The 114009-nt window shown below is 40.3% G+C and overlaps 21 protein-coding genes across 21 annotated transcripts; 4 read left to right on the top strand and 17 right to left on the bottom strand.

The window, feature by feature from the left end:
* The first annotated feature begins 9435 nt into the window (after window positions 1-9435).
* Window positions 9436-11217, top strand: LOC116260021 (NAC domain-containing protein 6). Its single transcript, XM_031638081.2, has 3 exons — window positions 9436-9711; window positions 9821-10092; window positions 10397-11217. Exons 1-3 carry the CDS (start codon window positions 9543-9545, stop codon window positions 10898-10900), a joined length of 945 nt encoding a protein of 314 aa, XP_031493941.1. The 5' UTR covers window positions 9436-9542; the 3' UTR covers window positions 10901-11217.
* A 6825-nt stretch (window positions 11218-18042) lies between these two features.
* On the bottom strand, window positions 18043-18958 carry LOC116259879 (uncharacterized). The gene is made up of 4 exons (XM_031637855.2): window positions 18814-18958; window positions 18626-18743; window positions 18435-18526; window positions 18043-18275 (listed from the first exon to the last, which is right to left on the bottom strand). The coding sequence occupies exons 1-4, from the start codon at window positions 18827-18829 to the stop codon at window positions 18211-18213; spliced, it is 291 nt and encodes a 96-aa protein (XP_031493715.1). The 5' UTR covers window positions 18830-18958; the 3' UTR covers window positions 18043-18210.
* A 3817-nt stretch (window positions 18959-22775) lies between these two features.
* Window positions 22776-24329, top strand: LOC116259878 (basic endochitinase). Its single transcript, XM_031637854.2, has 3 exons — window positions 22776-23365; window positions 23533-23686; window positions 23790-24329. The coding sequence occupies exons 1-3, from the start codon at window positions 22813-22815 to the stop codon at window positions 24154-24156; spliced, it is 1074 nt and encodes a 357-aa protein (XP_031493714.1). The 5' UTR covers window positions 22776-22812; the 3' UTR covers window positions 24157-24329.
* Window positions 24330-32699: 8370 nt separating this feature from the next.
* On the bottom strand, window positions 32700-34815 carry LOC116260901 (phospholipase A1-Igamma1, chloroplastic-like). Its single transcript, XM_031639427.2, has one exon. The coding sequence runs from the start codon at window positions 34262-34264 to the stop codon at window positions 32807-32809; it is 1458 nt and encodes a 485-aa protein (XP_031495287.1). The 5' UTR covers window positions 34265-34815; the 3' UTR covers window positions 32700-32806.
* A 2973-nt stretch (window positions 34816-37788) lies between these two features.
* Window positions 37789-39700, bottom strand: LOC116259895 (phospholipase A1-Igamma1, chloroplastic-like). The gene has a single exon (XM_031637878.2). The coding sequence runs from the start codon at window positions 39620-39622 to the stop codon at window positions 37994-37996; it is 1629 nt and encodes a 542-aa protein (XP_031493738.1). The 5' UTR covers window positions 39623-39700; the 3' UTR covers window positions 37789-37993.
* Window positions 39701-40463: 763 nt separating this feature from the next.
* On the bottom strand, window positions 40464-42316 carry LOC116261026 (phospholipase A1-Igamma1, chloroplastic-like). The gene has a single exon (XM_031639596.2). It carries the CDS (start codon window positions 42306-42308, stop codon window positions 40695-40697), a length of 1614 nt encoding a protein of 537 aa, XP_031495456.1. The 5' UTR covers window positions 42309-42316; the 3' UTR covers window positions 40464-40694.
* Window positions 42317-52436: 10120 nt separating this feature from the next.
* On the top strand, window positions 52437-53436 carry LOC116261354 (uncharacterized). Its single transcript, XM_031640073.2, has one exon. The coding sequence runs from the start codon at window positions 52447-52449 to the stop codon at window positions 53296-53298; it is 852 nt and encodes a 283-aa protein (XP_031495933.1). The 5' UTR covers window positions 52437-52446; the 3' UTR covers window positions 53299-53436.
* A 1843-nt stretch (window positions 53437-55279) lies between these two features.
* On the top strand, window positions 55280-56128 carry LOC116260697 (uncharacterized). The gene has a single exon (XM_031639133.1). The coding sequence runs from the start codon at window positions 55280-55282 to the stop codon at window positions 56126-56128; it is 849 nt and encodes a 282-aa protein (XP_031494993.1).
* Window positions 56129-59449: 3321 nt separating this feature from the next.
* Window positions 59450-60274, bottom strand: LOC116260698 (uncharacterized). Its single transcript, XM_031639134.1, has one exon. The coding sequence runs from the start codon at window positions 60272-60274 to the stop codon at window positions 59450-59452; it is 825 nt and encodes a 274-aa protein (XP_031494994.1).
* A 2314-nt stretch (window positions 60275-62588) lies between these two features.
* On the bottom strand, window positions 62589-63563 carry LOC116260699 (uncharacterized). Its single transcript, XM_031639135.2, has one exon. The coding sequence runs from the start codon at window positions 63536-63538 to the stop codon at window positions 62693-62695; it is 846 nt and encodes a 281-aa protein (XP_031494995.1). The 5' UTR covers window positions 63539-63563; the 3' UTR covers window positions 62589-62692.
* Window positions 63564-65081: 1518 nt separating this feature from the next.
* On the bottom strand, window positions 65082-66243 carry LOC116260700 (uncharacterized). Its single transcript, XM_031639136.2, has one exon. The coding sequence runs from the start codon at window positions 65971-65973 to the stop codon at window positions 65122-65124; it is 852 nt and encodes a 283-aa protein (XP_031494996.1). The 5' UTR covers window positions 65974-66243; the 3' UTR covers window positions 65082-65121.
* A 1761-nt stretch (window positions 66244-68004) lies between these two features.
* On the bottom strand, window positions 68005-68850 carry LOC116260701 (uncharacterized). Its single transcript, XM_031639137.1, has one exon. It carries the CDS (start codon window positions 68848-68850, stop codon window positions 68005-68007), a length of 846 nt encoding a protein of 281 aa, XP_031494997.1.
* A 1165-nt stretch (window positions 68851-70015) lies between these two features.
* LOC116260702 (uncharacterized) lies at window positions 70016-70858 on the bottom strand. The gene has a single exon (XM_031639138.1). The coding sequence runs from the start codon at window positions 70856-70858 to the stop codon at window positions 70016-70018; it is 843 nt and encodes a 280-aa protein (XP_031494998.1).
* Window positions 70859-74021: 3163 nt separating this feature from the next.
* LOC116260703 (uncharacterized) lies at window positions 74022-74899 on the bottom strand. The gene has a single exon (XM_031639139.2). The coding sequence runs from the start codon at window positions 74897-74899 to the stop codon at window positions 74048-74050; it is 852 nt and encodes a 283-aa protein (XP_031494999.1). The 3' UTR covers window positions 74022-74047.
* A 5558-nt stretch (window positions 74900-80457) lies between these two features.
* On the bottom strand, window positions 80458-81300 carry LOC116260705 (uncharacterized). The gene has a single exon (XM_031639141.1). The coding sequence runs from the start codon at window positions 81298-81300 to the stop codon at window positions 80458-80460; it is 843 nt and encodes a 280-aa protein (XP_031495001.1).
* A 2927-nt stretch (window positions 81301-84227) lies between these two features.
* Window positions 84228-85559, bottom strand: LOC116261252 (uncharacterized). The gene has a single exon (XM_031639926.1). It carries the CDS (start codon window positions 84932-84934, stop codon window positions 84338-84340), a length of 597 nt encoding a protein of 198 aa, XP_031495786.1. The 5' UTR covers window positions 84935-85559; the 3' UTR covers window positions 84228-84337.
* Window positions 85560-90855: 5296 nt separating this feature from the next.
* Window positions 90856-91698, bottom strand: LOC126410378 (uncharacterized). Its single transcript, XM_050079614.1, has one exon. It carries the CDS (start codon window positions 91696-91698, stop codon window positions 90856-90858), a length of 843 nt encoding a protein of 280 aa, XP_049935571.1.
* Window positions 91699-93574: 1876 nt separating this feature from the next.
* LOC126410379 (uncharacterized) lies at window positions 93575-94446 on the bottom strand. The gene is made up of 2 exons (XM_050079615.1): window positions 93766-94446; window positions 93575-93658 (listed from the first exon to the last, which is right to left on the bottom strand). Exons 1-2 carry the CDS (start codon window positions 94444-94446, stop codon window positions 93575-93577), a joined length of 765 nt encoding a protein of 254 aa, XP_049935572.1.
* A 2013-nt stretch (window positions 94447-96459) lies between these two features.
* On the bottom strand, window positions 96460-97332 carry LOC126410380 (uncharacterized). The gene has a single exon (XM_050079616.1). The coding sequence runs from the start codon at window positions 97330-97332 to the stop codon at window positions 96460-96462; it is 873 nt and encodes a 290-aa protein (XP_049935573.1).
* A 7509-nt stretch (window positions 97333-104841) lies between these two features.
* Window positions 104842-106024, bottom strand: LOC116261197 (uncharacterized). The gene has a single exon (XM_031639836.2). It carries the CDS (start codon window positions 105821-105823, stop codon window positions 104984-104986), a length of 840 nt encoding a protein of 279 aa, XP_031495696.1. The 5' UTR covers window positions 105824-106024; the 3' UTR covers window positions 104842-104983.
* A 2573-nt stretch (window positions 106025-108597) lies between these two features.
* On the bottom strand, window positions 108598-109740 carry LOC116261068 (uncharacterized). The gene has a single exon (XM_031639674.2). The coding sequence runs from the start codon at window positions 109571-109573 to the stop codon at window positions 108725-108727; it is 849 nt and encodes a 282-aa protein (XP_031495534.1). The 5' UTR covers window positions 109574-109740; the 3' UTR covers window positions 108598-108724.
* Between the last annotated feature and the right edge of the window lie 4269 nt (window positions 109741-114009).

The following is a 114009-nucleotide window of genomic DNA, read 5'->3' on the forward strand; positions in this document are numbered from 1 at the left end:
TATTAACAAGGGGGGAAACTGGTAGGTTAGTCCCTTTTTAGTTGGTGGTTCTTGGCATAGTTATAAAAGGCAATACCCAAGTCAAAACATAATACAGACATCACCATGAGGGCCTGAAAGCAGGCCTGGTACCTTGAGAAAATAGGAAAAAGATATTGACTTGGCTCTCAATCAATAAGTATGATGAAATAGTCTTCCTATTCACTGTGATATATATTTCGTTGTTGGATGTCCGATTCAGTTGCTAAAACTGCAAAACAAGTAAGAATTTGATTAATAGCCGAAACTTATCTATTTTCTTTGACCCATTGAGCACCCTAGTTTGAAGCGGCTTACGAATGTCCATGTAGTATGAAGTTCATCAATATCTTGGATTTCTAGTCTTTGCAATATTGGGGCAAAGTTAAGAAACGGAATATAGATCTAGACTCTCCGTGTACGTTGGTTCAGGTCAACAAATTAACATAATAATAAAACATGATAAGTATATACATCGACCGCTTGGATTACTAGTGAGACCAGTCGAGTAAAACCCATCATTAGGAAAAAGAAAAAGAGGGAATACTTAGATTAAAGCAACAATTTTGATTAGTTTGGTAACTTAAACACTATCTTTAAAGTGAGGAAAATGCTCAAACTGCGAAAGAAAATGATCAAATCACAGTTCAACATTGTACCAATTTTGAGTACAGAACAAATGATCGTGCATGGGAATATGTGGCATAAATCTGGTGAAGCACATATATCTTTCCATAATTGAATGATTTTCGCAAGGATGGCAGTCTGTTCGCGAAGCAAATCACTGAATAAGCTAACATATCTTTCAGTTGAACGGAGTTGAGAGTTGATAAACGCTTCTTAAACCATGAACCGCCTTACCTTTTGGGGAAGACCAACGAAAAATGTTGTGGTTTGATTCATTACAGTAAGAACCCTACCATATTTCTTACTTCCAAACTGCCAGTCTACATTGTTAAACATCTACACTCCATGACATGATATCAGAAGATTATGATGCTCCTTACCTCCGATTCAACATTGCGGGGGAGGTAGAGAGGCTTGGTCATGATCATGAAATCTGCAGGCAGATATTTCTTGCCTCTGGGGCTGCTTGACCATTTCATGAAAAAGGTGAAAGCACCTTGTCAGCTAACGACATACGCAGATGAAGTTGGCCACAAGCAGCTTGTCTAGTTTCTGTGTGTTAAAGTGAGATTAGACCCGCCATGAGAAGTGCCAACAAGCGTATATGTCCAGAACTGCGACCTGTGACCAATTTTTTCCTAGCTATCAGTCTTACCAGTCGGTCAGCGCGTTCTAGAGCCAAGATTTGGATCATGACTTCTTCTTGTGCCACCTAGCTCTCTCCTTTTTACTTGACGAGAAACAGGTTGTCGTCTTCAAATTGTTTTCGGACTTACATTTTAGTTGTAATAATAGAACAGAAATTATTTTTTTCGTGATTTTTCTAATAAAGGCTGCAGTTTTCATGAAAGCTATCAAACCAGCTTGAAGTGAATTTACATCAACTTGAAAAGTAGAAAACAATAGCTGCATTCTTTTTTCTGTTATTTTTACCGTCCATTGCTAGATTATGCTATTGCCTTTTAGCTAACTGTTTTTATTTTTAGATTAGTGAAAGTTCTCATGAAGCACCTTATTTGATAATTTTCGTACCTACTAAAAATTTGATGACCAATTTATAATCTCGTTGGTGTCAAATTCCACTCAGCATTATTTTTTCCACCAATAATGTTTAATTTCATGAAGCTCCTCGGCCTTAAACTTGATTGTAGTACTTTTAGTAGTTGCAGTCATTATACATTATGCATTAAAACAATCGAAATATGGTCAAAAGGAAAAGGCATCTTGCTATACCTATGAATTCTGTTGGACCCAGAAATGATACATTGAAAAAAATAGCTCCAGCATCTTTTTTTCAGGATTACCCTTTGTCACCAAACTATATTCTTATCATTGTAGTGAGGCATTTTTTATATTGCAAATTAGTGGAAGTTTTAGTTCCCTCGAAGCCTTATTTAAGAGTTTCCATAAAAGTGTGTCCTTTAAAAAGAAAAACGCAAAAAATAGTCCTTAAAATGAAAGTTTTTCTTGCAATTTTTCTTGTGCAGCTATAAAAGGATGCTACATCCCTCACATGGTCCAGAGAACAGAGTGAGTCGGAAACCACCATCCTTCAGCCACATGACTGGACTAGGGTGACGATTGCTGCCGGCAGGGGCGGAGGGAAGGCGGGGACTGCTTGGATCCAAGGTCGGACTACCGGCCCACCCTGAAAGAAAATTCTGGTTCTGCCCCTAACCGGCGGCGGCTGAGCTCGGATGCCTGGCTGCTTTGAATGGCACATCTTCCCGAGTCTTTTGAGAGTGATAGCTATGACTGTGAAGGCAAAGGGAGCAATTCAGAATGTTTGACGCTTCCACTAATTTGAAGCGACGAGCAGAGTTCTACAAATTGATAATGACGTCGAACCGACAGCTGCGCGGCCGTCGAAGAAAATTTGTCCGATTTGCTTCTCGACGTGTAGCCATCTGAATTTTTTTCTCTATAGACTTTCACAGCACTTGTACATATATATCAGTTCTCGATGAACCTGTAAATAGTTGTTTCAGAAGTTCTTAGTCTTTGGCAATTTTTTTTTTACTCTTACAGAGTTTCACTTACATTGCATGTAACCGTCGAAACTTTGAAAGTGGATAATATGGCCAAATTTGTGAATCAGTTCTACTGCTGGTTTTGGAGTCATTCGTAAAGCCCAATTAATAGCAGAAGAATGCGGTTTCTGCTAGAAGGGTACTTCATTGACAAAAAATGCAAGCACTAGGTAGACTTTTTATTAGGGACGCCATGTTTCGGTGTCTATTGGCAATCTCCAACAAGTTTCTCCTCTTTCGATGCAGCAATTATTGGCAAGTTGGGATCGAGCAGTATGACAGCCAGCCTCGAGGTCTTTCTAAAGATCCATCGCCAGGTCCGCCTTCACTTACCTCATTCAAAATTTTCATTAGTACTTGGAAAAAAGAAGAAGAAACAACTAATTATTAGCCGTGCAAAAAAAAAGTTTTTAATTGAAGAATACCATGCACGATATACAAAGAGAATATTTAAACACGTCGCCCCATCTTCAAACATCAACCTGCCATTTTAATACAACAAATAAATAAGTAAATAATTGTAAAAAATCTATGCAAAAATATGTAAAATTTTTATTGTTGGCATGGAAAACTGTCCTCGCCAGCCTATACGTAGTAGCTCAGCTATTATGGCCACACGTACGTTCTTGATGCAGCCGGTGAGAATGACATCTATCTAGCTCCAAAAGTCACAAAACATGAGGGAATTGTGCGTTCACTTGTTTGGTGATCGTTTATAAATATTTTTTCAGCTGTAACCTCGAATATCATAGAGCCATTCAGTTTTCCTGGTAAAATTTTCCTATTATTAGGATTAATTGTTTGATAATGTTACAGCGGCACCTTTAGTGTTTGTGAGGAGAGCCAGCGCCGAGCTATCTTTATGGAATCAACGTAACAGGTGACGGGGGCACCGCATGGAGTATTAAGCTCGATATCGACTGCAACTTTATAGCGATCGAAGCAGATCATGCTCTTGCTGGCTGCTGGACAGTGATGGAAGGATTGAGTTTGTATAATTTACATACACATAGTCGTCGTGCATGAGATCTAACGATCGGCCAACCTCACCCTCTCTTAGTTAAGAATCAGGACAACCAATCACTTAAATAACCATTTTATAAGTCTTTGAAGATCTCTTATAATTTTCAATATGTGATTGAACGCTTGGAGCACTACAATCTAAACCCTCAAGACATACACGTCCGTGCATATGGAATCCTAGGTCCGAGTGTTGAACCTACCCACTGAAGGACTAGGTTTGACGGATCCCAATATACCGCTTAACAGTTTTTGGTTTCAATCCTAAAAATTAGGAACTAAGACAATCAATCACCTAATTAACCTGTTATAAGTCATCCAACTAAAGTTTTGGGATGTTATAATTAAAAGTTGAGTGAAAACTGGTAGTCTTATCATTTTATTTTTTTAGCCTCTAAGACAAGGATGACGACTGTTTTCAAATGACCACTCTCTTTTTTTTTTTTTCAAAAGTCATGAACTAAAAATCGGAACCGCGACAAGTTTGTCGCTCCATGGTAATGAAACGTCCACACACAGCACATGCTAATATGGTCACATGGCAAGTCCTCTCTTTATTAGATACATTGATTATTTCTTTCATACCATATTAAAGGAGTAGTATTAATTATTTCTTTCATACCATATTAAAGGAGTAGTATTATCAATTTAATATATAGTGTTTTTCTCACTGCTTTTATTGACATGTTGCCCATTCTTTTATACAAATGCGAAAAGGGCACATCCTTCATTACCTCTGGAGTTTTTCAAATGGTGGAACTTCATAATTTTATTAATGAAACTGATAAACTCCTAGGATACAAAATGAAAGCATATGAAATATGTTAAAAAGGGGCCATGTGTGGTCACTTGGTCAATAATGTCTCTAGACTACTAGTACCAAGAAAGAAGACTGGCTGGACTTCACCATATTAATAGAAAAAGGATGGAAACATCCCTGAAGTTTCTCGCCATACTGGGCTTTTTGTCTTCCTCAAACGACTCAAGGAGGGAGGCAATTAAGATGCACGAGGGTTTCGTGTGAGTTTCATTTTGTTCTCGTGCCCGTTGAAAATAAGCATCACAACTAAATGCTTGATCAATCAGGACAAAAGATTGTGCTAAACTGGGTTCAAGCATAATGTCAAAAAATGATAATCTTTTGCAGCTTTGCTCGACTCCTAAGTCAGTCAACTTCCAGAAGTCGTTCTTTGGATCCGTTAGCGCAGTTTCCTCGTCTACTTCGGCACATTCTTTGTTCATTTTCATATTAACACACTCCCAAGTGAGTATTGATACAAATGCAAACGGTAAAAAAAAAGAAAAAACAACACTTTGGGGAGTAGTTCGGGTGAAAAAAAGTCCCACCAACGTTATCGAAGCGGGACTTTTCGCTCCGAATTCGACTCCTAAAAGGGATGTGTGTCGCACTTTAGATGCCCAATCAAACACGGGAGAGGTTATCGCGTAATGGCATTTTAGGTATTTGTGAAAAAGAAATAAAACATTTTGCAAAAAAAAAAAAAGAAAATTCTTTGCTTTCATTTTTCCTCCATTTCTTACGATAGACCCGTCCTTATAACCTGCTTCATTCGTGTAGTTTTTGCCAAATTTCCAGTCCACTTCAATTCAAGTCAGGGTCGAGGGTTCATACCAGTCGAACAAAAATTTCTTTTAAATATGTTGATTTCACATCAGACCTTGGACTCGAGTGCCTCTCAGTCAAGAGCCGAATTAGAGATTTTTGGTCAACTATAGTTTCAGGGTCGAAATATAATTTTTTAAATATTTTATATAAATTAAACAAAATTTTTAAAATTTATAAGTAAAATTTTTTGTTTTTATTTGTTACATATAAAGGAGGCCGATGGCCCTTGCCAGCGAAAAAGATTTCTAGCTCCAAGTGGAAGTGGAGTACTTAAAAGACTAAAGTCAATATATCGTCTCTTTCCTACGCGCCTTTTGGTGTAGTTAGTATATAAAGCCCCTACCTAATTTCAACTTGCCGATAAAAAGTGGGATTTACATTTTCAAAGTATGGAGCTTGAGAAATATATCGTGAAAGTTCGGATTCACAGCATAGGCGTTTCTCTAACTTCTAAAAAGAAACCGATGGCTTTGTAGATGTTCAATTCTACTTTTGTAAGCTCATCCTTTTTCTTATCGTGATTCATTTTTTCTTAAGTGTGCTTTAGGGCTTTAATGACGCAAGTACAAGGCAGCGGTGGCGGCGGCAGCGGCGAATTTGGTTTATAAATAAAAAAACGTTTTGTTCGTGGTGATATAAAGCAAAAACAGGACGAGAAATATCGACTCGGCTCATGGTGAACTTGGCTCAACTTGACTCACGAAATTGGTTACCATTGATCGTCAACTAAGTTAAAGCGAGTAGATCACAGTTCATTTGCATGTTCAAGTCCCTTGGTGCCGCTAATTAGGCGAATAGCTGGTGAAAAGCTAGTTGTTTCATGACCAAGTCAACAAGCCAACTCGATAACCCATTAACATCAACCTGGTCATCTGTTGGTTTGAGTCCAAGTCACGAATTTGCCAACTATGGTATTTGGGTGAGTGGCGAATTTTTTTCGCCCAAATATGGTTTTCTCGAATTATGAATGAAAATAAAACAACTAGCATAAGTTTGTAACAAGCAATGGGGTATAGGCCAGCATTTAAAATAGGGCCTTGATCGGCCTCATAACTTATTAATCTAAAAGAAATTTGAAATTAATTAAAACTACATGCCAACTCCTCCGAAGCAAAAAGGGTAGAGAAAAACATAAGGAAGAAACGTTCTTCAAAGATAATTAAGATTATCATAACATTTTAAATATTAAGATAGCAAAATAAATTTTGTTGTTCATTACGAAAGTAGGAATTTTAACTGACACCTTGTCAAACACATGTACGATAGTCACCTTGTCAAACAACGGCCAATTGACCATTTCAACAAGCCCCTGAGACAATAAATCCAGGGTCCAATCGTCCATAAAATCAAACCTCCAAAAGGACAAAAGGCCATACAAGGCGGACTTGGAGTCACGAGTAACGACACCGCAGACGGAACCCATGCGACAATATGGAAATTCAGAGAAAAGTGGAGACCAATTTCACTCTAGTCTACGGACTTGATTCCTTATAAGTATGTAAGTTGGCACCTTGACTCATTCCAATCAAACAGGTGTAATGTGAACGCACCATATAATTTTTAGGTCATCACAATATATTATGATTCTGAATTTTTGAAAATGAAACTTTTGACGGGATGCCATGTATTTCCACCAAGATTTCCACAAGGAAAGCAGAAAATAATTCCTTAAAGGGGTCGTTTGACTCATTGAAAATTTAAAACATGAAAGAAAGCTTCCAAAAACTTGTTTCAGGAATCGAGGAAATGGAAACAAATTCTAAAAACTTATTTCATGAATCGAGAAAATGGAAACAAATTCTAGATTTTCAAAGACAAATTTTTTAAAATTTGAATTTTATTTCCATTGCTACCCACCAATTTTTCTACCTTTTTTCGAATTGAAGACGATTTAAATCGACTTTAAAACCAAAGCTCGTATTGACCTTGGATCGGAGCCGGTACAATACACGTCAGCCGATACAACCCGATACGAAGGCGTATTTATGGCACTGGTTAGTGGTAGAACAAGCAACAATATAATATGCCCGGATCCACAGTGATCTGATATAAAACTTATCTTAGAATACGAATCGGACCTTAAATCCATGGTTTGAGGACGAGCGTGATCCAAGTTATTCTTGGAGATAATTTTCCACGTTAGTGAAAGTTGGAGAAAATTGTCCTTGCATTGCATGGGGGAAGGTTCGAGAGATTGATCTTGTGCCAAACAATAATATGCCTGACAACCGGCGATGGCCCACAAGGACCTAATGTCCGATACACGCTGTCCGGGATGGGTCTCAAAATTTTGGGGCAACGACCCCAAATACAAGGACAAACGAGAAAAACTAAATAAAAGCCGTCTGCAGAGAAACAAGCAAACAAAAAACACCGTCTAATATATATATATATATATATATATATTCAAATATACGAGGTTCCTGATAGCTAAAAACCAAAAATCTGTGGCTTGCTGAAAGCTGCACAAAAAACTATAATCTTTTAACGACATATTTTAATTTGAACTCCCCTGTTTAGTTAGATTATCATTTTATGTTTCATAAATATGCATAATGAATATATTATTTGTTATGTGAGTGTCTACGCAGTGGTGGACATACAGCTGCGGTTGCGGTTGGTTCCTCACACCAGCCCCATAAAAGTTCATTATTTTTGTATTGAAACATTCTGTTTTTTGCTCGTTTGTATACAGTGGATGCCCCCGAAGATATCTGCGTTATTGAATTAGAGCCCCTCAACCTAAATTTCCTTGATCAAGTTATTTAAAATTGCTCTGCACTCACTGTCGACACTTTAATTTGCTTCTATTTTCTCATGGTGTTTGGAATTACAATGACTTCATTTGAAGAACTGTGAATTTAGAAGGTATTCATGAGCTAATCTTCTTCAGTTATGCGGTTGATTCATCTGGTGATGAATTTACTTTGCATAAGCAACCATTTTAGTTTCATGTCAGCTTAACCAAAAACAATACAAAGAGGTACCATCGCTTCACTTCCCGCACTGTTTGTAAAACACAAATTGAAGAGATAAAAGATTATATATGTTTTCTTATTCTACAATATCGACGGGATATGATCAGGGCTTTTTAAATTCGTTAATATCAGTGTAAACGTATTTCGAGTTAAAAAGCAAAAATCGGCTGTCTTGTTTATACACGACTTACATAAACTAGTAAACAACTAGTACACGTTTGAAAGGTTCGCTAACAAACTGTAAAATATGGGAAAATGAAAAACCAGATTTGAGCAAGCAAACGTCAATCTTAAGCTTTTAAACCAGACAGGAGACGCATGGGAAAATCTATGACAGTTTTCAATCATATTGCCATTGTATAGATGTAACTACCATCCAATCGATCCTGCTCATTTAGCTGGTTTCTTTGTCATGTCACAAATTTAATCATGCTTAGTATATGATGAAACTCAAACTTCTATGGTTCTGGAAATATTCTGTTGTTCGTGATTCTTGAAGATGAAAATCTTGACTTTGAAACGTCGAACTACACGTTGAACTTAAAATAATCAGTAAGTGATCCAGTTGTTACTTTCCTTTCTTGAGGTTAGATTACGCAGACAAATCGTAATATATACATAACAATTCTGCTGGTACACTGTTGCATTTAATGCTGATCCAGGTCCCAGTCTTGCTGGTTCCTGCGAATCTGGTGTAGACAGGGGACAACTAGTAGTGTTCAAAGCTCTTGAATCTGGTAAAAGAACAGAGCCAACGGGCCCGAGTCTTGTTCTTTGCTTGACGCACGACCAATTTAAGAAGCAGGAGAACCATTTAAGAATCCAAACAATGTCGTAGTCAGAGTCAGTAATGCCAAAGGACATGACGAACTTCACCAGAAACTTCAATTGACTTGTTCAAAGACTTGCAGAGAGCGAGAGACAGAATAGGGACTGATGGATTTCCTAGTAAGTCTTCTTGACCCACAAGATATGCGCGTGAGGACTCTTTGGATGCAAATTTACATTCACCATTGAAACGTGATTGGCTTGGCTGGAGAAGAAGGGTCCCAGAAAATAGCGCGTGGGACCTTCAGTCTTGTTCTCATTTTCTACCTCTCAAGTGACTTTCCATGAGCAGTCGATTAGGTGATGTTACAGTGCAAGCTCTCCCCTTCCAATTCCATTTAAATATCAGATGGTATCAGCAACCTCAGCACTCGGCAACCGATTATACCCACATCTCCCCACCTCCTCCTCAACATGGACAGAACCCTGAGACAAGATATTGATCTCCCTGGCTTTAGGTTCCACCCCACTGAAGAAGAACTGCTGGGATACTACCTCAAGAAAATGGCACTAGGGAAAGCTCTCCATTTTAATATAATTGGCACACTGGATTTGTATTCTTATGATCCTTGGGAGCTGCCAAGTACTTGACAAAGCAACCCCTGCTTCCTGCCTTCACTGTGTCATATAGTTTGTATGTTACAGTTAAAGTTTCTCCATGCTTCTGATTATGATGTTAACTTGGTTGACAGGGAAGGCGGAGATGAGAGCAGAAAGAGAATGGTACTTCTTTGTTCCTAGAGATAGGAAGAACCAGAGTGGAAGGAAACCGAATAGAATTGCAAAGGGAGGCTTCTGGAAGGCAACTGGAACCGACCGGCTGATCAGAAGCGCCGCTGATCCAAGATGCATCATTGGGATAAAGAAGACCTTGGTGTACTACACAGGTAGAGCACCCAGGGGTGGCAAAACTGACTGGATCATGAATGAGTATAGGATGCCAGACAACTGTCAACAATGCAAGGTAATTCATCTCTTCTGCTTAACTACATGAACGCTCTGTAATCAGCACGCCAATCTGCAGAGTAGGTTTCTGGTCGCTCATCATACTAAACATTCAATCGAGTCTAACAATTCTAGTGTGTCTGCTGCTATATGAGATATCACCAAAGTCCAAGAACTGCAAAGCTTCTGCTATCAGCAGAATTATTGGAGTTACACTTACTATCTGAAGTTGGTTCGGGTTCACATGATGCATGCAACATTTGCATAACATAGAGTTGTCACTGTTAAGCGTGTTACTGACCTTCTGCTTTGCTTATGAACAGAGGGACATAGTCTTGTGCAAGATATATCGGAAGGCGACATCAATTAAGGTGTTAGAGCAACGAGCACTGGAAGGCAATTCCATGGAAGCGATTCAGGGGAGTCACTCGACAACTGAGACTGGCTCTTCCTCTGAGCAGGAGTTTTCGCCAAACGTCGACCCCAAGCCCGAGATCATAGAGGACGACCAGAGAGGAAACCACGAAGTTTCTTCTCAATTCGGCGGCCTGCAGTTTCAAGAAATCGCCAGCGAATTGGTAACAGGTACCGTTCAAATTCCAGTGGCCATGTCCAGGGAAAACTTGACTAAACTTCAGATGCCCAAGGCCAACACGGACTGGTGGACTCAAGATTCTTCCATGGCGTACAGCCCTTGGATGGACAACTGGAATCCTGACACCATACTCATCGACCACCATATGATCTCACATTTTTCCCCTACCCTTCTCCATGATCCACAGCTTGTAAGAGACCTAGAGCAAAAGAACGCTCATTTGGGGAACTAATCCCTGCTGCGTGACTCTTTAGAAAAATTCCCTTCCTTTTGTTCAAATTCTGTGTAGCGAAAAACTAGGGAGAACAAGCTTTTCGTTTTCTCGACTGCTGTAGCTGACGGTAAAGAGATTGTAATATTTTGTGGTTCTCGACGGTGGGGAAGTTTCAGTAGCTGTTGTTCTTCTCACTTTAACAGAGTCTCATTCTCTCACGACTTCTTCCTGCCTTGTTTTAGCCTTTCCCGTAAAGTTGAAACGGGAAGCAGTTTCCGTAGTCCTGTAATATATTTCTCTGAAAGAAATAGAAACTTCCTTCTGTGTGGGGTCAACCATTGGAAGAATCTGCAGTCCAGATAGTGACGAGGAGAAAAATTTCAGCGTTTCACATCTTATCTGTACCACCATCATTAAAGTAGACGCAATTTCACCTGCTTTCCGCCCTTTCTTAAGAACAATGTAACGGAGGCCTCGAGTGCTGCATCTAATTTGGCGACTTGGTTTGTCGCTTGGGATCAGACACCGACTTAAACCCAATGAAGTAATTTTTGTTGCAACCTTGGATGTATCGGTCGTCACCTCTTACATGTACCCCTCAGATCGGTTGCTGCGCAATTTCATAACTTTTACAATCAAAAGCATACCAATGATTTGCTGTATCCGAGATCGTTATAAAGGATGTCAGACTAACAAGAGTTGCAGAACACAGCTGGATTGTTTTTAGGGACAGTTTCGCAGTCAGAACAATTTCTAACAGTTAAACTGAATCTACCACAGAATTAGCTCAAAAAAGGGTCTATAAGATTCATGTAACACTGGTTAATAGTTATAAATTGTTTCCTTTGCCAAACGGACTAAGAGTTACTTGGCTTGGACATTTCAATTCCTACCATAAAGCCGTAGCATAGTTGGTTGGACTGGCTGATATGGAAATTGCACATATTCACATGGGTATTACTTCCCTGACCCTACATGATAGAGTGTGCTATCAAGTTGAAGGTACACGGTTCCACCGTGGAACGCAATGTAACCGTAGAGCACTCAACCCTGGATTCAAAAAGAAAGGAAGGACTGGACTACCTGATGAAAAATGCTTACGCTAAAAGTAGAAAAAAACAGTTTGTGAACATCAACTAGCCGATGAAACATCATGTGGAAGACAAAAAAGGTACCCTGAAAGGGCCATTCGTATTATCTACAATTTCGATGAACAGCATGAATAAAATTTATTTTCAAAGATTTGAAAGAAAAACATTATTATAAAAGGCCATATGGCTAAGATTGAATTATCATTCGGCAAAAATGGTGTAGCCGTGACACCGGCATTGACAACTTCAGCAAAATGATACAGCTCCGGCAACTCTGGCTTTGCCAATGGGAGATGGAACCGATACATTGTGATATTTTCTATTGGAATACAAAAAAGTAAAGCCTCCTAGATGAGAACTCGTTCCGAGAGCAATTTAGTTCCCGAGACTGCCTTTTCTTGGGTCAGCGACGATCGATTTTCCAATCCCTTGACCGGCTCTGTTGCTATAAGCCAGGGGGGAGGATTTTGTTTTTTGGGAACTCAATTGCAAGGTTACTCAGTCAAACGACCACGGTCTGTTCATAAAAAAAACTGTGATTTAGTTGTATCAACCAAACCCAAAAACCGTTTTTAGGAACCTTTTAAAAAACTTGGTTTTCACTAAGTTTTTACAAAACAGGGTTTTGAAGGGTGTCATCCAGAAGTTTTTGGACAAAAATTTTGAATTTGCCTCAAAATTGCTATTGATTCATAGAACACTTGAATAAGTGTCCTGTGAATCTGCTCTAGTTTTCAAGTGAATTCATGGAAAACTTACATGCTGTTCCTAATTTCAAATGGCCTTGAAGGGATTTTCAGACTATATATATATATATGGCTGGACATCAAGACCGGCAGGTTTGTCCTGAGATTTTTCTGAAGCAGAATTAGGGGCATGATAACATGTTGTTGTGCAAAGATGGTGTCTTTCCTAAGACGGCTCCGATTCTCGATATGTTATCGAGCTGACTATTTTCTGTTGTATAAAGTAACATCACTGACGATGTAAATGTTTTACAAGGCAGTGTTGCCCTTGGGGACTCGACTGGAAAAATGTACTACTGCAGTGAAGTTATTTGGATTTGCTTCAATAATGTGGCGGCGGAAGTGATGATGCCACTGTGTTGTTCTGGAAGGGCGATCTTCCCCCTATGGATGGCATTCCATATGTTGTGGCTCTTATCGATCAGCGATGGTGGTTTCACTTCTGATTTAATCTCAATCTCCCTTCTCCTTCTGCATATTGGATGTAGAGAGGTTAAAGACAGGGCTTCAGTCCTTGAAGATTGGGATCCAGATATCCCCATATTATTCTGTAATTCTCGTTATCCATTCTTTTATACATGGTTGTGCAGGTTGTGTTCTTTTCTTGTACATATGGTGTTGTTTTCTCATACATATCTGTGCATTGTTCTTTACTGAAAATATAGAACCGGCTCTTGGAACATTTGATTTATGGAATGACACTATAACTTTCCAACCCTTCATATGCATTGGCAGTGGAACCTTATTAAGCATTCAAATAAGGTGAATTACGAATTGGTTTCAGGTATTCCCATACTAAATCTTTCGCTAGAAGAAAATCACAACTTATTTCTGAAATACAACCGCGTTTTATCCGGTCTTGACTCAGTCAGTCGCCGGGAATTTTCTGCACCGACCACAAAAAAAACGACAGGTTGAGGGCCACCCATGTACAATAAATTAATTTGTGGGGTCGGAGAATTTATGCTAGAATTGAAAGCTGAATCAGATGGGTCAGGCTGTCATTTTCAGTGAATTGAGCGATTCAGCTAAATTGATTAGGATCCACAAAAAGTAGAACCATAAGAATAATTTACAAATGGGCACTCATGTTTTGTGCCTATAACAGATCAACCTTCAAGTTTTGAAAGCCAACAAGGAGGCCCTCAACTTTTAATCCATGCTCACAAATCACCATCGGTCTGAAGGTTGAGGACGGAAAAAGTTACTTAACAAACAGGTATACTAAAAAAACTCCCTTATCTATTGCCTAAAACACCAACGTATACTTTACCTAAATACGACTAAAAAGAAGCTTTTTTCCCCCCCATTCTCATGCTGTTTCATGTTTTATATATTGTTATTGTGAATAGGGAATTACTTTTTGTGAGGGTTTATTAGGCCTGCAGATGTTTTGCTTGAACGCCTCCCATGTTTGTTCAAATATCCGCAAGATCATTCAATACAACAACGGATGTTCTTCGCTTCATTCCAAAGCCTCAGCAATATAAAGGGCCCCTCCATCATTTGTGTTTCCCCTGTTGAAAGAAACTTAAAGAATCAATGCCATCCCAAGCTTTCATCAGATAAGGTTGAGCGAGAACGTCACACAGGCAAGACTCGGGCACTGCCCTGCATGTGAATCGAACGTTTATCATCGGTTAGAATGCAGACTCAAATACTTCAGACAGGATCGATGCTTTCCTCGAAATGACAATCGTTAAGTAAGAGAAGAAGGGCGTGATGGTGCGGAAGAAGGATTAGAGGACGATAGGTGAACAGTGAGGAGCAGAAATGGCGGGGAAGGGGAAGAATGGAGATCAGCTGCAGGCGGGCAAGGGGAAGAATGGAGAAAAAGAGAGGAGTTGCCCTCCTCGCTGTCACCGTAGCAGGGTAATCTTGTCATTGGAAAAAAAAGCACCCTCCGTCTACCTCCGTGAGAGACGGTGGTGACTTGTGAGTATTGATTAAAAGTCGAGGGTCCCGTTGTTGTTGGGCTTCAAAACTTGTAGGCTCAAAACATCCGCGCCCATATGTAATTTTTTCTAACCATATTGATTTATTCAAAAACGAACATAAAAATAACTAAATTGTGGTAGAGGCATTTTCTTGTCATATAACTTCGTTTAATTCTGTTTTTTATTTAAGATTTCGTTATATTCAGGTATACCTATAATATATTTTCTTGAAAAGTTTTCAGTGTGGCAAAAATTGGCACTGCAGGGCATCATATAGAGCTTTTTCTAATACTTTGTACTAGAAAGAGGCTTCAAGTTATGTTACATTTTGTACTAAATCAGATATTATAGTTTCGGTTCTTTGTTCGCATCAAAAGGGGTGAAGATATTCCCTTTTTTTTTTCTTTTTTTTCATGTTATACAGGCCAAATGAGAATGAAAGTAATAGCCTATCTTCTTGTGCTAATCTGTCTCACGAATGGGATCTAACTCCAGCTTATTCCACTTGTATTTATTTAGATCGGAAAACCATTCGTTTCCGGAAAATTGTTGTTTTCTGTTACTTTCAGAAGGCAAATTTGAATTGCAAAGACCCTGTGATGCAATTCACTTTCCCTTCTCACACGATACCATGGCAGAACTCGGTCCACAGAAAGTGGGTTCACATCCTGTCAGACCAAACAAGCAGAGGTCGAGCTTGTTCAAATGTGAGTCATGAGCACAGCCCAAACTGTCTTCTGAAGTAAACAAGCTTAAACCACAACCGATTCCTCCTGTGTTTCTCCAAAAACTCGGAGGAAATGGAAGCTGAAAATTCCATGATCAACTCAACTTTGATGTATACTGTACACTTTATGATCTCACACGTAAACAACCTACAAGCAGACAAAAAGACGGTTGTTTAAAGCAACAGATTCTATAGCCCCATTGTCTACTTCAAAGACTGGAATACAAACCCAATAATCAACCACCACGAACATCGCATGAGAATTATGATCTCAGAAGCCTTAGCATGCAAATCACTAACTCATACCAATTCGATCCTCCTATGCACGGGATTGCTACAAGGACACCAAGAAACTCTGAATTTCCATTTACCTTTTACATTAACTCCTCAATTTATCTTTTCAATTCTTCATTGTTCCACCAATTCAGTATGAAGTCCTGTTAATTTGTATCCTCTCAAAAACAGGAATTCTTAAAAGCATGTCGATCAACAAACGTCCATGCAACTGAATACATCTTATCATGGAAAAGGTTTATGTTGATCATCACTTGCACGAAATCTCCAATTCCTCTCACTGCTTACTCTCATTGCACATTGACCATGCATGTTAATACTAAGAATAACTAGGACCTTTTGAAAATCCAAAGGCTAGTAGGTACCAAATACCAATAATCTTTAACCTGATCTTGATTCAAAAGGCAAAATTGAAGACTTCCATGATGTAGCAAATCCACAACAAACATGGAGTTTCATATAATTTTAGTATGTGACTTGCAAAGAAAACCCTGAAGACCCATACATTAATGCTTCAACATGAAGCAGCACACTTCCAATAGACACATATGTTCCATGAGTTTAAAGCATGCCTGAAGGTATATGGCTGTACACCTAAGTACCAGTAGTCCCCAATAGAAAAAAGATAGAACACCATCAAAGAGGAGAAAAATGCTTGTGTTTCTACATGCACAGCCAAACATCTGGTAAAAATATGCTATCATGACAAGGAGAATCTGACTCGATCACCAGATCAGAAATCAACAGTTTTGACCCTAATATGCATATTGCTAATAGAAAGTTAAAGATACTTCTTCACAGATATGATCTAAATTTTTAACCATCATGAACCCCAAAATGGGTTTTCCATCTGATGTGGGCCAACCCTTATGAATGTCACCAAGAATGGATCCAAATCAGTAGTTGAACCCTAATCCAGATAACTCATAATTTTATCGGCTATTGCCTTCCATTGGTAGCTTTTCCTAGTTGAGAATGCTTCATTTCTGCTGCTTGATTGCTTGCTCCCTCTGGCAATGGTCATCCACCACTTTTAAACTTCATTGCCCCTCATTTAATTATGCATATCACTTTCCTAGCCCTACCTCATATTGCTGCCAAGGGAGAAGGTCCCAATGCCCTAGACAATTGGGCCCAAAGACTTCCAACCACATCTCAGCAGCAAAATCAGCCTTCCTTTCAGCCTTGGTACAATGAACCATGTCTACCAATAGCATATATGTACTACAGCCTCCTCCACACTAAGAATCTCAAAGATGCTGGTACTTATACAGACAAATAACTGGCACAGCCGCTAGATGCTCAAAAGGAGAGATGAACTTTAGGACAAACAGGACAGAAAATGAGGTTTTCTTTAATATTGACAAATTGTTTCATTAACAACCAAGTTAGGAAATGAGGTTCTCTTTAATGCTAAGAAATTATTTCATTCTTTGCAATTATTTAACCTTTGTGGGACAGCATAATGAAGAACTTTTATGTGCAGCAACTAGCAACCAGATTCACTGTTCTCTTTCATGGGCTTTGTTTACTGTCAATGATCAGAGTGATGGCCAGCCTCTTACCAGGACTTCAAATTTCCAAGATCATAGATCCCAGATGGTATAATGGAGAGAAAAGAGTTTAGATAATCAAACATGGGTTTCACATATATCCTCATAAGCCACTGAAGGAAAGATCAGTGACATCCCAAAATCCCCTTATCAGTATGACGGTATCTACACTAGGCAAGAGGTAATAGCAGAAGTTCATAGATAAAACTTAAAAGCCTAACCAATGGAATAAAAATCTGGATAAGACAATGGCAACAGATATAGGTGTGGGAAACCAAAATTGTTTGGAGGAACAGGAAGTGATGTTTCAAAAGAAGAAGGAAATGGATCAGGTAACCTATTGGCTATGTTGATACTCAAGGAAAGGCGCAAGTAGAACTTGTCCCAGTGCAAATTAATTAACTAGCTGATCGCAGTACTTAGTTCAAAACTTCAAAAACATAAAAAGACAGGAAGTTCACGAATTTGTGAAATATATGCCAAGTACTGATTCATAGGAAACAAGAATTCATGAAATAAAATCAAATGAAGACATAAAAAACCACGTAGTGAAGAATATGTCAACAGATTAAAACACAACATGCCTAGCAAGAAAAAGAATGAAAAGGTCCGGCTCGATAGTAACCAGAAGAACACATGACTTGATAAAACAGTATATACATGTGGAAATAGTTAGGGGAAACCGTAAAAAATAGTGCGTGTCATCTTCCAGTCCAACAGTCCACTCCACAAAATTCCACTGAGGCATCAGAAAATCTAACTAAAGCACGAGGCAAAAAAGAAACACATACGAGAAAAGGTCCGGATAGAGATTGGTCCTAATAATGGTTTCAATCTTTACGTGAAAAGTAAAAGTATATCGCAAGTGACTTGATTTACAAGGAGAAGTACCCAATTCCCTTAGGCTAATAAACCAAAAAACTAGACATTTTGGGAAAACGGGCAAATTCCATACACTATATCCAAATCAAAGTCGTTTTTTACACATTGCTTTGCTTGTATTGCTTTGTATCAAGCACTTGCTTCCCACACATAGCGCAGATACCTGCAGGAGATTCAACCAAAGATCAGGTCCAGGAGAGGAACCCCAATTGATCCCACCCACCATCTTAAACCAGCATATCAGAAAAAGAAAACCAATTCTCCATGTGGGCAAAGAAAGAGAAACATTGAGCAACATGGTCCGAGAGGAATTGCAAGATACCTTTGGTGTAGGCACAAGTATGGCAATACTTGGCATTCTGGTGCACTTGCTGCTTGCATATGATGCATTTCGTCGTACCGTAAGGCGTCCATCTGAGAGAAACGTGAAATTTTTACAAACCGCACAGCAACAAGAATACGAATTTTGTATACCAACAAGGAAAGAAAAAGCATCTACAGAGAGAGAGAGACCTATTCTTCTTGGAGAGGAGCTTGTTCTCGTTGATCTTGCGGCCACCGCTCTCGTTGGTGTTGCTGGCTCCTTCCTTCCATTTGTCGGGGACGATCACCTTCGCGAGCTTCTTCTCACCTGTGCCCAAATCCCCACATATCAGAAATCAGATAGAGAAAGAGAGGTGCCGATGCTGATGATTGCATACACTTCTCGCACACCATCGCGCCTGCCCCTTAGCGATCTCCGGAGTCGCGAAGCCGAGAAATCCCGAAGCTGAAGATGGATAAAGAGAGAGCAACGGAGTGGGTTGGTCTTCACCCAGCCTCGGTCGATCAGCCTGACCTAGGGCTTGTCGGCTTACCTTAAGTGGCCCAAAATATTCAAATGAGTTTGGTATATCTATTCTTTTATTTTGTATCATTAGAAAATTAGAAATTATTACAAAAAATATATTTTGTTGCTGAAAATTTTGATCCTCAAATGCATTTTTTTATGACAGTCATGAAATAAAAAATGTCATTTTGATCACAAGCATAGTCGGCCTAACTTCAATATATATATATATATATAATATACAACAGATATATTTGAAGCTGCTTAAAATTTAAAGAAAAGTAGAAGTAAATAAAAAGAATTAAACCATTTAAAATGCTTGCAAGTATACGTGATTTTTTTCAGTATTATTCTCTTCGATCTTGGAGGGAGCAGTAATGATTTTAATACAGCCAACTCCGACCATAATAAGATGGCAGGGCCAAGAGCATATTCTTCTAAGCTGTTTACTTTTCAGCATCATCAGATGCTGTGCGAAGATATGGCATTTGGTGGAGCTCCAGCAATTCCCAGAAAGCCAATTTAGATATTAGAGAGCAGCCATCGTTATCAAAAGTGGTTATTCTCTATACACAAAAGATTATGTATAGTGTGATATGCCATGATTTATTTAAGTAAAAAAGAAGTTTTTTAGATGGATAAAAAGGAGGTTATAAAAAAGCTAAAAGTTAAAATGTATATTTCTTTATAAAAAATTTTGAAAAAACCTCAACATCCTTCTTTTTTTCTATTTCTAAATTGATGCATCCAAAGGTGTACACGCAACCGGACCTCCATTTTTTATTCACATCCCATTTCCATGTTGAGACAGTCTCCTTCAGCCAAGTGCCAGAAAGATCTTTCTCCTCCTGTAAGTGCTTGTATATATTTTGCCTGTGTTCACAATCCATGAACCCTTGCACAACTTTCGAAGGCCATCTGGTTCGCTTCAACTGTGTATGCGATCACCCAGACTATGAGGCCCATCAATAGAAGGGAATCTGTTTGCATTCATATCGCGATGCTGGGAGGAAGCAACTTATGCTTGGATGACTGAGGGCGAAAGCATAGTTATAAAGAAACTAAATTTTCGTTATAAAGTAGGTACTTTGGCAAATCAGATCTGCCTCTCTTCTGGACTCAATCAAAACTCAATTTATTAAGAGGAATTATATAATTAGGAAAAAAAAAGTAACAAAAAAAAAAAATCTAACAACCACTTTTGGGCAACCCATTTACCAGAATATCTAGCCACCAATGTTGGACGACCTTGGCCCTTTGTCGGGGTGGAGTGAGGATTATTTGCTCGACATGCATGTGATTTCCTGTTATTTTCCTTTCTTTTTCCCTTCAAAAATAGTGCCAAATGAAGGTCGAAACTAGGGTGATCATTTTTTTTGTTGTAATTGACGGTGAGAAGAACTTCATGATCAAAGTGGTAGGCTTGATGCATAGGCAAAACCAGAAATTTTTTATGAGGTGAGTTGAATTAAAGTTTCTAAATTTTGACTAAGCCTCAAATATCATTTTTCAAAATTTTTACATAGAATTTTTTTTTTTTAATTTTACGTGTAAATTTTAATTTTTTTAGGTGGAGCCCGAACCCATAGCATGCCCTACTTTGGCTTCACCCCTGGCTTGATGCATGCTTCACACCAACCTTTTTGAACTTGATATTTTCACGTTCTTGTGATGAAGGCCAAGCCAACGGGGGACTGGCAGGGGCCATCCTAAATAAAAGACAAGGTTTTGTAACCAAAAAAAAAGTTACCGAGTGAAATGACCTTAATTTCTGTTCCATCAAATTTTTCAAAAAGTGCAGCATATACTTGTCTGGCCACCAAGAGTCTAAAGTTCAAACCTCATGGTCATTGTGTTTGGCTGCAAACAATGACAAGTGAAACACTTGAGTTAAAGGAAGGATGTATCGTTGGTAAAGAAGACATAAAATTGAGTGCATGAGGTTATAACCTTAATAATTTTATACCCAAAGTAGTTTTCTTTAAGTGAATGTTAAAAAAAAGCATGACCACGTCATTCAATTCTCTCTTCCTTCTTGGCTATAATTAGAAGTTTAAGACTTTAAAAAGATTCTGATATGTTGACAAAGTATGTTGACAAAGTATGCAGTAATTTCGATTAAGTTAACACATTCACACACTCAATCCTTTTATTGTGATTTCATGCATGACCACATCTCTCTTCCCACCCCTTACGTCACCCCTTACGTCAAGTTATAAACAGATAGGGGCGGAGCAAGGATTTTTTTTAAGGTCGGGCCAAGACGATTTGTGGGTCGAGTCAGGGTCGGGCCAAACTAAAAAATTTTGATTTTTTCAATGTAAAAAAAAATGGGCTCACCGAACCCCCCCCCCTCCCTCCCTCCGCCCCTGTAAACAGAATTAAAAGGGTTCATTATACATTGCAAGTAGTTTGTATTAAAATTGAAGCAAATGGGTGGTCTGTAGTGTGGTGGTAGGTATTAAGAAGTCTTGAAAACTAATTCACCACCTTAATAGCTCCATTAAATGCAACGTAGGGAACGCAAGAAACATACAGCAGCAACGTCGTCGATTCAGCGACAATCCTGTTTGCGTTGGGCCGCGGAATCCACCGCCTCCTGCTTTTGACCAGGCCAGCGAGTACCCTGTCCATCACGTAACAAAATCTGGCCGTGCATGTCTGGGATCGCACGCTACGTGCCCTCATATCACCCGCCTCACAGGACAAAATGAAAAAAATAACTTTCTGGTTTTTTTCTCATTTTCCCCTTGTAATTATTAGAAGAAGACTCCATCTTTATATTTTTCTCAGGGCATTTATATAATTTTGGGCACTTGAACATGTTCATGTATTTGGATCGAAACAAATATCAAAAACCTAGTCAACAAGCTAATGCATGGATTTGAGTTGAAGTGCACAAGATTGAAGCATTCCCTTTCGTCTTTTCAATGTTCAAGTCTACTTTCTTTCGTTGTTTTGAGATATTGCATCTACTATTTGATTGATGTTTTGAGATACTGCATCTACTATTTGATTGATTATTAGCACTCTTCTTTTTTTTGCAGTTCAAAAAATTTAGTTACGAAAATTCGAAACAAAAACCCGCTACTTAACTCTTGCCCCCACCAAAATTACTTAACTACTTAATCAATTTCCTTTAGTACATAATCCAAGCGGACTTCCAGACTGGCCATTAAGAACTCAAACCACGTCGGCCTCTCATTAATAATTTTAGAGCTTCTTATCAAAGAGAGTACGTAACATGAGCTCCTCACTTCGCGGAAGAGCGAAAAGATGGCTATATGAGTTGACTCTTAAAAAGAGGTTGGTGCTAACGAAAAGGCCAGAGCTAGCCCTTAACTCTGACCAATCCGTCTATATGACCCGGAAATTGCTCTAGGGCTACACGCCTAAATAGTGAGTCAATGATCATGACGTTGAGGCCTCCATGTGTTGATCCAATCGTGGGGCCGGGCTCGTTATCCAGATCCAAACCTGTGATGAAATAATGAAATGCAGATTTTAGTAGCGAAGACCTACCAATTATCTTAGAGGGGAAACAATATTTTATCAAAAATTTATGAAGGCCGTTGTATTTCACCGAGTTTCGTTAAAAATTTATCGATATTATTATTAATTTTTTTTTTCTTTTGTTAGATTTTTAATACAAAGTCAAGGTCGCTGCTGCTGCCATCTTCACAAACTCAAGATCAGTCGAGAAAAGTCAAACGGCTTTTCTGCGTGCTCCCATGGTTGTATTATCCGTGTTCCCATTGAAAAATGGCTCAAGGTCGCGTAGGCCAAAGTTTGCTTGCCTATATATAGACTTGCTTCCTTCATGCATCAGCCTCATCCAAACTCAGAAGTCCTTCTCTTCCTCTCTGTGATCATGAAGCTCTTCTCTCCGCCATTTCTGCTCCTTGCCCTCCTTCTGGCCGCCGCCCTGCGTGCACAGGCACAGCAGTGTGGTACACAGGCAGGAGGTGCCCTGTGTGCAGGCGGCCTGTGCTGCAGCCAGTGGGGATACTGTGGCAGCACCAGCGCCTACTGTGGAACCGGGTGCCAGAGCCAGTGCCCTGGTGGGTCCACGGTGCCGCGATGTGGGACTCAAGGAGGGGGTGCGGTCTGCGCTGGTGGCCTGTGTTGTAGCCAGTATGGATATTGTGGCAGCACCAGCGACTACTGTGGCGCCAATTGCCAGAGTCAATGCAGCGGCAGCGGCAGCAGCGGCAGCGACTTGAGTAGCCTTATTTCGGAGACGACCTTCAACCAGATGCTGCTGCATCGAAACGACGCGGCCTGCCCGGCCAATGGCTTCTACACTTACAGTGCCTTCATCACTGCTGCCAAATCCTTCAGCGGCTTCGGCACCACCGGCGATGACGCCACACGTAAAAGGGAAATTGCTGCCTTCCTTGGTCAGACTTCACACGAAACAACAGGTAACGATGATGAAACGTTCTGCTATCTTCCCCTTTTACTTCGTTTCTACAAAAGGTTCAATCGCAGAGGTTCCGTTAGCATATGGCACCTGGTCTTCGTTTCTGGACGAAATTTTTGTGAAATCTACATCAATGACGTAATGGAAATTGGTTCTAATGATGTGTAGGAGGATGGGCAACCGCACCAGATGGTCCTTACTCTTGGGGATACTGCTATATCAATGAGCAAGGCAACCCACCTAGCTACTGCGTTGCCAGTACTCAATGGCCTTGCGCCTCTGGGAAGAAATACTACGGCAGAGGACCCATTCAAATCTCATAGTAAGATCCATTCTCAATTACATCCATCTTGCTTGCAGAAAATAAATAAACTTTTCCAATAGGCCTTCAACTGAGAGATCATACATTTGCTCAATTTGTGCAGCAACTATAACTATGGGCCTGCCGGACAGGCAATAGGGTCTGATTTGCTCAACAACCCAGATGCAGTTGCTACAGACCCTGTAATCGCATTCAAGACTGCCATGTGGTTCTGGATGACCCCGCAAGCACCAAAGCCTTCGTCGCACGACGTCATCACCGGGCAATGGACCCCTTCGTCGGCGGACGTAGCTGCCGGCCGGCTTGCCGGCTACGGCGTCATCACCAACATCATCAATGGAGGCTTGGAGTGCGGCCACGGAACTGATGCCAGGGTCGCCGATCGGATCGGGTTTTACAAGAGATACTGCGACATATTCGGGGTGACTTATGGCAACAACCTCGACTGCTACAGCCAGACGCCCTTCTAAGTGCCATCACAGTTAATGGACGTGGGAAGAAATAAAATCCAACATCTGATGTTTGCTTTTTATTAGCAGTATATTCTAAATAAAAGACTCATGGAAGACCTCGAATCCAACATCCGTTGGTCGATTTCCACAGCAGCAGTATGTTCTAAATAAAATAATGTTATTTTCCTCTCTCTCTCTCTCTCTCACACACACACACACACAGAGTATTTAAGATTTAGAAATCCTGAAACTGCGACCTGTCGGCCCAAAAGGAGAGATTAACAAAATTTGATGAGCGCTGACTATCATGCCGTGGACGATGACACCATGAAGATGACCTCACAACACACAGAGGCACGACTAAGAGTTCCTCTCATCTTGATTATATGGGATTTACGGAATATTAGAACATTTGCATATTTTTATTAGTGTGATTGTCTGCTTGATAAGAAAAGACACTAAGCTCTGTAGTGGGGCATAAGTGCGTTGAAATTGACCAAAACTAAAATGCCCAGGTCAGAATGATGACGATGAAGATGACCTACTTCTTGCACTCATTCCTTTACTTGAGTCCACTTGTTGTGTTAAAATGCTCCAGCTGATTAATCAATTAATACTTTAGATTTAATTTACGAGCTCAATGATCATTTGTTTGAGACCATGAAATATTGTTGAAATCGATCCCCACATGCAGCCCAATTTCATACCGATACCCATGAGTTCTGGTAAATGTACAACACGGATGGCTACAACTGTTTAAATTAGCATAAGACCCGAACTTTGTACAAGAAATATTGTCCAAAGATGTATTGATCACGAGAAAATAATTGTGTTAATAAGATTCATATGGTGCAATTTGAGCGCATCAGATGTGTTATTAACTTAGCTGCATGCTTTTATCATATGTTCACATATTTAGGTTCCAATTCAGATTCACATCTACATACCATATCCCAGTTTGAATTTGAATTTACCATCCGAATCTATGAGTGAACTTAGTTTCTCATGGCGCTGTCCTCATAAGGCTTAGTGTTCCAAGCTTACTTGTAAAATAAAAAACATTTGACCAATTGCATATGTTTTTGTGACAATTTAGTCATTAAATATTCGTAATCATTCTAGACTTAACATATACATTATATATTTTTTCGTTAAAAAAATGATTGAAGAGACTTTAATCATAGAAATGGACCATGATGACACCAAATAGTACATAAAAGAAGTTGACAAACTTACTGCAAATGATGAATGCACAGTACCATCGCTCGCTCCACTATTTCGAGATTGGTCTCCTTTGTTCGTTAATGTTGTCTTGAACGCATCTTTATCCAGTAAGAGTGAAAACAACTTTTCTGCGTGCAAAAGAATAATAGAAAATCGAAGGCAACATTAACCTTCGCCGCATTTTCTCGATTACATTGAAAAAGACACAGTGCAATGGTCCATCTCAAAATTGGCCTAGCAGTAAACTTTTTTCTCTGATTATATGTACTTTTCAAGAACTTATTCTCATTCATCAAACAGTGAAAAAGATTCTTAAAATATTTCATCCTCTCACAAAGCTATTTAACAGGTTATTCCAAAAATTTTAGTCTCTAAGAATTGGTGATCCATCAATTTTCCTAAAACAGTTTTTACAGGGAAAACCCACTTCAAAAAATTTTTCCAAAACAATCGGACGCCCTTATAAGGAGACGCTTGGTAGCAAGCAGGAAATATGTCTCAGCGTGAATAGTTTACAGGAAATTTTCTACTGTTTTTCATTTCAGGCCGCTGTACTAGGCTGGTGGAATTTCACACGCCCATACGCCTCAAAACGATTCTCTGCAGGCACATTAAAACGAGAGGGAGTTACATGCACTGCTGTGCACAATGCAAATGTGCACAAGTCTGTGCATATAACCAGCTTCCCATTAAAACACGCCTAACAGACTATCCTTCTAATCTCATATGTTCACCAACCCCACAAAATCACATCTTACTTTCGTCCAATTTGATGCGCTTTTCATATATGCATCCATAATTTCACGGAGACTTGAAATTTCCCACAAGAAATCAAGTCTGCGGTTTTTCTACATGATTTTACCTTGCGGGGAACTCCAAAGAAGATTTCTGTAATATGCTGACAGTCTGATGTTCTTCTAACTTTTGCCCAACCATGGATAATCTCGTAACTGAGACCTTAGAAGTTCTGGGGTTGCATGAATCCAAATACAATTTGTCCAGAAAATCGACGCAGGTTGCAATCTACCAGATTCACAGGATAGGCCCTGTTATACTGTCACCGTAAGAAGGGACTTCTAAAGCATTGCAGCATCCACTTCCCACCAAAAAAACGAAGAATGAATGGCTGCCAAATGGCTAAACAGACCACAGTTCATACACTTGGATGCAAGCTCAAGGTCACACCTATCTTCTGTCTTGGTTCATCTGCTTTATTCCTTGATTCAAGATTCTCAGGAGCTGCTCTCTACAATTCTTGCTCCTTGCTCTGTTCGTAGGTGCTCTTGGTGCAGTAGCAGAGGAATGAGCAAGTCAAGCAGAAGGTGCTCTGTCCCATGGAGCGCCGTGGTGTTGCAGCCGGTGGTGTTATTGTGTCACAAGTAGTGCAGTAGCCAGTGCGGTAGCTCAACACAGCGGTGGCAGGGGGTGGCGTGTGCCGTGCAGGGCTGTGCCGCAGCCGGTGGAGTTGCTGTGGCACCACAAGTGATTGTTGTGGAGCCGGGTGCCAAAGCCTGGCCACAAATGGTAGCAGAGCTGCCAACGGAAAAGCCGCTGGTAGTGGCGGTGCTGGTAAGTGCCTGTAGCGGCAGAGCGAACCTATGGCTGCCCATTTAGCAGCCACTGTACACCCACTGCACAGTACCTTCTAGTGATGAACTAGATTATCCCGTTTCCAACTCATCCTGCATGAATGTGAGAATGGTATCGAGAAGAAAAGGTTTGATGCATAGTCACCCAATTCAATTGCTAATATCACGGAACTAGAGAAACAGAGTTTCTATGAACACCATCTTTCAAAAGCCACAGATCAATCTCAATATAAACTTAGCACTTTCCGTATTATTTCACATGTATTTTAGATCAACCCCATGACCCTCGTGAAACTGTCTGAGCTCAGGTGGATGGGAAACTCGACCACATGGATCTTACTTACGCCAGAGGCTACTGCTTTCTTCAAGAAGTAGGCAACCCACAAGCAATTGATCTTTAGTGTGGTTCAGTGTGCGGATTTGTGAAGCGAAAGGGCTCTGCTAGTGCTCCTCTTGTTGAAAGGGCAAGAAAATTTTTATCCTTGGGTCTGTGTGGAGAAGGATGAGTACCTAAAAATATGAACCAATTCCCGTGAAATTTGGGGTGGACCTGAACCTATAGCACGATATATCGTAATCATAAATACCGTTATGGCGATTCTAACGGCGACCTTATTCTCGATATGTTTTGGCAAAGCTAAAACTGTCGAGAAAATCAGGGTAAAATTCGTAATTTTTTTTTAGAAAATTAAAAATTGCAAAAGTTAGGAAAAATTAAGATAAAAAAAAACTGACAAGAACACAAAAAAGATAACTTGATAAATGATAAAATTAATGTTTTAATAGTGATATAAATGAAGATAAATAATTTAACTTGGGTTTTAAATTTTAAAACAAAAAAAACATAAAAATAATGAGAAAAAACGCAAAAAAAAAAAATCACCTTCGAGTTTCTTAAAAAAAGAAAAGTAGAGAAAAAGACATGGTTTTTCGATTTTAATGTTTTTCTCAAATCTTTTTCCAAAAAAAACGGGTTTTTAGTGACTATGCGCCAAATTTATGTGTGATAAGACTGAAGCTAGAACTAAACAGTGATTGAACTAAAGATTATATAAAATCAATTCAGTTGCTAATACGGGTCACGTCTAAAACAAGAATGATTCATTTATGGTCAACAATAGTCAGGTTTAGTCATCGCCAACATCAAGCGTGGAGCTTGGATTTTTTTTCAAGGGCGGGTCAAATAGGAGCTGGGTTTATTGGGTTGGATTTGGGTAGGGCCAAATTAAACTCACGTTCAAAAAATACATACAAACAAAAAAAAAATCAATTTTTATAGTGTAATTTTTTTTTTCATTTGATTGAAGTGAGGCAATGGCCTAAGCAGCCCCCTCCCTCCCTCCGCCCCTGGCCAAAGTCGAAGTAATCTTAATCACATTAATCACATAGGTAGTTCAGTAAGGTTCCCATATTGATGCCGTTATACCAACATGGTAAAATGGATATTCAGACGCACTTGAAAAATTTTTAGACCCAAAATAACAACGCGCTTACTTTTATTTGATTTAACTTGTTCTCAAGTTAGTTTTCATTATGTTTTTAAGAGCTATTGGTCATGATCAACGTGTGCTGTTTTTATTTATACTACTAATTTGGTTTAATGTTGCTTTTATTTTTTTTAGATACAAACATATACCTTGCCGTACCTGAACCTATAATGATGTGACTTGCTGTAATTTTTACCTTTGCTGTAAGTTTTAGCTTTCTTCAAGAATCGTAATCTGAGCATAACTTGGCAGACTCAGATGAGCCCATTCCGGCAAGAAACATTATCCAGGTTCAGGTTCTTTTCTTTGGTGAATAATTGTTTTCATAAACGGTTCGGATAAAAATGTACATCTATAATGGAAGCATCGAGTAACATTGACTGCGTTTTAGTCCAATTTTGCTAGCTGATGAATGTGACCCAGCAGCAAACAGCAAGCTCTATTTCGGATAGCTCCAGACCCTGGAATCTATAAAGCCAACTAAACCCACTCGCTCTCATTTGGCTTCTGTTTGGAAAGTGACTGAACAATCTTTACTTCTAAAAAAGCCTCGATGACGCTTCGTTGTGGAGAAAAAGTGACTTGTTACTCTAAAATAGAACTTGTTACATCATTTTCAAAACAACCGCTTTTTATCTCCACTTTGCTTCCAAACGCATACCCAAATGTCTCTTTTTTTTCTTTTTTCTTTCATACTGATCCACAAAGACATAAAACTCGTAATAAGGGAAAGGCTGTCCAAGAAAAAGATGGTTCTTAGGAAGCTGTTTGGTTTATGGTCCCATGTACATGCCTTAAAAAAATTTGTCATATATATAAAACATCATAATAAGTATTAATCTGCTCTAATTTCTTTTTTAAAAAAAAAAAACTTATGAGACAGTAACAATGTTTTACTATTGCCACACGACCCTTAAGAGGCGGTTTGCCACAAAAGACTCTTTGTAAGTTTCTCATAAATTTGCCCAAATATTAAAGTGAATTTATAGAACAATAATTTTAATGTTTGCTGAACTCACCCAATCTTTTGAGCCAAATCTTTTGAGTCAGATTTATGAGACACTCACAAAATCGCTTTGTATTTTCGTGTTTTTCAATGCTTGTGACGGTTGGTGGGCTTGATAGTGAAGCATATTGACTTGAATGGCCCCAAGCAATATGTAGGAACAAAAGACTATAATGCCCTTGAAACGAAGGGAAAAAAGAGTAAAAAGGAACCCCAAATAATGACAATACCCAAAAGTCTAAAAAATACTCTCTTTTTTCTTTTTAGAGAGTAGAGAGAAGAAACGTGGCCTTAAGGAACTCCAGTGTTGAAACGAGAGGAGAAAAAGAAAAAGGAACCCAATATAATGACAATACTGAAAAAGTAGAAAAAATACTTACTTTTTTTATAAAAAAAAACGATGAAATATACCCTTAAAAAAACACCATGTATTAACTTTAATTGTTAATGCCAATGCCATGCATATTACCAAAGGGGTCGTTTGGCAATTAAACAGTAACAAATTAACGGTTCCGTATCTACCTCAAAGATGAGACTTATTTATTCAAAAACCTATAAACAGTATGTGGTATCCACCGATACACGTTGGCACAATAGGTTAAGTGAAGAATATGTAGGAATCCCCAAAAATCTATTGATCTCAAATCCATTGATCTCAGTCAGCCAAGGATCTCAATTAACAACAAATCTACAAAGTGTTTGATCACTTCAGGTTTGAAATTCATGGAACTGATGTGCCAAAATTTCCATGGCAAAATGCATGGTTCATTAAACTAAAAAACTTATGTTTGTAGTAAGATCACACTTAAAATCCTTATTTTATGTTCTTGCATTGAAGCAAAGCTTTGATTTAAAAGTTGAGTCGGGAAAGGTCTGATCTTAAATCCAAGGTTCTCAAATCAGGAGGATTTTTAGATAAAAAGCAATCAAATTTCTTCTTAGGGTGTGTTTGATAGCCGAGGTTGATATGAAATTTTTTCATGTAGCACGCATGGTATAAAAAAATACTGTATTTGATTACCATGCGAAAAAAAAAAGGATTTGAGATCCTCAGTTTAGGACAAAAACCTCAGATTTGATCTAGGTCCAAAGTTCAACCCGAAGTAGGTCAGCATCTAATTTTCTCATGGCGATCAACCAAACGTAGAATAAATGAGAAAGTTGAGAATCAACGTCCAAACAAGAGCCACGGACTTTTCAATTTGGCGGTACGTAATATTACATGCCCCTACTTTGTGTCCATGCCAAAATGATACTAGTTATAAAATTTCAAATTTTTAAAGAGCACGAATATATAAATGAAAAAAAATGACTCTAAAGTACTATATTCAAAATAAGCATTTTTTGTGAACCTTTGTGGGCAATTGCCCACACAATACCTACACATGCCTCCCTAACTAGACCCGATCGATTGGTCGACCAGGAAGTCGCCTCACGAAATCTCAGCATCATTCAACATGACGTGAAAGTTTGAAACCCCAATCCTCTAAAAAAAGCTTCTTGATCTTTTGTTACGTTCTAGTCATAGTTTAGGCATGTTTGGAAAACTTAGTTCCAGCTTATATATATATATATATATATATTATATGACAACATGCGGTTTATTTGACACAGTTTCATAAAGTTTGTTCATATACAAAACTTGTCTTGCTAGGGTTTTGCATTGAGCTTCAAACTTCGGGGAAGGGAAGCGATCACAGTGAAAGAACGTTTGAAAGGTGATGCCCTGGGAATCCTAATCTTATGAGTACAATACCATCAACAAATTTCTGACTGCAGTGAATCCTAATCTTATGAGGAATCCTATTCGAAATGAATTGGAGTTATGAGTCTCTTGTTAGTTTTTTTTTTTTTTAAATTCGGTTTCTTTTATCATTTTAATATATATATTTTTTTTCAGAAACAAATAAACGATTCAAGGCCGATCCAGCGAATCATCGTTCTTGCCTTGTTGGTGTTGACATCCTTAATTTACAAACCAAAACCATCTATCCACCGCATTGTTCTTTCCCCATGAAACAAATCTCAATTGACCAAACTGAAGATGGACTTTTTCTTTTTTTCCGTCTTCAAATGTCAAACATCTGCAAGTCCTGAATGATGTCGGCGATTGACCGCTCAATCTTTCAATGGGAAATTCCGTGCCACGCACGCCGGTCTTAAGCTTATTCCGGTGTTTACCAGGTTTCTGCAGAAAAGCATCCTCTTCTTCTTCTTCTAATGATCATAGAAAAGAGAAATTTGCAGGGTCAGAAATACTTTTGTGAGGTAAAACTTGGTGAGCTCAGGTTTGAAATCGATGTTTGTGAAGAATGGAGGGAATACGCTCCTATCGTCTCCCTGGACAAGGGATGGCCCTAACTTAGGGCCTCCATAGATCTTTGCCACTTTATTTTTTTTCTAAATTGACATTTAAATTTTAAAAAATTTCACTAAAATTATGAAAAATGATATTTCGGTCGCAGAAAACCATACTTTCCTTCTCACATAGACCACAAATATTACTAATAAGCAGCATCGATCCCCTTTCTTAATCGCGCATGTGCTAAGAGTCTCTTGTCAAATGTGCTGAATACTTATCATATCAGATGTGCGTCGAGTTCTGGACAGCAGAAGAAGCAAGGAAAATGGAAATCCTAAAACTTTTGTATACCCAAATCATGACTTGCATCTCTATGGAGAAAGCAAAGGAAATTAAAGACTGACTTTCTCATAAGAATAAGCACTATTCGGTGCGCAGGGTATGTAAATTGATTCCCTTATGTTGAGTCATTATTCAAGCAAAGCTTTGGATATGATATCAAGCACAATTTTCTTAGTGATTGACGTCGAAACCTTTTAGACTTTGAAGCAAGTTAGAATTCAATGAAAATGCGTTTGTGCAATATGCTCAATTTGACAAAAAATTCAACTTTCACCAGAATGGTTTCTTAATGTGCAGCCAAATTTCCAAGTCTTGATTTACTGAATACAGTAATATATTAATATGTTAATAGTCCTCTTCTGCTTCCTCTTTCTTCGTATTTCTCTCTCTTCGCGAATTGTGGATGATGAGGCCAACCTTGTACGGTAAAATGACAAGGAAAGCCATTCAATTCAACAATCAAGCAAGAAACCAGCGCCAGCTGAGAAGGAAAGTGCCGTTCACATTTCCTACGTGTTTGTCTTGTATCCGGGGAAGAACAACCATTCACTCGAGGAGGAAACCAACATCTTTACGTGGAGAACTTTTCGAAAACAACAAATAGAAGGATATAACAAGACAAACAGTTGTATTTACTGAGAGCTAACTAAACAATTGCATAGTTGGTACATTCACATAACAACAATTTCCAACCACCAGTCCTTAACGCCGCGGTCCACTACCTTCTCTCTCTCGCTACTGTCTCGTTTGAGCTTGAAGGATGCAATCTGATCTGCCTCAGGTGGTCATGAGTATCAGGTGGGAGGTCATCGATCCTGGACCTCTCCGGCTGCACCCACCTCCCATCTCCGTTCCTCACCATCCCCTTGTTCTCGTCCTGCCGCCAGAACGGCGGCACCAGGTGATGCTCCTTGAGGAAGTCGCACGCCTTGTTCACCAGCGCCGGGTCTCGCCCACTCGACAGCACGAACCTCCTTCCCGTGCCATGGTACCCGTCCAGCAGGTGCAGGTGGGCTTCTAGGTTATGGAAGCATGACGGGTCCCCGGTCTCCTTCAAGAAAGGTGACATGGTATGGTCGAGTTTGAGCTCGGTACCCACATGGGTATACCCCCAAGGCAGCGCATCGGCCAGGCCTTGAAGCATCGCCGGCAGCCTTTCGTTCAGGAATAGACCGGGCACCTTAGGCACCGTGTCATGAACATTGACCACTCGCAGGACCTTGATACCAAGCTCCTCGCACCTTTCCTTGAACTTGCGGTTCCCTACCCTTGGTCCCGAGAAGGAGAAGACCGTAATGGGTATGGTCCGGCCGTCCGGGAGGACGTTCAGCCCCATCTCGGCAATGTCGTAAGCCGATAAGAGCGCAAGCGCGCTGCCCAGGCTGTGTCCGGTGATGCTGATGCTCATGTCCTCACCAGACCCACTGTACTGCTCCACCACCCGCTTGATCTCCGTCAGAATCTGCTCCCTGGCTGAGAACAGGCAGAACCGGCAAGCAGGGTCCTTGTCGGTGTAAAGGTCCAAGAACCCGGACTCCACTTTGATCGCCGGGTTTTGGTTCGAGTGGCCTGGTAAGCGGACGGGCTTGAGGAAGTCCATGAGGTCGGCCACCCACTCGAGGCGGGTGACGGTGCCCCGCCAGGCCACCGCGACATCGCGTCGCCCCAGGTGGGAGGAGTCTTTGGACGCGGCAACGTAGCCAATCCAGTTGGCGCGGGAGCTCCAGATCTCGGGCCACACCGATTTCTTGAAGAAGTTGGGGAGGTTGACGTTGGAGACCGCATAGAGGTAGCGGGTGACGTCGTACCCGGATTCCGGCAGCCCGACGCCGTCGAAAAAGTAGCGCCGGTTGTACTTGCAGCTGCCGCAGTACTTAGAGAACTGATCGAAGTCGAACCCATCGTAGCAGGCTTGCGCCATCTCGCCATACCGGATGAGCTCCTTCCGGAGAAGAGGGTCCAAAGGGTCCAGCAGCCCCTCCCAGTCGTGGCTGCCGTGCATCTCCCGCCACCTCTCCAGAAGCCGCAGCTCCGCTTTCTCTTTTCCCTTTAAATCTCCCATTCTTCCTCCATCTTGCTCTTCCTCCTCTTGGTCTTCTTCTCTCGATTCCTGCCTTTCCAATTTGGGTAGCCGTTCGGCTGTATTGACCGCCTGAACTTGTCTAACGAAGCCCATCGATTTTGAGTCAGGCTTCAGGAGTAGTTCCGGGACGAGCTTCTGGGGAGACGAACCTCTCTAGGTTGGAACCCATGGTGGAGATGGTCGTGGAGGGTGGCCGATGGATGCAGCAATTGGTTAGAGAGAAGAAGAAGGGAGGAGGAAGCCATGGATGGTGGTTATGGTTGATCAGATCAGAGCAGAGCAGCTCCTGATAAAGCCTCATCAATTTATAGGCAGACGGGCCGTCGAGAAAGAACTTTTGTTCGATCGGCAACGTAGACCGTGGAGCTGCATTTCATTAGTATGACCAGGTTTTCCTTGAAGCCCCTTTTCACATTATATCACATCATCATTTTAAATGTAAATAAAAGGACTAGTTTAATATCTATCTAGGTAAAATTAATCATGTATTGATATTAATAGATATAGCTCTTAGGAAACCTTACATAACACAATCTACCCAGCTCACTATTAGCTTTACTAAGCGTATTTTATCTTTTGTTAACATTAACTTTAGCTTAAACTATTAATAACCTAGTGTTGACGGCAAGTGTTTGTTTTCTTTATTATCGATGCAAAATATTTTAAGTTTTTTCTTTTCAACACGTGAAACATTTAAGTATTCTTTTTTGTAGTTGCCTGCCAGTTCGTCAATTGTGCTTTTGTAATTTCTCTGGATTTGTGAAATAGTTAAACTAAAGTTTGATTTTAATAAAGAGCATCTTTCATGGTATACTAATAAAGTAGGTAAGAGATCCACCTAATCTCCGTTTGGTGATTTGAGATAAAAAGAAAGAAAATTACTCGACCCTTAGAATATGTACTGATTACGAATCATCTGATCAAGTTACTTAATAATTCGCAGGATACATGCGCAGTAGATTGTCGTTGACACTTAAATAATATAGTTGTCATTTGAAAAAAGAAAATTCACATGCATGTGGCATCGCATAATTCAAAAAATTAGGTTGATTGAACCTTTAAAAGATTCAATGAAAACAAAATAATTAATTTGTAAATACCAATCTTTTTTACGGCATTAATTTTACATGTATAAACATATAAAAAGAGATTAGTTTTGCTTATTTAATTGAAAAATAGTCACTTCTCACAGCTCCTTCACCTCCACTTTTGCTAGCTACCAGTTTCTCAGTTGCCACCCTTCTTGAATCTACATCCTAAACTTTGATTAAAGACAAAGTGTCAAATCAAAGCAAAGTTCCTAGGCTGTAATAATGGCCTTAAAAACTAGTATGATGTGATGTGGCAGACCAACTAAGTTGCATTGGGCCAGTTGATAAGAGTTAGACTCGAACCGTAACCCGAAACTTGAGCCCAACTTGGCTCGGTTAAAATAAAAATTATTTTTAAAAATATAAAATAATTTTTTAATATAACTTATATATTATTATTAAAATAAAAATAATATTAAAAATATATCAGGTCGAATCAAGCCCCATTGGGTCGACCCATGTTGGCCCGATAGGTATTCGGCAACCAAGTACTAGGTAGAGTGCCTGACTTGATGTCCAACCCTAATTGTAAAGACATACATCTTTATTCTCCAAGCCAATCATCTTAGATTGCCGTTTTCAAAAGTTCTCTACCAACCAACAATAAATAATGGGATCCATCCTCAGGCTTGTGACCATCCATTTAGCTTGCTTTTCCAATAGAACTATTATATTTATTAAGATAAGGCAGCTCCAAGCTGCTACTAATTGTTTTCGCCCCCTGTTTTCTAATCAAATGGGGATATTAATATTAATTAAGTTTTGTTATAGGTGCCAACAAAATTATTTGCAGATCTTTTTTTTTTATGGTTATAACTATTATAGCTCACTTTTCTAACTAATTGCCATGCTGAGACGTTCAAAATTAATTTAACAATTGATTAATTCCTGGTAAGCGAGGGGTTTTCCTATCACCAAGCAAACGACCGATGTTCCTACCCAACTCTTCATTCTTTTAAAGTACAAGGGGTGCTTTTAGTATCTTAAGACTGCGCTTCAGCTTGTGCATCGGTGGTTCCTTTTTACAGCACAAATAATCAAAATAAAAACTAGTCTCCTATTCGCTCCCACTTCGACCATTGTACAGAGCCTAAATGTAGTTGATTAATTGACTGTACTTCACCACATGCGGCTTCTCTCCTAATAAGGCAAGGCAGCAGTAAAATTCAATAAAAAAAACTCATTATTGGCTGATATACACTTTTTTATTTTTTCAGTCTAAGAAACTGCACCCACCCAGGTTGAGAGACTTTTACCGCTCCCCTGGTGGCATAAAAACTCTAAAGGTTATCCTAATGCGGCCAACTAGAGACGGGCAGGTCCGAGCTGGTGTGCCAAGACTCATTGTGGCCACTGACCCGGAATCCAATTGGCGGTTGAATGGAAATACTTAAGATCGACATGTCCTGTGGCTAAAGACCACAAGAAGGGTCACCCAATCTTATATTTGAACCTTAGTTAGTCTTAGCCTAGCACAGCTAAGTGGCAGACCTGGCCATTGAATTCAAGAGTGAGCTGAGTCCAACTACGTAGAGTGGGTGCCCAAAACTTTCAAAGCACTTTGTTTCGGGCGGCCCGACAAAAGCCCTTTAGCAGGCTCTGCCAGAAGCCATACGTACCATTTTCTCTTTATTGAATCACCAAAAGTTGGGTCACTATAAACGTGCGTGATCTTAGTTATTAAGCAGTCTATTATTACCATGCCTGCTTTTAAAAAAGCAACAGTCGATCCCATCGTCCAACATTTTGCAATAGGTTGAGATTTTATCTAGACCCAACCATACACGAATAAAAAATTTTCATGAAATCTATATGATTATTTTAATGACATGACATGTCCTATAAATATCACATTTTACATATTTATGTTCTCGTACAACTGGCTATACATACATCAACATCTGGTGCATAATTTTCTAGTATTCTTCACATTTCTGGTGAAATCTAGCTAAATGAATCACTTTTATAGATTGAGTTCATGGGAAGCAACACTTATTTGTTTCCGAGTCAAGATCTAGGCTTATTAGTCAAGATACCAGAAAGAGAGAGAGAGAGAGAGGGATCGCCGGCCAGCCATCTCTCCTTCCAACAGTCGCTCGGCGGCTGTGGAAGTTTGGTATTTAGGTTGATCAGACCGTGAAGCTTTACGGGTCAGACTACAGCGGCTCACGATATAGGGTTGCAGGCCGACACCCAGCAAAGTAATCTCTTCCGTGTAAGCCTGGTAGCGGACTCCATGTGCAGGAAAAAGTCCTTGTTCATCCCCGTGGAACATTTACGTAGACCAACATCCCTATCTAAGCAAAAGATTTTAACAAGTTCAATAAAGGTATGCCGCAAAAGAAGCTGCCCAAATTGACGCCTTCCAAACAAGATCTTGAGCTCAACTTTTTTCAATATCAGAAGCTCTAAGAACTTGGGTGATTGATATATCACCAAGCTGACACTGGTATATATTATATACCGATGAACACTGTTCTTGAGCTGATCTATAAGCGCCGCTTCCCCTCTTCCAAAAGACAAAAATACGCCAAAACATATCTTTTAAGAACCACCAAATCATATAAACAGACACCACTTTAGAATTTAACAAATACAATACATGCATCGTCGTTCGTCTGACAATACTACCTGTCACCTCTCTCTCTTATGTATTTATTTTTATACGAGTATGAAGCATCACGGGCCGCCACGGACGGCCGTATAGAGTTCTGGGTTTTGGATCTTCAAGCTAATGCAATCTGATCTGCGTCAGATGCTGACGAGTGTCAGGTGGGTGGTCATCGATCCTGGGCCTTTCCGGCTGCACCCACCTCCCGTCTCCGTTCCTCATCATCCCCTTGTTCTCGTCCTGCCGCCAGAACGGCGGCACCAGGTGATGCTCCTTGAGGAAGTCGCACGCCTTGTTCACCAGCGCCGGGTCTCGCCCACTCGACAGCACGAACCTCCTTCCCGTGCCGTGGTACCCGTCCAGCAGGTGCAGGTGGGCTTCCAGGTTGTGAAAGCAAGACGGGTCGCTGGTCTCCTTCAAGAACGGCGACATGGTATGGTCCAACCTGAGCTCTGTACCCACATGGGTATAACCCCAAGGCAGGGCATCGGCCAGGCCTTGGAGCATCCCCGGCAGCCTTTCGTTCAGGAGCAGGCCGGGCACCTTGGGCACCGTGTCGTGAACGTTGACCACCCGGAGGACTTTGATTCCCAGCTCCTCGCACCTTTTCTTGAGCTGCCGGTTCCCTACCCGCGGTCCGGAGAAGGAGAAGACCCCAATGGGTATGGTCCGGCCGTCCGGGAGGACGTTCAAGCGCATCTCGGCGATGTCATACGCCGATAAGATGGCAAGCGCGCTGCCGAGGCTGTGACCCGTGATGCTGATGCTCATCTCCTCGCCGGAACCACTGTATTGGTCCACCAGCCGCTTGATCTCCGTCAGGATCTGCTCCCTAGCTGAGAACAGGCAGAACCGGCAAGCAGGGTCTTTGTCGGTATAAAGGTCCAAGAAACCAGACTCGACTTTGATCTCTGGGTTTTGCTTCTTGTGGCCGGGTAACCGGACGGGCTGGAGGAAGTCCATGAGATCGGCCACCCACTCTAGCTGGGTGACGGTGCCGCGCCAGGCCACCATGATATCTCGACGCCCCAGGCTGGTGGAATCCTTTGACACGGCCACGTACCCGATCCAGTTTGCCCGGGAACTCCAGATCTTGGGCCACAGCGACTTCTTGAAGAAGTTGGGGAGGTTGACGTTGGAGACCGCATAGAGGTAGCGGGTGACGTCGTAACCGGACTCCGGCAGCCCGACACCTTCGAGGAAGTGGCGCCGGTTGTACTTGCAGCTGCCGCAGTACTTGGAGAACTGGTCGAAATCGAAGCCGTCGTAGCAGGCCTGCGCCATCTCGCCGTAACGGATGAGCTCGGTGCGAAGAAGTGGGTCCAGAGGGTCGAGCAGCCCCTCCCAGTTGGAGCTGCCGTGAATCTCGCGCCATCTCTCCGGTAGGCGTAGCTCCGCCGGTTTCTCCGTAGCCCTCGAACCCACCTTCCGCTCTCCACTCTGTTCACCCTCGTCTTCGTTTTCTTCAACGCCTTCCTTTTCCTCTTCTCCGATTAAAGCTTCCGATTTATTGGTCAGTACCTTTACTGGTGCGAAAAGGCCGACTGATCTTGAATCCCTTTTTACGGGCAGTTGTTGGAATATTGGCTTTTGAGAGAAGAGAGACATCCCGGCAGTGCTGGTCGGGTGTCGGAAATCGGCGCCATGGTGGAGATAGAGGGCAGACGACGACGATGGTGGCAGGAAGAGGTTAGAGAGAGAAAGAGGGGCGGAGGAAGCCATTGGCGGTGGTTGGTGAGTGAAGGCCATGGATTCAGCCGGCTGTCCTTTAACACGCGCTTTTCTTTTCAAGATTCATTATTTGGAACCCACAACTTTTTCCTTACCTTGTTTATGTTGGGAAATTAATGCCTAACTTTTGTATCAAGTGGTATAAATGTGTCCTTGGTGTTTAAACCTGCCATTCGCGATTATTTTCCTTCCTCAAAATGACAAAACTATCCTTTCGAGAGAGGAAAAATTAAAGGACTACGATTAATATAAGCAGGACTAAAATATTTTTGGAGATTGATACGAGTAAAGTTTATGCAAACCATGTTTCAAATTGAAAAATGATGACTGTTCTTAAAGGTGCAAATGACTGAAGTGGGAAAGAATATGTCAACTGCCTAGCTATAAGCAAGGATAAATTAGAAAAGCCCAGCTGGTGTGACTTCTGATCAAGGATGATGACAAGTAGCTACCATTCTTGGTATTAAAGAAAAAGTTTAGGTGATGATGGAAGGAAAGTGGGCAAAATTTAAGGGTGCCAGAAATTTTGTCTTAGGCTGCTAGGAGATCTGTTCAACCCCATATAAAATTTGAGGGCAATCCGTTGCCGTCACGTCCAACCAAATGGATCTAAAAGTGCATGAGATACAAAATCGCATGAGAGTTACCTTATCATATAAATTGTTTAGTTATTATAAAAAAAAACCAGGTTTTGATGTTGTCTCCTAAACAAATAAACCAAGTTTCTAAAATCCATTAAAGAAACTTGATTATCATAAAACCACAAAAGATGAAACGAATTATCGATTTCTGCAGACTGCAGCTTTTAAAAAGAGGACATAATATATAAATTAAAAGTGGCAAGTGGTCGCCTGTGATAAGCAAGGGAAACACAGAGTGTGTCAAAGTAAATCAACTGGAAGAAACTAAGTGAAGTTTTTATCTGCCGAACGGTTCATGTATCTTAAAAACTTCTGCATTACCAAACTGCATAAAAGAATGTTTTGAATTAAAAGAATGTTTTGAATGTGTACATTCATCTCCCAACACTATCCTTCAAGTTATTTGCATTTTGTCTCTTTCCATTCTCGCCGTCTCTGTCTCTTGACCTTCAAGAATGCAATCCGATCTGCCTCAGGTGGTTATGAATATCGGCTGGGTGGTCATCGATCCTGGGCCTTTCCGGCTGCACCCACCTCCCGTCTCCGTTCCTCATCATCCCCTTGTTCTCGTCCTGCTGCCAGTATGGCGGCACCAGGTGATGCTCCTTAAGGAAGTCGCACGCCTTGTTCACCAGCGCCGGGTCTCGCCTGCTTGACAGCACGAACCTCCTTCCGGTACCATGGTACCCGTCCAAAAGGTGCAGGTGCGCTTCTAGATTATGGAAGCACGACGGATCCCCGGTCTCCTTCAAGAAAGGTGACATGGTATGGTCCAACTTAAGCTCGGTACCGACATGGGTATAACCCCAAGGCAGCGCGTCGGCCAGGCCTTGCAAAGTCCCCGGCAGCCTTTCGTTCAAGAACAGACCGGGCACCTTAGGCACGGTGTCGTGAACGTTGACCACCCGTAGGACTTTGATCCCAAGCTCTTCGCACCTTTGCTTGAACTTGCGGTTCCCGACCCTTGGTCCCGAGAAGGAGAAGACCGTAATGGGTATGGTCCGGCCGTCCGGGAGGACATTCAGCCCCATCTCGGCAATGTCGTAAGCCGATAAGAGCGCTAGCGCGCTGCCCAGGCTGTGGCCGGTGATGGTGATGCTCATGTCCTCGCCAGACCCGCTGTACCGCTCCACCACCCGCTTGATCTCGGCCAAAATCTGCTCCCTGGCTGAGAACAGGCAAAACCGGCACCCAGGGTCCTTGTCGGTATACAAGTCCAAGAACCCGGACTCCACTTTGATGTCCTCGTTTTGGTTCTTGTGACCTGGTAATCGGACCGGCTGGAGGAAGTCCATCAGGTCGGCTACCCACTCGAGGCGGGTGACGGTACCGCGCCAGGCGACCGCGATGTCCCGCCGCCCCAGGTTGGAGGAGTCCTTGGATGCGGCCACATAGCCAATCCAGTTGGCGCGGGAGCTCCAGATCTTTGGAGACACCGACTTCTTGAAGAAGTTGGGTAGGTTAACGTTGGAGACCGCATGCAGGTAGCGGGTGACGTCGTACCCGGATTCCGGCAGCCCCACGCCCTCGAAAAAATCCCGCCGGCTGTACTTACAGCTGCCGCAGTACCTAGAGAAACGGTCGAAATCGAAGCCGTCGTAGCAGGCCTGCGCCATCTCGCCATACCGGATGAGCTCGGACCGAAGAAGCGGGTCCAACGGGTCCAGCAGTCCCTCCCAGTCGTAGCTGCCATGTATCTCGCGCCACCTCTCCTGGAGGTCCAGCTGCGCTTTCTCTTTGCCCCGGCCTATACCCACGCTTAATCCTCCTCCATTTCCTTGTCCCACTACCTCACGGTTCCCTTCTCTAGTTTCCTGTGGTACCAGTTTTGGTAAAGCTTCCGTCGCGGCGAGCGCTTTCGCCGGTTTCCTTGCCTCTGCCGATCTTGATTCAGTTTTCAGGAGGAGCAACGCTGCAGTGAATATCTTGTGCCGCGGCAGAGGCATGCTCTGACGGCAAATCGAGTGTTTGAGATGGTGACTTTCGTTGTGGTGATGGAGGATGGATGATGGTGGCAATAACTGGTTAGAGTGAGAAAGATGGAAGGCGGTGGTGGAAGCCATTGATGGTGGTTGATCGATCTACTGACTGATCTTAATCGACTGTGAATTAATTTATAGACAGGATGATCGGTCGTCCGAAGGAAAAGTGGATCCAGGAATTGACCACAGGAAGATTCGTGAGGCCTCTTGTGGGCACCGCTTTTGGGAAGGTACATCGGCTGTATCCTCTTACTTCGCTAGAACTGCGTTTACATTATTTTATCAAATCACAAACTATATGGCTAGTGATGAATAGAACTCTAATTATTTTAATTTCTTAAAAGATAGTATAATTAAATAGATAATCTTACCTTGCTTTGTTGTGTCACGGTTTTATAGGTAAAAGGTACGTCCACCAAGGAAATTTCCATGACTTTTTTTACGTAGGAAACTATAAAAAGTTTAAAAGCCTAAAATTTACGTACCATTATAAAAAAATTCTAAAATATCTCAACATCCTTTTTTTTTTAATTGATCCTCACTAGATATGATCATCCAAACTGGTCATAAGCACACCTTGTGCGGTACAAGGGTGTGTAATGAATCATGTTGTTACGTTGTTTCAGCTTTTTCTTGGTGTTGTTCTTGTAAACTTTAGTGGTGTGGCTCACTGTCATAAAAAAAATTAAAACACTAATAGTACAAAATGTCCTCTCTCTCTTTCTTTCTCTCTCTCTCTCTCTCTCTCTCTCTCTATATATATATATATATATATATATATATATATATATATATATATATATATATATATATATATATAATGGTAATTAATTAGGTTGTTGTGGTTGGTTGGGAGAAGAAACATGGAAAGTAGTGCGAGGTTTCCCTACTGAGGCCAATGTGGAGCTCGAGTTTTGCATGGCTGAATGATAACAGAGAAAAAGGTGAGAAGACAGCTTTTACTTTAATGCATCCCACTTGCAGCTTCCTATGTATAAAGCAGTCTCAAACCAAAACTTTTAGAAAAATAACAGAACATAAATTAGGCGGCTCCCTGTCCACATACTGCAAGTTACATAACCTGATATTGACCTCCTTCAACTTACGCCTCTTATATCGTAAAGCACACCAATTGCAGAGTGAGAACGACTGCTTTACGCCTTTGCTATGGAGGCCTCGTTCACAAACAAATCTCTTGACTCTGTGTCGCTTTCTGTTATCTCTGCTCAGATACGCAATTGACAACGCATTGTGGAGAAGACGATTCCTTTCAATCACGAGCTTTAATTTGGACGTTCCAATTACAATATTAGTTCTTTTCAATAAGCATGCACTTCTTGTATTAGGACCTGATCAGTTTAATTTGGATCTTTCAATACAAAACATTTTCTCTTGATCAAAATGAAACAAGAATGGGACCTTGGGATGATGGTACTTGATAATGAGACTTAGTTTATTACTATTAGTAGCTAATAGTTAGTAAGAGAGGAGGTTTTCTATCTCCTGCAAAGCAAGTTTGAGTTTTTTTTTTGTCATTCGAAATTTGCTTTGAACAAGAACCGAACTGCGTATGAAGCAAAACAATTACAGAAAAAGAGTCATACGAGGCAAAATGATTATGTATAGAAAAGAGAAATTTCCTAGACTTTATAGTATAGCTATTTTCTTACATCATCATGCTAACAACAAAAGAAATAACTAAACAGAAAGTACCTTCTTTTGCTCGGGAGTTGGTTTAATTTCACGGTGATACTATTCATAGCAGTGCAATGTTATGTACCTCAAGCCTCACCTACGACCCATAGAACCCATTGAGATCGGGTCCCATTTGAGTCCAATCTTTTGAATTATTAAAAATGGTTCCCATTAATACGGCCAGCCCAGTGATATAATCCAAACTTTAGGCCCTATGGACCTAAAAATTCATTCTATAAGCAGACGAAATAAACCAATTGTTAAAACTGAGTCGGCCGGGTTCGGATGTTATTCTGAAATCCAATGAAAATGTCCACAACAAAATCTGATCTATATCCATTCACATGCTACTGGGGATTTTAATCACCAAAGCACCACCGAGCCTAATCAAATGTTTGAAACCAACAAAATGGGGTAATCGGTTGGGGTGCATGTTAATGACCAGAGAACAACCCTAATGAAATGCTCGAAAAGAACAGGAGGCGATGGGTAGGGTCAAACTAAAAAAAATTGATTTTTTCAATATAATTTTTTTTTCCTGCGCTCATTCGGGCCATGGCCCGGGCGGTCCTCCCCCTCCCTCCACCCCTGAGGAGGAGGTATCCAATGCACCAACGGTTGTTATATAGAATGATGTGAAAATGTTTTTATACTTGTCATTTAAGAGACCATTTGGTTAGAAAACATGGTATTCCTAGAACAAATGTTCCATAAATACCATGTTTCTTGCTTCAGGAAAGACGATGTAAATATGGATGTGGTTTATCAATTTAGTAATATAATGGAAGCCATAATCACACTATGTTTTTGGAACATGTTCCTAGAATAAAGTTTGCCTGAACAGGTGTACTTTATAGCTTCAACTCAACTCGTTTATAAACAATCCATTGTAGAACTCACGCACAGTGACGTGAAGAAATGAGGCAGAAGAGGAAGATACAAATTGGAGAAAGAGAGAGATCAGAAATGCATCTAACAACATTAGCCACTTAATAAGAAGTCGTGGAAGGCAAGAAAGTTAGCAGCAGGAGTCATACATCATAAGGGAGACATGAACTGGTAAACATTGGCAACCACGGATGGATAGAGCTGCTTTAGAATGGAAGTCGCATCACCCTAGAACCCTAGTTACTAACTTCCTTAGGTACCCATGGTCTCCTCGGTGTATAGAACCATTCCTTGCACACTGCCACTAAAACGAGAGGGAGTTCTGTACGCCACTTTGTGTATCTAACGAGTGTACGCTGGATGTGGGCCTTACTATTATACATTTACTTTCGTTGCTAGTTTTGAAACGGGGTCGCATAATGAATTGACCCCCTAGTGAGTTTCTAGTAACTGAATGGTTCTAACCAACACCTTATGTGAATTCCAAGCCCTTTGCTATAAATGATTGGTGTGAAAAGAGAGAAAGGTGAAGAAAAAGCAACAGAATTTTAACATGGTTCAGCCTATGAATTGACTTGCATCCAAGATGAAGGTTTCTCCCTTAATTTCTCACACAAGCTGAGAGGGAGGACTTTCTTTATTTATAGAATAGCTGTTATAATCTAGATCCACAATTTTAGGATCTTGATTACATTCCACAATCTTAGGAGGAAGGTTACGATCATCATTCGATATTTTAGTTGCATTTATTGTTTTCTCAACAAGCCCCTACGAGCCAATCCTTGTGTTAACAAGGTTGAGCTTGTTTTTGAGATCATGAAATCTTGGTCAGACTAGTGCCTTAGTCAAAATATCTGCAAGCTGATTTTCAGATTTGACAAACTCAATTTTAATCTCTCGTGCTGTCACTTTTTCTCTGACAAAAGAAAAATCAATTTCGATATGTTTGGCACGGGCATGAAACACAAGATTAACAGCAAGATATGTTGCTCCTAGATTATCACACTTTAATGTTGGCGCTTCTTGTGTAGGAACTTGAAGATCTTTAGGAAGATGTTGCAGTTATATTAATTCAGTTGCAGCTCTAGCCATGGCTTTATATTTTGCTTCTGTGCTTGAGCGAGCAACAGTGTGCTGCTTGTTAGATCCCCATGATATAATGTTTCCTCCAAGGATGGTGAGGAATCCACTTGTTGCTCTTCTATCATCAGGACACCCAGCCCAATCTGCGTTAGAATAGGCTTCAAGTTTCCAACCAGTCGCTCTTTTTATGTGTAGACCAACATGTTGTGTTCCTTGAAGATAGCGAAGTATTCGCTTTACATAAGTTCAATCTATATCGGTAGGTTCATGAAGGAATTGACAAGCCTTGTTAACAGCAAATGCGATATCTGGGCGAGTGAGAGTTATATATTGTAATGCACCTACAATGCTTCTGTACAAATTCCCATCTTTGAGTGTATCCCCTTCAAACTTGGATAAATAGACATTAGGTGTTGCCGGTGTGATAACCGCCTTGGATTCATTTATTTGTGCTCTTTTGAGGAGATCTGTGATATATTTGTATTGAGATAAAAGGAGCCCATTAGCCTTAGCCTGGAGATTGACTTCTAGTCCAAGAAAGTAATGAATTGCCCCAAGATCTTTGATGGAGAACTTATTACCAATGTCATAGATGAATTTTTGTAATTCCTGTGAGGAGCTTCCTGTCACAATAATATCATCTACATAGATGAGAATATAGGCAATGTAGGACTTAAACGAGTATATGAACAAAAACGAATCAGATTTGGATCCTTTAAATCCATTGGATATAAGATACGTACTCAAGCTTTCAAACCAAGCCTGAAGAGTTTGTTTGAGTCCATATAGAAATTTCTTCAATCTACACATATGTTGTGGATTACTCTTGTCTTCAAATCCTAGAGGCTGACTCATATAAACTTTTTCCTTTAGAGTTTCATAAAGGAAAACGTTGTTAACATCCAGTTGATGAATTTTTCACTTTCAACTGGTGACAATAGAGAGACCGAAGCGAATGGTAGTAGGCTTTACCACTGGGCTGAACGTATCAACATAATCAATGCCTTTACGTTGACTGTATCCCTTGGCTACAAGACTTGCTTTAAACCGAGCTACAGACCCATCGGCATGTCGCTTGACTTTGTAGATCCATTGACAACCCACTACATTATAATGAGGCATACAAGGAACCAAATCCCAAGTTTTATTTATGTGAAGTACTTCAATATCACTATTCATAGCTGCTTGCCATCGATCATCCTGTAGGGCTTCTTGTAGGTGAAGGGGTTAAGTTTCTGCCTCAATAGGTTTAGTTTCACTAAGATAGTGACTATTCTAAATCGACAGGTTCCATCTTGAGTTCGCATAATTATGGGGTGGTTTCTGACATGACTAGTTGTTTCAGGGGTTAAAATAGTTAGATTGGGTCCGTCCTGGGTGATAGGTGCAAAGAAAGCTGTGGTGGTTTGTTGGAAAATGTGACGGTTTGGAGAGACATTTGAGAGACTACTTAAGTTAGGTGTACTAGGGTCGGGTAAGTGGATAAGTTGAGAACTTGTGGTGGTTTGAGAGGTGTATTTAGCTAACCAGTTGATGATCTCTTGAGCAATAGTGGGTGGTCGTGTTCCAGAGTATAAAAAAGTGTTTTCATCAAATATAACATGTCTGGAAATAGTCACACGCTTGTTCATGAGATTGTAACATATGCAGCCTTTAAAGCATTTTGGGAATCTAAGAAAGATATATGCATGAAACTTTGGAGCAAGTTTTGATTTATTTTGAGCACTTACTAATTGGTAAACAGTACATCCAAAAATTTTAAGATTCTACAATTGAGGCTTGGTTCCAAGAAATGTCTCAAAAGAAGTAAATTCTTGAGTACTAATTGATAACCTGTTGATAATATAGACCGTCATTCTCAAAGCATCAGTCCAAAAAAAACTAAGTTGGCATACAAGCATTAATAAGCATAGTAAGTCTCATTTCAATAATGTGACAATGTTTTCGTTCCGCTACACCATTTTGCTATGGTGTATAGGGACATGAGAGACATCTTTGGATCCCATGAGAAGCAAGATACATAGAAAATTCTATACTCATAAACTCACATCCACAATCACTGTGAAAGACTTTAATCTTATGCTCAAGTTGTTTTTCTATGATCTTGTGGAAGTTTTGGAAACAAGAGAATGTTTGAAACTTCTTTGTAAGCATAAAAATCCAGGTGAACCTTGAAAAATCATCTGCTATTATCAAGTAATACTTGTACCCTTCTCTAGACATACATGGTGAAGGTCCTCATACATCCACATGTAATAATCCCAAAGAAGAAGATGTTTTTAACGTAGTGGAATCAAAAGGTAATCGATGCATCTTAGTTAAAGCACAAACCGAACAAAAATGTTCTTTAAGCATGGAGTTAGAAGCAATATACTTAGATGAATTCATGTTATTCAATAAAGAGTCATTTACATGTCTCAAACGTTCATGCCAAAGTTTAAAAGTATCTCTAGAAACTTGAACAATATTATTGAAAGAAGAAGTATAAGAATTGCATGTCTCCAATTTATTTTTAAAAGGCAGTTTTCTTGCAGCAATGCTAGTGTTGGTTCATGCATAGAGTCCATCCTTAAGCCATCCTGGTGCATTATTTCTCATGTCTGCATATTTTTGACAGAAAAATCATGAAGCGCAAATTCTATTTTGCAGTCATTATCTTTAGTGAACTTAGCAACAGAAAGTAGATTCTTACGAATCAAAGGGACATGGAGGATATTCTTCAATCTAAAATTTTTATGCATAGATGAAAGTGACATGTTACCGATGCTTCTAATGGATAGTTTTTCCCCACTGCCAACAATAACTGAATTACAACCATGACAATGAGATTTACCTTCCATATATTGATCACAATTTGTCATATGATGAGACGCGCCCATATCTAGATACCATTCTTGATTGTTATCCATCACATTAGGAGAAGAAGTTGATGATGAAGCACCGTTATTGGTTGTTCCCGTATTGAGAGCCATGGCCATAAAGGCTTTTGGAATATCATAGCATTGATGAGCATTGTGGCCATTGCGACCATAGAATTGGCAAGTGACAACTGCAGACATTTTATAATTAGAAGTACTACCACAGACTCTATTATTCCCACAGCCTCTATTTGTCCCACGTCCTCCATTGTATGAACCAAAATTGTCACGAACACTACTATTGTATGAGTTATAATTGATATAACCTCTACCATTTTGATCCCCTCTCCCTTTTGCATAGGAATTTCCATGGTTGTGGCAACCATGGCTACCATTTTTGTTTCTTGAGACACATCAAGAGGGGGTGAAAGAATTTGCCGATGATTTTCTTGAGAAACGAGTATATCAAAGATTTCAGAAAACTAGGTAGAGTCTTGAATGTTATTACAGTAGTGATGAAGGCCTCATATTCTATAGACAATCCATTAAGAGTATATAAAACCAAATCAGTATCAGATACCTTATGGTTAACAGCAACTAATGAGTCATATAAAAATTTGACATGATCTAAGTAATCAGCCATCATCATATCTCATTTCTTGACATTCTGTAAATTCATTTTTAACTGAATGATCCCTAAGTTAGATTGACAAGCATATTGTTGTTCTAGGGTGCACCAAGCCATACATGCAGTGGAATATGAAATTAATTGTGGCAAAATGTGTTCGGATACCATAACCTTAATCTAGCTTAAAGCTAACTGATCTGCCTGTTCCCATGTTTCAAAAACAGGATTTACTATGGTTTGCTCTGCATCAAGATACTCAGGAGGAGAAGTAATGGTGTCGTTGACATACCTTAGTAGTCATTGGCTTTTCACAACACTGGTAATTTGAGAACACCATAGTAAATAGTTTGTGCGATCTAACTTGAGAGATACCAAGCCAGAAAAAGTATTCCATTGAATAGTTGATGGTACAGTAGGACTGAGACTAAATGTTGTTGAGGATGACGTGTTTGATGTCGCCATTATCAAGAAATTTTGAAAGTGTACAGTGATGTTTTGGAGAAGAGAAGACTAAACCGGTGAACAAAGAAATATTTTTGTTAGCACTAAGAGAAACAGAGGCAGAAAATTTACTGAATGGGCAGAAAAATTCACTGAGCTTCACCCGTAGTTCTAAAAATTTTGAAATTTAGTCAGCAAGCAGCTAACATCCTCAAGAGTGGATGCCCAAGAGGACAGCTAGAGTTAAGCTCCTTGGGAAAATCACGTGCACCTTTTCTCCCTGTCGCGGTTCACAGGCGACTACAACAATAAAAAAATTCATATAAAATCGCGTAGACCTCCGATTCCCCTGAAATTTGGTCTGAAGCTCTGTTGAATAATTAGGAATAGATGCCTCAATTTTTAGATCTGTTTGAGTACCATACGGGAATCGTGCATCACTGAAAGAGTCCAGACTGTCGCAGCCTAAAAAAGTCCAGACTGTCGCAGGCGTTGAATAGAGTCTTTCACAAGGAAGGCCCTCAGGTCAGCAGAAAGATTATGCTCAGTTCACAATATGCTAATACAATATGCTAAAGGCAAGCAAGACTTCTTTTGCCAGATATAGTCACGCATACAACAGATAACAAGGAAATATACAGAATAAAAACTAGTTTTAAACCTTGAATAGTCTCACAAACTGATCACAAGGGATCCTCCAAGCAGAAAAGAAACAAAACACCAGAAGATATAAGAGATTGATACTGACAGATTTTGGTGAATATGTGAAGACGTCGATTATCAGCAACTGCTACCTGATGGACTGGAAATTCCTCTGTTCTACTTTTGTTCCTCACGCTTGCCTTTGTGGCTCTGATACCATGTGAAAAGAGAAGAAAGATGAAGAGAAAACAACAGAATTTTAATGTGGTTCAGCCTATGAGTTGGCTTACATCCACGATGAAGGTTTTTCCCTTTTAATTTCTCACACACGGTGATAGGGAGGGCTTTCTTTATTTATTGAATAGCTGTTACAATCTAGATCCACAATTTTAGGATCTTGATTACATTCCACAATCTTAGGAGGAAGATTACGATCATCATTCGATATTTTAGGAAGGGGCAGATCTTCCTGATCTGCATTTATTGTTTTCTCAACAATTGGAACTAGGGAAATGCTGAAAGAGATGGAGAGAGGAGGAAGATCCAAAAGGGAGGGTGTTTAGAGATGGATGAAGAATGCGTTAGATAAAGAGAGAGAAAGACAAAGGCTGAGAATTTAAACATTATTCAACTATCTATTTAGTTATTTGAGTTCTCATTTTTAAGCAGCAATGGTTTCCCCCCTTAGAAGCATGTTTTGACTTGGCAACAAGAAACAGGGAAACGCGAGGGCTCTACCACTTGTTCGAAGAAAGGTTACAGCAAACTGTGTCAACCTTCAGCAGATCACAAGCTGATGCACAAGTGCTCATCTAACATGTTTCAATGAAAAATTCCAGATGCTTAATTTCCAGTTTCAACTTCTATTTTGGACGCCAACAACTAGTTTGCCAATATCATCATCTTAATTTAATATCAGTTTGTGTCTCCTCTCTTCGCAGACAGGAAAGAAAGGAAAAACATGGCAATTTTTTTAAGATGTACTAATTTCTACTATATTTGACTAGCTTTTCCATCAATGTACTATCCATAGAGGTAAAAGAGATTGGCACAAGGAAAGTAGAAAATGTTTGAGTAAGCCTTTTTTTTTTTTTGAAAATTTTGAACTTGAAATCGGCCTACCTCTGGTCGAAGTTATGCGAGTATTATTTTCTACTAAGAACCAAAACAACGTGTATTCGCTGAGAGGTTGTTCTCTAGTAGGTTTGCTCCGGCTTGTTTGGAGAAGAAGAGATCATCCAACCAGGGCATTTATTTGAGTTCTGTCAATTCGCCGAGAGGGCAGAATTAAAGAAGGGGTGACCCTTCTGACGTGCCGCACTCAAGCACGTTGTTGACGAGACAAGATCACCAGGACTTGTAATGCATTCCAGTGGTGCTTCACATTAAGAGAAACACCGACAAAGCACCATGTTCTACTCTCCTCAAAACATTGAAGCCTCAGAGATGAGATGGAAATTTATCGCTTCACCTCACGTGTAAGCAATAAAAGAAAGGAAGCGTGGATCCCCAGACTCCGATTCTAATTTGCTGCACTCGTAAGAACACCAAGGCACAGCTTTATTTAATTCGAGGAGGCATCACTGACGTTGTAGTGCTTCAATCTCTAGGAACATGTGATGCAGAGAAGACAGACAAGGCACTCGTGACCCATCGATGAATGATCCGACTAAGGATCGAATAAAGGTATTTTCAATGAAAAAGATTCGAGAGGAGACAATGACGCAGACGACCCACATGATCCACTTCAGTTTTCTCCTCTAAACCAGTTGATCGACATAAAAATACCGCTTAATGGAGACCATGGTGGACATGGCTGAGCACACGAATTGACGCAACACATGCTCCTCTAGCAACATGTTCCATCGAAAGATTCCCTTTGCTCCCCAAGTCAAGCTATATAAGAAGGGGGAGGAAGGACTTCACCATCATCATCATCTTGATGATTGTTTTCCCTTTACGCGCTGAGGAAAAGAAAGAGAAGATGGCAAGTACTTCTGCAAAATCTTTCCACATTCGTTCCACTAGCTTTCCCTCAAAGTCCCATCCAAACTTTGCCAGAGTCCAGGAGTGCCTTCATCTGGTTAAGGTATGGGAAGCCTGCCCATCAAGGAAAGCACAGTTTGTAACCAGACTTGGGCACCTCAAGGACCTTTACGCCTCTGTCAATGCCTTCCTGCAGCTCCCCCTCACTCAACAGGCTCTCTGTGGCAAAGAGAGTTTGGTGAGGGAGTTGATGGATGATTTCCTCGGCTTAATGGATGCCTGCGGCATGCTGAAGGACTCATTGCTGCACATGAGGGAGCAACACCAATCCCTTCGATCCATGCTGCGAAGAGGCGACTCTGGTTTGGAAGCTGGCATCTGTGCATACCAGTGCAGCAGGAAGAGGATGAAGAAGGACATGGACAAGTGCCTCAGACTGCTCAGAAGTGTAGAGAAGCATGCTTCCTCATCCAGTGACAACCTTGATGTGGTTGATCAAGTCTTCAAGGATGTGAGAGCTGCAACGATTTCTATCTTCATCCACTTAAGTTCAATATTTTCTGCGAAAAAGGCAACACAGTCCATCTTTTCAAGGTTATTGAGTTCCAAGAACCGTGACGCAGAAGCTGATGAAGATGGAGTTAGTGAAATAGAAAAGGCAGATATAACTATATTTAAACTCCATGACAAGCCATCCAAGACCGTAAGTCAGGAAGATGCCCGAGATGCACAAAGGCAGATGGAAGCATTGGATGTCAGCTTGATGGAAACAGAGGTGGAATTAGAGGATGTCTTGAGATGTATGATCCAAGCCAAAGTCTCCCTCCTCAACATCGTCGCTGGGTGTTGAGTTCCACACTTTGTCCATCTAACCATCTGATCTTTAGCATCCGCATTTTACAGGATTGCTAAGAATCCAGATTGTCAATTTTGTACAATTATAAATACATGAACATATATCAATATAAAGTGAAATATGTTTCTCTTACATGATTCTCTTTCGATGATAGTCCTTTTTGCTATAAGAAATAGCCCTAAGATCTGCATGTTGAATTGAACAATTTCCGGGAGAATGGTGCTCTCACAACTTTTAACTTGTTTTTCAATTATGGAAGACAAATATAAATCAGTCTTGACGACTTGAGGTGGTTTTCCTACAAGGAATTAGAGCAATGACTATTTTTTTCCGGAAAAAAAAAATCGACTACCAGGATTCCTTTCAAATTTTGCTAAAACATTTCGTAGAATTACTGTGCTATTCTACTGTGCTTTTTTAAGGTTCAAATTATGTTAGGTGTCTATCAAGATTTCACCTTGAAAGACACCACCACCACCTAAATTCTGCACAATGGATGGAAACCGAAAAGAAATTGCAGAAAAATAAAAAAGGAAAGCAGGCCTGTTCTTCCAGTGGCGAACTTCAAATGGAAGCCTCTCCGTGAGATTTCTTTATTTGGATTACCAACTATCTGCTTTTAAATTTAAACCCTGAGGGCCTTCGGAACAGCAAAGTTTTGCTGCCATTGTCGCTGAAGAATCATTTGGAGATTGACAACTGATAACCAATGGTAATGCTCTGTTCCCACTACCATACATATTTATATTGATGTTCATTGAAATGCAACTCTTGAAAAATCTATAGTCCAAAAAACTGAGAACAGAAAAGAAAAAAAGAAAAAAAACCTAAGGATCAATCAATTAAAGATTTTCGATGCACAAACCAGGTTCTGTAAGCCATAAAACTTCAGTTTCTTAAGTTTTAATGCGTATAAAATCCTGAGCTACATATCAAAAGTATAGCATATGGATCAATTTGCAAGTATTTAGGCCTGTAACTTGCATCTACATGGTTAAATTTGTGAAAAAAAAAAGTAGTCAGTTTTAACAGCGCAATCTCTCAGTCTCCTAGTAATGTCTAAATATACTTTCTCTCCGTCTCTCTGTTATTTGTATATCATGCAATTGAGACTTCTCACGTGAAAGCGACGCACTAGCCTCTGTTTTTCTGCATAGTTTATGATCTTATCACCAATTTAGTTGTTTATTTATTCGATTGAAGCTTCATTTTGATTGACCATGCTTCGATGCCTCAAGATGTATGTAAGGTAGGCCGAAGACAACCCGCTCGTGATTACCAATTATGATGTGGAGGGTTCTAATAAATTGCTCCACAGGAATCAGGAAAGGCAAGGAGCCAGATTTACCACGTGGTCTACCTCATTTCTTTGTTCAAAGAAATACCCATTTCAAAACTAATGGCGACCAGTGCAAACATGATGTTGAGCAAGCAATCGGCAAATTGCATGCTCATCTAGTGACATTGTCCAATGAAAGATCCCTTTTGCCCAATCTTCTAAGAGGACCAAGCCTGATACTTTTCCTACAGAATTTAATTGTATGTGGTTACAGTACCAACAACAGACCAATTTGTATAATTTAGTTGTGGAATCCTTCAGGCTTGTATTCTAATGCTTAATGTGTAGCAGTGTGTTGCTTAGGTGACAGACAAGTCCCTCGTGAGCTATGAATTTAAATTGTCATGAGAAAGGTTCAGATAAATTGTTCCCATTACAGAGCGATCAGGGAGACAAGAACCTATATGACCCACATGATACACCTAATTTCCTAGCTTAAATCTTCGGTTGCTGGATGAGGATGGCGACTCATGGTATACAGGGGCGAGCATCCCGCTGGTACTCACATGCTCACAAGGGGAAATGTCCTATTGAAAGATTCATCTTTCTTCCCACTTCGAGATATATAAGGACCAAAGAAATGGGTTAACGATTCATCAATCAGATCATCATCTTGCAAAGAGAAAGAAAGAGAAGATGGAAAGTACTTCTGCAAAATCTTTCCACACTCGTTCCACCAGTTTCCCATCGAACTCCCGCCCAAATTTGGCCAGAGTACAAGAGTGCCTTGACTTGGTTACGGCCTGGGAAGCCTCCCCTTCTAGGAAGACACAGTTCCCAACTAGACTTGGCCACGTCAAGGACCTCTATACTTCCATCAATGCCTTCCTCCAACTCCCTCGCGCTCCACAGGCTCTTTATGGCAAAGAGAGCTTGGTCGCAGGGTTGATGGATGACTTCCTCTGCTTAATGGATGTCTGTGGGTTGGCGGCGGACTCGTTGCTGCTCATGAGAGAGCACCACCAGTCCCTTCGGTCCATGTTTCGAAGAGGCGATTCTGGGCTGGAAGCTGGAATTTGTGCGTACCAGTGCAGCAGGAAGAGAATGAGGAAGGACATGAAGAAGTGTCTGAGATTATTGAGAAGTATGGAGAAGCAAGTATCTCCATCAAATGCCAAACTTGACATGATCGATCAAGTCTTCAGGGATGCGAGGACTGTCACAATCTCTACCTTCAGTCTTCTTGCTTCGACCATCTCCGGCCAAAGGGCAGCACGGTCCATCTTCTCAGGATTGTTGAGTTCCAAGAGCCATGACGTGGAAGATGATGAAGATGGTGCTAGTTTAATAGAGAAGGTAGATGTGGCTATATTTGGGCTTTATGGCCATTCCTCGAAGAAAGTAGAGGACAATGTGCGAGACGCACAGAAGCAGATGGAAGCATTGGATCTTACCTTGGGGGAAACAGAGGCTGAACTGGAAGATGTCTTCAGGTGTCTGATCCAAGTCAAAGTCTCTCTCCTAAACATCGTGACTGGGTGTTGAGTTACAATTGCTTACTTGCTCGAACTCAATCCATGGCATCTGCATTTAGAAGATTGCCAAGGATTCCAATTGTCATTTTTTGTACATACACAGATATATTATACGATAAACAACATTTAAGAAATTCTGTGTGTTTCTATTTTACTTGATCTGCCACACAACAGCAAAAGCAATAGCCGCAAAAATGTGACTGGATCCGTCTGAATCCGCATCTCCGTTAAAAATGGCGCATTTGCAACTAATCTTATCTGTTGGTATGCCATGATGGACAATTTTTTTTTTTATGGGAAGTTGCAGCTAAGCGATCCCCACAAAATTATGTGAATAGCATTACTGAACTCTTTAACTCCCTCAACTTGAGTCTTGTGAGTTTGAAGAACATAAGCCTTTTCTGCAATTCTCGTTGCACATCCTTTTTCTAATATTGTTAGAGATTTGTCAATTCTTGTTGACTTCTTTTTTCTTTTATTACGAAAGAAATCTCACGAAAAAAAGGAAAAATGGATTGAAAACAATGTACTCCATAAATCTCGAGTCCTAAGTTTGTCCTCCTTTTGTAAATAAGATGATTACTTACGAACATAAATTAGGCTTCTGTAATAAATCAGTGGATTCAAAACCAGATCCTATGTTTGTGGGTGCTTCTGTTTTTCCTCGCTTGACTGAAGGTGAGACTTAACCCATCTCCTTATCACCAAAGTCTGATAATGTCAGGTTGAATATGATTGGGTTTCAATCAGGCCTGTAAAATGAGGATGACAGAGGAACCAATTGTTAGTTAGAGAGAGAGAGAGAGAGAGAGAGAGAGAGACCAGATGCCTTTCTAGCCAACGAAGCATTTGGAGCATGCAAGTCCTTGCTAACCTTCTTCAGCAACCATTCATGGATACACTCCTAGAGGACTAAGACTCACCATTAGCATTATTTGCTACATCTCCATGTGATTCTTCTATGTTGACAGCGAAGTTTTTCTGTTCAAACCTGTCCTTCGGATTAATTTAAGCACAAATAGATGGTCATCAATATAAAGAAATATATGATGGCGCGGTTACCTTCTTAAGTTCAGATCATAGGGTTCTTCATGTTCTGTCTTAATTTCTTCCCTTTTCCGTCTTACTACATGATGTTTGGTAGCCATGTAATGTACTCCTGCAGTTTTTACACTAATATTTGATCAACTTAGCGGACAACAGATAATAGTGAAACTAAAATAATACATAAAATATGCCCACTCAATCAGATACTTATATTTGCAATTTGGATTAATCAAATTTTACAAATTATAATATCTTAAACCATTTTCTGCAGGTCATTTTGGCGAGTCATGAAGATGTGTAGGCATGTTTTCGTAATTAAGACAACCTTTTAACTACTGTAGTTTCATGGCTAATCATGTAATGGGCAAATCAAGCAAAGGTAAACATGTTTCTCTTCCATAAATGATAAATCAATTGGAACAATATTGCAGTTTAAAGCTGGTCAGAAAGGCCTCAATTTCCATAACAAATAAATTTATTTTTCTTGCAAGCACATTTATGTGATTTGTCCTTTTCAGACAGGCAAATTGGGGTTAGGCAGACTCAATAGTTCCGTCAAAGAGTTGAGTCCCAATTTCTGAACTCTTAGTCCTTTAACTTGAAGATTTTAAAACTCAAATAAATTAGAAAATTTTTCCCTTGACATGGTGATATCTTTCATATATACTTGTGGATGTATAAAATTGACAATTACGTCTTCAATCATCCTGTGAAATGCGGATACCAGGATTAAGTTAGAACGAGTAAACAATTGTAACTCTACACCTTGTGACAATGTTGAGAAGGCAAAACTTGGCTTGGATCAAACAACTGAAAACATCCTCCAAGTCCACTCTGCATTGCTCAAGCTAAGATCCAATGTTTCTGCTTCTGTGCATCTCCGACATAGTCATTTACTGCCTTGTGTGAAGGCCATATAGTCCAAATATAGTCATGTCCACCCCCTCAAATTTTCACCATCTTAATAATCTTCTATTTCATGGCTCTTGGAACTTAGTAATCTTAGTCTAGAGAAGAGGATAAATTGACTTTGGCCCATCAAAGCTCAAACTAAGAAGGTTGAAAGTAGAGACCATAGCAGCCGCTTGCGTCCTTACTGGCTTGATAAACAGTGTCAAGGTTGTCACTAGATATGGATGCATGTTTTTCCATACTTCTCAATGATCTCAGGAACTTGGTCATGTGCTTTCTCATCCTCTTCCTGACGCATTGCAGTTGAAAAATGCCAGCTTCCAAACCAGAACTGCTTGTAAGCATATATTAAAGTGATTGTTATTGCTCCCTCATGTTAGGCAGTGAGTACTTTATCGTCCCACAGAAATCCAACGAGCAGAGGAGGTGGTCCATTAACTCTCTCACCAAGCTCTCTTTGCCACAAAGGGCTCGGGGAAAATCATTGGTGAAGGTAAACAGGTCCTTCAGGTGGCTGGTTAGCAGCCAATTGTGCCTTCCTAAAGGGCTGAGGGGGAGGCTTACCATGACTTAGACCAAATGAAGGCACTCTTGGACACTGGCGAAGATTGGGGGGGACACTGATGGAAAGCTGGTCGAACGAACGTGGAAGGGCTTTGGCGGAAGTTGCCATCTTCTCTTTCTTTTCTTTTGGTTCTTAAGGCAAAAGCATCACCAAGAAGGTGGCGGTGGATGCCATGGTACGCCCTCCTTAAATTGACCGAGGAGCAAGTTGAATCTTTCAATGGACCACGCTCTTAGGTGAGGATGCATGTGCCATATGAACAGGGTGCTCGTGGACATGTCCATCATTAGGCTCTTGATTTACTATTAAAATTGATTTGGATTCATTTAAGAGTGGAAATTGGTGCGCACTGTGGGTTATTTAGGTCCTTGTCTCCCCTCTGTTTCTGCTATGTTGGTATATCTCTTTGATCTTTCGTTGGCCTCTGGTTAAAAATTGACATCCACGAATGTCATGTATTCTATCTGCTATGCATTCTCTCTTTACATATAAATTTATAAAAGCAATACAACTCATATAAGACCTTAAAAAAATAAACAATGGGTGAAATATGGTGCTGTTGCTCCATCAATTTAAAACTCCATGGAGTTTTTTATTTTCGCTTTATCCAGAAAATGAAGTAGAACAGAAGGAGAAATTTTTTCTCTAACGTGATAATTTCATTTATATTTTTTAATGTACAAAATTTACAATTGGCTTCCCTAACAATCCTCTAAAATGCAGATTGCAAGGACCAATAGAGAGCATATGAACATTTTGTATCTCAACACCCAGTGACGATGTTGAGGAGGGAGACCTTGGCTTGGATCAAGCATCTGAAAAAATGCATCTGAAAAAATCCTCTAACTCCACCTCTGTTTCCCTCAACTTTAGATCCACTGCTTCCATCTGCTTCTGCGCATCTCGGGCATCAACTTCTTTGACAGCCTTTGATGAATGGCCATAAAGGCTCAATATGGCGACATCTGCCTTCTCTATGTCACTTGCACCATCATGAATCCCTTTCTCATTCTGGCTTTTCGATCCTAGCGTCCTGAATTTTGAGAAGATGGATTGTGATGCCTTTCGCCCGGAGATGATTGAAGAAAGAAAGGTAAGGATAGAGACTGCAGCTGCTCTCACATCCTTCAAGACTTGATCTACCACATCAAGGTTGTCATTGGATGAACATACATGCTTCTCTACACTTCTCAATAAACTCAGACACTTTGCCATGTCCTTCTTCATCCTCTTCCGGCTGCAGTGGTAGGCACAGATGCTAGCTTCTAGACCAGAATCCCCTCTCCGAAGCATGGATCTTAGAGCTTCGTATTGTTCCTTCATGTGCAGCAACGAGTCCTTCACCATCCCGCAAACATCCATTAAGCAGACGAAGTCATCCATCAACTGTCCCACCAACCTCTCTTTTCCACAAAGAGCTTGCTGACTGAGAGGCAGTTGGAGGAAGGCATTGATGGAAATGTAAAGGTCCTTGAGGTGAGCAAGGCTAGTTACAAATTGTGCCTTCTTTGATGGGGAGGCTTCCCACGCTTTAAACACATGAAGGCACTCTTGAACTCTGGCCAAGTTCGGATGGGACTTTGAGGGAAAGCTAGTGGAACGAACATTGAAGGATTTTGCAGTACTTTCCATTCTCTCTTTCTCTTCGCTTGGTTGTGAAGGCAAAACAATCAACAGGTGATGATGGTGAAGTCCTTCCCCGCCCCTGCTTATATAGGTTTTTTCGGAGAGAAGCAAATGGAATCTTTTGACTGAAACATGTTGTGAGATGAGGATCGGCTGTATCAGCGAGATGCTCGGCCATGTCGTCCTTCGGTCTCCACTGAGCACCAAATAACTTCAAAATTATGTAGAAATAAGGTGGATCAAATGGGTTATCTGGGCCCTTGTCCCCTCCTGTTTCTATTGTATTCAAATCTTTTACATTCTTTTATCTATCAGCTTCCCTAGAAGATGGATGGTCCGCCAGATCCTGCCTTTCCCCTACCCAACATTGAAATACGACACAGAAAAACTCTACAACTCGACTGATGCATTGATGTTCTAAACTAATGGGTGCGATGTGGGTGGAGTAGGGCCTTCCACGTCTTCTTTGATCTCTCACTTTCACTAGGGAAGGTTATAGTTTGTCGCATTGTAGTTTACTTACAGTGATTCAGTCGTGTTTCTAGTTACGGAAAACTACCCATTAGACCATTTACTCAAAATTGACAGTTTCTTTTTTTTACATTCTGCAGTTACAATCTTACCCCGATCAATCATGTGTGCCTACACCATGTAAAAGTAGTGAATTGCGACACATATTTATAACTGAAATAGATTTACAATATTCATTTTGACATTAAATGGTCAACACTAGCTAAGCACCAATATTACAATTTGAGGCATCTTTGAAGGTGATATTTTGCAGATAATCAAATCCAATCTCTGTTTACAGGGAAAATCTACTGAAAGCGGTAAAATATTGTGCTGCTTTTATCTATGTGAAGTGCACGTGAACTTTTCGATGAACGAACATATTTTTCGTCCTTCTTCCGCTAAGACCAATCTAGATTCAACACCTGGTTGGCTCTATCTCTGTGAAGCTAATTTGATTGGCACATTTATCTATTTGAAATGCACAAAAAGATATGCATCTTCTGCTATCAACACCTGGCTACCTCTAACTGTGTGTGCTTCTATCATCGCTACCAATGCGTATCCAGTATTTTCACGTCAAATGGAACGTTTATAGCAGAAAATCCACCAGCAGATCGTAAATAATTTGATTGGCACATTTATCTATTTGAAGTGCACAAAAAGATATGCATCCTCTGCAATCAAGATCTGGCTACCTCTGACTCTGTGTGCCTCTATCATCGTTACCAATGCGTATCCAGTATTTTCACGTCAAATGGATGGGGCAACCGTGAATCAAACCAGTAAAAAAATAACGTGGTAGTCTGCAAGAATCTCTACCTTTCACTGCCATGTACAAGCGTGACTGTAAATTTATCTTCCCCTGCCAAATCCAGACAAAAAGGGGAACCAGATTTGGATGCTTTCCTAGAAGAAAGTAGCCGACCCAGTTTCATTATTTAGGCAATCCTTGCCTTGTGAACAACCATCTTCCTCGGCAGATTTCCCAAATAAAAGATTGATAGCTTAAAACTGAGTTTGGAATCTTGCGATTCGCCACTGCTTTTGATATAGGCCTTTAAAATTTGTGCCTGATGTACTTATCGTCTCCTGATTAGTATCTAATACTTGCCAGTTTCCATTAACGGTCTGCTAGCAGCAACTGAACAATTATTCAGTGGCCATTACAGAGAAACGGGCATTCAAAACCGCACTGTAGATGTTGAGGCCATCTTCCATCCATCACATTCTACTTCGAAGCTTTTATGGTGATGGTTTTCTTGTAAAGCATGGTAGTCAGGGTTCAACGAATGTTTATCTCTAAAGCAGTGGGAGTTTGATGTGGTTTGGTTCTTGCAGCTTCCTAATCATAAGCAAAAAAAGAAAAAAAAAAGATCAATAAGGCACCCTCCTGGGCAAAAATCAGGAACAAGAATTTAAAGCTTAAAATTTGAAGCAGTAGTCCTTAGATTGTCTTCCCAATACCGGCTATCTGGGGACAAGTCCCATGCGGTGAATGTGAAAAGCGCTAGTTTTCTAACGATATAAGTTCGAAGACATTTGCCTTTTCAAAATTTCAGCATATTATATGCTGTTCAAATGGGACTCCATGGCTAACCAAGTCGACAACCATTGTATCTCTATTTATCCTCAATGTCCACCGGTTACACCTACAGAACAACTCAAATTGAGTGACAAGAATACCAAATATTCTGTGCAATTATTGCAATGACTTGCATCCAGAACCATAACTTTTGGGTATAAAAGAACAGATCAAGCAAAACAGATAGACACAGAAATATTTTCCCAAAAATGGGCTTTCATTTGATATATTTTGCATATACAAAATGGACAATTGGGTTCCCTAATGATCCTCTAAAATGCGGATCCTAAGGATTAATTTTGAGCGAGCGGACGAACAGTAAGGGCTGATCAACAACCTGCAACGACGTTAAGGAGGGAGACTTTAGCTTGGATCATACATCTAAAGACATCTTCCAACTCCATCTCTACTTCCCTCAAACTGACGTCCAATTCTATCATCAGCCTTTGTGCCTCTCGGGCATCTTCCTGCCTTCCTGCCTTGGATGAACTGCCATGGAGTCTAAATATAGCCACATCTGCCTTCTCTATTTCACTAACACCATCTTCATCATCTTTTGAGCTTATGGAACCCAACAATCTTGAGAAGATGGACTGCGTTGGCTTTCTGCCGGAGATCACCATACTAAGAGTGTTGAAGGTGGAGACTGCAACGGCCTTAACATCCTTGAAGACTTGATCGATCAAGTCAAGGTTGTCATTAGACGAAGAAACGTGCTTCTCCATGTTTCTGATCAATCTCAGGCACTTGACCATGTCCTTCTTCATCCTCTTCCTGCTGCAGTGATAAGCAGAGACGCCAGATTCCAAACGCGAGTCACCTCTCCGAAGCATGGATTGAAGGGATTGGTGTTGCTCCCTCATCTGCACCAACGAGTCCTTCATCAAACCGCAGGCGTCCATTAAGCAGAGGAAATCATCCATCAACTCCCTCACCAGACTCTCTTTGCCACAAAGAGCCTGTTGAGTCTGGGGGAGTTGCAGGAAGGCATTGACAGAAGCGTACAGGTCCTTGAGGTGTCCAAGTCTCGTTACCAACTGTGCCTTCCTTGATGGGGAGGCTTCCCAAACCTTAACCAGATGAAGGCACTCCTGTACTCTGGCCAAGTTTGGGTGGGACTTTGAGGGAAAGCTAGTGGAACGAATGTGGAAAGATTTTGCAGAAGTACTCGCCATCTTCTCTTGCTTTCTTCTTTTGGCTGTCAAGGCAAATCAATCACCAAGAGGATGATGAAGGCTTTCTCAAAGCCTTCCTTATATATCTTGCATAGAGGGGAGCAAGTGGAATCTTTTGACTTTAAACTTGTCACTAGGTGAGGATGTGCAGTACCAGCGAGATGCTCGGCCATGTCGACCAGTGGTCGCCATTGAGCATCGAAATAACTTCAAATTTATTGAGCCATGGAAATGAAGCAAATGGGTTAGCTGAATCCATGTCCCCTTCTTGGCTATTACATGGGAGCAATTTTCTTTTTTTAATTTATCAGCTCCCATGGAAGATGGATCGTCCACCAGCTCCTGTCTTTCCTCTACCCAACATTATATTGCAACTCATGGAAGTTCTACAACTCAAATGATGCTTTATGTACTAAACAAGCCTGTGCAATGTAGATGTCTCCCTCTTAATTTATTAATTGCACGAGGGAAGGTTATAGTCTCCCACATGATTCTTTATTTATAATGATTTTCCTGTTTTTTTTTTAAAAGTAACAAACGGCCATCATCTGCACCATGCTGTGGGCAATTAAATGAACTTAATTCAAGATTGAGATCAAGTCACGGTACAGTAATTAGAAGTTGAATATTTTTTATGGAAAAAAACGCCTATGCTAATTTGAATTTAGTTTCTTACCCGATTTTCACATTATAAAAAAATCAGTTAAATGAAAAAATAAATAAATATCATGTACTTTGGTTATAATTAAAAAAAAAACGTATACATGCCATTGTATTTCCTTGATAAAGGAGGATACACACGCCATTCTTCAAGGGTAATTCTCAACGAATAATCGGCCTCACCATCTTCGCGCTGGAATATGTTTCAATCTTCTAATATTTGGAACATTTTCCTATCATGTTTCCCACATATATTATAGTGAAAATTGATTTTACTCTTGCCCAAACATGCAAAAATTAGTATTAATGTGGTCGAACACTGTACAATAGTAATAAATTTTGACCATTTAAAGAAAATTTGAGAAAATTTATATTTCTTGCATATTTTGTCATTGTCCCAAAGGCGGGGTCTCCAAAATGAAATTTCTCTTGATCAGCCTGTGGAAGTTCACTTAGGCCATTAGATGTAAATAAACTTGCTAATGATTAATTGTCTTGTGGTGCTCCATTATGGGCACAAAATCAGGAAAAGAAAATTTTGAATTTGAGTTTTCATAAACGAGTCACTGGATGCTTCTTTTCCAATGGTTAGAGAAGATTTCTGCAGAGGACCAGAATCAATTTAAAGTTCAGCATTGGAGATTTCATTAACTTGTATTTACTTTCATATCCGTCGTTTAGATCGGCACGGCAGATCAAGGAAACACCAAATTCTCGGTTGAAATCAAGCAGATACTTGCGACTTTTGTATGCAAAATAGCAGAACAAGCAAAATAGACAGAAATTTGTTCCCAAAAATTGGGTTTTATTATATATCTATTTTTCAATATACAAATGGACAATCGGGTTCCTTGGTGATCCTCTAAAATGCGGATGCCAAGGATTTATCAAGTTTGAGCAAGCGGACGAACAGTGAAGGCTGTTCAACACCCTGTAACGATGTTGAGGAGCGAGACTTTAGCTTGGATCATGCATCTCAGGAGATCCTCCAATTCCACTTCTGTTTCACCCAATTTAAGATCCAATGCCTGCATCTCTCTTTGTGCTTCTTGGGCATCTTCCTTCCTTGCAGTCTTGGATGAAAGGCCTTGCATTCTAAAGATAGCCAAATCTGCCCTCTCTATTTCGCCAACACAATCTTCATCACCTTCTGCGTCATGGATCTTGGAACTCAATAATCTTGAGAAGATGGATCGTGTTGCCTTTCTTCCCGAGATGAACAAACTAAGAAGGCTAAAGGTAGAGACGGTAGCAGCCCTCACATCCTTGAAGACCTGATCAACCACGTCGAGGTTGTCACCAGATGAGGACGCATGCTTCTCGACACTGCTCACTAATCTCAGGCATTTGCCCATCTCCTTCTTCATCCTCTTCCTGCTGCACTGATATGCGCAGATGCCAGCTTCCAAACCAGAATCGCCTCTTCGAAGCATGGATCGAAGGGATTGGTGTTGTTCCCTCGTTTGCTGTAACGAGTCCTTCACCAGCCCGCAAGCATCCATTAAGCAGAGGAAGTCCTCCATCAACTCCATCACCAAACTCTCTTTGCCACAAAGAGCCTGTTGAGTGAGTGGTAGTTGCAGGAAGGCATTGACGGAAGCGTAGAGGTCCTTGAGATGCCCAAGTCTGGTCACCAACTGTGCCTTCCTTGATGGGCAGGCTTCCCAGGCCTTAACCAGATGAAGGCACTCCTGGACTCTGGCCAAGTTTGGGTGGGACTTTGAGGGAAAGCTAGTGGAACGAATGTGGAATGATTTTGCAGAAGTGCTTGCCATCTTTTCTTTCTGTTCGTTTTGCTCTGAAAGCAAAATGATCACCAAGATGATGATGATCTGAAGATGGTGAAGTCCTCCCCATGATCCTGCTTATATATCTTGCAAAAAGAGGAGCAGGGGGAATCTCTTGACTGAAACTTGTCGCTAGGTGACGGTGTAGTGTGGAGCGAGATGCTTGGCCACATGTCGAGCAATGGTCGCCATTGAGCATCAGAGTAACTTCAAATTTGTTGAGATGGAGCAAATGGGTCAGCTGAGTCTCTGTCTCCTCCTGTTTCTCTTGTATTAGGACATTTTTATTTTTTTGTTAATCAGCTTCCACTGAAGATCGATGGCCCGCCAGATACTGTCTTTCCTCTACCCAACATTGTTTTCCAACTCATGAAAGCTCCACAACTTAAATAATGCTTTTATGCACTATACAACACAGTTGTCTCCTTTAATTTTATTAGCTGCACGGGGGATGATTATAGTCTATCACGTGATTCATTAGTTATTGTGATTTACCCTTTTCCTTTTTCTGAATTTACAGCAACCATCATATGCACCACCATGTAACAGACCATTAAATGGACATAATTCAAAACTGGGATCAAGTCATGGTACTTAGATTTTTTTAGTGAGTGATAACAATCATCTGCTAAAAAAAAAAAAAAATCCCAAAGGCCCTTTATCTCCATTGTTTTTGGAGTCTTAGACTACATCGGCATCAATGATAGCTGCATTAGACCTTTAACTTAGGTACCACATTTGAAATTGAGTATGTTTCGAAGAAAACATTGGGACTTTTGAAGGGTAATTAAAATGCCTTTTAATTTAGATATGAAATTAGGATGCATATGTTTGGATTTAGTTACTCGCCGAATTTACATGAATAAAAAGCTATTAAACGCAAAAGTTTCAATCATAAGTGTGTTTTCGCTGTACCATTAAAAAGTAGGCTTCATTTCCTAAAACCATCATTGGAAAATTGTTCATCCTACCGATGTTTTAAACTGTTAAATTACATCAGTAACACACATTAAATCTTCGATCGGCTAGATGGTAGATGCCGGCATTCCTTCGTGCCTATACACTCTGTGATGCTAATTGCAGCTGTTTCGCGGCGAGCAATTCGAATCGGCCTGAATCGATTCATTCAAATCGAGTAGGTCAACTTATTCTTTCATACATATATGATATATCTTAATTTCTTAAGTTTTAGCCAACTTTCATACATTTTTATTTGTTTTTCTAAAAGTAAAATATTTTAACAGATTCACTACTAGTTCAGTTGAATCAATGAACTAGAATGACGATTGAATTCATAAACTGTTTTTTTTTTTTTTTGGTTCTTTTCCAACATATAGTTGGAGTTATCACATTTTACTAATAATCAGATCCAATCTCTTCCTACGAAGAAGAATCCATTGGAAACTGTACCAGGAAAAAAATAGTTAATGTATTTCGCAGTTTTATAATGAGCTTCTCTATGTGACGTGCACGTGAATCTGGTAATAAAAGAATATGCGCACGCCCTTCTTTTGCTAAGATTAGGCTGCATGCGTTGAACACCTGGCGATCTATATGGCTTTCGAGATGACCGTCGAAAACTGTGTTATTGGCAAGAAATCAAGGAAAGAAATTGAATTTGGGTACTCAGAAACTAGTCTTTTGATATTCTTTTCCAAAGTTTATAGCAGATTTTCTGTGAAAAAACAGAATGAATTTAAACTTCAAAACTGAAGATTCCATAGCCGACTAAGTGGCCAACCGTTTCAATTATATTTACTTTCATTGCAGTCGTTTGGATCTGCAAGGCCGCTCAAAGTAACACCCAATTTTCGCTTGCACCCAAACAGATCTTTGTAAATTTTGAATGATATAAATAGCAGATCAAGCAAAATAGACGGCAAAATATCCCAAAACTGGGCTTTCATTATATACTTTTGCATATACAAAATGGACAATGGGGGATCCTTAGTGATCCTCTAAAATGCGGATGCTAAGGATTAGTTAAGTTTGAGCGAGCGGACGAACAGTAAGGGCTGATCAACAACCTGCAACGACGTTAAGGAGAGAGACTTTAGCTTGGATCATACATCTAAAGACATCTTCCAACTCCATCTCTACTTCCCTCAAACTGACGTCCAATTCTATCATCAGCCTTTGTGCCTCTCGGGCATCTTCCTGCCTTCCTGCCTTGGATGAACTGCCATGGAGTCTAAATATAGCCACATCTGCCTTCTCTATTTCACTAACACCATCTTCATCATCTTTTGAGCTTATGGAACCCAACAATCTTGAGAAGATGGACTGCGTTGGCTTTCTGCCGGAGATCACCATACTAAGAGTGTTGAAGGTGGAGACTGCAACGGCCTTAACATCCTTGAAGACTTGATCGATCAAGTCAAGGTTGTCATTAGACGAAGAAACGTGCTTCTCCATGTTTCTGATCAATCTCAGGCACTTGACCATGTCCTTCTTCATCCTCTTCCTGCTGCAGTGATAGGCACAGACGCCAGATTCCAAACGCGAGTCACCTCTCCGAAGCATGGATTGAAGGGATTGGTGTTGCTCCCTCATCTGCACCAACGAGTCCTTCATCAAACCGCAGGCGTCCAATAAGCAGAGGAAATCATCCATCAACTCCCTCACCAGGCTCTCTTTTCCACAAAGAGCCTGTTGAGTCTGAGGAAGTTGCAGGAAGGCATTGACAGAAGCGTACAGGTCCTTGAGGTGTCCAAGTCTCGTTACCAACTGTGCCTTCCTTGATGGGGAGGCTTCCCAGACCTTAACCAGATGAAGGCACTCCTGTACTCTGGCCAAGTTTGGGTGGGACTTTGAGGGAAAGCTGGTGGAACGAATGTGGAAAGATTTTGCAGAAGTACTCGCCATCTACTACTTCTTTTTTGTTTTGGCTGTCAAGGCAAATCAATCACCAAGAGGATGATCTGAGGATGATGAAGGCTTTCTCAAAGTCTTCCTTATATATCTTGCATAGAGGGGAGCAAGTGGAATCTTTTGACTTTAAACTTGTCATTAGGTGAGGATGTGCAGTACCAGCGAGATGCTCGGCCATGTCGACCAGTGGTCGCCATTGAGCATCAAAATAGCTTCAAATTTGTTCAGCCATGGAAATGAGGTGGAGCAAATGTGTTAGCTGAAACCATGTCCCCTTCTTGGCTATTACAAGGGAGCAATTTGCTTTTTTAAATTTATCAGCTCCCATGGAAGATGGATCGTCCACCAGCTCCTGTCGTTCCTCTACCCAACATTATATCGCAACACATGGAAGTTCCGCAACTCAAACGATGCTTTTATGTACTAGACAACTCTGTGCAATGTTGGTGCATCCCTCTTAAATTATTAATTGCACGAGGGAAGACTATAGTCACTCACATGATTCTTCAGTTATAATGATTTTTCTGTTTTTTAAAAAACAGTAACAAGCAGCCATCATTTGCACTATGCTGTGGGCAATTAAACGAGCTTAATTCAAGATTGAGATCAAGTCACGGTACATTAATAAGAAATTGAATATTTTACAAATAAAATGCTCAAGTTTTTGAAGGAAAAAGCCAAAATGACTATGTTAAGTTGAATTTAGTTACTTACCTCATTTTCATATAATAAAAAAAATCAGTTAAATGAAAAAAAAAGAATGTCATGTATTTTGGTTATCGTTAAAAAAAAGTGTATGCATGCCATTTTATTTCGTTCCTCCGCTTTTGCGCTCACGAATTTGCTTCAATCTTCTATTTTCTCGAATCTTTCCCTATAGCTCAATGTTTTGAATAATAGACAAATAGAAGATTAAGCATGTTTCCCACATATATTTTAGCGAACATTGAGTTTATTCTTGCTTAAAAATACCAAAACTTATAATTAACATAGCAGATCAAGCAAAATAGACAGAAATTTGTTCCCGAAAATGGGGTTTTATTATGTTTGTATTTTTTGAATGTACAAATATCGACAATAGGGTTCCCTAGCGATCCTCTAAAATGCGGATGTTAAAGATTAATCAAGTTTGAGCAAGCGGACGAACAGTGAAGGCTGATCAACACCCTGTAACGATGTTGAGGAGGGAGACTTTAGCTTGGATCATGCATCTCAAGAGATCCTCCAATTCCACTTCTGTTTCACCCAATTTAAGATCCAATGGCCTTTGTGCTTCTTGGGCATCTTCCTTCCGTGCAGTCTTGGATGAATGGCTGTGCATTCTGAGGATAGCCATATCTGCCCTCTCTACTTCGCCAACAAAATCTTCATCACCTTCTGCTTCATGGATCTTGGAACTCAATAATCTTGAGAAGATGGATTGTGTTGCCTTTCTCCCCGAGATGATCAAACTAAGAAGGGTAAAGGTAGAGACGGTAACAGCCCTCACATCCTTGAAGACCTGATCAACCACGTCGAGGTTGTCACCAGATGAGGACGCATGCTTCTCGACACTGCTCACTAATCTCAGGCACTTGCCCATCTCCTTCTTCATCCTCTTCCTGCTGCACTGATATGCGCAGATGCCAGCTTCCAAACCAGGATCGCCTCTTCGAAACATGGATCGAAGGGATTGGTGTTGCTCCTTAGTTTGCTGTAACGAGTCCTTCACCAGCCCGCAGGCATCCATCAAGCAGAGGAAGTCGTCCATCATCTCCCTCACCAAACTCCCTTTGCCACAAAGAGCCTGTTGAGTGAGAGGTAGTTGCAGGAAGGCATTGACGGAAGCGTAGAGGTCCTTGAGATGCCCAAGTCTGGTAACCAACCGTGCCTTCCTTGATGGGCAGGCTTCCCAGGCCTTAACCAGATGAATGCACTCCTGGACTCTGGCCAAGCTTGGGTGGGACTTTGAGGGAAAACTAGTGGAACGAATGTGGAAAGATTTTGCAGAAGTAGTTGCCATCTTCTCCTTGTATGTTTTAGGCTCTGAAAGCAGAATGATCACCAAGATGATGATCTGAAGATGATGAATCCCTCCCCACGATCCTTCTTATATATCTTGCAAAGAGAGGGGAAACTGAAATCTTTTGACTGAAACTTGTCTCTAGGTGAGGGTGCAGCGTATCAGCGAGATGCTCGGCCATATGTCGACCGATGGTCGCCATTGAGCATCTGCGCGACTTCTAGTTTGTTTGGCCATGGAGATGAGGTGGAGCGTCATTATTGTCTCCTCCAGTTTCTAATGTACTGTGGCATTTTATATTTCACCATTCTGCTTCCATTGAAGACGGATCGTCCGCCAGATCCTGTCTTCCCTCTACCCAACATTGTATTCCAATTCGTGAAAGCTCTACGCCTCTACAGCTTAAACGATGCTTTTTTTTTTATTACCTGCACGAGGGATGATTATAGTCTATCACATGATTCGTTATAAAGATTTTCCCCCCCTTTTTTTCCTGAAGTTACGAACAACCATCATATGCACCACCACCATTAAATTGACTTCATTCAAAACTGGGATCAAGTCACGGTACTTTGATTTGAAATTGAATATGTTACAAAGAAACAGCTCAATCTTTCTTCTCCGCTTCCCCTACATAACGCCATGGAAAAACCGAGTGTTCTGATCGCTTTCTTGAAGCCACTTAATCCAAAACGTTTGGCTCGATTTCATGTTTGAATCGATTCACTCTACCGGTAGATGATTCAAAGGCGTCTTATGTCAACTTATTCTCTTATATCATAATTTCCTATGTTATAGGTAATTTGTATATATTTTTTATTTATTTTTCAAAAAGTGAAAATGGGTGTTATCATATTTTAATAGTAATCAAATCCAATCTCTTCTTACGAAGAAGAACAGATTGGAAAATGTAACGTAAAAAAATATTTAATGTATTTCGCAGTCTTATGATGAGCTTCTCTATGTGCACGTGAAGGTGGCAGTAAACAAAAGAATATGTGCACGCCCTTCACTCGCTAAGATCAGGCTGCGTTGAACACCTGGCTGCCTCTATAGCTGTGAAGATAACCGTGCAAAACTGTGGGGAAAATAAAATATGGTGCGATCACCTATGTGAACAATGAAGATTGACAAAGTGCACTTGAACCTATTTTGTTTGGTTTCATCCATAATATCTGGATAAATGACTATATATATATATATATTGATGGAAAACAGGAACAAAAACCAAAACCTTTAATTTTTTTAAAAATTATTCCAAATAAAACATAAATGCCTAAAAATCTTTATAAAAACTCTTTTGATATGAAACATACTTTAAGTTAAGTTGTTTCTACGAAAAATGTGAACTTTTTGTCATCAAAATATTAATGCTATGAGAGCTATCTATTTTTGCTTATTATCAAAAAATTATTAAAATTTCAATTTAACACATGTTTTGTATCAAACTATTTTTAAAATCATGTCGTTAAAGTTAGATTGCAAACAAAAACGATGTGGTTTTTGTTCTTGACTTAATTGACTGGTTATATATATATATCAACCCTAAGAAAATAGACTAGTGTTGTGAAAAATGATGTGTAAAATGAACGTGTTGATTTGGTAAATCAGTCAATTTACTAATTCAGCTAAATTGTTTATGAAATAGCAAATTATTTTAAAATTTCAACATATAAACAAACAGAATTATACAAAAAATAATTAAAAATTAAATATCTTAAATATTTAAAAAAAAATAAATGACTTGGGTTACTCTTGACTCAGCCACCCAATCAAATTAATTTGTCGATGTTTTGATTTAAATTGACTAATCCTGATACCATTGATATGATACTTTAACTGGTAAGCAATTTTGTAAAAAATGCAAATATGTAAAAGTCCATATTTATCCTACCACCCCTTCGCCGAAAAAATACAAGGTCGATACAGGTTTGTATTATTTAAATAGTTTATATTTTTAAAAACCATAATTGAAAAAAAAAAGGATAACACTTGCCGTTATTTAGCCATAAATACCAATTATTTAGATGACTAGTGGGAACTGGGAAATGGGGTGTTGACAATTATTAAGCTCCAAAGGAAACATATAAAGCAGCTGGTCATGCTGGGGTACGCAATTCTTGTGTGTGTTAATAAAGAATAATTACCATATATATATATATATATATATATATATATATATATATATATATATATATATATATTGAACTTACACCAAACATTGACACAGCCCATAACATTACTGAGTCGAGGGGGCCCTTTGGATCTTTTCTGTACAACTTGTTTTTTTGTCTGAACTTATTAATTTTTAAGAAAATACATTCAATTTGTTTATTTAATTCTCGCTATTTCCTACTTCTGCCCTTTAAACATTGAGCAAATTAGCTTCAAACTTATTTGCTATTATAAAAAAAGTTTGCATCGTGCCACATTATTTTATTTATAAGGGAAGGATACATGCGCCGCGTTGTTAGGAAAAATTGTTAACGAATAACCGGCCTAAGCAGCTAAGCTCTATTGCGCGTGAATTTACTGTAATCTTCTATTTTCTGAACTTTTTTGCCATCTCTCAGTGTCTTGAATAACAAGCAAGTAAATGCTTAAGCATGTGTCATGTTGGTAGTATGGCTACTGAGTCATCATCCCACCTTTTCTTATCATGCGGTCTCCGAGTGACTCTTCTCCTGATTAACGTGTGGTAGTTAGTTAATTGTCTTGGCGCAGTTCATGAGATGATTAAGTATGTCCTTTATTGTTAGCAAGAAACCAAGGAAAGAAATTGAATTTGGGTCCTCAGAAACTAATCATTTGACACCACTTTTTCAAAGTTTATAGCAGATTTTCTGTGAAGAACCAGAATGAATTTAAAGCTCAAAACTGAAGATTCCATGGCCGACTAACTGGCCAACCGTTTCAATTATATTTACTTCCATCACAGTCGTTTGGATCACCAAGGCCGCTGAAGGTAACACCCAATTTTCGTTGTGCACCCAAGCAGATCTTTGTAAATTTTCAATGATACAAATAGCGAATCAAGCAAAATAGACAGAAAATTTTTCACAAAAATGGGCTTTCATTATATACTTTTGCATATACAAAATCGACAATGGGGGATCCTTAGTGATCCTCTAAAATGCGGATGCTAAGGATTAATTAAGTTTGAGCAAGTGGATGGACAGTAAAGCCTGATCAACATCCTGCAACGATGTTGAGGAGGGAGACTTTAGCCTGGATCATGCATCTAAAGACATCCTCCAACTCCGCCTCTGTCTCACTCAATTTAAGATCTAATGCCTGCATCTGGATTTGTGCTTCTTGGGCAACATCCTCCCTCACAGTCTTGGATGAATGACCAAGCAGTCTAAAGATAGCCACATCTGCCCTCTCTAGTTCAGTGACACAATCTTCATCACCTTCTGCAACATGGCTCTTGGAACTCAATAATCTGGAGAAGATGGATTGTGTTGACCTTCTTCCCGAGACGATCAAACTTAGAAGGCTAAAGGTAGAGACGGTAACATCTCTCACATCCTTGATGACCTGATCAACCACATCGAGGTTGTCACCAGAAGAGGACGCATGCTTCTCCACACTTTTCACTAATCTGAGGCACTTGTCCATCTTCTTCTTCATCCTCTTCTTGCTGCACTGATATGCGCAGATGCCAGCTTCCAGTCCAGAATCGCCTCTTCGAAGCATGGATCGAAGGGATTGGTGTTGCTCCCTCGTTTGCTGCAATGAGTCCTTCACCAATCCACAGGCATCCATTAAGCAGAGGAAGTCGTCCATCAACTCCACCACCAAACTCTCTTTGCCGCAAAGAACCTGTTGAGTGAGTGGGAGTTGCAGGAAAGCATTGACGGAAGCGTAGAGGTCCTTGAGATGCCCAAGTCTGGTCACCAACTGTGCCTTCCTTGATGGGCAGGCTTCCCAGGCCTTAACCAGATGAAGGCACTCCTGGACTCTGGCCAAGTTTGGGTGGGACTTTGAGGGAAAGCTAGTGGAACGAACGTGGAAAGATTTTGCAGAAGTACTCGCCATTTTCTCTTTCTTTTCTTCTGGGAGTGAAGGCAAAACAATCAAGATGATGATCTGATGATGATGGTGAAGTCCTTCACCGGTCTCCCCTTATATAGCCTACGCTGGGGAGCAAGCGGAAATTTTTCATCAGGAGACAACCCGAATCTTTCATTTGTTTGCGCACGAAAGTATTCGATTAGGTGCCCAGCCCTGTCTGCCATCGGTTCCTCTTCAAGTAACTAAACAATTCCATACTTACTTAGACGAGGAGGTGGATCATGTGGCTTCTCTGGGTCTTTGTCTCCCTCCAAGCCCTTCTGCATATGAACAATATATATTTGATCGTCCCTCTCTGTCAAAAGATTTCAATGATCCTTGATGGCTCATTTCCCATGAGAACCTTGTCTCTTGCCTAGCCAGCATTCACTTCTGGACAGAAAAGCGCTACATTTCATATGATTCTTTTAACGAAATAAACTTATTTAGTAGCACGTGATATGTTGGTGCATGCCATGGCCATAGCAGTAATAAAATGCAGAAATTCTGCGATCCTGGCATCGGTATCTACATATTGGATTTTCTGCCCTCTTTATTTTTAACTTTAGCCTGTAATAGTAACAGAAAAATCTACTTTGTTAATTTGGGCTTTCTAAGCGCTGCATATGGCATGGCTTGTCTTCATCTGAGTGGTGAATGCGGTTTGATGGCAAGAGTTCGCACGTGAAGAAAGCAATACATTAAGGCATTCCTTGTCGATTTCGATGAGAACGAGTGTTTTTCTTCTGAAACTAAGCCAGATGCTGCTTAATGAAAAAACCAAGTGCCTCTATTGGCGTGTAGCTCTGCTGCATGTAGTGTATTTTGATCTCCTCAAGGTGATCCATTCTCGATGGATGGGGATCATTGCTCTTAACAAGACGTGTCCTTTTGTCCTTGTTCTACTGAACCGTATTGAATTTTAATCATTTTATCCCAAGAAAAGGAGAGACCTGTTGCTTGAAGCGGCATTCCGCTCTCTCTTTCTGTGGATTCTCTATTTCATCTCGGAAGGACTGCCACGGCTAATTTATGTTTAATTTATTCAGTGGAAGGGGAAAGGATATACTGCACCCTCCTTCGTTTTCTAAGAACAGACAGCCAATCTTGTGCTTGCTACCACGTTAATATGTTTTTTTTTTCTTCATAAATAGTCATTTTTGGAGTATGATTAACATGCACTTCAACTGCTAATTGAAGCAAACTGATTTACGAACTGTTGATTGCGATAACCTGATACCCAGATTGTTTAAAGGAAAACACAGATCGAACTAGATCATGAGGAGAGGTACCTCACTGGCTAGAAAGTAAAACAAAGCAATATCATAAATTCTGGTGATATAAGGCCAACGGATATATAGATGACTTGTCTTGTTCCACAGAGATAACCACCTCAATGGCTGCATGTTCCCTGTGATTCTTCAACAATGCCAGGGAAGGATTAGTGTCTTAACTTCCTGCTGGCGTTAAATTTTTGCACGAACAGATGTAATCATGATTAGAAAATAAAGCAGTGTATACCTGAACGGCGATTTGTCGCCTTCTCTAAGATCACTACAAGAACTATTCTAGTTTTCCTCTCTAGTTGGTCCTTGTCTGGTGATCTGTTCTTTTGAGTTACTTTCTTAAGACACCTTTTTGTTTAGGAAGCAGTCGGATTTTTAAACGGAACCAATGACCCTTTTATGTATTTAAACAAGCTGCATTATCACAAAAGTTGAATAGATTATTGTATGTTGGTTCGTTTTAAAAGTCGAATAGATTATTGTATGTTGGTTCATTTGCAGCATATCAAGAAACATCTCCAGGTTTTAAATTTTTATCAACCACATTGTTGCTTATTCTATCTTCCAATTTTTGTTATGAGATTTCTTGACAAAATCGTGAAGAAAAATTAAATTGTTTAAAAATCTCCAAGGACCAAATTAGGGCGACAGAACGCCTCCTTAGATTTTGACACCAACTTACCGCTTTAGCGGGATTTCAGCACAGGTAGAGAACCAATTCAAAATATATAAGCTTGTACAAGTATCAGTTACTGGGAAAGAATGCCGAATTTAATTGCATGTAACTTTTGTTACATAGAAGTTTAAGCGACACAGAAATTTTTTCCCTTAATACATAACGAAAATTTATAACTTGTGAACATGCAAACATAGCAGTTGGTTCCCTAGCCATCCTTCAAAATGCAGGTACCAAGGATTGAGTTTGAGCATATTGGCTCTTTTCTGGCTCAACACTCACTACACGAACGATGTTGGGACACTGCTTGGTCCATAGACTCTCTACGTAACATGCTCCAAATCTGCCACTCTTTCCTCGAGCTGATATCTAATGCTTTCTTTCGCCTTTCTGCAACTGCTGCCCTTGTAGGCACACACGTCAGCTCCCAAACCGAAAGGATTGACCTGTTTCCCTCATGTAACACTAATGACTGCTGTATCATCCCACAGGCAGTCATTAAGCTTACAAGGACATCCATCGACTCTGATCCCATGCTGTTAAGGTGTCCAATTAATCCATTGACCAATTGTGCCTTCCTTGAGGGAGAGGATTTCCAACCATTAACCAAATAAAGGCGCTCTTGGGTTCGGGCTACGATTGAAGAAAGCTAGCGGAACAAATGTGGAAAGATTTTGCAGAAGTTCATAGCTGCTGTTCCTGTTATTTCTGTTGTGGAAGAAAATACCAGTAAGCAACATCACAAAAGGGCACTCCTTTCCCTGATCTTTCTCATATAGCTTTCACTGCAATGCAACTAGAATCATTTGTTGAAACATGTTGCTGGATGAGCATGTGGCCGGTCAGTCATGCCTACGGTTGGTCGCCATCAAACTATGAAAATTAATCATTTCAATTTGTTTAGAGAAGGAAATGAGGTGGACCATATGGGTTTGTCTCCTGTACCGATCTTCAATCCGTGTTCCTGAGCCCTAACTATGAGAACTAAAAGCCCACGAGTGCTTTGTCTTTGGCCTACCCAACATGCATTGCTACAAATAAAACATGACAACTCAGATGATTCTTATAAAATGATAAAATTAAAGGATGGATCCTTGATGTTGTGATGAATACCGCATATAACAAAAGGCCCTCTGTATCTGATCATATCTCGTATGTTTTAACTTGCCCGGTAATGGTGAAAATAAATTACTTTCTGTTGATAAGGTGGCGTTTATCCTCACTTATTGGTAATCCAAGAAGCCTCATGCACGTGGTTTCAAAGGAGAAACTGGTGAAGGTTTGATATGTTGCCGTCCGCATTCACTTGGTCCATGTGACTGTTCTGTACCTATGATGTCCTTTCTCAGAGCAAGGATCGGTAGACACCAAAATTGCATGAGATTCAGGAAGCATCAAGCCTTTTCTTTTCTATCCCCTTCATAGGACTGAGAAGGAACCTTCCAGGCTCGGATCACTTAAATGAGTTTGCTTACCATGTTTTTGAAGACAGTATTATAAGAAAGCTTTGGATGCATGCAATTCAATACCTAAGGCAGTTTAGCAGATCAGGTGTGCACATGTGTGTGCATGTGGTGTTACAATATATGTCTATTTATTTTAGTATACAACGATCTTCCACAATGTGACCCACAGGGCAGTTCAAATTAGCTGCTAAAACACCAATTTCCAGGAAATTAACGGATCTAATTCGTTTCCAACACAACTTTGTGATTCTGTGAATATGGCTTTTCTGATGAATGTGTGTTAATGGAGGCTGTTTGAACTAGTGTGAGAATAGCTTCTATTAGAAACTGCCATCTTTCTACTGTGTTTGAGGTTTTGTAGTTGAAGATTGAACTGAGATGTAATTTTCTCTCTTCTTAAAATGATGATTGGAGAGCAATGGAATCAGTCAGTGTCAGTTGGAAGCAATAGTGTGATACATGAAGTAGATCGCCTGGTTATGTCTGCAATATCTTTGGCATTGCAAGTTTTTTATTGTGATGTTTCATTGAGCAGATGGTGGTCATGAAGGTTTCATGACACCAGAACCTGATTGAATTTGGATTTTTTGTTATCAATGAACAGAAAGAAGATGCATTGATGATGTCACAAGAAGCAACGCTGCACTTTCCTTGATTAATTCATTTGGTGGAAGCACACGCATTCACTTAATTCATAAAAAAACTCGGAAATTTGATGGTCTAACAGCAACACAGCATGAATATTGAATTAATATAGGTAACGATCATCTTCAAATCTTCTTTGATCTGAATATGGTTTCTAGGTCGCTAATAAGATCTCCAAATCTGGACACATGAAAGAATATAGACTAATTAACGAATTTTAATGCGAGCAGTTTAATAGATCCAATATTTTGTAGAATTTAACCTCTACAAATTTTCTGCAAAAATTGTTGTTACACAGTTCGAGATGTATCAGGCTATGGAATTTCTTACTTGGACTCAGTATGGATTTTGAGATCTTTGAAAGAAATAGACGTTCTACACTCGCTCTTCCTTACAGGAATTTTTCTTATCTTAATGTATAATGGTTTACAAATCAACCCCTACCTTTTCAATTAACCATTCGGCATTGGTCCTTAAGTTGAGGATTCTCCTACATGATGTTGCTCTTCGAACAAGACGAAGTAAGTGCCCTTAAAATGGAAGGACAGGCGCTATTAGATTATACAATAATCTTGAACACTAAATCCACTTCACTAACAACTAAACCGAGCTAAGCTGCTGACAAGGTTATATTAGCAGAACGGTGGGTATCACTTCAAGGAACCAATGTCAAGGATGGACTTATCAATTGCATTGATGTGGCAATGGGTTTGTGAATTGCATTTATGCGTAGACGAATTTGTCAATTCCGTAAATCTTGGGAAGATAGCGTTTCAAATATAAATTTATGTAAGACTTCTGCTTATGCAGCTAAGCCCCTACGAAGCATTTCAGCTGTTCAGCATCTCTCTGCTATGTATAGTTGGTGTCAAAATTCTTGTTGCAGACTAGTTCTTGCTCTGTTCTCATCCGTCCCACTTTTTCAGCTTATCTTCTATTCAATTTTCACTAGTTTCACGTTGAAATTTGTTCCCGAGAATGGAATTATGCTAACACTGTTTCATCCATGATAATAATAAGCTTCCCATCTGAAGCTACCACATTCCTTCACTCTGTTTTGTCATGAGTCTGAAAGAATCAACCGCTACCTACTGTACTCATCACTTGTCTTGGTTCTCTTCCAAGTTCACTCACACAATGAATAGATGAGCGTGGAGCCCGATCCCAATTTAATAACCTTTCCCTGTACCTCATGGAACCAACTTGACGGTAATTATTTGTAATTTTGCAGGTAAGGGGTATTAGCATAATTTTCTGTGTGATCATTGCAATAATTTGAGTTCAGAACGGTGTAATTTTCTTATATAAAAGAACAGATCAAGCAAAATAGATGGACACGGAAATTTCGTCCCGAAATTGGGGTTTCATTTATATACTTTTGAATATACAAAATGGACAATTGTTCCTTAGTAATCCTCTAAAATGCGGATGCCAAGGATCATGTTTGAGCATGTTGGCAATATGAAAGACTCAACACCCAGTAACGATGTTGAGGAGGGAGACTTTAGCTTGGATCATGCATCTGAAGACGTCCTCCAACTCCACCTCTACTTCCCTCAAGCTAACGTCCAATTCTTCCATCAGCTTTTGTGCCTCCCGGGCATCTTCCTGCCTTATTGTCTTCAAAGAAGTGTCATGGAGTCTAAATATGGCCGCATCCGCCTTCTCTATTTCACCAACGTCATCTTCATCACTTTTTGAGCTCATGGAACTCAACAATCTTGAGAAGATGGACTTGGCTGCCTTTCTCCCGGAGATCACCGAACTAAGAGCGTTAAAGGTAGAGACCGTAACGGCCCTGACATCATTGAAGACCTGATCGACCATGTCAAGGTTGTCATTAGACGAAGAAATGTGCTTCTCCATGTTCCTCAGCAATCTCAGGCACTTGGCCATGTCCTTCTTCATCCTCTTCCTGCTGCACTGATAGGCACAGATGCCAGATTCCAAACCAGTGACGCCTCTCCGAAGCATGGATTGAAGGGTTTGATGTTGCTCCCTCATATGCGCCAACGAGTCTTTCACCAAACCGCAGGCATCCATTAAGCAGAGGTAGTCATCCATCAACTCCCTCACAAGCCTCTCTTTGCCACAAAGAGCCTGTTGAGTGAGAGGGAGTTGCAGGAAGACAACGATAGAAGCGTACAAGTCCTTGAGGTGCCCAAGCCTGGTCACCAGTGGTGCCTTCCCTGATGGGCAGGCTTCCCAAGCCTTAACCAAGTGAAGGCACTCTTGGACGCCGGCCAAGTTTGGGTGGGACTCCGACGGAAAGCTAGTGGAGCGTGTGTGGAAAGATCTGGCTGAGGCTGCCATCGTTCTGATCTTCCGGTTGTGAAGGCAGAAAAAAATACCAAGACGCTTATGATGACGGACTCCTTCACTGGATCTTCCTTATATAGCTTGTTTCCTAGAGCAAACAGAATCTCTATTCTTGAACCATGTAGGTAGATGAGCGTGTGGCTGGGAAGTCATGTTTACCGTTGGTCGCCATCAATCTATGAAAGTCAATGATTTGCAGTTGTTTAGAGAAGAAACTTAGGTGGAGCATATGGGGTCACCTGGCACCTTGTCTCCTGCCGACTCTTCTCCCTCATCAGAATTGAAAGCCCACGAGTGCCTTGCCTTTGGCCTAACCAGCATAAATTGCTACATAATAAAAATATGACAACTCGAGCGATTCGTGAAGGTATAAGCAAATGGATGCATCTTTTGCTGTTATGGCCCTTGCGATATTTAATATGAAACTCTCGAGATCATCCACTGCCTGCACGAGGGGGAGAGATCTGGCTCTGCCATATGTCGACCAATGGCCGCCATTGAGTATCAGAGGATCTTCAAATTTGTTTAGCCATCGAAATGAGGTGGAGCAAATGGGTTAGCTCAGTCCTTGTCTCCTCCTGTTTCTATTGTATTGCGGCATTTTATTTTATGTTATTCAGCTTCCATTGAAGATGGATGCCTGTCCTTCCTCTACCCAACATTGTTTTCCAACTCATGGAAACTCTACAACTTAAATAATGCTTTTATGCACTATGCAACGTAGTTGTCTCCTTTAATTTATTACCTTTACGGGAGATGATTATAGTCTATCACATGATTCATTATACTACTGTTCATTAGTTATGATGATTTTCCCTTTTTTCTTTTGTGAAGTTACAAACGACCACACCACCATGTAACATGCCATTAAATGGACTTAATTCAAAACTGGGATTAAGTCACGGTATTTTGATTTTTGGATGAGTGAAAGCTTAACAACCCATCGCCACCAAAAAAAAACTAAAAGTCCTCATTCTCTTGTTTTTGAGACCTTGGGTTGGGTTGCATCGATGATGACAGCAGTGCGCCCTTCAACTTAGCGATTGTATACTTGAATATATTACAAAAAACACATTCAATGTTTTCAAGAGTAAATAAAATGCCTATTTTTGATTTACATACAAAATTAGAATGCCATGTTTGGATTTTAGTTACTCGCTCTATTTACATATAAAAAAGAAGCTGTTAAATGAAAAGTTTTCGATCTTAAGTGTGCTTTCGTGATGCCACTAAAAAGTTAGGCTTCATTTCCTAAAACCTTCATTAGAAACTTAATGATCATGCTGATGTTTTAAACTGCTAACATTACATCACTAACACACTTTAAACCTTCGATCGGCTTGATGAGAGATCTCGGCCATCTTAACACACTTTAAATCTAAGCCATGTTGTTTGAATCCGCCTGAATGGATTGATTTGATTCAAGTCGACTATTTGGCTCCGGTAGATGATTCAACGGCGTCATAGGTCAACTTGTTCTTTTATACATATATCTTAATTTCTATGTTTTAGATCATTTTTATTTATTTAAAAAATATTTTAACAGGTTCACAACTAATTCAACTGAAATGATGAATCAGCTAATTTACCGAAGTAAGTCGCGTCCGCCTGACTTTAGAAACTCTTTTTTTTACAACATGTATTTGAAGTTATGACATTAATGAGATCCAATATCCTCTTACGAAGAAGAATCCATTGGAAAGTATGACAGAAAAAATATTGAATGTATTTCGCAGTCTTATAATATGTGATGTGCACGTGAAGGTGGTAATAAAAGAATATGTGCACGCCCATCAGGCTGCGTTGAACCTGGCTGTCTCTATTTCTGATGAATGTGAACACTGTGAAAGTGCATTTGAACCTAATTTCTGCTAAGTTTATTATATATATATATATAATAAAGAGAAAGAAAGAAAACAAGAAGAAAATAACATGCAGACTCAGGAATTTTTCATTAGATAAGTTGAACAATAATTTCAAAATTTAAATTAGAACCAAAATATAATGTTTAATTTTTTTATGCAGGTTCAATGAAAATTTCATAAAATTACATGTAATTTTTTTTATATAGGGGTAGGTAACGAAAGAAGTCTTATAAAAGATTATTTGCAAATTGAACCAAAGAATCTGCCGTTGGTAAATCAGTCAATTTATCAATTCAGCTAAATTGTCTGTGAACTAGCAAAACATCAAAAATGTATTTGAAAAAAACAAAGAAGTACACAAAAATTAATTGAAAATAACTGATCTTAAATATTTTTAAAATAAAAAATGACATGTAGCATTCTTGACTCAGCCACCCAATTAAATTGGTTCGTCGCAGTATTGATTTAAATTGTCCACTCGTGACGCCATTGATATGACACTTTAATTGGGAAGCAATGTTGTAAAAAATGCTCCATGTATAGTCGATAAGTAGCTTATTAGTCATTTGTCGACAAAGGTCGATGCAGGTTTGTATTGTTCAGAAAATTTGTATTTCTTGCGTATTTTCTTATTATTCAAAAGGTGAGGTTTCCAAATGACTTTTCTCCTGATTAACGTGTTGCAGTTAGTGGGCTTGTGACAGATCATGAGATGATCAAGGATCTCCTTTATTATTGGCAAGAAATCAAGGAAAGAATTTGAATTTGGGTCCTCAGAAACTACTCTTTTGACACCTATTTTCCAAAGTATGTCGCAGATTTTCTGTGAAAAACCAGACTGAATTTAAAGCTCAAAACTGAAGATTCTGTAGCCGACTAAGTGGCCAACCGTTTCAATTCTATTTATTTCCATAGAAGTCGTATGGATCTCCAAGGCCGTTCAAGGTACAGCCAATTTTCGTTTGCACCCAAGCAGATCTTTTGTAAATTTTGAATTATATAAATAGCAAATCAAGCAAAATAGACAGAAAATTTTCCCAAAAATGGGCTTTCATTATATACTTTTGCATATACAAAATGGACAATTGGGATCCTTAGTGATCCTTTAAAATGCGGATGCTAAGGATTAATTAAGTTTGAGCAAGTGGATGGACAGTAAAGCCTGATCAACATCCTGCAACGATGTTGAGGAGGGAGACTTTAGCCTGGATCATGCATCTAAAGACATCCTCCAACTCCGCCTCTGTCTCACTCAATTTAAGATCTAATGCCTGCATCTGGATTTGTGCTTCTTGGGCAACATCCTCCCTCACAGTCTTGGATGAATGGCCAAGCAGTCTAAAGATAGCCACATCTGCCCTCTCTATTTCACTAACACAATCTTCATCACTCTCTGCATGGCTCTTGGAACTCAATAATCTGGAGAAGATGGACTTTGTTGCCTTTCTCCCCGAGACGCTCAAACTAAGAAGGCTGAAGGTAGAGACGGTAACAGCCCTCACATCGTTGAAGACCTTATCAACCACGTCGAGGTTGTCATCGGATGAGGACGCATGGTTTTCCACACTTTTCACTAATCTGAGGCACTTGCCCATCTCCTTCTTCATCCTCTTCCTGCTGCACTGATATGCACAGATGCCAGCTTCCAAACCAGAATCGCCTCTTCGAAGCATGGATCGAAGGGATTGGTGTTGCTCCCTCGTTTGCTGCAACGAGTCCTTCACCAACACGCAAGCATCCATTAAGCAGAGGAAGTCGTCCATCAACTCCCTCACCAAACTCTCTTTGCCGCAAAGGGTTTGTTGAGTGAGTGGTAGTTGCAGTAAGGCATTGACGGAAGCCTAGAGGTCCTTGAGATGCCCAAGTCTGGTCACCAGCTGTGCCTTTCTTGATGGGCAGGCTTCCCAGGCCTTAACCAGATGAAGGCACTCCTGGACTCTGGCCAAGTTTGGGTGGGACTTTGAGGGAAAGCTAGTGGATCGAATGTGAAAAGATTTTGCAGACGTACTTGCCATTTTCTCTTTCTTTTCTGCTGGGACTGTAGGCAAAACAATCAAGATTCAAGATGATGATCTGATGTTGATGGTGAAGCCCTTCACCGCTCTCTCCTTATATAGCCTATGCTGGGGAGCGTGCGGAAATTTTCATCAGGAGACAACCCGAATCTTTCATTTGTTTGCGCAGGAAAGTATTCAATTAGGTGCCCAGCCCTGTCTGCCATCGGTTCCTCTTCAAGTAACTAAATAATTCCATACTTTCTTAGACGAAGAGGTGGATCATGTGGCTTCTCTGGGTCTTTGTCTCCCTCCAAGCCCTTCTGCATATGAACAATATATAGATCTGATCATCCCTCTCTGACAAATGATTTCAATGATCCTTGGTGGTTGATATCCCACGAGAACCCTGTCTCTTGCATAGCTAGCATTCACTTCTAGACAGAAAAGCGCTTTAATTCGTGTGATTCTTTTAACGAAATAAATTTATTTAGTAGCACGTGATATGTTGGTGCATGCCATGGCCATAGCAGTAATAAAATGCAGAAATTCTGCGATCCTAGCATCGGTATTTGCATATTGGATTTTCTGTCTTTATTTTTAACTGTAGCCTGTTTAGTAATAGAAAAATTTTGTTTATTTGGGCTTTCTAAGCTCTGGATATGGCATAGTTTGTCTTTATCTGGGTGGGGAAAGCCATTTGATGGCAACATCTAGCACGTGAAGAAAGCAATAGATTAAGTCATTTCTTGTCGATTTCGATGAGAACAAGTGTTTTTCTTCTGAAACTAAGCCAGATGCGTAATGAACAAGCCGAGTGCCTCCAATGGCGTGTAGCTCTGCTGCATGTAGTGTATTTTGATCTCTTCAAGGTGATCCATTCTCGGTGGATGAGGATCACAGCTACGAACAGGACGTGTCCTTTTGTCCTTGTCCTACTGAGCTTTATTGAAGTTTAATCATTTTATCCCAAGAAAAGAAGAGACGTGTCGTTTGAAGCGGCATTTCGCTCTCCCTATGTGTGGATTCTTTATTTAATCTCGGAAGGATCGGAATATCTAATTTGTCCGGTGAAAGAGGAAGGAATCTAGTTTACCCAGCTTGGTTTTCCAAGAGCAGACAGCCTCTTGTGCTTGCTAACCCGTTAGTCTGTTTTTTCTTCATAAATAATCATTCTGGAGCATGATTAAGATGCACTTCAACTGCTAGTAGAAGCTCCTTTCACCTGGCTAGAGATTAGATTGGAGACACTCTGAAGTTCAGGCCAACTGATCTACAAACTGTTGATTGCGATAACCTGCTACCCAGATTGTGTAAAGGAAAACACAGATTGAACTAGATCATAAGGAAGGGAACCTCACTGGCTAGAAAGTAAAACAAAGCAATATCATAAATTCTGGTGATATAAGGCCGATGAATATATAGATCACTTGTCTTGTCCCACATAGATGGTCAGTTCCCACTTCAAATGTTCAATGGCTGCATTTTATTTCCAAGGCATTCTTCAGCAATGCGAGGAAAGGGTTGACGCCTTAACTTTAGCACAAACAGATGTAATCAAGATTAGAAAATAAAACAGCATGTACCTGAACGCCGATTTTATCGTCTTCTCTAATATCACTACATATTGCACTACGATTTATGCTTTTTCTCTCTAGTTGGTCTATTCTTTTGAGTTAGTTTCTTAAGACACCTTCTTTTGTATTGGAAGCACTCGGATTTTTTAAACGGACCCAATGCCTTTTATGTATTTAAACAAGCTGCATTATCACTAAAGTTGAATAGATTATATATGTTGATACATTTGCTGGATTTCCGCACAGGTAGGGAACCAGGTTTTAGTTGTATTGCCTTCCAACACGAATGGGATCTACGGGCACGCAATTCAAATTTATAAGATTGTATAAGTATCAGTTACTGGAAAGAATATTGAATTTAATTGCTTGTAACTTTTGTGACGTAGAAGTTTAAGCGACACAGAAATTTTTTCCGTGAAATAAATGATGATAATTTATAAGAAACTTGTGAACATGCTAACATAGCAGTAGGTTCCCTCGCAATCCTTTGGAATGCAGGTGCCAAGGATAAAGTTTGAGCATATCGGCACTTTTTCTGGCTCAACACTCACGATGTTGGGACACTGGCTTGGTCCATAGACTCCATACATAACATTCTCCAAATCTGCCTCTCTTTCCTCGAGCTGATATCTAATGCTTCCTTTTGCCTTTCTGCAACTCGTGCGTCATCCTTCCTTACTGACTTGGCTGAATGACCGTGCAGTCCGAATGTAGCCACAACTGCCCTCTCTTTTCCACTACAAAGACAATCTTCATCACCTTCTCCATCAAGGTTCTTGGAGCTCAATGATCTTGAGAAGATGAACCGTTCTGCATTTCGCCTAGAGATGATCGGGCTAAGAGGTGTGCAGATTTAAAGAGCCCTGACATCATTGAATACTTGATCGATGACCATGTCAAGATTGTCATTTGATGAATATGCATGCTCTTCTTGATCCTCTTCCTGCTGCCCTTGTAGGCACACACGTCAGCTCAGCTTCCAAACCAAAGGGATTGACCTGTTTCCCTCATGTAACACTGGTGACTGCTGTATCATTACCACAGGCAGTCATTATGCATACAAGGACATCCATCGACTCTCATCCCATGCTATTAAGGTGTCCAATTAATCCATTGACCAATTGTGCCTTCCTTGAGGGAGAGAATTCCCAACCATTAACCAAATCAAGGCACTCTTGGATTGGAACTACGATTGAAGAAAGCTGGCGGAACAAATGTGGAAAGATTTTGCAAAAGTTCCTAGCTGCTGTTCCTGTTCTTTCTGTTGTAAGCAAAACCCAGTAAGCAACATGACGACACAGAACTCCTTTCCCTGATCTTGCTCATATACCTTTCACTGCGAAGCAACTAGAATCTTTTGGTGAAACATATTGCTAGATGAGCATGTGGCCGGTCTGTCATGCCTACGATTCGTCGCCATCAAACTATGAAAATTAATCATTTCAATTTGTTTAGAGAAGGAAATGAGGTGGACCATATGGGTTTGTCTCCTGTACCGACCTTCAATCCGTGTTCCTGAGCCCCTAAAAGCCCACGAGTGCATTGTCTTTGGCCTACCCAACATGCATTGCTACAAACAAAACATGACAACTCAGACGATTCTTCTGAAGAGATAAAGAAATTAAAGGATGGATTATTGATGTTGTGAAGAACCCCGCATTTAACAAAAGGCCTCCTGTATCTGATAAACCCTCCTCTGTTTTAACATGTCAGGTAATGGTGAAATTAAATTGTTTGCCTATTTTTTCTACTTTTCTGTTGCTCAGATGTCGTTTATCCTCATTTGTTGGTAATCCAAGAAGCCTCATGCACGTGTTTTCAACTTTCAACGGAAAAAGTAGTGAGAGTTTGATATGTTGCTGTCCGCGTTCACCTGGTCCATGTGACTGTTCTGTACCTATGATGTCCTTTGTCAGACCAAGGATCGGTAGACACCTAAATTGCACGACATTCAGGAAACATCAAGCCTTTTCTTTTCTTTCTCTTTCTTATGACTGAGAAGGAACTTTCCAGGCTCAGATCACTTAATGAGTTTGCTCGTTCAAAAGAAAGACAAGATGTCAAGATCCAATTACCATGGCTTTTGAGGACAGTATTGTAAGAAAGCTTTGATGCATGCAAGCAATTAACATACCTAAGGCAGTGTAGCAGATCATGCACATGTCTGTGCATGTGCTTACGTGTATATGTCTATTTATTTTAGTATACAACGATCTTCCATCTATCAATTTGACCCACATGCTAGTTCAGAGTTAGCTGCTAGAACACTAATTTCCAGGAAACTAACATATCTAATTCGTTGCCAAACACATGACTTTGTGATTCTGTTAATATGGCTTTTCTGATGAATGTGTGCAACATAAGGGAGGCTGGCTGAACATGTATAACAAGAGCTTCCATTAGAAACTGGCCATCTTTCTACTGCGTTTAAGGTGTTGTTAAAGACTGAACTGAGAGATTTGATTTTCTCTCTTCTTCTTTAAGATGTTGGAGAGCAAATGGAATCTTAGTCGGTGTCAGTTGTGAGCAATTTTGTGATACATGAAGTATGTTGCCTGGTTATGTCTGCAATTTGTTTAGCATTGCAAGTATTTTATTGTGCTGTTACATTGAGCAGATGGTGGCCGAAAGAACACCAACAACAATGTAGTCAGCCATCTCACAGGTGGCTTGTGGTTACCCGACATGTACTTTGATAATTGATGTGTTTACTCAGCAATGGAAAACCCTGAGAGTATTTGGATTTTTTGTCATCAATGAACAGAAAGAAAATGCATGGATGATGTCACAAGAAGCAACGCTGCACTTTCCCTGATTGATTCATTGCTTTTCGGTACAGGTACTGTAGGATAGGAAAGAGGTACTTCTTAGGCCTTATTGATTACTGTAATAGAATAAAATGCTCTCAGAGATTCCATTCTGTGCAAGAAAATAAATGTTGATAGGAAAGAGGTACTTCTTAGGCCTTGCTGTTAAGTTCGATATTTATCATTGGTAGCATTATAACTCCTAATGGTGGCTGCTGTCTGTATTTGGTGGAAGCACACACTTCATGAAAAAAACTCAGAAATTTAATGGTCTAACAGCAATGCAACATGAATATTGAATTAATATAGGTAACGTTCATCTCCAAAACTTTTTTGATCTGAAAGAATATAGATAATTAATCAATTGTAATACAAAAAAATTAATAGACATATTATATGATACAATAACCTTGAACACTAAATCCAGTTCACTAACAACTTAACCAAGTTAAGCTGCTAACAATCTAAAATTACCAGAACAATGGGTATCACTTCAGGCCTTCAGGGTGCCAATCTCAAGGATGGACTTGTGAATTGCATTTATGTGGCAGTGGGTTTGTGAATTGCATTTATGCAGAGACTGATGTATCAATTGCGTTAAACTAGGGAAGATATGATTTCAAATATAAATTTACGTAAGGCTTCTGCTTATGCAGCTAAGCACCTGCCACGCATTTCAGCTGTTCAGAATCTCTCTGCCATGCATAGTTGGTGTCAAAGTCCAGATTTTCAGCTTATCCTTTTTTCAACTTTCACTGGTTTCACGTTGAACTTTGTTCCTAAGGATAGCGTTTGTGCTAGATTATATCATCCATGATAATAAGAAACTGCTCCATCTGGAGCTACCACATTCCTTCACTATGTTTCGTGATGAATCTGAAAGAATCAACTGCTACCTACTATGCTCACCTCTTGTCCTGCTGGTTCTCTTTCATGTTTACTCTCACAATGAACAGATTATCCTGGTGAACTAGCTGATGGAGGAGTGTGAAGCCCTATCCCAATTTCGTAGGCTTCCCTGTATCTCATGGAACCAACTTGACGGTAATCATTTGTGATTTTGCAGTTCAGGGGTATTAGTATAATTTTCTGTGTGATTATTGCAATAATTTGAATCCAGAACCGTGTAATTTTCGTATATAAAAGAACAGATCAAGCAAAAATAGATAGACACAGAAATTTCTTCCCAAAATTGGGGTTCCATTTATATACTTTTGAATATACAAAATGGACCACTGTTCCTTAGTTATCCTCTAAAATGCGGATTCCAAGGATCAAGTTTGAGCATGTTGGCAATATGAAAGACTCAACACCCAGTAACGATGTTGAGGAGTGAGACTTTAGCTTGGATCATACATCTGAAGACATCCTCCAACTCCAATTCTACTTCGCTCAAGCTGACGTCCAATTCTTCCATCAGTTTTTGTGCCTCTCGGGCATCTTCCTGCCTCACTGTCTTCAAGGCAGTGCCATGGAGTCTAAATATGGCCGCATCCGCCTTCTCTATTTCACTAATTCCATCTTCATCACTTCTTGTGCTCATGGAACTCACCAATCTTGAGAAGATGGACTGTGTTCCCTTTCTCCCAGAGATCACAGAACTAAGAGTGTTAAAGGTAGACACTGTAACGGCCCTGACATCGTTGAAAACTTGATCGACCATGTCAAGGTTGTCATTAGATGAAGAAACGTGTTTCTCCATGTTTCTCAGCAATCTCAGGCACTTGGCCATGTCCTTCTTCATCCTCTTCCTGCTGCACTGATAGGCACAGATGCCGGATTCCAAACCAGAGACGCCTCTCCGAAGCATTGATTGAAGGGTTTGGTGTTCCTCCCTCATGTGCGCCAACGAGTCCTTCACCAAACCGCAGGCGTCCATTAAGCAGAGGAAGTCATCCATCAACTCCCTCACCAGCCTCTCTTTGCCACAAAGAGCCTGTTGAGTGAGAGGGAGTTGCAGGAAGGCATTCATAGAAGCGTACAGGTCCTTGAGGTGTCCAAGCTTGGTCACAACCTGTGCCTTCCTTGATGGGCAGGCTTCGCAAGCCTTAACCAAGTGAAGGCATTCTTGGACGCCGGCTAAGTTTGGGTGGGACTCCGATGGAAAGCTGGTGGAGCGAGTGTGGAAAGATCTGGCTGAGGCTGCCATCCTCGGTTTCTGCTCTTCTGGTTGTGAAGGCAGAGAAAATGACCAAGACGATGATGATGACGAACTCCTTTCCTTGATCTTCCTTATATGGCTTGTTACCTAGAGCAAAGAGAATCTCTATTCTTGAATCATGAAGGTAGATGAGCATGTGGCTGAGAAGTCATGTCTACCGTTGGTCGCCATCAATCTATGAAAGTCAATGATTTGTTAATGATTTGCATTTGTTTAGAGAAGAAACTTAGTTGGAGCATATGGGGTCACCTAGCACTTTGTCTGCTGCCGACTCTTCTCCCTGATTAGAATTGAAAGCCCACGAGTGCCTTGTCTTTGGCCTAACCAGCATAAACTGCTACATATAAAAACATGACAACTCAAGCGATTCCTGGAGAACTAAACAAACGAATGCATCTTTTGCTGTTATGGCCCTTGCTATATTTAATATGAAGCTCTCCAGATCATCCACTGCTTGCACGAGGGGAGAGACTGGCTAAGTATTAAATATTCATGGAAGGTGTCTTTCTTTTTTTCGTAGAAATTTCTAACGACATCCTGGACCAATAAACAGGCGTTGAAAATTTTTCCAAGGCAGGTGAACTTTAAGATTTCGGCACCATTGGTGTTGTATTATGACTAGGGTGCCAACAGACTGCTGGTGTGGGACTAGTACCCCACCTTCCCTGCATGCCCCCTCTATCCCTCAAGGTTTAGATCTTGTTTGAGGACTAATATGGTCCAGGAGAATAATCTCTCAAGGGAGATGGTGACCACATGAGTCGACACAGCGACCTCCTTTATGTGAACCACACCCACTGCTACCCGCCGCTCAGTTGCGCTACATCCTTGGCTTTATCACGTGGCAATTCAATTGCCATGGAAGACATCAATTTCTAAGAACTGAAGAATTCCAAGCACTTAATTTGTGTGCTAGGTTTTTCTTGTTACATACAAATATATAATAACAAGTGAAAAATAAAGAGAGAATCCTTTTCTTTGGTATTACTGTTGTTTTCATTTATACATGTGAATGTAAATAGTTCGATTGAATTCCTCATCAAACTTTTAAAATGCAGATGCTAGGGGCAAACAACGAGAAACATCTTTTTTCTTGCAAGAGGTCCGTGCCAAAAACATTTTGGCGATGTCTCATCCTTAGTGAATCGTTAACGCGCTCGTCAGGGGTGCTGAATGGAGATTGGTTTCAAAAAAAGCTATAGCGGTGATGACATTCACGGCAATAGATGAACGACGGATCACCGCTATAGATATAACCATTAATATCTTGCACCGCTATAAGCCTTGTTCTTTGATGTCAGGATGACAGTGAATCTGCCGAGCATTGTTATCCACGTACGATCGGAAAATTTTTGCACTTATTTATTAACACTATTCATGACAGGTCGTGGATTAGATGCACCTTCAAGAGGAAATTTTGGTTAATAGAATCATTTGCTGAACTGAGTAACTTTCATTGTAGCAAGATCATCACCTTGTAGCTTCATTCGACAACCTGAAAATTTTCACCAGCACCATTTTACCCTATATGATTTTATAGATTCAAAAGAAATCCCATTGCATGAGCAACATTTTAGTCAACATTTGTCTTCATATTTCATCCACAAGGCAATTCAAAGCCGTGAAGAACATCAATTCCCAGGAAACTGTAAGGTCTGATTCATTTCCAAGCACGTATACAATTTGCATGTTGGCTATTCTCATATGTAATAACAAGTAAAATATAGAGAATTTTCTTCTTTTGTATTGCTGTTGTTCCATTAATTATACTTGAGAATGTACAAAATCGACAATTGGAATCCTCAGCGATCTTCTAAAAAACAGATGCCAAGGACAAAGTTTGAGCAACTGAGCAATTTGTAACTCAACACTCGGTAACAATGTTGAGGAGAGAGACTTTGGCTTGGATCATACATCTAATGACGTCCTCCAACTGTAACTCCGTCTCCTTCAAGCTAATACCCAAACGTCCTCCAACTGTAACTCCGTCTCCTTCAAGCTAATACCCAATGCTTCCGTCTGCCTTTGTACAGCTCGAGCATCATCTTCCTTTACCCTATTGGACGAACGGCCATAGAGTCTAAATATAGCCACATCTGCCTTCTCTATTTCACTAGCACCACGGTTCTTGGAACTCAATAATCTTGAGAAGATGGACTGTGTTGTTTTAGAGCCAGAGAGGATCGAACTAAGAAGGCTAATGGTTGCGACTGTAACAGCCCTCACTTCAATGAAGACGTGATCAACCATGTCATTGTTGTCTTTAGATGAAGACACATGTTTCTCCACACTTGTCAACAACCTTTGGCACTTGACCATGTCCTTTTTCATCCTCTTCCTGCTGCACTGGTAGGCACTGATTGCAGTTTCCAGGCCAGAATCCGATCTACGAAGAATGGAATGGAGAGACTGGTGTTGCTCCCTGATGTGCTGCAGAGACTCCTTCACCATCCCGCAGGCATCCATCAAGCAGAGGAAGTCATCCATCAACTCTCTCACCATGCACTCTTTGCCACAAAGAGCTTGTTGAGTGAGAGGGAGTTGGAGGAAAGCACTGATGGAAGTGTACAGGTCTTTGAGGCGGCCAATTCCAGCGGCTGATTGTGCCTTCCTTGATGGGCAGGCTTCCCAAGCCTTAACCAAATTGAGGCACTCTTGGACTCCGGCCAAGCTTGGGTGGGAGTTTGATGGAAAACTAGTGGAACGAACATGGAATGATTTTGTGGAGGCTGCCATCTCCTGTTTCTGCTCTTCTTGTGAACGCAGAAACAATGAACAAGGTGAAGATGGTGATGCTGAACTCCTTTCCTTGATCTTCCTTTATAGCTTCTTTCAAAGAGTAAACCGAATCTATATTTTTGAATCATGTACGAAGATGAGCATGTGGCCGAGAAGTCATGTCTACCTTCGGTCGCCATCAATCTATGGACGTTAACGAGTTGTTAATTATTTGCATTTGTTTAGAGAAGAAACTGAGGTGGAGCATATGGGGTCACCTGGCTCTGTCTCTTCCTGACTCTTCTCCCTGATCAGAATTGAATGCCCACGAGTGCCTTGTCTTTGGCCCAACCAGCATACATTGCTGCACATAAAAACACGACAACTCAAATGATTCCCAATGAACTAAACAAATGGATGCATCATTTTGCTGTTCTGGTCCATGCTATATTTAATGTGATGCCCTCGAGATCCACGATTCCTTTTTAGTTTATTCCGTGCACGAGGGGATGACGTATGAATTCATGGAAGTGCAACCCTTTTTTTTTTTTGTCCCCATCCCTTCGAACTTCTATTGTAATTTTGAAGAGTAGATTTATACTCTCTTACCCGATGTTATGGAATCGTTTGTGATTACTTTCGTTGGTGAATTTATGGTTTAAATAGAAGTTTTTCTTAACAATACTGTACGCTTGAAAAAACCTGATAAAATACAAAAAAAAAGATGGTAAATTTTTATGAAAAATTTTAAAAATTAGGAATAAAAATAAAATAAGTGAGAAACTATTGACATAAACATGAAAAAATAAGTTAATAAAGTAAAAATTAGAAAATGAAAACCAGCAGTTTGGCATTAATGTTAAAAAAATCTGTAAAATTAAAAGGAAAAAAAAACATAGAAAAACGTGTTTTTTTCGTTTAAAACAAACGGCTTTTCTTTTTAAGTTTTAAGCGACTAACTATTTATAGCTTTTTATACACGTTTTTCTCCAACAAAAAACGTTTTTTTTTTTTTGTGTCTTTGTTGTTTGGAGTGCTGTGATAATAGGTATACACTTTGGTCGTCGTCGTCCTTCCATCCACCGGATGTTAAATAGTACCAGCAGCACCTACTGGAGGTTGAAGAGCACCAACGGCATCTGCTGAACAGGTTGAAGAGTTGTTCTTTGTTCTTATTTTAGATTAATTAAAAAAGGTTAGGCGTTGTTCATGAATAAGAAAAATTAGGTCATAGTGTGGAGAGAGGTGGAATATTACAAATTCTTTGTATGAGAAATACGATGTTATTTATTATGGATGGCCTTTGATTGAATAGACAAAGTATATTTGTTCGGTAGTAGTTGGATATTGATTTGAGTTAGAATTTCTTTTCTTATAAACATTGAAAGAGATAATTTTCCTTTTCAAAAACAATCAAGCACGAAAAAAATAATTTACTTTTTATTTTTCCTTTCATTGTCTGCAAAAGTTTTGCCTATGAATCGAACAGGGCCTCAGGATCAGCGTTTGAGCTTCCTCTGATCGCGTGCAATTATGAAATCAGAATTCGTGAAATATAAGTATATATAAGAAAACATTTTACGAAAATATGCGTAGTTTCTGGGTGTAGAGCAAAAGCATGTTCAAGTTTAAATTGGGAGCTCTGATTCTTTTTAGGATCAGAAAAATATTAAACTCATGATAAATTAGGCATCGATTTCTTCGAAAGTTCATCGGGAAGCTGGTTCTCTTTTTCTATGGATTGCTGGACAAAGACTTCAGTTTCTTTTAAAAATTGACAGCCTGAATCTAAGCTGAATCCTACTAGACTACGTACTGAAACTTCCATTGTTATCTGAAATTCCGTCCGCACAGTGAAAAATGAAGTGGCTTGAAAAGGGAAACATAGAGAAAATTAGATGAAGGAGAATTTAATCTCCATATTTTAAACTATTCTTGATGCGTATATGTATCAATTTTACAAGAAATGATTTCCATGGGAAGGTTTTGTACATTGTCAATACCGAGTGATTCCACTAAGCCAGTGGCCATCTAGCACGCTGTCAAAGCGTTGAGAAGGAAGACCCTGGCCTTAATGAGACACCTGAACATTGTATCTAGCTCTGCTTCCGTTTCCCTCAAGCAAAGCTCCAAATCTACCATCCGTCTCTCTGCAATTTGAACTTCATTTTTCCTTTCACCTTCTGATGATGTGCAGGCATAAAGAGCGCGAAGAGCCTCATCCACTCTCTCGATTTCATTTTCTCCCACTTCATCCTCATTCTTCTCACATCTTCTAGAGCCAATGGATCTTAATTTTGAAAGAACAGATGCTGATCTCTTGTGCCCAGAGATCATCTGAACAAGTAGCTCAAATGTCGAAACTGTGCTGTCCTTTACGTCACATAGGATGCTGCCCACCACTTCATGATCATCGCCACGCACAGCACTTGTTTGAGATCTCATGCTCTTCAGCAAAGAAAGGCATTTGGTCATATCCTTCTTCATCCTTCTCCTGATGCCCCTGTAGAAAGCAATGCTCTCATGGAAGCTAGATTCTCTTCTGCGGAACAGGGAGCTAAGTCCCTGCAATTGCTCCCTCATCTGCACCAACGAGTCCTTAACCATCCCACAAACATCCAGCAGGATCAGGAAATCATCCATCACTTGGCTGACATGGCTCTCCTTCTGTTGCAAGAATTGTTGAGAAAGAGGCATTTGAAGGAACTCATCCATGCAAAGGAACAGTTCTATGAGGTTTCTGAATCCACTGCAGAAGGAGCCACATGTGGTGCTTCGAGGTGAGGCCACTTCCCAACTTTTAACCAAATGGAGGTAATCCTCCACTTTGCCCAATGTGGGGTGAGACGAGGAAGGCAAACTGGATGTACGTGTGTGAGAAGAGTTTACTTTGGGAACGGCCATCCTTTCTCTCCCTTTCTCTTTGATGTTTGCACTTTGCAGTCAAAGATTGAATTGGGAAACGTTGTTTGCTCTCTTCTTATAAAGATGGTTGGAAGCAAATGGAATCTCATCAAAGTTGGCGACGAATAATTAATATGATTGCCAGATGTGCGTGTTGCATATGAATTGATCCTCATGGTTGATGACTCCAGAATACATCTATAACAGGGGAAGTCCTATAGATGGGATTGTCATTAAAGGATTCCTGTCTACACCAATGACGCTGTCATCATCTATGTCAGAGCTGCCATGCCTCTTAGCTACCCAACATCTGCTCTTAACTATTCAAGCCTGTTATACAACAGCATCTAACAGCATCAGTAGAAAAAGGGCGAGAAAATGGTGTGTTTCATTTGTACAACAAAGGTGCCCTAAGTTGATGACATTACAGTCAGCAATTGAGTACTGAAGAAAAGAAGCATAGTACAGAGCTATGGCAAACTAAACTTGCGAACTGACTTGGCTCAAGGCAATAATAACAGAGATGGGGTTTAACGTATCCTTTCCCATGAAACTACATTGTGACAATCAAGCTGCAATACATATAGCTGCAAACTCAATGTTTCATGAATGGACAAAACACATTGAAATTGATTGTCATTTCATTCGTGAAAAAGTCCAAAATGAAAGTATTATTACACCGTTTGTTAGAAGTGAAGATCAATATGTAGATATATTTACCAAACCCGTCACCAAAAACAAGTTAACCAACACCATGGCCAAGTTGGGAATTGTTAATCTTCACTCTTCCCAACTTGAGGGGGAGTGTTGAGCGGTTAACAAAAGGAGACTCTATAATGGGAAACCCAATTCATGATTGAAGATGACTGTTGATTCCTTAGAGACGTTTTCGTGGTTGCCATCTCTATTGATTTCCTTCCCTCGTTATTACTTACCAAAGATTCAGTAACGGTATCTACACTCTCTATAAATTGATGCTCTACCATGTAACGAGTGTAGCAGGAAATATTCTCTTCTCATTCAATAAGAGCTCCTCCTTCCCATGGACGTAGGCAATTGAATGCCGAACCACTTATATGGTTGTCTCTAGTATTTTCACTAGATCTCGAGACAACTTTTTGCTTCTTACTTTTCCATGAAACTAGATTTCCTCCAATGGTTACACAATAGCTAGTGGTAGATCTTCTATCTTACTTACTGCCAGCCCATGTTTACCCACATTTGTTATTGATATGTTGTATATGTTTACCCACAGCTGTTATTGATATGTTATACAACAGCATCTAACAACATCAATAGAAAAGGACGAGAAAAATGGTGTGTTTCATTCAGAAATAACAGGGCCTTTAGTGGATCACTTTACAATAAGCACAATTAATTACCGTATGGAATCTTGGTCCTAAGTTTTGACATCTCTGCGTGGTTAGGACAGGAAGAGAGGTCCTTCTTGGTTCTTATTGATGTCTAGAGCACACTGCTCGTGGACGTGCAGCACCCTCTCTCTCCCAGTAAAATGCAATACGTCTTTTGCAGTGTCTGTTGCCACCATTTCCTTCTTTTCTTGTGATTTTGAATTTGAAAACGCAAGAAGATGATAGATGGAACTGATAGCACCCCCTCTTTTATAAGTTAGGCTTATTACAGAAGACAAAAGTGCATGTGGTACATGACAGATTTTGCTTAATATGGCTACCATAGTTGGTGACAGAAAATGATATATCTCTTCTTTCTTTTTCCTCTCCGTCAGATATGGCGCTAAGATTCTTGTCTACACCATAACCGGTACTTGTCAAGCACCTAACGAGTGGCTTGCCCCTCGGCCAACCAACATAGGAAGTAACTCTTGGTACCAATACGAATAGCGATTTCCCGTACATAAAGAAATTGCTTTCTCGATAAGCGAATGCGGGTGTGGCAGTATATGCCTCCTAGAAATGGGTGGCTGCACATGTTATTCACACTGTATCCATGGTGAATTACAGAATAATATACCAGAAAGTGCATAATCTGCTTCAAGGGTGGAACCTATTTTGTTAGTATCCCACGTTCATTGATGCTTGCTCCATCATTAAATGATCAGCCATGAAATGGCATCAATCGCTATGCCTCCTCTTCGTCTGCAAGTTTAATACCGCTCCACGTGCAACCATGGAATGCTGGAAACTGTCCAATTGATTTTTGCTGTTTAATTGCATATGCCACATAAATTGCTAGTAACTGAGTAACCACTCTTCACTTACAAAGGATTCTTAATCCTACAACTAATACGCAACAAGTGAGCAGTCGTAATAGCCATGTGACCATGTCTCAGGCGCTCGGTAGTAAATAAGAAACAATTAAAATAGAATCAAAGCAATGGAAGAGAGCGCGAAAAAAATTGGAAGTAGACGTAATTTGATTTCTTTCATCAAAATTGGTGTATATATTTGTTGTACAAAAAAGTCTTGTGTATATATTCTACAGAATTTATTTTTTGCCCATGGGAACAATTACTAAAAGCCTAACTGCCCTTCAATATGTCCAGAAGGGATGCTCTAGGATTGATTAAGAACCTAGACAAACCCTCTACCCCTGCTTCAGTTTCTACGGAGATCCAAAGCCAACATCTGTCTTCGGGCCACTTGAATGACATCTTCTCTTGATTCATTCATCAGTGAAGGGCCATGAACAGCCTAAAGAGCCCCATCAAGCCTTTCAATCTCGCTCAAGCTGTGTCATCATCATTCTTGTCACATCTTTTGGAACCAAAAAAACTCAACCTTAAGAAAGCCGACTGTGGCGCCTTTTGCCTGAACATCATTGGAATGAGTAGCGCAAACCCTCAAACATGCCGATCGTGTTCGCTATGACATCAACCAAGGTGCCACCAACCACACCATCTTCTACAACAGTTAACAGACCTGTTTATTCTCATGTTTTTCAATGACTTCAAGCATTTGATCATGTCCCTTCTCATTCTCTTTCTGAAACTCTGATGAAGGCCAATGCTCTGATGGAGGCTAGAATGTCTCCTGCGTACCAAGGAATTGAGGATTTCAAGTTTCTCCCTCAATTGCGAGAAAGAACCCTCACCATATCCAAAATATCCAGAAGACCTACAAAGACTTCCAGCAATTCACTCACCAGAATCTCTTCTCCCCGCAGAAACTGTTGAGGGAGAGGGAGTTGTAGGAAGTCAATAGTTGAAAGGTGCAAGTCCTTAAGGTGGTTGATCCGATTCTTGACCGAGCTGCAGTCCTCCTCTTCAAAATTGATGCTTCTGCCGAACCTTTGAACAAATGAAGGCATTCCTCCACTTAGGGATACTGGAATGAGATGTGGAAAGCAAGCTAGCAGAGCGAAGATGGAAGGAGTTTGAGGAAGACGTTGCCATCTTCTTTTTCCTTTTCTTCTTTTTTTTTTTTTTCCCCTTGCGATGGCAAATTTGAAACCACAAGAAGACGATGAAGAGATCTGGCTAGTAACCCCTCCTATAAGGTGGAAACTTAGGAGACATGTGGAATGTTTATTAGGATGGAAATCAGTAACGTACCAATAAATTGAAAATCTGCATGTGGTGGGTTTTGCTTGGTGGTGTCTACTAAAGACTGTGGCTTCAGATCGCATTGAAAGATTCTTTGTCTAGACGACTACCAAAACTGTCCACCTCCACACGAGGGGCTTGCTCGTCGGCCAATCAGCATAAGTGGTGACCCATCAAGTCCGAAAACATGACTGGGATTTTCACACAAACAAAGTCTCTGCACCCCAAAAATCTGATAGTTCATGAGTTTGCATGCAATTTGCTGGTGCGCAAAATTGAACAGGAAAAGTTAGATGGACAGACAATCAATACGTGCCATGCTTCAGAGTTGAGGCAAATTTAATCCGGGAAATCATGGCAACATTATCCTAAGCAAACTTAATTCATAGCAGGACAGCATCCATAGTGGCGCGGACTGTGCTTGGAGCAGATCTGCTCTTTTGGTAGATGCAGCAAAAAAATTGTTGCTGCTTCAATCAGGGAGTTGCTGTTCTGGCATTAGAGATAGTCAATTATCGCACGAGTGGCCTGCTCTTTATCTACCCAACAGATAGTCAATTATCGCACGAGTGGCCTGCTCTTTATCTACCCAACATCTTGTTGATGCATGGTTGTATGGGCAGCTAATTTCCTTATAAATATAGATTTCTTTAGTACCAATTGGGTCGTTCCAGGGTTGAACTTGATGGACGCATAATTAATATAATGCATACTTACCATCGTTGAGGGTTAAAGAACAGATGAACGTGATCATTGCACCTGTTGACTGTAGTCTTTAAAGTTCTTTTCCTGAACATAAGTTGATAAAATATTGCTTTACACATGCGTTGTTGGTTGCCTCAGCTGTAAGGTCGGCCACGAAAGGAACTCAACCCTGCTCTTCCCCTGCTTCTGCTCAACACATGCACTACATAGAATCAGTCAAAATTAGATTGTTGCTCTTCACACGCATGCATATTCTAATGTTTCCTCTGCCTAATTCTTGAACCTGTCATGGAATGGGATTGTATAGGAGCCTAACAACCAACTTCTGACAACGAAAAGGACAATGAATGACCAAGAAGGGTCAATTGGTGCCGTTTTAAGTTGCCAACAACTGAAATGGAATTTGTGGTAGTAAACTTGTTTGACCCTTCCTAAATAATACTTTGATCTTGCTGACCTCCACAAACGGTAGTCTCATGGAGCAATTCTTAGATAGCAAGCACTAGCTCCCGGTGCTACTTCATAAAAAGCAAGAAAAGATAAGAGAGAATAGAATGAAACGCACGCTGTGATAATTATAACGGTTCCTGCACCTAGAAAACGTCCGAAAGCACCTGCTACGGAACTGCCGAACAGGGGAATGCAAGTCTACTAGCACGTGATAAGTGAAGAAAAGAGCAAACAGAATTGGCGAGAATGTAAAACTCGTCTCAATGTGTTGAAGACGAGAAATGTGTTGATAAATTTGAGATGATAAGCAAGTGACAACAGATATAGCGGGTCATATACAATATAGAAACAACACTAAATTGAAGAGAACTTTTTTTATGTATAAATCGAAATTTTGCAGGAGTACGAGTTGGACGGGTCCTTGATTGAACAATTATTCAACCACTGAATAAGGGTTACTGCAAATCCCGTGCATCTCTATGGATCATGGTTGCTGTGCATGCTGTCGCTAGCATATGAAGCTAAGTTTTGTTAACTCATAGATGATAAAAAGCAGCGAGTCTGATGCTCTGCTTCTATAAACTGAATTATCTTTATCTTCTTGCACACAGATGCACCGCAAAACGCTTGCAAAGGAGAGCCAACTGCATGATTAGAAGTCACACTTAGATTATTTTTTTTATGGTACTTACTGCTGTCAGCTTATGCCTAATAATTTTCATTTTTTGAACTTATTGTGAGTAAAATCGAATATGAAAAATGCAGAGTCCCATGTATACAATATTCAGTTATTCAAAAAGCAAACTTCAGTGCGGAATACAATTGTTGCCTGAGTTTGACTTATTCATCCATGAACTGCACACGCTTAGCCATTTGCTTTACGTTTCCTGTATTTACTTAGGAGTAACATTTATAACCAGATGAATCTTACTTCATTGCAGTGTAGAAAAGTATGATGAAAAGAAACTTATAAATTTATTCCTTCTCCGTCAGTCATTGTAGCAGCCATGTCATTTCTGCACAGACCAACTGCTGTTGCCTCCCATGTGTGTAAACTCTTTGTCTAGAAAATGAACACATCACTTCATTCATGTTCCTTGTCGACAAAATGCAATAGAGCTCATTTCCAGCTGATGAAATGCATTTCATATACCTGCTCTGTGGGCAGAATTTTGCTATATTCAGAAGTCTTAGTATTTTCTAAGGTCATAGGACCAGTCTCTAGTAAACACTTTTGGTACGTTTGCGGTTCCTGTAGTACTGTTTCATTAGGCTGTGTTCCGGCCTAGAAGAAAGCTCCTTCTAAAGATAGAATTTGCTTTTTCGCAGGATCGTTAAAGCTCAAGCTGGTTTTTAAGAATCTTGCTGTTTGACCCCGATCTGTCTTTAAGCAAGCAAGACTACCTTGATGAAGAACTTATCCCGCATTCTCTACTGTAGGCATGTCAAATGCACTGTCCTTAAGCTGCGAATTTATCTGATTCTTGAGCTTATGGGCTCTTTCAATTGAAAAAGTTTCATTGACGAACATGTGGATTTTGTTGGATCTTTCTAGAGAGGAGATTATGCCGGAACCTTCTAGAGAGGAGATTACGGTAGAGAAATTGGAAGAGTTACCGTAATCTCCTCTCTAGAAGGTTCCAGCATAATCTCCTCTCTAGAAAGATCCAACAGATTTTGGTGTCTCGATAGTTCTTTTCTGCAATAGTTTCATCTTATTTTGAAGGTCGAATTACGGGGGAGATATACAAGCAGCAGTTACAATTGTCTTTTCTTCACTTTGGTCAGACGGTGACCAAATGCTGCTACTGGTCATAGTAATACAGCTCCAATCACGAGCATTGCAACTCAAGTGGGTTTCTATTGTTATGTGAGAATGGAAAATTGATCTCTTGCAGGTTGAAGTTTCATGTACTACATGACCGCATGTTTGGTTAAAAAATAGACTAAGCGTCCATTATTCGCATTTTGGGTCATGCTGTTGTCTATTATCAACAATATGATTGAGGCTTTACTAAGAATATTGTTCGGTCATGCTTTTTGTTTCTCATGGGATGAAGCATCCGTAGCATGCAACTGCGCAAGTCTTCATGTTGTTGCTGAAGTAAAAAATCCAGACAACATAGTAGTAAACTACACAAACTAGATTTAGTCCTTTTCTGATAGAGAAACTTATATTGAACCTGCAGGTTGGCTAAGTTTCGAATCGATGCCCAATTGCACCGTTGGTGGCTTCTTTTGTTATCACTCCATACATGTACAGCCTTTCGCTTTTCTGATTCCTGGCCTATCAGATCCAAAATGGCCTAGCACAAAAAAATATATTTCAGAGTAAGCTTACAATATCCAAACTATTGCAGAAGCTGGATAAGATTCTAACCATATCAGACTAATTGGCAGGGGCTGGTCCTGAATCCTCGAGTCTTTATCAGGCTCAACCTGCCAGAGGAATTGCTGAAATGAGAACTTGCCCAGACAACCTGAACCTTATTGTCCATGTCTGCTGTTGCATTTCAACGGCTTGATATCGAACTGTCGTGACTGCTTGATTAACAGTTACTTCTTCTACCATAGATAAATTGCAGTGGATCTTAACAAATATCAAGATTTTTCCAATAAATATCTAAGATACTTCACTGTCAAAATTTTGGAGATAAATGGAGATAATGCCTTTTTATTTCTTTTCTTTTTTGACATCGTTCAAGATATAAAAGTTGAGAAAGCCTATCATGAAGAAATGACCGAAAGTGTCCGCTTAACCAAACCAACAAATCAAATAAAAAGAACAGAACTCCAATGCCATGATGCATGAAATCTTAGAGAGAGAGTCATAAACAGCAATCTTCGAGTAAGATAGATCTTTTTACTAATTTACAAATTTTATGTTGTACGGATATGTACATGAAGACAATTTCAACATTCGATACATCCTTCAAAATGGTGACCCTTGAGGGACTCAAAATGAGATTTATCCTAACAGCATGTTAAGAAGTTGAGGAGGGCGGCTCTTGCAGTGATCAAGCTCCTAAACACTCCCTCCAACTCATCTTCGACCCCCGTCAAGCACGACTCCAAATTTTCCATTAGCCTTTTCACGTATTGAACGCTGTCCTCTGCTAATTCTTTGTTCGGATGGCCACACAGAGCAAACATAATCACATCCAACCTCTCAATTTCGTTGGTCTTCCCTTCAGCACCGCCACCATCATGTTTCTTTGAACATCTTAACTTCGAGAAGATCGACCCTAGGGAGTTGCGAGCAGAGATTATTGATGCAAGCTGCTCGAACGTGGCTACTGTATTAGCTCGGACATCTCTCAGGATTTTTTCAACCTTGCTATCATTTGTGGACGACCCATCAGCTTCCATGGTTTTCAACAGCTGCAGGCATTTGATCATGTCCTTCCTCATGCTCTTCCTCATGCATTGGTATCTACCGATGCCGACATCAAGATTCTGATCCCTTCTGCGGAACATCGACTGAAGGGCTTGCTGCTCCTCTCTCATACGCTGCACTGAATCCTTCACCATCCCACACACATCAAGCAATCTCAGAAAGTCATCCATCAGTTGGGTAACAAAGGTGTCCTTTCTACAGAGAGCTTGCTGTGTGTGAGCCATTTGCAGGAAGCCATCAATGCAGCAGAAGAGGTCCTTAAGGTGGCCAAGTCCGGTGCTTGTCAAGCTGTGTGGCTTGGCCTGCCATTCTTTTGCAGCCTCAAGGCATTCTTCCACTCGGCGCAAGATGGGGTTTGAACTTGTGGGCAAGCTGATGGACCTTGCGTGGAAAGAGTTTGAGGATGATGTTGCCATTTCTCACTGTCTTTCTTGCCTTGCAGAAATGAAATGTCGTGGTTTTGATGATGAACATCCCCGCGGCTTCTCTTATATAAAGACTGGCTAAGAGACAAGTGGAATCTTGCCCTGTTGGTAGCATTTAGTGAGCATGTGGGAGATGTATATGCGCCATTGGCTTTCTCATTCGTATTGAATTTGTATTCTGTTTATATGAGAAAAACAGGTGTACGTGGGGACAATGAAGAATCAAAGGGCCGTGAGGATTAATTGATAATCTTTTGTTGGGATCGATTTCTTAAGAAAGCTGTGTCGTTAGGTGCGTAACATTAGTGGGTAGAAACCTGCAGGATGAGCTGATGGTTGATTGCGTCATACATTGTCTTTGATCTGACGTCTCTAGTGATTTTATATGAACCTCATTGTATATATTATTCTTGCTAGCATTGCTTGCTTCACCTAATTTGGAGTTCCAATCAAGATTGTAACATCTTGTTTAGAACAACTGGGAATCGTTTGAATGTTGGTAATTATGAAAAAGAATGATGGCTACGTCTACTGAATTGATTGAGTTATCAAGTCTTTCTGGGCCACCAACCGGCAGTAGTCTATAGCCATCAGGCGAATACTACAGGAGCTACATTCAGATGATCATGTATTCTTAAGAAGATAGATTACTGCCCCAGGTGTAAAAAATAGTTTAGAAATAGTCAGCATTGAAAGTTCTCAAGAATGTTTTCAACCCTTGTGGCATACCCCCGAAATGCCATTGAAAGTATTTGGATACACAGCCCTTCCATGTACCGATAAGATCTAAATCCACTGAAGAAATCGATAAAAGGCTACCAAATTGGCCCGCCTATACTGATTGAACTAATTTGAAATGAAATAGAGAAATTTGTTCATTCAAATTCAGAATCCCTTTGTAGATACCACCTGTTCATTCACTCTGACTAAGCTTTTAACCTTAAGGCGCAAAAACAACGATCGGCCTCGAATCTCTATGGTTGTTAACAAAAGGAAAGACGACTTCTGTACAAGGAGATTTTCAAAACAGGAGACTTGGATTGTAACAGAAAAGGTGCTGCCCAAATGAAAATTCTTACCTCCAATTTATGAGTTAGGTATGGGCTTCACCAAAGACTTCGAATTATTAATTCCACGCACACCGACAGGCAGCCAGATCACACGCATAACGTAAGCACATACCTTTCATTAAGAATGTGGGCCTGACCATCGAGAACCTTCCAGTTATTAGTATCGGCCCCCCGTGCACGCCATCCATGCAATATCCAACTGACAGCGACAGAACACATGTGTCCTTCCCGCTTGACGCACCACGTGGCACAACTAGTTTCAGGTCCAGGGTGCCTTGGATTGGAAGATTGCATTGTACAGCTTCCTTTTTAAAGAAGAAGGCCCCTCTGATCGTGCCATCATCATAAATTTAATGACAGAACAACTGTTGGCGATGGGCTGGCGTCTTCCAGTTGCCATCAGTGGGGCTCGTTTTTAGCATTATTGAACTGTTCTTGTTACCTAGAGAAGGTGTGGTAAAGAGTACTCATTGAGTTAAAAGATCAAGTTTCATCAAGTTTGAACTTTTTCATAGTTTTGTGCTCGTAATTGGAAGTTTGGGAGGTCAAACAAGGATTTGCTCATTGGGGAGTTCTTTGTCATCAAACGAACAAAAGTTACTTTTAATTATTGCATAGATTTGGGACAAAAGTCTGCCCAAGGCTGCCTGGCAGCCACTCCGTTCATGGTGATGAGAAAATATTTTGCCAAAACAATTCTATCCTCTTGTTAATGAAGCTCAAAAGAAATGTTAACGGACCGACTTCGTTAAAATGTGTATCGCAGTAGCACAAAGGTAATGCAGACAAGTATTCAGGGCAGCATACCCTTTACCTCATATGAACCGTCATCAACAAGCTTCTCACGTGTAGAGTTAGGTTCGAGTTAGAGCTATCTTGATTGACGCATAAGCTATGGTCACAACTGCGCAATGGTGGCATCAAGCTGAATGGTGAGAGAAAGTTCAGCATTCAGTGTAAGGCAATGATCAATCCGTTTGATTGTAAGACATTTAGCAACCAGCTAGCTGGGAACTTTCTGTCAGTGCAGTCTTTCTTAAATAATGTAGTTAGTGCAATGACATTCAGAAAAATGACATGCTCTGGTAGAGTCTTACTTGTTACAATTCCTGTCGTTCGTAGTCAGTGATTTGCCAAGTCCCGAGGAGCCCTCTTCTTCTAAACTATTTAAAGACAAATCTTCTGTTATGTTAAGAAGACTATACGGTGGTCGAACGCTAGGAAGAACTCTTCGTGCTGCGTTGGGCAAAAGCTTGGCTCGTAACGGTTGCCACCTTGCAAAAGTTGACCCCCTATAAGCACATTATGTACCAAACACCGTTTATTATAGTGCATCCTCAGCTTTTTCATGTCCTTTTTTGTAAAATGTGGTAGTCAAGGCTCGGTCAGGTTTTCTCTTCAAGGAGCAGGTTCATTGTTCTTACATTTGGAAATATTTTTGTCACAAAAAAAAAAAAAACAAACAAAATTTTTGTTGTGCATAAATAGTTGGTTTAAATGGGTTAGAGGCAAGATCATGGTGCTAAAGTTTAATCTTGTCAAATCACCCACCCATGAGTCCATCTTGTCATTGTCGTGTCATAAATACACCGACAAATTGATAAGACCTTTAATGGGACCTGGCATTCTACACAAAAATAATGGAGATAGAAGAGAGAGACGGAAGGAGACCTCAATTGAGAAAGAGAAACAGAGAATCACAAGCAGAAATTTTGGAGAAAGATAAATCGTTACTATACACAAAAAATTTACACATGAACAAAATTTACATCTATTAAAGTTCGGATGCTAAGGTGAAGCTCTGGAGAATGAAACGGTCATCTTAACTGCATGTTAAGATGTTGAGAAGGGTGACTCTTGCATTGATCAAGCACCTAAACACGCCTTCCAACTCATCTTCAACCCCCCTCAAGCACCGATCCAAATTTTCCATTAGCCTCTGCGCAGATTGAACACTATCTTCTGCCAATTCCTTGTTCAATTGGCCACACGCAGCAAACAGAGCCGCATCCAGCCTCTCTATTTCATTGATGTTCTCTTCGTCGGGGCTATTTTGTCTCTTTGAACTCAACAATCTTGAGAAGACAGACCAGGAGGGGTTGCGTGCGGAGATGATCGATGCCAGAAGCTCAAACACATACACTGTATTGGTTTTCACGTCTCTTAGAATGGCCTCGACCTTACAATCATCAGAGGGAAATGCAAGAACTTCCATGGTTTTCATCATTTGCTGGCATTTGATCATCTCTTTTCTCATTCTCTTCCTCGTGGACTGATATCGGCTGATACCAACATGTAGATTTTGATCCCTTCTACGGAACATTGACTGAAGTGCTTCCTGCTGCTCTCGCATCTGCTGCACTGAATCTTTCACCATCCCACACACGTCCAACAGTCTCAGGAAGTCATCCATCAATTGGTTGACAAACTTCTCCTTCCTGCGGAGAGCTTGCTGACTATAAGCCATTTGCAGGAAGTTGCCAGTGCAGAAAAAGAGATCCTTGAGGTGGGCAAGGCCATTGCTTGTCAAGCTATGTGGCTGGGCTTGCCAACCCTTAGCGACCGCAAGACATTCTTCCACTCGGTGCAAGATTGGGTTGGTTTTTGTGGGCAAGCTGATAGATCTGTGGCTGAAAGAGTTTGAGGAACAAGTTTCCATTTCTCTCTTCATTCTTTGCGTATCGGCGAGAAGAAAGTTTTGGTTTTTGAACCTTGAAGATGAAGGAGGCACGGCGCTTGTTATATACAGACTAGTTGGGAGACAGGAGGAATCTTTCCCCGTCGGAAACTACTATTATGCATGTGATCTTTGCCCATTTGCCACTGATTTTCTGATTGATACTAATCTTTAATTTTGTTTAATAGGAATGTAAGGCGGAGATGGGGATAATCAGGAACCAAAGGAGTTATAAATCACTTTGTTGGCCTCATTTTTCAAAAAGCTTATTCCGTTCAATCCCCAACAAAACTTTCACGAAAGTCTCATTTATGATTCTTACGTAAACAGGATCCATTTACGAACAATAAATGGTACAACCTCCGACTTTTATCCTGATTTAGTTTCGATGTACATAGTCCAAGGATTTTACAAACAGTGAAAGCAATTATTGCAGTCAAATATTCGACAGTCATGCCCCAGGAGCCTGGCTTAGTGACGTTAACGCAAACTATGGACGTCGACATTTTGCATTATTTGGACGAACTAAGTATATTGGAAAGGATTCAATCTAATCGGAAAACGCAAAAAAATCCAAAATAAATCAAGACCCAAGGCCATATCCTAACCATTTATATCTCTGACACATGCCAGATCAGATCTAGATCCACTTGGCCCATTCTTTAGATGAATTAGAGGCGGCGATCCTGATCTAAATAGACTTGGATCAGACGGTAATCAACTCCCGGCTTGATGAAATATCGGTTGCTCCCAATTTGAAGTACCTAATTAACTTTTTAGTGAGCCACATTTTAAGCATGGGCAGCCTGCGATTATAATACTGAAAATGGACTCCAACCCAGTTGTTTGTTTGTCCAAGGACTTCATCATCACCATCAGCAGCAGAGCAGCAGCAACTTGGGCTTCTGTCGTTCAATAATATCAGCCTATTAAGAACAGAAACTGAAAGTTACAGACGCCAAATTAAGAGTAACTGCAACGGATGTTGACTCATACAGGATAAGGACAGGATATGGAAGTTGTTAGATCCATGAAATAGAACTGGAAGATGGCAGCCAACAGCAAGGGGGGAAGGAGAAAACCGCTAATCATCTGCTCAGTTGGTTTCAATTATTATGTGTTTAATATGTGTTCGGTGTAGGCTTGACCGATTGACTTCCAATAATTGCCCCAAGGATACCAAACTGCCTAATAGACAGATAAGCAAACAATTTAGGTACAGACTTGGTCAAAGACTTCCAATTATTGCCCCCACGAGGACCAACGATGGGCACCCGTGCGTCTGAGACCTGCATTGAAGTCTAGGAGCCTTAGGTATGGGTTTCTTTGTTTCAGACTTGGCTCACCCCATTTAATTTATTCTCTCATCTAGACAACAATCAATCAGCACCTGCCATGCAAAGCGTTTCTCTAGTAGGCAAGTTGGCCTTAAGTAATGGAATGCCAGAAGATTCCCATAGAAGTCTGTTAGGAATTGAACTCTTGCCCTTTTCAACTGTGAAATTTTATATAACAGCAGAGAGCGCTCCTCCCTTAGCTGGGTGGAGCGTTATTCATGACGTCCAATCTTTTCAAATTTCATGATTGACAGACTATATGTGTCAGTGCCCATCCAGATACACGACATAATGCATCTCATGGGCAGTCAAAGTTTCAAACGTTGATGCTGCCACTACCAACAAGCTGTCCCAGCAGAGCTTACAGTAGAACTCCCATCCCTGACATCCCAGTTACAGCAGCATTGCTTGCTGTGAAGGAAGAAAAATGTCATTTAGTCTGCTCAGTGTTTAACCGTTAAACATGGCTAAATAGTTGAAGATTTAGATTGAAGCCAGCAGCAGCAGTAGACCGATTATCTGATGGCTGCCGTTGCAGGGGCACTTGGGTGGGAAACCTTTTCTTTCGTCAAACAAGGTGAGTTACAACTACAGGTGCACAAATGATTTGAACAACTCAAGCTCAAATTAAGTCCGATTGATATAGGCCAGCCCAGTCGAGCTTGACTTATATAATAGATGAGTTAAGCTGGACCAAACAGCCCAAGCCCATTCGTTGTACAAACCAACTTCAAACATCATTTGAGCCCATCTGAACTCGATCGAGCTCATCTAATAAAGAAGCTTCTACCTGCTTCATTCTTTGCGAGATTCTTTTGCAAATAATCAAAGTGGCATCCTCTATAATTACCAACAGGCAGGTTATGTGTGCAAAGCGTGAAATAGAAACCATTTCCACAAGCTCTACCAACTGACAGAAGCAATGAGTGGTTTAAGAACCGGTGCCGGTAAAACATTTGAGTTAAGCAGTGCATCTATGCTGCAAAGGTAAACACTGTACAACAGAACCTTTTACTACCGGAAACTATTATCACTAAACAGGCCCCACAGCAGCCCCGTACTGATTATGGTTCTTGCCTGCATATACTTGACCTATTGGAAGCATGACAGTATCACTTAGGGTGCATTCAGTTATCAGTCTTTAAATTCATAAATTTAATGTAGCATATTTTGATGGCCTGACAATGTATGGGCACTCAATTAATGGCTCTCACACTAAAGATCTTGGGTCAAACTTCTGATCCACACTATTATCACTAAACGGACCCCACAGCAGCCCCGTACTGATTATGGTTCTTGCCTGCATATACGTGACCTATTAGAAGCATGACAGAATCACTTAGGGTGCATTCAATTGTCAGTCTTTAAATTCATGAATTTAATGTAGCATATTTTGATGGCCTGACAATGTATGGGCACTCAATTAATGCTTCTCACACTAAAAATCGTGGGTCAAACTTCTGATCCGCACTAGAGACCCTCATTTTTGCCTTTTACACAGCAATGGTTTAAAAACAGAAGAGTATGTCGAACCTTAACTCCATAAATAGATCAGCACTTATTGGCCTCCTCTTAAAAAATTGAACATCTAATTAACCCGTCAAACACAAAAGAAATCCACTTACTGTTTTTACAGGTCAAAGAACCGGTCCTGCACTCTCACGAGAGCAACACTAAAACTCCAAAAATCATTTGGACACAAAGTCCTATTACCAGCTTTAACTGCAAGAAGTGGTGCCTACCAGTAAATTTGGTTGGGAGAAAACTGGTTCTTAAATACTAGCGTCCCTGCGGGCACATGCTACATCAAACAACGGATAAGGGAGCCAAGAACACAGAAAAAATGCTACTTAGGGGATCCATCTCCCATCATGAAACGGGTGGCAGAAAACACTGTCCAAGACGACGTCTGTTAAGCAACCAGACGACCTCCTAAGGGGTCGTTTGGCAATGAGAATACTAACGCACTATTCCATAAATTTACCCTGAACTGTTCCATGAATCTGTTTAAAGAATTAGGGTAGATTCTTCCATGAATAGTTTGTTACTGTTTCCATTGCTGATCATCCCCAAAGGAATCAAAGTATAAGTCTAGTTAAGATTTCATCAGAAGCAAAGAAAAGAACAGTTCAGGCTGCTATTCTACTCATTTAGGCACACAAAGTCGAGCTTTAGTCAGACGCTCATGATCACCAGTTCAGCATAGCAAGCAGGTGCCTAGGAAACAAAGTTTGAGTAACCAAACTGCTCGGCCATGTGTTCCGAAGTCCTTTGCGATAATATATATACCAAGATAATAAATAATTGACAACACTTGTCGAGAAATGCTTATATGGACCATTTGCTTGGATTATTCTCTGCAAAAAAAAATGTATGCAAGAATAATAAATAATTAATAGCTTTTAGCTTGGGATATTCAAATTAATTATTCCCTCGGACGATTTTACAAAAGAGAAAATGGGAAGGAATTCCACAGGGGATTTAATAGTCGCAGGAGTTGCTGGACAGATGGTTTGAATGGCTTGGTGTGCACGAAGACGCACTCAGCGAATCTTTTATTACTTGACGTACATGCCAAGCACGGGCCATATTAGTAGGATAGCCCAACGCCAATGCAAACAAGACAATTGGCACATTGCAGGCTAACTTAACGCAAGGTCACAAATTTCTCAGCCAATAGAAAATTACTAGATAAGCAAAAGCACAAGAAACGATAAATTCATTATACATGGGCAAACAAAAGGCAGTAAACTGCACGGTTTGATTTACTTTCTTGCCTCACAACACCACTTTGCTTCCATTAGCAGCGTCTGTGAAACGTTAGATATTTGACTGACTGGGGAAGCAGCAGCACAGAGAAACGTTAACGCCAGCGTAAATGAGGTCAAAAAAAGGGCTGTAAACTGCACATAACTACGTGGGTTTGATTTACTTTTTGTCTCATACTACCACGACGGTCAGGCACGAGAATAATGCTTAGCAGTTAAGCACAGCTAACTAAGCCTGTGCATCGGGCCGGCCTGGTCCAACACTTGAAACCCGAGTCCGGCTAAGGCTCAGCTCGATTAAATTAAAAACATATATTTTTAATAT

The sequence above is a fragment of the Nymphaea colorata genome, chromosome 9 (genome assembly GCF_008831285.2).
Source record: "Nymphaea colorata isolate Beijing-Zhang1983 chromosome 9, ASM883128v2, whole genome shotgun sequence".
NCBI lineage: Eukaryota > Viridiplantae > Streptophyta > Magnoliopsida > Nymphaeales > Nymphaeaceae > Nymphaea > Nymphaea colorata.

Bases quoted from the DNA above. Each gene is read 5' to 3' on its own strand.
- LOC116260700 (XM_031639136.2), bottom strand. From the start codon at position 65,973: ATGGCAAGCACTTCTGCAAAATCATTCCACATTCGTTCCACTAGCTTT.
- LOC126410380 (XM_050079616.1), bottom strand. From the start codon at position 97,332: ATGGCCGTTCCCAAAGTAAACTCTTCTCACACACGTACATCCAGTTTG.
- LOC126410378 (XM_050079614.1), bottom strand. From the start codon at position 91,698: ATGGCAGCCTCAGCCAGATCTTTCCACACTCGCTCCACCAGCTTTCCA.
- LOC116260701 (XM_031639137.1), bottom strand. From the start codon at position 68,850: ATGGCGAGTACTTCTGCAAAATCTTTCCACATTCGTTCCACCAGCTTT.
- LOC116260703 (XM_031639139.2), bottom strand. From the start codon at position 74,899: ATGGCGAGTACTTCTGCAAAATCTTTCCACGTTCGTTCCACTAGCTTT.
- LOC126410379 (XM_050079615.1), bottom strand. From the start codon at position 94,446: ATGGCAGCCTCCACAAAATCATTCCATGTTCGTTCCACTAGTTTTCCA. The intron at 93,659-93,765 runs GTAAAGGAAGAT...ATTAGCTTGAAG, and splicing joins ATGGCCGTTCGTCCAATAGG to GAGACGGAGTTACAGTTGGA.
- LOC116259879 (XM_031637855.2), bottom strand. The intron at 18,527-18,625 runs GTCTCTCTCTCT...CGTTTCTCTCAG, and splicing joins CTCCTCTCCAAGAAGAATAG to ATGGACGCCTTACGGTACGA. The intron at 18,276-18,434 runs GTATCTTGCAAT...AATCTCCTGCAG, and splicing joins TACTTGTGCCTACACCAAAG to GTATCTGCGCTATGTGTGGG.
- LOC116260699 (XM_031639135.2), bottom strand. From the start codon at position 63,538: ATGGCGAGTACTTCTGCAAAATCTTTCCACATTCGTTCCACTAGCTTT.
- LOC116261026 (XM_031639596.2), bottom strand. From the start codon at position 42,308: ATGGCTTCCACCACCGCCTTCCATCTTTCTCACTCTAACCAGTTATTG.
- LOC116261354 (XM_031640073.2), top strand. From the start codon at position 52,447: ATGGCAAGTACTTCTGCAAAATCTTTCCACATTCGTTCCACTAGCTTT.
- LOC116260021 (XM_031638081.2), top strand. From the start codon at position 9,543: ATGGACAGAACCCTGAGACAAGATATTGATCTCCCTGGCTTTAGGTTC. The intron at 9,712-9,820 runs GTACTTGACAAA...CTTGGTTGACAG, and splicing joins TGATCCTTGGGAGCTGCCAA to GGAAGGCGGAGATGAGAGCA. The intron at 10,093-10,396 runs GTAATTCATCTC...GCTTATGAACAG, and splicing joins ACAACTGTCAACAATGCAAG to AGGGACATAGTCTTGTGCAA.
- LOC116261197 (XM_031639836.2), bottom strand. From the start codon at position 105,823: ATGGCAACATCATCCTCAAACTCTTTCCACGCAAGGTCCATCAGCTTG.
- LOC116261252 (XM_031639926.1), bottom strand. From the start codon at position 84,934: ATGGACGACTTCCTCTGCTTAATGGATGCTTGCGTGTTGGTGAAGGAC.
- LOC116259878 (XM_031637854.2), top strand. From the start codon at position 22,813: ATGAAGCTCTTCTCTCCGCCATTTCTGCTCCTTGCCCTCCTTCTGGCC. The intron at 23,366-23,532 runs GTAACGATGATG...AATGATGTGTAG, and splicing joins GACTTCACACGAAACAACAG to GAGGATGGGCAACCGCACCA. The intron at 23,687-23,789 runs GTAAGATCCATT...CAATTTGTGCAG, and splicing joins GGACCCATTCAAATCTCATA to CAACTATAACTATGGGCCTG.
- LOC116259895 (XM_031637878.2), bottom strand. From the start codon at position 39,622: ATGGCCTTCACTCACCAACCACCGCCAATGGCTTCCTCCGCCCCTCTT.
- LOC116260901 (XM_031639427.2), bottom strand. From the start codon at position 34,264: ATGGGCTTCGTTAGACAAGTTCAGGCGGTCAATACAGCCGAACGGCTA.
- LOC116260702 (XM_031639138.1), bottom strand. From the start codon at position 70,858: ATGGCAACTACTTCTGCAAAATCTTTCCACATTCGTTCCACTAGTTTT.
- LOC116260698 (XM_031639134.1), bottom strand. From the start codon at position 60,274: ATGGAAAGTACTGCAAAATCCTTCAATGTTCGTTCCACTAGCTTTCCC.
- LOC116260697 (XM_031639133.1), top strand. From the start codon at position 55,280: ATGGAAAGTACTTCTGCAAAATCTTTCCACACTCGTTCCACCAGTTTC.
- LOC116260705 (XM_031639141.1), bottom strand. From the start codon at position 81,300: ATGGCAGCCTCAGCCAGATCTTTCCACACACGCTCCACTAGCTTTCCG.
- LOC116261068 (XM_031639674.2), bottom strand. From the start codon at position 109,573: ATGAAGAGAGAAATGGAAACTTGTTCCTCAAACTCTTTCAGCCACAGA.